Source organism: Cherax quadricarinatus, unplaced genomic scaffold (assembly GCF_038502225.1).
Source record: "Cherax quadricarinatus isolate ZL_2023a unplaced genomic scaffold, ASM3850222v1 Contig1140, whole genome shotgun sequence".
NCBI classification, from domain to species: domain Eukaryota; kingdom Metazoa; phylum Arthropoda; class Malacostraca; order Decapoda; family Parastacidae; genus Cherax; species Cherax quadricarinatus.
Genome location: NW_027196166.1, coordinates 1 through 104,812, shown reverse-complemented (window position 1 = coordinate 104,812; position 104,812 = coordinate 1). Strand labels below are relative to the sequence as shown.

General features: G+C 42.7%; 2 protein-coding genes across 2 annotated transcripts; one reads left to right on the top strand and one right to left on the bottom strand.

Moving 5' to 3' along the window:
• Nucleotides 1-16,510: 16,510 nt before the first annotated feature.
• Nucleotides 16,511-27,919, top strand: LOC128698931 (uncharacterized). Its single transcript, XM_053791353.2, has 7 exons — nucleotides 16,511-16,568; nucleotides 21,152-21,297; nucleotides 22,160-22,308; nucleotides 22,421-23,959; nucleotides 24,695-24,840; nucleotides 25,160-25,293; nucleotides 26,167-27,919. The coding sequence occupies exons 2-7, from the start codon at nucleotides 21,180-21,182 to the stop codon at nucleotides 26,325-26,327; spliced, it is 2,247 nt and encodes a 748-aa protein (XP_053647328.1). The 5' UTR covers nucleotides 16,511-16,568; nucleotides 21,152-21,179; the 3' UTR covers nucleotides 26,328-27,919.
• A 6,516-nt stretch (nucleotides 27,920-34,435) lies between these two features.
• Nucleotides 34,436-86,124, bottom strand: LOC128698930 (alkylglycerol monooxygenase). Its single transcript, XM_070080866.1, has 8 exons — nucleotides 85,805-86,124; nucleotides 62,483-62,610; nucleotides 57,826-57,977; nucleotides 53,823-54,092; nucleotides 45,382-45,533; nucleotides 41,674-41,808; nucleotides 40,439-40,552; nucleotides 34,436-35,447 (listed from the first exon to the last, which is right to left on the bottom strand). Exons 1-8 carry the CDS (start codon nucleotides 86,084-86,086, stop codon nucleotides 35,166-35,168), a joined length of 1,515 nt encoding a protein of 504 aa, XP_069936967.1. The 5' UTR covers nucleotides 86,087-86,124; the 3' UTR covers nucleotides 34,436-35,165.
• Nucleotides 86,125-104,812: the final 18,688 nt, after the last annotated feature.

Below are 104,812 nucleotides of genomic sequence, written 5' to 3'. Positions count from 1 at the left end.
AGGAGGACTATGAGGACGAGGACGAGGAGGAAGAGGAGGACGACGAGGAAGAGGAGGACGAGGACGAGGAAGAGGAGGAGGAAGAGGAGGAGGACGAGGAGGACGAGGAGGAGGAAGAGGAGGAGGAGGAAGAAGAGGAAGTCAACAGGAAGGTCGCGGCAGCTTCTGGGGATTTGCACCAGACTGTGTGAGTTATAACACAGCACTGCGAGTTATAACACAGTACTGTGAGTTATAACACAGTACTGTGAGTTATAACACAGTACTGTGAGTTATAACACAGTACTGTGAGTTATAACACAGTACTGTGAGTTATAACACAGTACTGTGAGTTATAACACAGTACTGTGAGTTATAACACAGTACTGTGAGTTATAACACAGTACTGTGAGTTATAACACAGTACTGTGAGTTATAACACAGCACTGTGAGTTATAACACAGCACTGCGAGTTATAACACAGTACTGTGAGTTATAACACAGTACTGTGAGTTATAACACAGTACTGTGAGTTATAACACAGTACTGTGAGTTATAACACAGTACTGTGAGTTATAACACAGCACTGCGAGTTATAACACAGTACTGTGAGTTATAACACAGTACTGTGAGTTATAACACAGTACTGTGAGTTATAACACAGTACTGTGAGTTATAACACAGTACTGTGAGTTATAACACAGTACTGTGAGTTATAACACAGTACTGTGAGTTATAACACAGTACTGTGAGTTATAACACAGCACTGTGAGTTATAACACAGCACTGTGAGTTATAACACAGCACTGCGAGTTATAACACAGTACTGTGAGTTATAACACAGTACTGTGAGTTATAACACAGTACTGTGAGTTATAACACAGTACTGTGAGTTATAACACAGTACTGTGAGTTATAACACAGCACTGTGAGTTATAACACAGCACTGCGAGTTATAACACAGTACTGTGAGTTATAACACAGTACTGTGAGTTATAACACAGTACTGTGAGTTATAACACAGTACTGTGAGTTATAACACAGTACTGTGAGTTATAACACAGTACTGTGAGTTATAACACAGTACTGTGAGTTATAACACAGTACTGTGAGTTATAACACAGTACTGTGAGTTATAACACAGCACTGTGAGTTATAACACAGCACTGTGAGTTATAACACAGCACTGCGAGTTATAACACAGTACTGTGAGTTATAACACAGTACTGTGAGTTATAACACAGTACTGTGAGTTATAACACAGTACTGTGAGTTATAACACAGTACTGTGAGTTATAACACAGTACTGTGAGTTATAACACAGTACTGTGAGTTATAACAAAGTGCTGTGAGTTATAACACAGTACTGTGAGTTATAACACAGTACTGTGAGTTATAACACAGTACTGTGAGTTATAACACAGTACTGTGAGTTATAACACAGTACTGTGAGTTATAACACAGTGCTGTGAGTTATAACACAGTACTGTGAGTTATAACACAGTACTGTGAGTTATAACACAGTGCTGTGAGTTATAACACAGTACTGTGAGTTATAACACAGTACTGTGAGTTATAACACAGCACTGTGAGTTATAACACAGTACTGTGAGTTATAACACAGTACTGTGAGTTATAACACAGTACTGTGAGTTATAACACAGTACTGTGAGTTATAACACAGTACTGTGAGTTATAACTCAGTACTGTGAGTTATAACTCAGTACTGTGAGTTATAACACAGTACTGTGAGTTATAACACAGTACTGTGAGTTATAACACAGTACTGTGAGTTATAATACAGTACTGTGAGTTATAACACAGTACTGTGAGTTATAACACAGTACTGTGAGTTATAACACAGTACTGTGAGTTAAAACACAGTACTGTGAGTTATAACTCAGTACTGTGAGTTATAACACAGTACTGTGAGTTATAACACAGTACTGTGAGTTATAACACAGTACTGTGAGTTATAACACAGTACTGTGAGTTATAACACAGTACTGTGAGTTATAACACAGTACTGTGAGTTATAACACAGCACTGTGAGTTATAACACAGTACTGTGAGTTATAACACAGTACTGTGAGTTATAACACAGTACTGTGAGTTATAACACAGTACTGTGAGTTATAACACAGTACTGTGAGTTATAACACAGTACTGTGAGTTATAACACAGTACTGTGAGTTATAACACAGTACTGTGAGTTATAACACAGTACTGTGAGTTATAACACAGTACTGTGAGTTATAACACAGCACTGTGAGTTATAACACAGTACTGTGAGTTATAACACAGTACTGTGAGTTATAACACAGTACTGTGAGTTATAACACAGTACTGTGAGTTATAACACAGTACTGTGAGTTATAACACAGCACTGTGAGTTATAACACAGTACTGTGAGTTATAACACAGTACTGTGAGTTATAACACAGTACTGTGAGTTATAACACAGTACTGTGAGTTATAACACAGTACTGTGAGTTATAACACAGTACTGTGAGTTATAACACAGTACTGTGAGTTATAACACAGTACTGTGAGTTATAACACAGCACTGTGAGTTATAACACAGTACTGTGAGTTATAACACAGTACTGTGAGTTATAACACAGTACTGTGAGTTATAACACAGTACTGTGAGTTATAACACAGTACTGTGAGTTATAACACAGTGCTGTGAGTTATAACAGTACTCTGGGGATTAATGGACGAAATTGGGGATTTATAGAAAATATTCCTGGGATTTATGAGACACTGAGGATTTATGAGCATTGAGGAATTTATAGCATGGTATAACAGTGTTGTATAGCATGGTATAACAGTGTTGTATAACATGGTATAACAGTGTTGTATAGCATGGTATAACAGTGTTGTATAACATGGTATAACAGTGTTGTATGGCATGGTATGACAGTGTTGTATAACATGGTATAACAGTGTTGTATAACATGGTATAATAGTGTTGTATAGCATGGTATAACAGTGTTGTATAACATGGTATAACAGTGTTGTATAGCATGGTATAACAGTGTTGTATAACATGGTATAACAGTGTTGTATAGCATGGTATAACAGTGTTGTATAACATGGTATAACAGTGTTGTATGGCATGGTATGACAGTGTTGTATAACATGGTATAACAGTGTTGTATAACATGGTATAATAGTGTTGTATAACATGGTATAACAGTGTTGTATAGTTATGGGAGAGAGTATGGAGCCTTTAATATTTCTTGGTTGTTTTGTGGACAGGACAGTGCTCGGTTGCTGCTCACCTGTGTATGGTTGCTGGAGTCGAGTCTCAGCTCCTGGTCCTGCCTCTGGCCGCTACTGAGCTCACACTAGATAATCCATCCACTCCCAGGATAGGTATTAACTCTACGGGTTTACCTCTTCGTCCTATGTCAAGTGCTTATAGGTGTTCCTTCTAGGATACGAGGTAGAGTAGCAAGAGGAAGAGGAAACTCATTCACCATCATTCAGTCAGTCACTGTCCTGCCAGAATTGTGCTGACATCACGTCTCAAATGACCCTCTGTACTGTAACATTCTCACCTATCCTTCAGAGTACAGACAGTCTACTTCCCACCTCCAGAACTGTAACATTCTCACCCATCCTTCAGAGTACAGACACTCTACTTCCCACCTCCAGAACTGTAACATTCTCACCCATCCTTCAGAGTACAGACACACTGCTTCCCACCTCCAGAACTGTAACATTCTCACCCATCCTTCAGAGTACAGACACTCTCCTTCCCACCTCCAGAACTGTAACATTCTCACCCATCCTTCAGAGTACAGACACTCTCCTTCCCACCTCCAGAACTGTAACATTCTCACCCATCCTTCAGAGTACAGACACACTGCTTCCCACCTCCAGAACTGTAACATTCTCACCTATCCTTCAGAGTACAGACACTCTGCTTCCCACCTCCAGAACTGTAACATTCTCACCCATCCTTCAGAGTACAGACAGTCTACTTTCCATCTCTAGAACTGTAACATTCTCACCCATCCTTCAGAGTACAGACAGTCTACTTCCCACCTCCAGAACTGTAACATTCTCACCCATCCTTCAGAGTACAGACACTCTACTTCCCACCTCCAGAACTGTAACATTCTCACCTATCCTTCAGAGTACAGGCACTCTACTTCCCACCTCCAGAACTGTAACATTCTCACCCATCCTTCAGAGTACAGACACTCTACTTCCCACCTCCAGAACTGTAACATTCTCACCCATCCTTCAGAGTACAGACACTCTGCTTCCCACCTCCAGAACTGTAACATTCTCACCCATCCTTCAGAGTACAGACACTCTACTTCCCACCTCCAGAACTGTAACATTCTCACCCATCCTTCAGAATACAGACACTCTGCTCCCACCTCCATAACTGTAACATTCTCACCCATCCTTCAGAGTACAGACACTCTACTTCCCACCTCCAGAACTGTAACATTCTCACCCATCCTTCAGAGTACAGACACACTGCTTCCCACCTCCAGAACTGTAACATTCTCACCCATCCTTCAGAATACAGACACTCTGCTCCCACCTCCATAACTGTAACATTCTCATCCATCCTTCAGGGTACAGACACTACTTCCCACCTCCAGAGCTGTAACATTCTCACCCATCCTTCAGAGTACAGACACTACTTCCCACCTCCAGAACTGTAACATTCTCACCTATCCTTCAGAGTACAGACACTCTACTTCCCACCTCCAGAACTAACATTCTCACCCATCCTTCAGAGTACAGACACACTGCTTCCCACCTCCAGAACTGTAACATTCTCACCCATCCTTCAGAGTACAGACACACTGCTTCCCACCTCCAGAACTGTAACATTCTCACCCATCCTTCAGAGTACAGACACTCTACTTCCCACCTCCAGAACTGTAACATTCTCACCCATCCTTCAGAGTACAGACACTCTACTTCCCACCTCCAGAACTGTAACATTCTCACCCATCCTTCAGAGTACAGACACTCTCCTTCCCACCTCCAGAACTGTAACATTCTCACCCATCCTTCAGAGTACAGACACACTGCTTCCCACCTCCAGAACTGTAACATTCTCACCCATCCTTCAAAGTACAGACACTCACCTCCAGAGTACAGTACACACTCTCCTTCCCTTACTGCACAAATCTATACATTAATATTTTATACATCATATACAAAAGAGACTGTAACATTCTCACCCATCCTTCAGAGTACAGGCACTCTACTTCCCACCTCCACCCCTCCAAGACTTATCTGCACAAATACTATACATTAATATTTTATACATCATATACAAAAGTTGTGGAGAGGCGCTGGAAGATGGACCATGAGTGTTAATATTTGATGACTCAAGACAGTGTTGTGAAGGCAGCAACACATTAATCATAGGAAGCTGAATGAATAACTGATAAGGTGACCGAAATGACTACGGTAAATGTCAGATTATTTACGCACATTGACCTCTCAAGGGAGGTGGTGGGCTCTTCATCTCGATAACTGGAGCTATCCTTGGATGTACTGTAATTGCATCTCATTTTCCAGCCTCTGGATAACATGATCTTAACGTTTCCCAATAATACTAATAAAGACACTAACATGTATCTGTCCCGTAGCTCGATTGCTTGAGCACTTAGCTCACACACTGACGTCCGGAGTTCGAATCCCCTCTGGTACGGCTGGAAAACATTAGGGACGTGTTTCCATAAGACACCTGTTGTCCATGTTCACCCATCAGTGTAAAATGGATACCTGGGTGTTAGTGGACTGGTGTGGGTCGCATCCTGGGACAAAACTGACCTAATTTGCCTGAAATGCTCAGCATAACAAGCGGATTTCTATATAGTAGTATGTTATGGATGTCAGCTATGGTCTGTATACATTGTACATGTGGAAAATTGCATTTATCTGAATGTAACTCATTATATTCATAACAGAAAATGATAACAAAGATAATTATTATTTATCACAGTTACATAGACAAGTAGGAATTTGGGACACCTAGGTCGCAAAAATGTCCCCCTTCGATACCTACCACTGTCATATCCACAAGTTGCTCTGGACCTATTAATTAAATGAAATATACATACACCAGGAATACTGGTAAATATATAAATTTGTGGACTGTATATTAAAAATAATAAATGGTTATATATATATACACACAATTACATAACAGAAGGAAAATATATCTTAATATCACTCACCAATTTGACTGGATATTAAGTTGTATCATACTCAGAAAAACCTCACTAACTAAATTTATGAAAACACTGGCCAGAATTATACACAAATCTAGAGAGCTTATCTGAGGTTCCTGGAGCTGTCTTGTCCAGTCGTCTGATATCTCAAGTTATGCAGGAATGCATGTCCAACAATTTCGCCTCCTATTTGAGAGGTGTCAGCCCAATTTTAACCTCTAGAGCACGAAAATTCCTTCCCATTACACTAACGTTGTATCCAATTCAAAACCAAGATGGCCAGTCTCTTCTTTTTTTCGATAACATAATTCTTTTAAAAATACAATATAGGGCATCTATTTACCTATAAATTACCGTATTTCCAGAAAATATATACAGTATTTTCCACACTGCGGCCGGCCGGAGTTCGTTGCTAAACGACTCAAATTGCTCATTTGATAATGGTGGAGGACCTGGGTACATATAGGATCTGGCATCCACACGGCGACATATTACACAAGATTTAATCACCCTTTTTACACTTTGCCATCCTTGTGGAATCCAGAAAGTTTCCCTAATACAATTTAAGGTATCTTGTACCCCACCATGCATTACATTTTTATGGGCATTTAGAACAATTAAATTTGTTAGATGATGAGTTTTGGGCAGTAAGATAGGGTGTTTAGCATAATCACCCAATTCAGCATTTTGTAACCTACCTCTGCACCTAATTACATTGTTCTCTAAATACAGCCCCAATTTCTCTATTATGGAACCTTTCACAATTTTTCTTTCCATCATCAATTTAATCTCATTTCCATAGATTTCCTCCTGTACCCTCTTTATCCAATATTCAAGAGGATGTGAAAACTTATATGATATATTCATCTTGTTTAGAAATTTAAACACCAACTTAGTTACATTGATTAGTTTGGGTAAAGAAGAATACCTATTTATATCAATGGCTAAGGAAGGACAAACTATTGGAGCGGTGGTCACAGTAATTTCAACAGGAGCAATATACGCCTTTTGTACAGGCCAATTAGCTTTATTTACCAACCAGCTCAGTCCTTTAAACCATGATACAGCATTTACAAATTTAGCATAAGGTAAACCTCTAGACATCAAATCAGCTGGATTCTCCTCACCAGGTATATGATTAAAGGTTAACATATGCTGACCCAAACTATTATACTTCTCTTGCATCTGATTAATTTCAGCGACTCTGTTTTGTACGTACACAATTTTACTGTTTCCATTACGAATCCATTGTAAGGATACCTCATTATCAGACCAAATTACAGTGTCGCTAATATTTATCTCCTGCAACTTATTTCTTATATAATTAGCTAATTTGACACCTACATAAATGGCTGTTAATTCCAACTGAGGTAAGGTACGTGATTTAATTGGAGACACATTAGCCTTAGACATAACAAGAGAAATAACACTATTACATTGAAGGTAAGTAACTGCTCCATATACCAATTTTAAAGCATCACAAAAAATGTGGAGTACATTTTCCTCATTTGGATTGGCCACCTGGTGTGGGAACTCCAACATTGGAATTTTTCATAATCACCAATTAATTCATCCCACCTGTTAATGAATTCCTCAGGTAGAATTTCATCCCAAGCACATTTAAGTTTCCATGCTTCCTGTATTAATAATTTCCCTCTTATAGTAAGGGGTGACACTAAACCTAGTGGATCAAAACATTTGGAAACTTCAGCAAGCAAAACTCTCTTAGTTAATTTGTTGGGCATACTGTAATTATTAGGTTTTAACATTAACAAATCTCTCTCAGTATCCCAGTTTAAACCCAATACATTACTACATTTTGGCACTTCATCTCCAGGGTAATCTTTACTTATTTTGTTCTTCAATTTGGAAGAATTACTATTCCATTCTCTCAGAGGCATATTTGCACTTTGCATTATTTTATTAGCCTCTCCATAAGTCATTAACAGTTCCTCTTCGGTTGACGTCACACCCAGGAAATTGTCCACATAAAATTGTTTGTTCATTACTTTACTCAATGGACTTTCCATACATTTAAGGTGTGCATTTATCGTCGCTTGAAGTAGGAACGGACTGGATGTAGCACCAAATAATACGCTCCTAAAGCGAAAGGTTTTCAGAGGGCTAAGTGGGTCACTAGGATTCTCAGGCCATAAGAAGCGGGTACAATCCCGGTCAGCCTCTTGTAAACCCACTCTTAGGAAAGCTTTACTTATGTCAGCCGTAAAGGCATAATGCTTCACTCTGAAATTTAATAAGATATCTCCTAAATTTTCCATCAGCGACGGACCTGTCATCAAACAGTCATTTAAACTAGGTACATTTTTGTTACTCCTGGCACTACAATTAAACACAATCCTCAAAGGAGTGGTCTTAGAATCCTTCTTCACTCCGTGATGTGGCAAATAGTGACCATAAATTTTGGCTTGCTCAGGAGGTACCTCTTCTATAAATTTATTAATTAACTGCTTAGCAATTATATCATTATAGGCAGTTAACAATTCTGGTGTCTTACTCAGTTCGCGGAGCTGAGCCTTTAACTGTCTGTATGCCATTCTGTAATTAGTGGGCAATTCCGGATGGTTCAGTCTCCACGGAAGTCGTACCCAGTATTGTCCAGATTCAAATTTTACATCTTTCTGGTACTGCTCCTGAGTAAAAGAATCGTCTGAACTTTCTTCGTTTACATTTATTCCAATGCTGTCTAATTCCCACAATTTATGTACTGGCTCAACACCATCCTCTATGAAAGAATTATACTGGGGCACGACTTCATGAGTAAGACACACAGTTATGGTATTTGTAGTTTCCTCTAGTCATGAATTATTATTACGAGGAATCCTACCATACATTACATGGCCTCCTGCAGTCTTCAAAAGGGTGACACCACATTTCTTTACCATACCCTTTACAAAGGAGGCATAATAGTCACTACCTATCAAAATATTTATTGGGCCTACAGAATCATCACTTATCCCAGAAGGTGCTAAATTTACATTATGTGAAAGTCTTTCTGTAGCTTTACTTAGCCCTACTGTAGATATTTTCTCTGGAAGTCTATCTACAATTACTGCATTAACACGTTTTTTCTCATTGCCCAACCTGACAGTTACATAAACAGTGTCATATAATTGAGCCCTTTTATCCGAGAGAAAACCAGATAATTTTAAAGTTGTGGGATCTCCCATCTGTACTTTCATACCATCAAGACATTTACGTTTTATGAAAGTACGCTGGGATCCCTGGTCTAATAATGCAGTTACATTTTTTAATTTATGCCTTTTATCATCAACTTTTACCTGTAACACAGGTAAGGCTACTTCAGCAAAACCATCATTATTAACATTAGCAGCAATTTTTACATTAGCTACTGTTGTGTCAGGATTGTCAACATTATCATTATTATCAACATTATCATATAGACCTTTACACATGACTATATGGTGTCTTCCTTTGTGACATTGATAACAGTTTAATTTGGCATAACAATCCTTTACATTGTGATTACCTAAACATCTGATACATCTGTCAAGTTCCTCCAATCTTTCAACTTTATAATTCCATGAATTGTATGCATTGCAATTCTTAGATAAATGAGTACCCTTGCAGAAAAGACAATCTCTCTTTTCTCTGACTGGTTTCTTATTAACTGGGCTACTCTTAGGAGGGTACTTATTCTTCTTACTTTGTGGAGAATCATTATTTCTGATTCCTGCTACTTGATATGCACCTATGCAACTCTTTTTAGGAAATGAAATTTGATTATTAACGTTGGGATAATTTTTCCCTTTGTGAAACTTGACAGATACCTCAGAGTTATTGTGTATTGCATCTTTAAAATGAGTTAGTTGGCTGGTCTGCAACTGCACAATTAATTCTTGTAGACCTAGTCTTATTTCCTCCAGTCCAAAATAACCCTTGTGATATTTATTCGTGAGCCATTCAAGTGTTTTACAGCTTAATTTATTCTGTACCATGGCACTCAATAACCAGTCTGATTCCTTCAGATTATATTTATTACTTAAAGTTTTGAGAGTGCTCTCCAGTTTAACTCTAAACTGCTGTAAACCTTTGTAAGTGTGATCTGGAGATTTTAAATTAACAATGATATTCACTAGATCCAACCTACTTTGTTCTATATTACCATAAGTGACTTTCAACAAGTCAACTGATTGAACATTAAAGTGGTATAAAATACCGACAGGTTGTTAGGTAAGACACATATGCAACAGTTAGGTATCTTTATTATGAAACGTTTCGCCTACACAGTAGGCTTCTTCAGTCAAGTACAGAAAAGTTGATAGAAGCAGAAGATACTTGAAGACGATGTAATCAGTCCATCACCCTTAAAGTTTTGAGGTGGTCAGTCCCTCAGTCTGGAGAAGAGCATTGTTCCATAGTATGAAACAATATGTTTCATACTATGGAACAATGGGAAATGGGAAAGGCTTGTATGAGTATGTGAGCATCTCCTCTTACCTGTCCTTTGAGGTAAAATAATTTAGTTACACAGGCTAGGTCACTCCTGTTATGCACAGCTGCTTTAAAAATTGACCAAAATTCCTCCCAATTTTCTCCAGGATTAAACACAGGCAAACACAATTCTGGGAGTTTTGGCAAAGACATATTATTTGTTGGAGCAGACTGATTAACTGCCTGGTTTACACATTTTAATTTATTCAAGGCCTGACTTTTACAAGAAATAATCTTTTCCTCTAATTCATAATACTGATTAATCATGAGATCTACTTCAGTCTCATCTACACAGTTTATTAATAAATCTCCTTCATATTTTTTGTAATATAATTTGTATGAATCATATCTATTACCTAAAGCATCTAAATACAATTTTAAATCATCAGTATTCACATTTTCTTGATTCATTAATTCCAAGCACTTATTATATGCCTTGGTTACATGAACTTTTCTAGCTTGTAGTGATGCTTTCTTTACTCTATATTCCATATGTTTGTCTTCTATATTAATTTCCTCATTTTCAGCCATGATGCAATGTATTAAATTCAACTTTATTAATAACACTGACTACAGCTTACAACACTGATACAACTTACCTTTGAATAAATCCCAGCTACTTGAGCTCAGCAATTACATGTAAAAAATTATAATATAAATTTTATATGTACATTAATACAAACTTGGCTCATCAAAATTAATATTATACAAATTAATAAATCCATGCCAGAATTTGGCCTAGCAAAATTAATATACACATTAATAATTAGCTACACATGGCTTATCAATTACACATACACTGATATAAATCTTGGCCAAAATTGGCTTATCAAATTAATATTATACAAATATAAATCTTGGCCAAAATTAGCTTATCAAATTAATATTATACAAATATAAATCCTTGCCAGAATTTGGCATAGCAAAATTAATATTATACACAATATAATCTTTATCCACACTTGTCTTATCAATTACACATACACTGATATAAATCTTGGAAAGACTTGAGCTTAGCTTATCAAAATTAATATTGTAATTATTATAATCCACTACACATTAAGTAAATTTGTGAACTTAACATCCACCTCCTTCTGTCATTTCACATATAATTATTAAGTAATTAACTAATTAATGACTTCACTAATTACCAGTTCAAGAAGGACCAACGGGCAAATTAAATGTGGAAAATTGCATTTATCTGAATGTAACTAATTATGTACATAACGGTAAATCAGTGGTTCCCAAACTGGGGGTAAATTACCCCCTGGGGGTAATTTAACCATTTTTGGGGGGTAATGGAGGGGTGGCAGAAAAAAAGTTATGAATTCTGAAAATCAAGAAAACAATGCGGTACCCAGTATGAGGATTATTGTTAACTTTGTCTTAGTATATAAAGTTGTAAAGTAAACCTATTATAAGTAAGTAATAAAGTTAAACCAAATAACAATAAACATCAAAAACTAATATACAGTATTAGAAAAGAAGAAATATATAGCTAAGTGTGCGGAAACCCAAAAGTATTTTGACAAGTATGCTTCAGGACAAAAGTCACTCAGTAGCCCAGATCGACCTGTCCAGTACGCGTCACTCACTTCCTGAGGCTGCCTCTATTTCACACTGTCAGTTTATCTGTGAGCATCAGCCGAGGTAGACATAAGCTGGTATGTATGTGTACTGCCCTGTGCAGTATATAGTTAGTATTTACCCACTGTTACTGTGAATTTGTAGCTATTATTAATTTTATATATAATGTATGTGTGGTTCTTACGTTTTCAATGGTTTTGCTATGATTAGCAGAGTATGCGAGGCTGTATACGTTCACTGTAGTCTCGCGCTACACGGTGCTCTTGTGCTGACAAGCATGATACTTGCAGCCTGACAATTTTGAATGTATGCGTGTGTGCTTGCATCAGTGAACTTGTGTTAGCTGCCATGCGAGAAATTATGTACCTTGCGTTTTGCAGTGTATGCATGGATATTCTTCTTTTTCTGCAGATTGAACAAGAAAATGTCCAAAAAGCGCACCTACACTGACGCCTTTCTTCGCCATGGCTTTGTGAATTTAACTTCTGGTGGAGAGGATCGGCCACAATGTGTGGCATGTCACAAAGTGTTGACAAATGAAAGCCTCAAGCCATCAAAACTCTCAGCTCACCTCCAGAAGTGCCATCCAAATCTTCAAAATAAGGATCAGGCTTATTTTCAGCGCCAGGCTGTAGCACTGAAGAATATCCAGTTCGGCTCATCTGGAATTCAAGCCCAAAAGCTTCAAGCTGCGGTCGAAGCATCCTACTGTGTTGCATATAAAATTGCCGAACAACAGAAATGCCACACCATTGCAGAGAATCTGATTATGCCTTGTGCATACGAGATGGTAAGCAAGGTATGTGGGGAGGATCAAGCGAAGAAACTGAGTGTCATATCTCTATCAAACAACACCATCCGCCGACGAGTCGATGACATGGCATCAGATATCCTGTCCCAAGTTACAACAGAGATCAAGGAAAGCTCATATGGCAAATTCTCCTTGCAATTTGATGAATCGTGTGACGTAGCCAGTTGTGCTGTTCTCCTTGGGTTCGTCCGTTACGTCCACCAGGACAAGATCAAAGAAGAGTTCCTATTATGCGAGGATCTGCTGACAACCACAAAGGGAGAAGATGTCTTCAATATCATCAACAGTTTCTTTACCAAGAATGGATTGGATTGGAACAGCGTTCAACAGGTAGGAAACGATGTTTATATAAAGTCTAAATTAGTATAAATACAATGAATTACACGGCATATAGTCATATACAGTTTTATTTATTGTACAAGTAACTGTAGTGTAGCTAATATTTTGTACATGATTCACACAAAAAATATCGTGCCTGTCGTACTGAAATACTCAAGTACCGAAATAATTAATTAAAACCATATAATTATAACCCAAAAGATAAGTAACAATGACTAACTGACGCAGTCTATAATAATTTTTCTTTTTATTCCAGGTCTCCGTCGATGGAGCACCGTCGATGATGGGTGGTCATCGTGGATTACGGGGCCTCATACAAGCTATCAATCCAGAAATTTCTGTAGATCACTGCATCATTCATCGGTACTCTCTTGGATCGAAAAGCCTGCCTGGTAATCTGAAGTTAGTGTTTGAAGATGTGTTGAAAATCGTCAACTTCATCAAGTCCAGAGATGTGAATTCGCGCATATTCAAGGAGCTGTGCAAGGAAATGGGAGAGCAGTATCAAGTTCTGCTCTACCACACCGATGTTCGCTGGTTGTCACGAGGCAAGGTTGTACGTCGAGTCATTGAGCTCCGAAAAGCTGTTCAGGAATTCCTGGAACAAAAAGGATCTCCTTTTGCTACCAAGTTCACCGATAAGGAGTGGCTTGCTCGACTTTGTTACTTGGCTGACATATTTGCGGAGCTGAACAGTGGTAATCTGCAACTCCAGGGCCGAAACACGACTGTCATTGATGCCCATCACACTGTGACTGCATTTCTGGGGAAACTGAGACTCTGGATTCGGCGCTTGGAGAAAGGAGTGATCGCCCAGTTTCCCACCCTAGACCAGTTTGTTGAGGAGAATAGTCATGATACTGGATCACTTCTACAGACCATCAACAAAGAAATGAGCGACCATTTGAAGGGGCTTGAAACAAGCATGCATCACTACTTTCCAGAGAGTGACCAAGAAACAGCCACTCTTCAGTGGATCATTCATCCCTTCTCTGTACCTGATGATGCCATTCATGATGATGATTTCCCTGCAAAGGAGGAGTGGATCACAATGCGAGCCAATGAAGCCTTGAAAATCGAATTCCAAAACCAAAATGCAGATTCCTTTTGGATTTCACGACTACCTGACTCGCCAACTCTGTCCAAGAGAGCCTTGAAGTTGTTGGTATCATTCTCAACAACGTATCTGTGCGAGAAGGGCTTCTCAACTGTGCTGGGTATGAAAACAAAAAAGAGGACTCGCTTGAATGTTGCAAACGATGCCAGGCTGGCACTTTCAACCACGAAGCCAAGAATTCCTAAACTAGCTTCAAGTATGCAACTCCATCCATCCCACTGATGTTCTTGACATCTTTGGTAATAGTCATTAGAGATGCACAATGTTCAAATACAATAAATAAAAGAAAATATCTCAAGTGTTTTAATTTAGCCATATATATCAATAATAACAACATTTTGTGAAAGGGGTAACATGCTTTATGTGGCATGTTAAATTGGGTAACAAGCTGAAAAAGTTTGGGAACCACTGCGGTAAATGATAACAAAGATAATTATTATTTATCAGAGTTACATAGACAAGTAGGAATTTGGGACACCTAGGTCGCAAAAATGTCCCCCTTCGATACCTACCACTGTCATAACCATAAGTTGCTCTGGACCTATTAATTAAATGAAATATATATACACCAGGAATACTGGTAAATATATAAATTTGTGGACTGTATATTAAAAATAATAAATGGTTATATATATACACAATTACATAACAGAAGGAAAATATATCTTAATATCACTCACCAATTTGACTGGATATTAAGTTGTATCATACTCAGAAAAACCTCACTAACTAAATTTATGAAAACACTGGCCAGAATTATACACAGATCTAGAGAGCTTATCTGAGGTTCCTGGAGCTGTCTTGTCCAGTCGTCTGATATCTCAAGTTATGCAGGAATGCATGTCCAACAATTTCGCCTCCTATTTGAGAGGTGTCAGCCCAATTTTAACCACTAGAGCACGAAAATTCCTTCCCATTACACTAACGTTGTATCCAATTCAAAACCAAGATGGCGAGTCTCTTCTTTTTTTCGATAACATACTTCTTTTAAAAATACAATATAGGACATCTATTTACCTATAAATTACCGTATTTCCGGAAAATATATACAGTATTTTCCACAGTACATGTACTTGTAGTAAATAAAGATTATTATTATATTATATTATTATTATTATCTGAAAGAGGTAAGCTGACCCGAAAACTGAGGAACCACCTTCACCATCATTCATTCAATCACTGTTCTGCCCAAAGTGCTGACATCACAGCTCAGGTGAACAGGAACAGCAGGTGTAAGGTGACTAACACCCAGGTACCTATTTTAGTGACAGGTAAACAGGGACAGCAGGTGAAAGGTGACTAACACCCAGGTACCTATTTTAGTGACAGGTAAACAGGGACAGCAGGTGAAAGGTGACTAACACCCAGGTACCTATTTTAGTGACAGGTAAACAGGGACAGCAGGTGAAAGGTGACTAACACCCAGGTACCTATTTTACTGCTAGGCGAACAGGGACAGCAGGTGTAAGGTGACTAACACTCAGATACCTGTTTTACTGCTAGGTAAACATGGACAGCAGGTGTAAGGTGACTAACACTCAGATACCTGTTTTACTGCTAGGTAAACATGGACAGCAGGTGTAAGGTGACTAACACTCAGATACCTGTTTTACTGCTAGGTAAACATGGACAGCAGGTGTAAGGTGACTAACACCCAGGTACCTATTTTACTGCTAGGCGAACAGGGACAGCACATGCGAAGTAACTAACAACCAGGTACCTACTCACTGCTAGGTGAACAAGTACAGCAATTGTCTTAGGGAAACATCCTAATATTTCCACCTGTACCGGGGATCGAACCACAACGTGTGAGCTGAGTGCCCTACCAACCCAACTACGGGACACATATTACTATACATAATAACAGCATTTATGTATACCTACACCTAAACAAACATACTTATCACCATCACCAACATTTAATTAAGTTAGTGTTTAATAATGTCCGTTTTCTGTGTTACGATAGTGTTACCATGACAACCGTCCTCTCACAGTTAACCAAAACATAAACAAACTGGAGGGGAAATATTGTAGTGGTTTTTTTGTGAGTTAACTACCTCGTTTGTTCGTTAATCAGGTTGAACTTACATTATATAGGCTCAAATAATGTATGCACATGTCGGGGGTGTCTAATATATCTTTTGTATACTAACTTATGCTCAAATTAGGTATGAAGTTAGTTTTTATTCAGGTCTAATACACAAATTTAAATTCACAGGTGTTGTATGTACTAATGTATGTACAAATAATCCAAGGGTAATTCATGAAAAACACAGAAATACTGCAGCAGGCCTACTGGTTCACCACACCAGGCCTACTGGTTCATCACAGCAGGCCTACTGGTTCATCACAGTAGGCCTACTGGTTCATCACAGCAGGCCTACTGGTTCATCACAGCAGGCCTACTGGTTCACAGCAGGCCTACTGGTTCATCACAGTAGGCCTACTGGTTCATCACAGCAGGCCTACTGGTTCATCACAGTAGGCCTACTGGTTCACCACAGCAGGCCTACTGGTTCATCACAGCAGGCCTACTGGTTCATCACAGTAGGCCTACTGGTTCACCACAGTAGGCCTACTGGTTCATCACAGCAGGCCTACTGGTTCACCACAGCAGGCCTACTGGTTCACCACAGCAGGCCTACTGGTTCATCACAGCAGGCCTACTGGTTCATCACAGTAGGCCTACTAGTTCATCACAGTAGGCCTACTGGTTCATCACAGGCCTACTGGTTCATCACAGCAGGCCTACTGGTTCATCACAGTAGGCCTACTGGTTCATCACAGCAGACCTACTGGTTCATCACAGCAGGCCTACTGGTTCATCACAGTAGGCCTACTGGTTCATCACAGCAGGCCTACTGGTTCATAGCAGGCCTACTGGTTCATCACAGTAGGCCTACTGGTTCATTACAGCAAGCCTACTGGTTCATCACAGCAAGCCTACTGGTTCATCACAGCAGGCCTACTGGTTCATCACAGCAGGCCTACTGGTTCATGACAGTAGGCCTACTGGTTCATCACAGCAGGCCTACTGGTTCATCACAGCAGGCCTACTGGTTCATCACAGTAGGCCTACTGATTCATCACAGTAGGCCTACTGGCCTGTTATAGGCCAGCAAACAACATGTCTACATTGGTTGCAATAAGCACAATTGTATGATCACAGAAGGGGTCAGGAGCTGTGACTCAACCCTTGCTTCCACAGATAGATGAGTACAAGTGGTATGTCTCTCAATGTACATACACTGAAATGGGTTACAGGTAACCCATTTCAGGTACCTATTTACTGCTAGGTAAACAGGGACAGCAGGTGCTGTCCCTGTTTATAAACCTAGCAGTAAATAGGTACCTGGGTCTTAGTCAACTATTGACTTTATTTAGGTGCAGATACACATAAATAGTTACACAAATTAGCATACATAGTAACTTATGCAAAATAACCACAAGAGTTGAATGGTAGCTCTAGGTCTTTTGTGTTGCAGTAAACAGATCATCAGGAGCTTGCAATGTTGTAGAAATGAGTAGGAGATCCAAGCAGATTCATTCAGGGGGAACGTTTTTTCTCAGATTCGATCATAAATGCTCCCCTGAATGAATCTACCAGGACTTCCTACTCATTTCTGCAACATTGCAAGCTCCTGATGATGTTTTGATTGCAACACGAAAGTACTGAGTTGTCATTCAAATCCCCCTGTGGTTATTTTGCATCTTGTATCACTTGTACGTGATTATTGCTTATAGTACATATGTGTCAATTACCTGGGGAAAGAGACCAGAAGGGATTCAATGTAGTGTCTTCCCTGTGGAGCAAATTTTTCTCCAACCCCCGGGGGCGTTGTCCCCGTTCTCAGGGGTCAGCAACCTCTCAAGGGAGCTAAGATTCCTCCTGTTACCTTCCCATACTGTGGAGGATAAAAGGGGGTTATGACCTGTACCCTTTGCATTAGCAGAGATCAAGAAGATCCACATTCCCTGTTATTCCTGAGCTGCTCTAGTTTTAATCCCGGTCTCTTATTCAGTAGTGTCAAAAGCCTTCTTGTAGTCCATAAATACAGCCTCTCTGCACTTAATGACAGAGTTGCGTTCCTAAGATCACATCGGTAAACAAATTCATTGCTAAGCAAGGAGCATACATGTACTATAATGGTAGTGGCTTTGTGTCATCCATCTTTGACATTGCTTAATGTAATTTTTGCACCATTTATAACATTTTTGGTATATTTTTAAATGTTTATACAGTAGTGTACTGTATATTGTAATAAACAGAATATAGGAAATCAGCTCTAATATACATTATTTAGGTAAGCATACTGGTCATAGCCCATCGCAAGTTCAAGTCGTCGGTAAATGAGTACAATCAAACCTCGGTTTTTGTATGCCCTAGTTTGTGTGTAAAACTATAGTTATTCTCTATAAAATGTATTTTTTATTATTCTTTCCGATAAGAATTAGTGTAAATTCAATTAATCTGTTTCAGACACCCAAAAAATATTAACTAAAAATACATTTTATAGAGAATAACTATAGTTTTACATGCAAACTAGGGCATACGAAAGCCAAGGTTTGACTGTACGTTGCTAAGAAGCTGTATACAATCCATTCATCCCTCTCTCTCTCCTTCCTCACTTTTGTTACCGTGTCACAGAACTCTAGTAGGTTTCCGACTTACCGTCTCTAGCTTGTGTTGATTGTTATGAACTTGTTCCTTTCCAGGTGCTCCACCACTCTTTTGATAATCTTCTCTGTAACCTTAAATACTATGCACATTATTGTTCCTAACTATATAATGATTTGCTTACCATTTGACAAAGACAAAGATTTGTTAAATTCATGGTACTGTACTCTATTAAAGAAAATAAGGCACAGTACTGTGACTGGAACAATACAGGAAGGCCCCACTTATACGGCGGGTTAGGTTCCAGGCTACCGCCGTAAAGCGGAAATCGCCGTAAAGTGGAACACCCTTTTTTTCCACTTATAAATGCATACAAACACTAGATAACAAGTTTACACTAACATATATTAAGTTAGCAATAGAACCAGGCATCAAAAAACAATAAAAAGGTACAATACACACATAGTGCACTCATTACTTACCTTAAAATATTTATAGTCTTAATCTAGGGTGAGACAAGTAGTATTTATTGTAAGAAATCAAGTGTGGTATGTATTGTAATAGCCAGGCTACCTTACAGGCCACCCCACCCACACATACTATTCTATGATATTTAAGCATCCCAGAGCGATAAAATGTATATACAGTTCACTCATTACTTACCTTAAAATATTTGTAGTCTTAATGTAGGGTCAGGAGTAAGTAAATGAGATAAAACGAATAAATGAGAGAGAGAAAGAATGAGTACATGAGGTAACAGAAGCAGAGTTATGTAAACAAACCAGGCTCCCACATCTTATATTTATGTTTATTTATTCTATTGTGGGGTGTATTTATCATCTTTTTATGTTATGTATCGTGTTTATTATATAATTTTGAAAAAAATATCATGGCTGGATTAATGAAAATGTGTATATTACCGTAATATACGACATTTAATGAGACTCCGTGACTATTGTTATTATCACCACTTGTGGAAGTCGTCTGCTACCACAGCTCACATTTATGTTTATTTATTCTACTGTGGGGTGTATTTATCTTATTTATATGTTATGCATCGTGTTTATTATATAATTTTGAAAAAAATATCATGGATGGATTAATGAAAATGTGTATATTACCGTAATATACGACATTTAATGAGACTCCGTGACTATTGTTATTATAGCGTCACTTGTGGAAGTCGTCTGCTCACATCTCACATTTATGTTTATTTATTCTACTGTGGGGTGTATTTATCTTATTTATATGTTATGCATCGTGTTTATTATATAATTTTGAAAAAAATATCATGGCTGGATTAATGAAAATGTGTATATTACCGTAATATACGACATTTAATGAGACTCCGACTATTGTTATTATCACCACTTGTGGAAGTCGTCTGCTACCACAGCTCACATTTATGTTTATTTATTCTACTGTGGGGTGTATTTATCTTATTTATATGTTATGCATCGTGTTTATTATATAATTTTGAAAAAAATATCATGGATGGATTAATGAAAATGTGTATATTAACGTAATATACGACATTTAAATGACTCGATGTATGTAAGTTTATTTAGGTACAGGTATACATAAGTATAATTATCAGAGTATATATAAAATATGAAATAACTTTTAAAAACATTTGAAATTTTGGAGTTTCCAGACAAAATGGAGAGACTTAGTGCTTACTGAGCTCATGGAGAATGTTAACAAACAGGGTGGGGCACGGTGACCGTATTAGAAAGTCAGGTGGGGGGAGCCGTATAGCGAGTTTTGGTCATAATTTGAAATGTCCGTATTAGCGGAACGCCGTAAAGTGAAACGCCGTAAAGCGGGGCCTTCCTGTACACGAATAACCCGCACATAGAAGAGAGGAGCGTATGACAATGTTTCAGTCCAAGTCCGACCAAAATGTTGTCATAAGCTTCTCCCGCCTATGTGCGGCATATTTCTGTACTGTACTCTATTGTACTGTGAAATCTCAGTTTTTTGTACTTTGAAATTTTCTTATTCTTTAGGTAATGTAGAACGTCATGATTAGGTACAATGAATTTACCCGTTATGCGCCGTGGGTTATCACCAGAGGGACGCAAGATACGTGAGCGTCACCAGGGAACTCTCACCATTGGCATTCAAGGCACAACAGTACAACCAACTGAACGAGGTAAGTTACTGTATTTTTATTTTACTGTATTTTTATCCAAGAATGAAAGTAACTGCAGATTATTTCTAATTCATTTGTGATATTTCAAAAACTTGATGACAAAACAGTTAAATTTTAGTACTGGGTTTAGCACACATCTTTATGAATATACAGTAGAAAACCCCCGTATCCGTGGATTCAATTTCCACAGTTTCAATTATCCGCAATTTATTGTCTCCTGAAAATAACCCTTAATTTTGCTTAATAATGGCCCCGAAGTGCAAAAGTAGTGATGCTGGCAGTTCTTCAGAACCTAAGAGAAGCTTTGAATTGCTTCTTGATTTATTGTACATAATTTATCAATTAAACTTTATCATAGGTATGTAAGTGAAAAATGGCATATACAGTGGACCCCCGCATAACGATTACCTCCGAATGCGACCAATTATGTAAGTGTATTTATGTAAGTGCGTTTGTACGTGTATGTTTGGGGGTCTGAAATGGACTAATCTACTTCACAATATTTCTTATGGGAACAAATTCGGTCAGTACTGGCACCTGAACATACTTCTGGAGTGAAAAAATATCGTTAACCGGGGGTCCACTGTATATAGGGTTTGCTGCTATCCGTGGTTTCGGTATCCATGGTAGGTCTTAGAATGTATCCCCTGCAGATACGGGGGGACTACTGTAACAGTACTCTTCATGGGGTAATGTGATGTTGGTGATAGGTTCTTCATCCAAGGAACTGGAACTACCTTAGATCAAAGCTGATTACCATTCATTCATCAGGTGCAGTACAACTTATGGGTGTACTGCTTCCTATGAATATTAATACATATTTTAATAATAATAATAATAATAATAATGTTGCATTTAACAGATAGAACTCATCATAACTTTTTACAAGACAATGTAAGGCGACTGCATGAAATACAAGCACGCTGTAAGGAACGAGACAACCACAAACGATCTCAACCATTAAAAGCAACAAGAGAAAGTTCAGCAAGCACCTCTTCATCTGTGAGACAGGTAACTTCTCTACCTATACAGCAGTAAAAAAAAATTATTTTCAGTCTTTCACAAAAGACCTGTGTGTCATGCCAGATTTGTTTTACCAAACTGATGGAATAATTTGTTTCAGGGGAGTGCCTTGGTACCTGTTCGAAACGGCTCTGCTAAACTTGTTAGATGCCAGAATTCAGAACGGGGAGGAAGTGCACATTCAGACTATTTCTCTCTTACGGAGGAACAAATTGAACCTCTAATCACTCAACCCTCTCAGCGTTACCTCTCGGAGCATAGTGGACTAGTTTCATCAGATAACAATGCAATTTCTGATAGTAAATGCAGTGGAGAGAATATTTTAAATTATCCAAAAAACTTAAATCAAGACAATCAGATACTTCTAAAAAACTCCCATATTTCAAATTCTCAACAAAGGTCTAGATCAGGAAGCCCAGTTATTCTCAAGCCTATTACTTCAAAACTCGTGCAAACCATGCCTACATCTGTGGTTCCTACATTAAAACAAACATCTGGGACTGATCAGATGTTTCTTATTGAAAGTGAGTTAACCCAGGGAATGAAGAAAATGAGACTGGATAATTTAATGTCAAAAATCAAAAGTCAAAAACCCTCTTGTGAATTAGATTATAACCTTCATTATAAGACCATTGAGCATCAACATAAGATGTTACTTGACAGTTCTGATAGGTTGAGTTCATACAGAAACTATGATGGGAGTGCAAGAAATGAAATAGACACCCAAAGGTCTGGGATCAAATTGAAAACCCCTGTAGTATCCAGTAGACCAACAAGTTCAAAGATGACACGTGCTCAAAGTTTTGACAGAGATCTATTAAATAAAAAGAATGGAAATATGATTCCAAAATCAAATAAGCCAAACAGTAATCTTAAAAATAATAAAAAGAACTCGCCACATCCCTCATCTCCACACCTTAGGAAGAGATTATCAAAGTCTAATAGTAATCTTGCCCATTCTAATTCTAGTTTGTTTTCTCAAAGTTCCAATCAAGACCAGTCTGGAGGTATAACGGTAGACAGAAGAAAAGTCATCTTATCTCAGAGAACAACTCCTTCACCCAGTTCACCAACAAAAAATGACACAGCCAAAGTTGAAGCTGTCCAGAGCAGCAGGAGCAGTCCGGTAAAGAGTTCTGGCGATGGAGATGATAGAAATATACAGGAATCATCATTGCCATCACATACTCAAATAGATTTCAGTGACTATTACTCTGATGATAAATTACAATATGGTGATGCTGGTGAAGTTTCATTTGATAGGACAGACTCTGTTGGAGATATAAATCTTTGCACAGCAGTATCATCTTGTGACAGGGATACTGATAATCAATTTCAGTCAGCATTACATGAACCAAAAAGTGAAAAGCTTCACCTGAATATACGCCCAGAGAGTACTGGGAGTTTGGTTAATCAAAATATAGATAACAGGATCCTGACAGATGATCTTCGCCTTAATACTTGTGATACACATTTTGATGACTTAGATTTTATACAAGACTTAAGTAAAGATAGTCCCAAAATAATTCAAAATGAAAACAAAGATAGCCATGAAGATGAAGATATTAAAACTTCAACACCTGTGCCAAATTCTCTTCATGACATTCCATTGTGTAGCTCTTCTCCAAAACTATTGAAGGTAAGATTAAACATAAGAGTTGGTTTGCTGTACTCTGTGTACATTACTACCAGTTTAATTTTTGCATTTATCTTTATATTGTATATGTCTGTTTACATCTCTGTGTCACATAATCCGAGATTTTTTATTGGAAAAAAAAAAAGACACTTCACAGAACAGGCTTTCATTGGGGCAATGTTTCGATCATTTAAGATCTTTATCATTAAAGATCGAAATTTCAGTAAAAGTCTCATCTGAAAAATATGTATCCTTCAATATTTTCAGTAGTATGCCATTTAATCTCAGCTTATTCATTATTTCTGCCTTATGTGAGTCAAAGCATATCTATTAAGACAATTATACAGTGGTTTATCCTTTCTAAAAACTCAGCTTCAAATCATCATTATTTTTGAAACGTTTAAAATTATCCCTTGTCAAGTTGGTTTGGCACTTGTACTGCCAGTTGTTGCCGTAACGTAACTATATGTACGTAATGGACTTGCTGTCTTAGAAAACCACAATACTTCCCTCAGGAAAGGTTTGCTGATACCAGTGAGGAGCTCATGATCCAAGGAATTGGACCTGTGCTTCCTTTCCTTTAATCAAACCTGAATACCTCACATTTCCTCATGTACTGTATGACCCCATAAGGGTTTAGTGTTTCCCCCATAATCATTATATAAGATGATTCTCATTGCATGGTATAAGGAATGTAAGTTGGATCAATTTACATTTTGATTACTATTATTACAATAGCAGAGGCAAGAGCATGAGGTTCATGGAACAAGAAAATCAACACTCAGAAGATCACAGTCCCTGAAAAATGTGCACCACCGTCCTGGTGACCTACACCACCATCCTGGTGACCCACCACCCACCTACAAAAAGGGCAAGGTACCAAAGTAAGTTGTATATAGCAAATGATTCTGCTCAAATTAGATTCATGGTGATAAATAAAAAACAATGGGGTTTTTGTTTTCAGTCAAGATGGCTTAAATTTTTTGATTACAACCCCTTCAAGGGAGTGGTAAGGGGCAGCCTTAATGATGGTCAGGGGCTCTTGATATGAGGAATTCATCTGTAATTCCCTTCACTTCCTTGGACCAAACTTGATTATCTGCCATTCTCCAGGTTATGGGTTTAGCACTTCCTCATGACTGTAATAAAAATAATAACCTTGCCTGTATAAGATTTATATTATCAATGATATGATTCCTTCAGATACCTCTTGGCTCGCAAGGAAGAAGAAAAGCGCTTAAAAGAGTTAGCCTTGGCTGTTGACCCAGACTGTCCTCCTGGACATACTCCATTACCTGATCATGAGCGACGTAACACATTACATCTTCTGAAGAAAAGTAAGTGTTTATGACATGTATTAATTTTTGTATTTTAAATGAAATGCTTAGCCACTAGTGGCTTCATCAGACCTAATACAGAGTAAGCTAAAACAGGGTATGATATATATATATATATAGTAAAAAATGCAGGGGACCAGTAGCAAGCAAGGGTGAGGTGAGGCAGGAGATGCATCAGGGTGCAGAAAAATTGGTTGGAGAAATATATGAAATAGGTTGGCTTTGACTAGGACCTCACTGGCATGGGCCAGTATGCCTGCTGCATAACTTCTTCCTGCTCAACATAAATGTAATGGCAGATCCTAGTGTGAGTAATAATCTTATAGGTAGGAGTCTGGGAAAATGAAAATCCCAGAAATTTTTGGATTATGTTGGGCGTTTCAATTAAAGCATTTTCAGCAACTTCCGACTCTGTCGATCATTTCTGCAGATGACAAAATCTGTTGGGTCACTTGATATGTTAACAGTAGACAGAGTCCATTAGTTACAGAATTTTCTGTTATTATGATCACGGCTAAACATTCTCATCTCTATGCACCACATTGCTGTTACTGACCACCTGTTCTTGCTTTGCTGAACCAGTATGAAATAAATACAGTAGTATCTTGCAATAAGAAGCCCCCAATTATTTTTTTAATTGTAAGTGTTCATCTTTATCAAAGTTTTTAAAGCAGCAACAGATGGTGTTAGAAACCCATAAGAGACATAATACTAAATGCATTTGGCTTTGATTTTCATACAAGTTAATTTGTTTGTGGTTTTTCATTAATAACACAAGAGTGTAGAAAATGATACAGGTTTGTAAGGTATAACATTCAAATAATTCTTTCCAACATTTCACGTGGGTCTTATTCCTACATTTCTCAATGACAGGTCAAACTGAAGTAATGAGGGAGCTGTCAACACTACCAGTGGCTCAAGATACACTCAGACTTAAAAAATTACGCCATGATCTGGAGGCCAAACTTACACAGATTGAAGATGGACTGAGGATCTTTTCTCAACCTCAAGTGTATGTCATGAATGATGAGTAAACTTAGTAGATAAAAAAAAATGCAAATTAGGACTGAAGCTATTGAATACAGGTCTTATGTTCAATTGTTCATCCTTCTACTGGTTCCTTGATGCTGGTGAGAGGATCCTGATCCAAGGAATTGAGTGTGTCCTCCTCCTTGGATTGAACCTGATTGCTTCTTGTTACCCAGGCACTGTACAACCTTTATGGGTTTAGCGCTTCCCCTAAATAAAATAATTATAACACTAATATTATACTGTATTGAATATAATTGCATTTTCTAAGTTCTAAGTAAATTTTCTATACAGATTTTTGGGATATATAATGGGAAAGTAGAAATCCCTATTAACTCTACAGACTAGCAGCAAGGTGTATAAGTCTCATCTGGTGTTAGGTTCTCTTTCCAATGCAGTCTTCAGTGAGACTGCAGACTGAGGACAGGGGACACATCTATTCCATCCATAAACACTTGCATGGAGTCCCGTGGCTTGCAATGTGCCAGTGACTAACCATATTCTAATAACAAACCTTTGGCTCAGACCTTAATGGTTTAGACAGGTTTTTTATAATTACAAGGGTGTTTGTATATGCCTCAAATAACATTTCGGTTGAAAATTTAAATGTGGTTTATCTTTTGGTGTTATTAAGTGATACTACTCTTAACCTCTAGAGAAACTTTCGTTTTTCTTTTTGGGCCACCCTACCTTGGTAGGATATGGCCGGTTTGTTGAGAGAAGAAGAAGAAGAAGGAAAAGAATGATTTTATTTGTATTGTGGGTTTAGTGTCTGAGAGTGCTGTATATGATAATCAGTTGCAATTTTTTATCATATGGAGCATTAAAGGCTTTCGGTTATAGCACTTGGTAAATTCCACAACTCTTCCTCACTTTCCTTGTACAGTATGACTGTTAACTGACAACACACTTGCTCACCCACATACACTAGAATTATAATATAGTACTACTATATAGTCACACCTGTTGAACTGAAAACTCAGATTCCTGAAACCATCCCTGTAGCAACATGTATTGTGTTAATTTACTGTATACAAACAAGCCTTGATTTAAGCACTCCCTTTATAAGATGTCACATTGAGGTCAAGACAGTGTATTATTCAGTGTTTTATAATTTTTGCAAAAAACTTTTAACATAATCACTTATTTCAAAAATTTTAAGAAACTCTATGACATATTTCAATAAAGGCTTGATATGAATCGTCCTAACCTATATTTGATGATAATTAAATGTATTATTCAGTGTAGTAATATCTTTTGTAAAAGGCAGAATGTTTAATATGCTTATGGTCTTTTATAGAATCAACCCATTTTTGAAAGAGGCTAACCTATACTGACAGAAATTTTCACATTCAATAAGCCATATGTAACAGCAGATGATGCTGTGGCTTAACACTTCCTGTGTTTATAGTGTCTGTCATGTTTTGCTGACATGCAAAGAGGGAGAGATGATTGGTAGTGTTAGTGTAAGAAAAGATTTTATTAGTGACCCAGATAGTTACCATTCACTTGCTGAAATGTCTTCCCTACTTAGTCCTATGTAACATCAGTATTTGCCACTTGGATGCAGTAAGCTTTTACTCCCACCAGAATCATCTGCCTTAATGCTCATCATTCACTTACATAAGAGAAGTTAACTTTTAGTAGTAAAAATTACAGAGCAAGAATGTGAAAGTGGCACATACTAAGCGCAGAGGCTTCAACGCTCATTAAGCATGTGTAAAATTGGAATGGCAGAGAGTGGTCTTTGGGATTTGATGAGCTGAAACAGTGTGAGCACACTAATACTGCATTTTATGAAGGGAATCAGGAAAACCAGTTAACCAGGATGGAGTTTAGGTGCAAAGTAGAATACATACCTGCATTTTAAAAGATGGTTTGGGATGTTGCAGTTTAGTGGGCCATCATTGGATCATTGATGTTGGTGCCTTCCTGAAAATGCTGTTTTTTTCTGTATTGCAACATTAGAGAATGTTTAAGCAGTTCATTAACTTTCTTGTGTAGAACATTCCCTTACCTTCATAGTGTTCATTTCTCTCTTTTTCTAAATGCTACTGTATTATACACACTCTTTGCATTATGTATTTTAATTTTCTTGACATCATTTCTAATAAACAAGAAATTACTGTTTATTCTTATGGAATACTTAGTAATTTCTTGTTTATTAATATTTGTTTATATGGTATGTATTTTTAAGTGTTCCAGTACATTTTCTTTTTCTTTATCAAGTTTGTTACATTCATGATGCAGCGACATTCTCATTTCCTTGTTTATTCTGTCGTATGCAATATATTTCATGTAATGTTAGTAGAATTACTGACAATATGTTAGGTAAATGGACACAAGTGCAACTAATGTGACATTTCACTGTGTCAGGCCATTACAAACAATACAAGGACACAGTGGGCAAATATAGGTATTAGAGTGAGCTTGACAAAGCTCCTGTAGAGTGAATCGTTGACACAATACAATGTCGCATTAGTTGCACATGTGTCCTTTTACCTAAAATACATTTTAAGTTGAAATTCACATTATTAAACTCCTGGTGATAGGCATTTCTTTATGGTGCAAAAAATTTATTAATGCTGGTTTGTACTTCAGTTTGGTGCTTTAAATATGTTTGTATGTGAGATTTAATGTACCATATTGTGGAAAGCTTAAAATGGGCATCTATTTTGTTAGGATAAGAGTCTTATTTTGCATAGAGATGTGACCATTCAAAGCATATAATATAGGCATTAGTAACTTGTCAACATAGAGGTATTATCTTCTGGTGTTTGTTTCATGGACTACTATTTTAAGAATTTGAGAAGGGTTATCTTAATATTTCCAGCTAATTTTGTTTCTGTTAGTTCTTCTCAACACTTCTGCATACATTAACATCTGTAAGAATGAATAATTCAAAGAGCAGTCTTGCTATATACTGTGTATTAGATTCAGAATTTTAGAAAAATTGAAAATACCCTACAGTTTATTAATGTTTTTCCTTCCTGTTTTGTCTTTGTACGATGTAGGACCCCATCAAAACCTGTCTGTTTTTCTGTTTTTGACAGAGATACAGTAATACTTTTTGCTCTGATACATACTCTGTCCTAACATATACTTGGTACTCTGCTCTGACACACAGTCTGCTGTAACATATTCTTTGATAACATGGACAGTACTCTTTACTCTAACACTCACACACTGCATTGAAACATTTTTTCCTTCCAATCCAGTTCTTCCTCTGCTGTTCTCTAAACTGTCTTTCTAAATCTTCATTATCCTACCAAAAGTTTTCCAATATCCTTTGCTAATTTTACCTTGTTTAGCCATGTCATGTACTGTCCATTGTAACTTGCTTTTATCAGCATACTAAATTGAGTATATATGATAAAAAGTTACGTGAACAAGTTGATGGATACTGATTAGTATCTGTTTAAAACTGTTCATTGAATACCTAATGACTGCCTTATATCTTGTAATATAAAATGAAGTGAAGCAATAGTTTTTTGTACATTTTTGACATTGGAAAATTATATTTTTTTATATGACTGCATATATGCACTGATATATGTATTTTGTGTATCTTTGTAGGAACCCAGACAAGTTTTTATGCTGTTGTTTGACCCTTTTAAACTTAGGTAGGTAATTATTCATATACAGTAAACTAGAGAGAAAGATAAATTTTGAAAAAAAAAAATGTTAGAAAAGAGAAAATAAGAACCAAACCTTTTATTCAAGATTGTAAAAGCAAGGTAAATGTAAACCGTCAAGAATGACGCTCACTGTATGAATTGTCACTTTAGAGGAAAAATGTAAGGTAGTAAATTTGAAGCCACAGGGGACGTGTACAAAAGAAAAGATCATCACTGAATAGGATTTAAAGCTCGCTCACTGAAGCTTTGACACGAGTCAGACATTCGCCTGCTGACAGAGGGAGGCTGCGACTTGACGATGTCGACCTCTTCTCTGATTTCAACTCTGTCGAGAGGATGACATCGTCAAGCTGCAGCCTCCCTCTGTCGGCAGGCAATTGTCTGACTCTTGTCATAGCTTCAGCTTCCCTACAGAAGCTATTATTGGACTTTAATCAAAATAAAAGCTGTAGAACCAGACGAGATATCACCCTAGATTTTGAAGTTCTTTGCAGAGTCATTAAAGTCTTCTCTAGTCAATAAAAAAAAGCAAACTATATACGTACGTACAAAATAATGTAGGAAGCCTTAGTTGATTATAATATCACTGAACTGGAAAGGGAAATGTGTGAAATGATAAGTTCTGGAGTATTTAAAGAAAAAGGCACTTTAGATGTTGCAGATTTGAACCCCAAAGACCCAGTTGAAATGGACAACAATGAAATATCCAAAGAGGACTTAAAGTAGCTAATGCTAAGTGTGCTGACGGACATGTATGCTTCTTTGTTAATACTGTTCCTGTAGTTTATAATGATGATGATAATAATAATAATATGCTGGTTGGATTTTACTAGAATGTGCAGAAAACTAAGCTATCAACTCTGGAAATATGGAATCAATACATACAGCCCTGTACACTCATCACAGCCCAGAAAGAAATACTGTGAAGGCTGGAGCATACAGCAAGCATGTATGACCATGTTAGATCAGGGTCAGTAGAGAAAAGTTGTTTAAAAGATTTGATGTGCTGTTGGAGTGTGAGGATGGTGACATTTTTAAAGGGATTCCGGGAAACTGGTTAGTCAGACTTGAATTTGAAGGTCAGAAGTACAGTGCTTGCACTCTGAAGGAGATGGGGATCTTACGGTCCATTGGGTTAACTGAATTGTGGTGTCAGCACATTTTCTGGCTAGATAGCTACCGAATGAGTGATGATGAATATTTCCTTATTTAAATCACCCTACCTTGATGGGATATAGCGAATGTGGTAATTTTTTAATGTAATGTACAGTATATAAGTAATATATTTACTGTATAACTAACATAAACATCATAGTGTCTATCACCGAGACTACAGTATCCATTTGTGACTTGATAAATGTGTACGTACAGAAATAAAGAAAATGAAATGAGAAGAGGTTGGAGAAACTTTTCTGGAAGGTAATACTGTATAGTCATGGGGAAGTGCTAAACCCAAGGGGGTCACTTAGTGCCTGGGGGAATTAACCCCTAAACAGTCCAAACGTATATATACGTCCACTCGCGTAGCGCCCCAGATTTTTTGAGAAAAAAAAATTGTTTTTTTTAATAGGAAAAAAGAGCATATGGTACCCAGGCATCCCCAATTATTTTAATGTGGCACACAGTGAGTGCGCACACCCATTCTCTCATGTCTAGGCGACTCAGGCTTATCGTGGCAATGATGAATGAATGACAAAGAAAACATATATACATGTATATGTTTGGGGTGCTACGCACGTGAACGTATACATACGTTTGGACCGTTTAGGGGTTAAAGGTAATAAAGTTTGATTTGAGGAAAGGGAGGGTAGCTCAAGTTTCTCACATTCTGAAAGAGAAGGAAGGCAGGCTTTGTGAAGAAGAAATGTATGTAATACTGTATTGAATGAAATATAAATTAAGGAAGATAAAGGCATATAAAAAGTGACTTACACTGTGTAGTAATTGTTATATCTACTAATAATATAGACTAGATAATGTAAGTATTTATAATAAGGTGTTTTTATACTTTGACACTGTAGTGGCATGAATTACAAGACTGTACAAATACAATATTTTAAGAATTTGTATCCAGTAGTATTGAGAATGAGTAATACGTAATTATATTTGAAACTGTCTCAGATATTTTTTAGTACACAAGAAGACAACAAAGATATTAATTAATGTTATAATAAATAGATATAGAACTGACTGTTCTCATAGCAGTTTTACTAAACAACAGAAATACAGCAATTTATATATTGTTAATATAGAACTGTTTGATAAGTCTTAACATTACTATAATACTTATATGCAAGCCATGAATAATGAGTGCCCGTACATTTATGTATCTTTTGAGGCACAAATTGTATTGCAAAGATTCAATATTTTATGATTTTTCTAAGGGGATATCTTGATGTTGATGAAGGGCTCTTGATCCCAGGCACTATGACTCCTATGAGGTTAGCACTTCCCCATAAATATAGTAATAATAATATTCTAAGGTAGTTATATGTAAATGTGTGTGAGGAACACCAGCTGTACATTTTGCACCTTCAGCTCAGACAGTAATGATTTAAATTGTACATGTAAGCACTGTACATATTGACACATTATTCCTTCATTTATGAAGAGTGTATTTTTCATGAAAGTAAAAATGAACAAGTTTGTTTCTGCTTGGTCAGTCTTCAACATCCAAAAGTAGGTCAAATTTATCAACAAAAGTTGAAAGATTTTGCAGAGGTTGTGAGCCAAACATTGTGGCGTCTATGTTGGAATGTCTGCAGTTAGCACCAACAACCTGGCTGATATTGCCATCAACTAAAAAGCCCAGTCTGGGATTGGGATGGCTGTGGGGGCAGTGAACCCTGGAACTGTCTTCACATAACCTTCAGGTCAGTTTGTTTTATCCTCTGAGAGTTATGAAATACTTTATACTGTACATATTTAAAAAGTTAATTGTTCATGAAACTATAGAAATAACCAACTGATATGAAATCCAACAAGTTTACCCCATGTGAGGATTAAGTCCATAATGTGGATCACAAATGAAGACCAGAGGAGGTACAACTATGGCGGTGATGGGTTTCAAACTCATGCTCAGTGAGAACAAGGGAGTACTGTACCATATTTAGAATGAATTAAGAAGAAAATTATATTGCACTACTATGCTAGTGAATAATTTGAATATGGAAAATGAACAATATAAATGCTTATAAAGTTTAATTTTTCATATTTATAAATTGTATACTTTATATACATGTACTTTACTATGTATACATAAATTTTTCATGTTTTAAATTGGTTGCTAAATATGTGTAAAAAGGAGTAACATATCAAAACTATCATTTATTGTAAAGTGGCAAGACTAACAGTATATGATACTATACATATGTTATATAATTTATCAAATAAAAATTTGGAGATTCCAAGTACGTACGTATATTATTTGTACCTGTGAATATTGAAATATCTTCATTCCCAAAGCTTGAGATTATCTACATAGATAACAGTTTTATTATTAGTGTGTTATTAATTAAACCATATAGATATTACAATGCTGGGTTAGCAGCTTACAGAATAAAAAATGCACAGCATTTTGGACAGACCTTAATTGTGACTAACCTATTAAAGCATTTGAGAAGTCCCTTGTGTTGTATTCATAATTTCAGACAAGACACTCCAAGTAACTTAAATTTATTAAGTAATATACATATTTATTTATTTATTTTTTATTTATTTCCAATTTGTGCACACATACAGAGGTACAAAAAAAATATAGATAAGAGCAGTATGCCAAAGCCACTTATACTATGCATAGCATTACGGGCTGGCTTAAAATTAACTTAAGATTAACTAAGCAATGATTATTATTATTATTATAATCAAAAAGAAGCGCTGCTACTAAGCAATGATGAAATCAGTGATAAAACATTAATGTAAACAGATAACTATAAAGCACAAGTGAGTATTACAAAGACAGGTCATATGGTTGCATTCAGTTAGGTAGTGATTCTGTTAGGTAGTGTATTTAAAAAATAATAAAGTTAGATTGGGTTTTAGGTTTAACATTTATGTGATATAATTGTGAGAAACATTTAAGATATACAATTTATAATGTTCAGTTATTCAGTATTTATTTGGTTTTGGGTGAGTAAGTAATCTTTGAGAAGAGACTTGAATTTATAAACAGGTTGTGTTTCTTTTATATTTACAGGTAATGAATTCCAGATTTTAGGGCCTTTTATGTGCATTGAGTTTTTGCATAGTGTGAGATGGACACGAGGAACATCAAAGAGTGATCTGTGCCTTGTGTTATGGTCATGTGTTCTGTTGAGGTTGGCAAGGAGATGTTTGAGGGGAGGGTTAATATCAGAGTTAAGTGTTCTATGTATGTAATAGGTGCAGTAATAAGTATGGATGTTTTGTATGGTGAGTAGGTTTAGTGTATTGAATATTGGTGGAGTGTGCTGCCTGTAGTGAGAATTTGTTATCATTCTAACTGCAGCCTTTTGTTGGGTAATTAGTGGTCTGAGATGGTTACTTGTTGTTGAGCCCCATGCACAACATATGATGATTACTTGATACTGTATTCCCAAAATGGTGATAATAAATATTACTTGCTGTTAGACGTACAATAATCAAACTGTTATTAATGATGTAAAATTAATACTTAAAAAGATAGTAAAAACTAAACTAGAATCTATTAAACAAAAGTACATGATAATTTGATGCATTCAGCATGGCATGAAAAAAAGTGGATCTAGTACCAGGAGGGATAACAAAAGTTTTGGTATAGATCACAAAAATCAATGTCCTTATGTTTAACTCAAGACTAAGAGTAACAATTAAATGTTTAATAGTCATTTAACTAATTAACTCAGAGAAATGACCCTCTTGGTGCCCCTGGTGAGTCTAGGTTAAAAATCATGGGTGAGGACCAGGATCCTTGGAATAATAGTAATGAAACGTAAGTCTGAGAATAGCAAGTAAAACTTTTACTGTTAGCTACCATTGAATGGGGAGGTGCCTTGATGCAGTGAAGGACTCTTGATCCAAGGAATTAGAAATGCCCTTTTCCGTAGATCAAACCTGATTACAGTACCAGCCATTACTCAGGCACTTTATTACCTCTATGATATATTTATGGTAGTGAGTACAATAAATGTTTTCATGATATACAGTATTTATAATCAGCAAACAGTAATACATATGTAGAAGATACAGCTATTTCATGCTAGATGTATCCAGCTTTGTGGAGGGATGTGGGAGCATGGATGTAGGGTTGAAGAGCCAGAGAGTGAGGGAGAGAACATAGAGACTGGTGAGGAGCTGAAGTATGATGGGAGTAACTAGGGGTGGCAGGAACAGGCAAATTAACAGACTGGCAGAGCACCTCATCACCTCTACGAGACGGGTGTATGGAGGATCGTCGTACACCACCCCAATGCAGCCCAAGGTTACCACCACCACCATACTGTACACAAACACCTCCACTGGTGTCCCACTCTGCACCGCCCAGGAGAAAGTGGATTAGCATTAGTCTCATTTTATATGAAATTCTACTAAACTCTGTACTGGCTGCTCATTAACATCAATCTTTTTTCCATGTTTGATATACTGTAGATGAGTTTCTCTTCCTTCTCCATTCAGTCAGTGGTTTTTGTATCTCAGCATCAAGTCAATCAATGACATATCTATATCTGCATTTGAGAGAAGGATCAAAGACACTATGAACTGTGAGAAAGAATCTACATTATACGAAGCTGCTGGAAATAAGGCATATTCCAGACAGTTGGAATAGAGTAAATGCCATTGAAATAATCAAGAAAGGAGCGACAAGCAGTATTAAACCACAGGCCAGTATCTTTGACATTTATATTATTTTGGAGAAAATAATGAATGTGGTAGAGCACTAGGAGAGGAATGGAACTATAAAAACTGCCAGTAAGGGTTTACAGTAGGTAAATTGTGTTTCTATGCTGGGGCAACAGAGACTAGGCAGGAAAGAGACGGATGAGTGAACTTCATTCAGTTGACACTGTTTCCTGCAAGAGACTAAGGTATAAACTGGGAGAGCAGACAGAAATAACAGAAAATGTACTTCCTGAATTAAGAAATAAAAAGTGAAAAGAGGCAAAATTCTGAAAAGGTAAGAGGTATACTAGAACAGGTACAAAAGGATCTGGACAACCTGCAGGAAGGGTAGCCTTGTTTGCAAGATTTAGTACATTGTTGTTCACGATCAGTTTGGAGTCAATTTTCACCCCAAGGATGTCAACCTTATCCCTGGATTCCAACAGATTCCAATACTTATGCACGCACATGCACACACACAGCTATCACTTGACCCCTGCAACCACAATTATGTGAGTACACACACACACACACACACACACACACATCCCTTGAAACTGGGCAACTACCTGAGGTATGGAAGACGGCAAATGTAGTTCCCATTTTTAAAAAAGGAGACAGAAAAGAGGTGCTAAACTACAGACCAGTGTCACTGATGTGTATAGTATGCAAAGTCATGGAGAAGATTATCAGGAGAGTGGTGGAGCACTTAGAACGGAACAAAAGTATAAATGACAACCAGCATGGTTTCATGGAAGGCAAATCCTGTGTCACAAACCTAATGGAGTTTTATGGTAAAGTAACAGAAGTAAGAGATGAGAGAGAGGGGTGGGTTGATTGCATCTTCTTGGACTGCAAGAAGGCCTTCGACATAGTTCCTCACAAAAGATTAGTGCAGAAACTAGAGGATCAGGCACGTATAATGGGAAGGGCACTTCAATGGATCAGAGAATACCTGACAGGGAGGCAACAGCGAGTCATGGTACGTGATGAGGTATCACAATGGGCACCTGTGATGAGCGGGGTCCCACAGGGGTCGGCCCTAGGACCAGTGCTATTATTGGTATATGTGAACGACATGATGGAAGGGTTAGACTCAGAGGTGTCCCTGTTCACAGATGATGTGAAGTTAATGAGGAAAATTAAATCAGATGAGAATCAGGCAGGCCTTCAAAGAGACCTGGACAGGCTGGACACGTGGCCCAGCAACTGGCTTCTCGAATTCAACCCTGCCAAATGCAAAGTCATGAAGATCGGAGAAGAAAAAAGAAGACCACAAACAGAGTATAGGCTAGGTCGCCAACAACTGCAAACCTCGCTCAAGGAGAAAGATCTTGGCGTGAGTGTAACATCGAACACGTCTCCGGAAACACACATCAACCAGATAACTGCTGCAGCATATGGGCGCCTGGCAAACCTGAGATTAGCATTCCGATACCTAAGTAAGGAATCTTTCAAGACACTGTACACCGTGTACGTCAGGCCCATACTGGAGTATGCAGCACCAGCTTGGAGCCCGCACCGGGTCAAGCACGTTAAGAAATTAGAGAAAGTGCACAGGTTTGCGACAAGGTTAGTTCCAGAGCTAAGGGCAATGTCCTATGAAGAAAGGTTGAGGGAAATCAGCCTGACGACACTGGAGGACAGGAGGGATAGGGGAGACATGATAACGACATACAAAATACTGTGTGGAATAGATAAAGTGGACAGAGACAAGATGTTCCAGAGAGGGGACACAGAAACAAGGGGTCACTCTTGGAAGTTGAAGATTCAGATGAGTCACAGGGATGTTAGGAAGCAGTTCTTCAGTCATAGAGTGGTCAGGAAGTGGAACAGTCTGGCGAGCTATGTAGTGGAGGCAGGAACCATACACAGTTTTAAGACGAGGTATAATAAAGCTCATGGAGCAGGGAGAGAGAGGACCTAGTAGTGTTCAGTGAAGAGGCGGGGCCAGGAGCTGAGTCTCGATCCCTGCAACTACAATTAGGTGAGTACAATTAGGTGAGTACACACACACACACACAGGTACCTTACTCAAGGAGAAAGATCTAGGGGTGAGTATAATACCGAGCACGTCTCCGGAAGCACACATCAACCAGATAACTGCTACAGCATATGGGCGCCTGGCAAACATGAGAACAGCATTCCGATACCTCAGTAAGAAATCGTTCAAGATTCTGTACAATGTGTACGTGAGCCCCATACTGGAGTATGCAGCACCAGTTTGGAACCCACACCTAGTCAAGCACATCAAGAAATTAGAGAAAGTGCATAGGTTTGCAACAAGGTTAGTTCCAGAGCTAAGGGGAACATCCTACGAAGAAAGGTTAAGGGAAATCGGTCTGACGACACTGGAGGACAGGAGGGTCAGGGGAGACATGGTAACGATATACAAAATACTGCGTGGAATAGATAAGGTGGTTAGAGACAGGATGTTCCAGAGATGGGACACAGAAACAAGGGGTCACAATTGGAAGTTGAAGACTCAGATGAATCAAAGGGATGTTAGGAAGTATTTCTTCACCCACAGAGTTGTTAGGAAGTAGAATAGTCTGGCAAGTGATGTAGTGGAGGCAGGAACCATACGCAGTTTTAAGACGAGGTATGATAGAGCTCATGGAGCAGGGAGAGGGAGGACCCAGTAGTGGTCAGTGAAGAGGCGGGGCCAGGAGCTGTGTATCGACCCCTGCAACCACAATTAGGTGAGTACAGGTGTCTATGAATCGACCCCTGCAAGCACAATTAGGTGAGTACACACACACACACACACTCTTGCACTGTTTATCGACCCCTGCAACCATAACTAAGTGACTACACTCACTCTGTATTGACTTCTCAATAAAAATTATATACTAACAACAGAGAGTTAGATTTTACAATGAAAATCTCAAGAAATAATTAATATAATTAAAATTATTAATAAGTGATAACAGTGGGTAGGGGATGTGTCGATCAAGTGTTTACATTGAAGCATATATGTGAACAGTATTTAGATCAAGGTAGGGAAGTTTTTATTGCATTTATGGATTTAGAAAAGGCATATGATAGAGTGGATAAAGGAGCAATGTGGCAGATGTTGCAAGTATATGGAATAGGTAGTAAGTTATTAAATGCTGTAAAGAGCTTTTATGAGGATAGTGAGGCTCAGGTTAGGGTGTGTAGAAGAGAGGGAGAATACTTCCCGGTAAAAGTAGGTCTTAGACAGGGATGTGTAATGTCACCATGGTTGTTTAATATATTTATAGATGGGGTTGTAAAGGAAGTAAATGCTAGGGTGTTCGGGAGAGGGGTGGGATTAAATTATGGGGAATCAAATTCAAAATGGGAATTGACACAGTTACTTTTTGCTGATGATACTGTGCTTATGGGAGATTCTAAAGAAAAATTGCAAAGGTTAGTGGATGAGTTTGGGAATGTGTGTAAAGGTAGAAAGTTGAAAGTGAACATAGAAAAGAGTAAGGTGGTGAGGGTGTCAAATGATTTAGATATAGAAAAAATGGATATTACATTGGAGAGATGGAGTATGGAAGAAGTGAATGTTTTCAGATATTTGGGAGTTGACTTATCAGCGGATAGGTTAATGAAGGATGAGGTTAACCATAGAAATGATGAAGGAGAAAAGGTGAGTGGTGCATTGAGGTGTCTGTGGAGACAGAAAACGTTACACATGGAGGTAAAGAAGGGAATTTATGAAAGTATAGTAGTACCAACACTCTTATATGGGTGTGAAGCTTGGGTTGTGAATGCTGCAGCGAGGAGGCGGTTGGAGGCAGTGGAGATGTCTTGTTTAAGGGCAATGTGTGGTGTAAATATTATGTAGAGAATTCGGAGTGTGGAAATTAAGAGATGTGGAGTTACTAAAAGTATTAGTCAGAGGGCTGAAGAGGGGTTGTTGAGGTGGTTTGGTCAGTTAGAGAGAATGGATCAAAGTAGAATGACATGGAGAGCGTATATATCTGTAGGGGAAGGAAGGCGGGGTAGAGGTCGTCCTAGAAAAGGTTGGAGGGAGGGGGTAAAGGGGATTTTGTGGGCGAGGGGCTTAGACTTCCAGCAAGCTTGCGTGAGCGTGTTCGATAGGAGTGAATGGGGACGATTGGTTTTTGGAGCCTAATGAGCTGTTGGAGTGTGAGCAGGGTAATATTTAGTGAAGGAATTCAGGGAAACCGGTTATTTTAATATAGCCGGACTTGAGTACTGGAAATAGTAAGTACAATGCCTGCACTTTAAAGGGGTTTGGGATATTGGCATTTTGGAGGGGAGTGTTATATATCTTTATATATGTTTCTGAACTGTTGTATCTGGGCGCCTCTCCAAATACAGTAATTATGTGTGAGTGAGGTGAAATTGTTGAATGACGATGAAAGTATTTTCTTTTTGGGGATTTTCTTTCTTTTTGGGTCACCCTGCCTTGGTAGGAGACGGCCGACTTGTTGAAAAAAAAAAGAAATGTGACTTTCATCACTCTCAATACTTTTCCACAACAGATAATGGTCAGGGAGACAGAGAGACAGGTAAGGAAGGGTGTGTTAGGTTAGGTAGAGAGACAGGTAAGGGTGTGTTAGGTGAGGTAGAGAGACAGGTAAGGGTGTTAAGTAAGGGTGTGTTAGGCCGAGGTGAAGAGGTAGGTAAGGGTATATACGTACCAAAGGAGCTATCAGTAGATTGGTGAGGGTGAGGATAGCCAAGAAGTGCATGAGGACATAGCAGTGAGTGAATGAGCTAGCCTTCACCTTACGATACACACGACACCCGCGGATCTGAAACATACAAGTGGAAATGGAATAGTCTGGAAAGTGATGCAGTGGAGGCAGGATCCATACATATCTTTAAGAAGAGGTATGATAAAGCTCATGGAGGAGGGAGAGAATGAACCTAGTGGCGACCAGTGAAAAGGCAGGGCTAGAAGCTGTGGGTAATTATAGCAGGTGATTATAGAGGCAGGGCCAGATGCTGTGGGTGATTATAGCAATCCGCTTTGATTACCTTTGTAAAAAAAGGTTAGACAAATTGATGAATGGGAATGGTTGGGTGTGAGTAGGACCTGCCTACCATAGGTTAGCCAGGAACCAGGACAAGTGTTTCCTGACATGGGTCTTAGTCATATGACGGCCCCATAAAGGACCCCAATGGGAATAAGTCAATCTGACTTTTTTGGGTTATCCTATGTTCTCTGCACATATGCTGCTATGTATGATAATTCTATGTAACTGTATTTGTGTATACCTGAATAAACTTACTTACTTATGATCCTATGACTGAGGCCTATCATTAGTTTACCAGTTCTTTCCTAAACAAAAAAAAAAGATAAACACACCATGTGTTTCTCTACGAGTGCCAAAGACCTGTAAAATACTTCGAAATTTCTTTAAAAGCCATTTTATTTATGTATCCTTCGCATGGGAGGTTTGTAAGATAAGATAAGATAAGATTTCGTTCAGATTTTTAACCCCGGAGGGTTAGCCACCCAGGATAACCCAAGAAAGTCAGTGCGTCATCGAGGACTGTCTAACTTATTTCCATTGTGGTCCTTAATCTTGTCCCCCAGGATGCGACCCACACCAGTCGACTAACACCCAGGTACCTATTTGCTGCTAGGTGAACAGGACAACAGGTGTAAGGAAACGTGTCGAAATTTCCACCCGCCGGGAATCGAACCCGGGCCCTCCGTGTGTGAAGCGGGAGCTTTAGCCACCAGACCACCGGGCCACCTAAATGAGGATTAACACTGACTAGTGGTATTAGTACATTTACTAAGGAGACTCATCCCCCACCGGGAAGGTGATTAACCCAGTGATTGATAAAGCCCCTGGTGGACGAAACATCCCATTATTAAGGTTTTCCCTGGATATAAGTGTCTGAAAAACTGGTGTCCACTCACGTCAGGTTTGTCTTTGTCCCAGCCAGTCCAGGGTGAACCGGGCATCCAGCTGGGTCCTTTGACCAGAGTACTCAGCCGCTCCCTCCATGTGCTCATCCCTCGAGCCTTCTCCAGGGCCATCTTGAGGTAGAATACCTGTGAGTGCACAACACACACTGCTCTCATACCGCTTCTTGAATACAATTATGATTATTATTACTGCCGGAACTCGTTATTTCTAGGGTCATAACAGTGCTAAAATACCACACTTGGTCATATGTGATCCATAATATAAGTAGAGTGAACATTTTATTTAAAAACGACGTTTTGCTTGGAGATTAAACATTTTTCAGTCCACGGATAAAAAAAAGCTTAGTTATCTTAAATCAAATTTCCATGCAGCTTATTGTATCTTCATTCCAGTGATTCAATTTAAATTTGTACATTGGTACTGAAGAAACACAAAATGTTCTAGGAATGTATTAAAATGAAGTAATCGTGTATTTTCTTAGATAACTATAGGCCTACTGACCTACACTAGGCAGCTCCCTCTCAATCCCAACCCTTCTGCTGTATACTGTGTTTCTTCAACCTAGCTTAAAGCTACCCAGGGTGTTACCTTCACTGATTCTACTTACCACACTCATCGCTGTGTGACCCTTCCAGGTTAAGCGCTTAATAATAATAATAATAATAATAATAATAATAATAATAATAATAATAATAATAATAATAATAATAATGAGCCGTACATCTACGATCACTTGTGTAATTATTAATGGCTTGCTGCATAAGACACAGGTGCAACACTTAGGTGACAGAAATATTTTGCCTGCACAGCAGTCTGCTTCAAATACACAGATGATTTTATTACTAGAGACCCTTCAAGGAAGGTTCCTTGATGCTGGTGAGGCGCTCTTGATCTAGGGAATTGGATCTGTGCTCCGGTTCCCTGACTTGAGTCTGAATACCTTACATCCCCCCCCTCACAGGCGCTGTATAATCCTTACGGGTTTAGAGCTCTCCTGTGATTATAATAACAATAATAGTGACAGTGGAAGAAACGGAGAAAGAATCCTGAAGTGTTCAGTCCCTCAACCTTGACACGTGTTTAGTGCCAGAAAGGAAAAAAAAAACTGGCAGGAAAGTGCAGAAATCGTACACCAAATCCAGTCATTCCTGGAGTGGAACCACAGTCGATGGCCTCCACTCCAAACCAACAGATACAGATACTAATGCCGGAAAAAAAATTCCCCCCCCAGTACCAACAATACCACCAGTCCGATGACATTCTTCTTTGCAAATATACAGGGTCTAAAGCCAGCAACAAACAACAAAATACCTTTCATTCGTGGACTGCTTGCAGAGGCAAAGGCAATGTTCGCGGCTTTCACTGAGACCCACATAAAGGATCACTTGGACAACGAAATATGGATCCCAGGTTACAACCTATACAGATGTGACAGAGTGACAGGCAAAAGGGGGGGGGGGTTGGCCTGTACATTGCAGTCACTTGTTTGCACAGAACTGCTAAATGCCTCAAATGATGTAGTGGAAGTTTTAGCAGTAAAGGTCGAGAACCAAAACCTAGTCATTGTGGTAGTCTACAAGCCTCCGGATGCAACATCCCAGCAATTCCAGGAACAGCTGTTAAAAATTGACCACTGTCTGGAAAATCTTCCAGCTCCTGCACCCAACATCTTGCTCCTGGGGGATTTCAACTTAAGGCACCTAAAATGGAGGAATATAGCAAATAATATTGTTGCAGTAATAACACCAGGAGGCAGCTCTGATGAAAACTCACACTCACACGAGCTTTTAAATCTCTGCACAAAATTCAATTTAAACCAGCAAATAATAGAGCCTACTAGACTGGAGAATACACTAGACCTCATCTTCACTAACAATGATGATCTGATAAGAAATGTCACCATATCAAAAACAATATATTCAGATCACAACATAATTGAGGTTCAGACATGTATGCGTGGAGCCCCAGACCGACATAATGAGATTAGTCACGAGGGAGCATTCACCAAATTCAACTTCAATAACAAAAACATAAAGTGGGACCAAGTAAACCAAGTCCTAACCGATATAAGCTGGGAAGATACACTAAGCAACACAGACCCCAACTTATGCCTAGAACAGATTAACTCGGTGGCACTCGATGTATGCACAAGGCTTATTCCTCTAAGAAAAAGGAGGAGTAGATGTAAAATAGAAAGAGACAGGCGCTCCCTTTACAGGCGACGGAAAAGAATAACAGAGCGGCTAAAAGAGGTCAATATATCTGAAATGCGTAGGGAGACACTGGTCAGAGAAATAGCAAGCATCGAACTTAAGCTAAAAGAATCCTTTAGGAGTCAGGAATCGCGGGAAGAACTAAAAGCCATAAATGAAATCGAAAGAAACCCAAAGTATTTCTTCTCCTATGCCAAATCAAAATCTAGAACAACGTCCAGTATTGGGCCCCTACTTAAACAAGATGGGTCCTACACAGATGACAGCAAGGAAATGAGTGAGCTACTCAAGTCCCAATATGACTCAGTCTTAGCAAGAATCCTCCTGAAAACAGTAAACCCTGCCATCACATAGTCTCTCCTGTTATACTACACAAAGCACAGAGAGTGAACACTGAAACAAGCTGCCTCATTCCAGTCTATATTTGTCCAACCTATTTTTATGTTACCCAAGTAATAGCTTTTATATCCTTTTACTCATGTACGAATTAATTGCTCTACCATATTGTATTACTATTACTACTACAACTTTTGTCACTACTACTACTACTACTACCACTAGTATTGCACCTCTGAGCCTTTATATACCCTCTGTGTCCATGTATTGTTTGTAATGGCTTGACAAAGCTCCTGGAGAGCGAAACGTTGCCACAATAAAATGTCACATTAGTTGCACTTGTCTCCTTTTACTTTATATTAACAGAAGGTGTTCAACCTCTTAGCCTTGAGAGAAGGTCTGACTTTTTTTGGGTTATCCCAGATAATCTACACATCCTGCAATGTATGATAATTTATGTAACTGTATTTATGATACCTGTACCTAAATAAACTTACTAAGGTGACCACCTTCATTGATCTAAACACCTCAAAATTACTTATTCACTGCTTCCAGTACTAAAATTACCTCTGTATTCGCATAAAGAAGTCTGCTGTGAAGGCGAAACGTTTCGGGAATAAACATATTAAAGTACCGCACATATCTTAGCCATCAACTTGTCAGTAGTGTATTACATAATATTACTGATAGCTTGGTGATACAGACAGGGCGAGCACTGACCTGGTGGTAGAGGGAGACAGGGCCAGCACTGACCTGGTGGTAGAGGGAGACAGGGCCAGCACTGACCTGGTGGTAGAGGGAGATAGGTCAAGCACTGACCTGGTGGTAGAGGGAGACAGGGCGAGCACTGACCTGGTGGTAGAGGGACACAGGGTAAGCACTGACCTGGTGGTAGAGGGAGACAGGGTAAGCACTGACCTGGTGGTAGAGGGAGACAGGGCGAGCACTGACCTAGTGGTAGAGGGAGACAGGGTAAGCACTGACCAGGTGGTAGAGGGAGACAGGGCGAGCACTGACCTAGTGGTAGAGGAAGACAGGGCAACCACTGACCTGGTGGTAGAGGAAGACAGGGCAACCACTGACCTGGTGGTAGAGGAAGACAGGGCAACCACTGACCTGGTGGTAGAGGAAGACAGGGCAACCACTGACCTGGTGGTAGAGGGGGTTGTAGCTGTCAGGTTGGGTAAGGATACCGTAAATGATCTCCTCGTCAGGTAACTCCTGCTGGAAGGTGCCGAAGAGTCGGTCCCACAGGATAAACACGCCGCCATAGTTCTTGTCCAGACAGTACAAGTTGCTTCCTGAAGTGAACGCTCAAGTTAATCTCTTATTTCTGCCACACCTCAAAAACCACAGATTATGATGACTGTATTGTATTATAGTAACTATATAATTAACAACGTTTTGATTGCTCTACAAGCCATTGCTTTTATTGAAAAAATTCCACACAGCTAAGTTTTTTTTTTAATTAGGCTGTGTATCGTTCACCATGAGTTTTTTTTTTTTTTTTTGCGTCATTGATTAGACTGAAAATGTTTCTGGTGAACAAAATGTATAGAAATAAAACTTCCATATTGGTATTATCTATCTTCTGCGTTACACGTTTTATACAACCTGTTTGATACAAGTATCATACAACTTATATGATACAACGTGTGGTTTACAACGTTTTCAAGCCATTTATAATGTTTTCCTTACTGTATTAAAATATTTATTACTTACATTTGTCTCTTACTCCCCCCCAACACTTCATTATTGTCAAATTTGTGAATGATATAGTTAAGTTGCCAGAAAAAATCCTGCACAGAAATCCTTCCGTTGTAATTAACTAGTTTGTGTGTGTGTGTGTGTGTGTGTGTGTGTGTGTGTGTGTGTGTGTGTGTGTGTGTGTGTGTGTGTGTACTGTCTTATATGTGGTTGTTGGGGTTGAGTCCTAGCTCCTAGCCCCGCCCCTCAGTCTTACGCTAGCCTTCCTAGCCTAGTGTATGTACTCACTTACATTTGATTGCAGGGGTCGAGTTTGGACACTTAACAGAATCAGTCTCCTAGCCTTGTGGGCTCTATCGTACCTATTCTTAAAACTATGTGTAGAGTCTGCCTCAACCACTTCAACGACATGACTCCACTTCCCGACCACCCTGAGACTGAAGAAATACTTCTTGACATCCCGGGTCGAATCCTGAACGAGGAAAAGACGTACGGAACTGTCTAATAACACCTGCAGCTCCTGCAGGTGTTAGTCCAGTCTTGTGGCTCCATAATGGGGAGAATCAGAAGAATCGCTTGTTCTCTCTAGGCTGGAATACTGTTGTAGTACACTAACGGCCCTCTTCAAGGCAGGCGAAATTACTGACCTGGAGAATGTACAAAGAACTTTCAGGGCACACATAAGTACGATAAAGCACCTAAATTACTGGGAACAGTTGAAGGTCCTTAATTTGTATTTCTTGGAACGCAGGCGAGAGAGATACATGATAATATACTTAGAAAATCCTAGAGGGATTAGTACCAAACTTGCGCACGATAATCACTCCCTATGAAAGCAAAAGACTCGGCAGGAGATGCAACATTCCCCCAGTGAAAAGCAGGGGCGCCACGAGTACACTGAGAGACAACACATTAAATGTCCGGGGCTCAAGACTGTTCAACTGCCTCCCAGCATACGTAAGGGGGATTACCAATAGACCCCTGACTGTCTTCAAAAAGGCGCCGGATAGGCACCTAAAGTCAGTATCTGACCAGATGGGCTGTGGTTCGTACGTCAGTTTGTGTGCGGCCAGCAGTAACAGCCTGTTTGATCAGACCCTGATCCACCACGAGGCCTGGTCTCAGACCTAGCCGCGGGGGCGTTGACCCCCGAAACCCTCTCCATGTAAACTCCAGGTATACACTCCTTAACTTCTTTGGCATATCCTGAGTAATTAAATAAATAAGTAATTAATTAAAAAGTTTTTATTTAGGTCTTTGGTATATAACATGAAGGAGGAACACTACAGCAGGCATACTGGCCCATACTAACTATAATATTTTTATTATGCACCCCATACCCATTCTATGGGCGGTAGTTTATAGATGACAAAGACAGCGACTTCTCAGACCCAAACCCACTAACATGACATACAAATATTTTTTACAGTGATCTTCCGAGGTTACACATTGGCCTATAAAAAATTCTATTATGCAGATTTAATTAACATCGTATAAACCAATAAATTAAGTCAAATTATGTTACTGCTCGCAACAGTACCTTCTTGAGCGCCACAGCCAACACAGCCTCGGAACTCCTTCCTAAGTATCACTGAAACGGGTTGATTTTTTTTTAGGGGGAGAATTTGCGGTTTTGTGGTAGTATGTCTGAGTCTCAAACTCGTCATATATATGATACTGGTTGCTCAGTAGACATTCAGAGAGTCGGGGGGGAGGGGGGTGATGGGGAAGGGTTGCGGCTTCTGTAATTTGAGCCTAGACTACGGACCTTGTTGCAAGACTTAATAACAACTGGCGTTCTGTCGCTGTCCTGACCCTGTGTCCTGGCAGTGTTAACATCATGATAATTGTTCACTATGTTAACATCATGTCGGAATTTAACTATTTGTAAATTTATAATAGCGGTAAAGAGTACAGGTAAAGTGTATGTACTGTGTTTCAGAGTACAGGTACTGTCAGTGCAGGTACTGTGTTTCAAAGTACAGGTACTGTCAGAGTGTAGGTACTGTGTTTCAGAGTACAGGTACTGTTAGAGAGTAAGTACCGTGTTTCAGAGTACAGGTACTGTCTGAGTGTAGGTACTGTGTTTCAGAGTACAGGTACTGTTAGAGAGTAAGTACCGTGTTTCAGAGTATAGGTACTGTCAGAGTGTAGGTACTGTGTTTCAGAGTACAGGTGCTGTCAGAGTGTAGGTACTGTGTTTCAGAGTACAGGTACTGTCAGAGAGTAGGTACCGTGTTTCAGAGTACAGGTACTGTCAGAGTGTAGGTACTGTGTTTCAGAGTACAGGTACTGTCAGAGTGTAGGTACCGTGTTTCAGAGTACAGGTACTGTTAGAGTGTAGATACTGTGTTTCAGAGTACAGGTACTGTCAGAGAGTAGGTACCGTGTTTCAGAGTACAGGTACTGTCAGAGTGTAGGTACTGTGTTTCAGAGTACAGGTACTGTCAGAGTGTAGGTACTGTGTTTCAGAGTACAGGTACTGTCTGAGTGTAGATACTGTGTTTCAGAGTACAGGTACTGTCAGAGAGTAGGTACCGTGTTTCAGAGTACAGGTACTGTCAGAGTGTAGGTACTGTGTTTCAGAGTACAGGTACTGTCTGAGTGTAGATACTGTGTTTCAGAGTACAGGTACTGTCAGAGTGTAGGTACTGTGTTTCAGAGTACAGGTACTGTCAGAGAGTAGGTACCGTGTTTCAGAGTACAGGTACTGTCAGAGTGTAGGTACTGTGTTTCAGAGTACAGGTACTGTCAGAGTGTAGGTACTGTGTTTCAGAGTACAGGTACTGTCAGAGTGTAGATACTGTGTTTCAGAGTACAGGTACTGTCAGAGTGTAGGTACTGTGTTTCAGAGTACAGGTACTGTCAGAGTGTAGGTACTGTGTTTCAGAGTACAAGTACTGTCAGTGTAGATACTGTGCTTCAGAGTACAGGTACTGTCAGAGTGCAGGTACTGTGTTTCAGAGTACAAGTACTGTCAGAGTGTAGATACTGCGTTTCAGAGTACAGGTACTGTCAGAGTGCAGGTAAGGTGTTTCAGAGTACAGGTACTGTCAGGGTGTAGGTACTGTGTTTCAGAGTACAGGTACTGTCAGAGTGCAGGTACTGTGTTTCAGAGTACAGGTACTGTCAGAGTGCAGGTACTGTGTTTCAGAGTACAGGTACTGTGTTTCAAAGTGCAGGCACTGTGCGAGAGTGCAGGTACTGTGTCAGAGTGCAGGTACTGTGTTTCAGAGTTCAGGTACTGTGTTTCAAAGTGCAGGCACTGTGTGAGAGTGCAGGTACTGTGTTTCAGAGTACAAACACTGTGCATCAGAGTTGAGGTACTATGTCAGAGTGCAGGTACTGTGTTTCAGAGTGAAGGTACTGTGTTTCAGAGTGCAAAAACTGTGTTTCAGAGTGCAGGTACTGTTTCAGAGTGCACGCACTGTGTTTCAGAGTGCAGGTACTGTGTTTCAGAGTGCACGTACTGTTTCAGAGTGCAAGCACTGTGTTCCAGAGTGCATGCACTGTGTTTCAGAGTGCACGCACTGTGCTTCAGAGTGCACCTACTGTGTTTCAGAGTGCACGCACTGTGTTTCAGAGTGCACGCACAGTGTTTCAGAGTGCAGGTACTGTGTTTCAGAGTGCACACACTATGCTTCAGAGTGCACGCACTGTGTTTCAGAGTGCACGCACTGTGTTTCAGAGTGCAGGTACTGTGTTTCAGAGGGCACCCACTGTGTTTCAGAGTGCACGCACTGTTTCAGAGTGCAGGTACTGTGTTTTAGAGTGCACCCACTGTGTTTCAGAGTGCACGCACTGTGTTTCAGAGTGCAGGTACTTTGTTTCAGAGTGCAGGCACTGTTTCAGAGTGCACCCACTGTTTCAGAGTGCACGCATTGTGTTTCAGAGTGCATGCACTGTGTTTCAAAGTGCAAGCACTGTGTTTCAGAGGCAGGCACTGTTTCAGAGTGCAGACACTGTTTCAGAGTGCAGACACTGTGCTTCAGAGTGCAGTTACTGTGTTTCAGAGTGCAAACACTGTGTTTCAGGGTGCAAGCACTGTGTTTCAGAGTGCACGTACGGTGTTTCAGAGTGCAGGCACTGTGTTTCCGAGTGCAGGCAATGTGTTTCAGAGTTTGGGCACTGTGTTTCAGGGTGCAAGTACTGTGTTTCAGGGTGCAAGCACTGTGTTTCAGAGTGCACGTACGGTGTTTCAGAGTGCAGGCACTGTGTTCCAGAGTGCAGGCACTGTTTTTCAGAGTGCGGGCACTGTGTTTCAAAGTGCAGGCACTGTGTTTCAGAGTGCAGGCACTGTGTTTCAGAGTGCAGGCACTGTGTTTCAGAGTGCAGGCACTGTGTTTCAGAGTACAAACACTGTGTTTCACAGTGCAGGCACTATGTTTCAGAGTGCAGGCACTGTGTTTCAGAGTGCAGGCACTGCGTTTCAAAGTGCAGGCACTGTGTTTCAGAGTGCAAACACTGTGTTTCAAAGTGCAGGCACTGTGTTTCAGAGTGCAGGCACTGTGTTTCAGAGTGCAGGTACTGTGCTTCAGAGCGCAGGCACTGTACTCCAGAGTGCAGGCACTGTGTTTCAGAGTGCAGGCAGTGTGTTTCAGAGTGCAGGCACTTTGTTTCAGAGTGCAGGCACTGTATTCCAGAGTGCAGGCACTGTGTTTCAGAGTGCAGGCAGTGTGTTTCAGAGTGCAGGCACTGTTGCAGGGTGCAGACACTGTGTTCCAGAGTGCAGGCATTGTGTTTCAGAGTGCAGGCACTGTTGCAGAGTGCAAACACTGTGTTCCAGAGTGCAAACACTGTGTTCCAGAGTGCAAACACTGTGTTCCAGAGTGCAAACACTGTGTTCCAGAGTGCAAACACTGTGTTCCAGAGTGCAAACACTGTGTTTCAATACAAAGGTAATAAACTGCAGGTAGATGTGGTCACAATCATGCCAGGCTACAAAGGTAGTTACATATTACAGAGGTACATAATGGGTGCAGGGACTGGGCCTCAAAGTTCTGACAGCTGAACAAGGTACAAAGGTGAAGAAAGTCACAAGTTACAAAGGTACATCCACTTGTACAGCAGGACAAATGTACCATTAAAAAAAGGGCACTCTCCTGCACTCCCATCTATCATAGACATCTTACCTGGATCGTCAAGCCGATGATTCCTTCACACTTGCATCTCTTTTCTCTTTTTTTCTCTCTCTTTTTCTCTTTTCTCCGGTCATTTTCAACCTTCTGTAGCCACTTTCAAATCTGCAACTTTTTTTCTGTCTAATCTCCTGAAAATAAGGATCTCAGGGCTGCATGACCCGTGTGGGTTTAGCGCTTAGTTTCGTAATAACACTCATAATATTAAACCTGAAAAGTCAGCTGTGACAGTTTACACTTCCGATCAAATGTTTTTATTTTCTTAAACCACAACTGTCTCCCAGCATGCATAAGGGGGATTACCAATAGACCCCTGGCTGTCTTCAAGACCCCTGGCTGTCTTCAAGACCCCTGGCTGTCTTCAAGACCCCTGGCTGTCTTCAAGACCCCTGGCTGTCTTTAAGACCCCTGGCTGTCTTCGAGACCCCTGGCTGTCTTCAAGACCCCTGGCTGTCTTCAAGACCCCTGGCTGTCTTCGAGACCCCTGGCTGTCTTCAAGACCCCTGGCTGTCTTCAAGACCCCTGGCTGTCTTTAAGACCCCTGGCTGTCTTCGAGACCCCTGGCTGTCTTCAAGACCCCTGGCTGTCTTTAAGACCCCTGGCTGTCTTCGAGACCCCTGGCTGTCTTCAAGACCCCTGGCTGTCTTCAAGACCCCTGGCTGTCTTCGAGACCCCTGGCTATCTTCAAGACCCCTGGCTGTCTTTAAGACCCCTGGCTATCTTCAAGACCCCCAGCTTTCTTCAAGACCCCTGGCTGTCTTCAAGAACACTGCCTGTCTTCAAGACCCCTGGCTGTCTTCAAGACCCCTGGCTGTCTTCGGGAACCCTGGCTGTCTTTAAGACCCCTGGTTTGTCTTTAAGAACCCCGGCTGTCTTCAAGACCACTGGCTGTCTTCGAGACCCCTGGCTGTCTTCAAGACCCCTGGCTGTCTTTAAGACCCCTGGCTGTCTTCAAGACCCCTGGCTGTCTTTAAGACCCCTGGCTGTCTTCAAGACCCCTGGCTGTCTTCAAGACCCCTGGCTGTCTTCAAGACCCCTGGCTGTCTTCAAGACCCCTGCCTGTCTTCGAGACCCCTGGCTGTCTTCAAGACCCCTGGCTGTCTTCAAGACCCCTGGCTGTCTTCGAGACCCCTGGCTGTCTTCAAGACCCCAGGCTGTCTTCAAGACCCCTGGCTGTCTTCGAGACCCCAGGCTGTCTTCAAGACCCCTGGCTGCCTTCAAGACCCCTGGCTGTCTTCGAGACCCCTGACTGTCTTCAAGACCCCAGGCTGTCTTCAAGACCCCTGGCTGTCTTCAAGACCCCTGGCTGTCTTCGAGACCCCTGGCTGTCTTCAAGACCCCAGGCTGTTATCAAGACCCCTGGCTGTCTTCGAGACCCCTGGCTGTCTTCAAGACCCCAGGCTGTCTTCAAGACCCCTGGCTGCCTTCAAGACCCCTGGCTGTCTTCGAGACCCCTGGCTGTCTTCGAGACCCCTGGCGTCTTCAAGACCCCTGGCTGTCTTCAAGACCCCTGGCTGCCTTCAAGACCCCTGGCTGTCTTCAAGACCCCTGACTGTCTTCAAGACCCCTGGCTGCCTTCAAGACCCCTGGCTGTCTTCAAGACCCCTGGCTGTCTCCGAGACCCCTGGCTGTCTTCAAGACCCCTGGCTGCCTTCAAGACCCCTGGCTGTCTTCAAGACCCCTGGCTGTCTTTAAGACCCCTGGCTGTCTTCAAGACCCCAGGCAGTCTTCAAGACCCCTAGCTGCCTTCAAGACCCCTGGCTGTCTTCAAGACCCCAGGCTGCCCTCAAGACCCCTGGCTGTCTTCAAGACCCCAGGCTGCCCTCAAGACCCCTGGCTGTCTTCAAGACCCCTGGCTGTCTTCAAGACCCCAGGCTGTCTTCAAGACCCCTGGCTGTCAAGACCCCTGTCTGTCTTCAAGACCCCTAGCTGTCTTCAAGACCCCTGTCTGTCTTCAAGACCCCTGGCTGTCTTCAAGACCCCTGGCTGTCTTCAAGACCCCAGGCTGTCTTCATGACCCCTGGCTGTCTTCAAGACCCCTGGGTGTTTTCAAGACCCCTGGCTGTCTTCAGGACCCCTGGGTGTCTTCAAGACCCCTGGGTGTCTTCAAGACCCCAGGCTGTCTTCAGAACCCCTGGCTGTCTTCAGGACCCCTGGCTGTCTTTAAGACCCCTGGCTGTCTTCAAGACCCCAGGCTGTCTTCATGACCCCTGGCTGTCTTCAAGACCCCTGGCTGTCTTCAAGACCCCAGGCTATCTTCAGGACCCCTGGCTGTCTTCAAGTAGGCACTGGACAGGCATCTAAAGTCAGTACCTGACCAGACGGTCTGTGGTTCGCATGTTAAGTTTACGTGCGGCCAGCAGTAACAGCTAGGTTCATCAGGCCCTGATCCATCACGAGACCTGGTCATGGACCGGGCCGAGGGGGCGTTGACCCCCGAAACCTTCTCCAGGTATACTATATAAATGCACCTGTTATGATTATTTCCCATTCTCTTATGATGCCCTACCGACAAAAATACTTAAGGGGACAGGTTAGGTTAGGTAAGATTTGTCAGGAAACTGGATAAGTGTTTCCTGACGCAGGTCTTAGTCATATGATGATCCACAGCTGGAAGCTTTGGTCATCTTGACCGAAGACTTCCGCTGGCTTACTCCTCCACCACTTTAAAAATTATAGTTATATATATTCTTAAGAAGACATTTGCCCATGTTCACCTTAGTGGCAATGATGGTGCAGACTTACCATGGTGGACGCGGTGGTGGGCTGGGCAGTTGAAAATATAATCCAGTGGACCAATGGATCGGATGGCGTGTGTGTGGGTCCAGCACTGGTAGAGAGTGTTAAACTGGGAATGAGCCAGCATTTGGTTAGGAGGCACACCCAGCACCGCCAGGGGAAGATAGAAGACCCAGGCGAAGAGTCGTTGCAGGGGTGAGTGTCGGAGACCCACAGCCACAGTCAGGTCCTGGCTGGTGTGATGCACTTGGTGGATCGCCCATAGCAACATGATCTCTGTTAGATGGTCACCCGTTAAACAGCGATTTTCTTTAAATGCAAAATAAGATAAAGAAAAAATGTGCGTATTTTATTAAATAAGTAAATTAGTACGGATATGAAGAATTAGACATGTGTAACATAAGAACATAAAAATATAAGAAAGGAGAAACACTGCAGTAAGCCTGTTGGCCCATACCAGGCAGGTCCTTCACAACTCCAGCCCAACGTGGGTTGGAGTTGAAGTTTCGCCGTCATCCTGAGGTGAGGCTTCATGCTGGTGCTGCATACCCAAGTTGGGCCTAACATATATTGTATATAGGACCGTAAATGACTATTAAGATTTCAGAAAGCTGCTGTAAGATTTGCCAAAGGAACATACTCTGCAGAAGTTATTGATTTAATATGCTACTGGTGATATGCTGGGCATTATGCTCACCCTTAGGTCTTTCTCCTTGAGTGAAGTTCACAGCCTCTATTCCTCGAGTCTCTGCTCGGTTTCCTGTCTTGTTAGCCTTTTCCCAATATTCATCACCTTGCAGTTACTGGGAACTGAACTCAAGTAGCTACTTGTCTGCCCAGTCTCCCAGTTGGTCCAGGTCCATCTGCCCAGTCTCCTAGTTGGTCCAGGTCCATCTGCCCAGTCTCCCAGTTGGTCCAGGTCCATCTGCCCAGTCTCCCAGTTGGTCCAGGTCCATCTGCCCAGTCTCCTAGTTGGTCCAGGTCCATCTGCCCAGTCTCTCAGTTGGTCCAGGTCCATCTGCCCAGTCTCCTAGTTGGTCCAGGTCCATCTGCCCAGTCTCCTAGCTGGTCCAGGTCCATCTGCCCAGTCTCCCAGTTGGTCCAGGTCCATCTGCCCAGTCTCCCAGTTGGTCCAGGTCCATCTGCCCAGTCTCCCAGTTGGTCCAGGTCCATCTGCCCAGTCTCCTAGTTGGTCCAGGTCCATCTGCCCAGTCTCCCAGTTGGTCCAGGTCCATCTGCCCAGTCTCCTAGTTGGTCCAGGTCCATCTGCCCAGTCTCCCAGTTGGTCCAGGTCCATCTGCCCAGTCTCCCAGTTGGTCCAGGTCCATCTGCCCAGTCTCCTAGTTGGTCCAGGTCCATCTGCCCAGTCTCCCAGTTGGTCCAGGTCCATCTGCCCAGTCTCCCAGTTGGTCCAGGTCCATCTGCCCAGTCTCCTAGTTGGTCCAGGTCCATCTGCCCAGTCTCCTAGTTGGTCCAGGTCCATCTGCCCAGTCTCCTAGTTGGTCCAGGTCCATCTGCCCAGTCTCCCAGTTGGTCCAGGTCCATCTGCCCAGTCTCCTAGTTGGTCCAGGTCCATCTGCCCAGTCTCCTAGTTGGTCCAGGTCCATCTGCCCAGTCTCCTAGTTGGTCCAGGTCCATCTGCCCAGTCTCCTAGTTGGTCCAGGTTCATCTGCCCAGTCTCCTAGTTGGTCCAGGTCCATCTGCCCAGTCTCCTAGTTGGTCCAGGTCCATCTGCCCAGTCTCCCAGTTGGTCCAGGTCCATCTGCCCAGTCTCCCAGTTGGTCCAGGTCCATCTGCCCAGTCTCCCAGTTGGTCCAGGTCCATCTGCCCAGTCTCCCAGTTGGTCCAGGTCCATCTGCCCAGTCTCCCAGTTGGTCCAGGTCCATCTGCCCAGTCTCCCAGTTGGTCCAGGTCCATCTGCCCAGTCTCCTATTTGGTCCAGGTCCATCTGCCCAGTCTCCTATTTGGTCCAGGTCCATCTGCCCAGTCTCCCAGTTGGTCCAGGTCCATCTGCCCAGTCTCCCAGTTGGTCCAGGTCCATCTGCCCAGTCTCCTAGTTGGTCCAGGTCCATCTGCCCAGTCTCCCAGTTGGTCCAGGTCCATCTGCCCAGTCTCCCAGTTGGTCCAGGTCCATCTGCCCAGTCTCCTAGTTGGTCCAGGTCCATCTGCCCAGTCTCCTAGTTGGTCCAGGTCCATCTGCCCAGTCTCCTAGTTGGTCCAGGTCCATCTGCCCAGTCTCCCAGTTGGTCCAGGTCCATCTGCCCAGTCTCCTAGTTGGTCCAGGTCCATCTGCCCAGTCTCCTAGTTGGTCCAGGTCCATCTGCCCAGTCTCCCAGTTGGTCCAGGTCCATCTGCCCAGTCTCCTAGTTGGTCCAGGTCCATCTGCCCAGTCTCCTAGTTGGTCCAGGTCCATCTGCCCAGTCTCCCAGTTGGTCCAGGTCCATCTGCCCAGTCTCCTAGTTGGTCCAGGTCCATCTGCCCAGTCTCCCAGTTGGTCCAGGTCCATCTGCCCAGTCTCCCAGTTGGTCCAGGTCCATCTGCCCAGTCTCCTAGTTGGTCCAGGTCCATCTGTTACACTTCCTTGTCCCCTCAAGGAAGGTTCCTTGATGTTGGTGAGGGGCTCTTGATTTAGGGAATTGGATCTGTGCTCCAGTTCCCCGAATTAAGCCTGAATGCCTTCCACATCCCCCCCCAGGCGCTGTATAATCCTCCGGGTTTAGCGCTTCCCCTTGATAATAATAATAATAATACACTTCCTTGTCCTCAGAGGTTTTTAGTCTCATTAATATTACATCATTTGAAAACAGGGATACATCAGACTATTTCTTCTGGTATGTTTTTTAACATATAACAGAAACAGTACCGAACCCACTGTGGATAATTTTGACGTTTCTTCTGGGACAATCGTTCTCTGTCACCATGACCTAAGGTGTTCGCTGATTCCCTACAGCCGACTGACTGATTTTCCAGCCTGCTTTTCAAAACATAATCTCAGCGGTATCTTCTAAGGTAAAGTATCAGAGTCCTTCTGGCAGTGTCAGAATATGTGACTCACTGTCCCTCTCCGTCCTGCCTCAAGTTGCCTTGTCATAGAACTCTAGCAGGTTTGTGAGACAAAATTTGTCTTAACATTACCCCAGGAGATGTAACATTCCCCCAATGAAAAGCAGGGGCGCCACGAGTACACTGAGAGACAACACAATAAGTGTCAGGGGCCCAAGACTGCTCAACTGCCTCCCAGCATACATAAGGGGGATTACCAATAGACCCCTGACTGTCTTCAATAAGGTGCTGGACAGGCACCTAAAGTCTGTACCTGACCAGCCGGGCTGTGGTTCGTACGTCAGTTTGCGTGCGGCCAGCAGTGTAACAGCCTAATTGATCAGACCTTGATCCACCACGAGGCCTGGTCTCAGACCAGGCCGCGGGGGCGTTGGCCCCCGAAACCCTCTTCAGGTAAACACCAGGTATATTAGCGATTATTTATAGAAATTCTTTTCTCCAGGTGCTCTCCCAGTCTCCACATTATCTTCTCCATCACATTACATATTACATTAACATTTTTCGGCTACTTATTGCTTGTATATTTATTAATAAAAATTCAGAAAATAATGCTATGCCTATTTATATTTTATGTTTACCTGGAGTTTACCTGGAGAGAGTTCCGGGGGTCAACGCCCCCGCGGCCCGGTCTGAGACCAGGCCTCCTGGTGGATCAGAGCCTGATCAGCCAGGCTGTTGCTGCTGGCTGCACGCAAACCAACATACGAGCCACAGCCCGGCTGATCCGGAACTGAATATATTCTACGTCTTTTAATTTAAGTTTGAAAATAAAATGGCAAAAGTTATATTGGAGGAGTGTGCATTGTTGATGAGTGTGTGATCCACCGCGGGGGCGCTGACCCCCAGAAGTCCCCTCCAGGTAAGTTGACAGCATCAAACACACGGAAGCAACAACACCATAAACAAAATACCATTGATAAAAAAATAGACAGTCAAGTTAACTGACCATGATTGGCTCGGTGTAGCCAATAGTAGACCAGGTCTATCAGCACCACCAGTATTGCCAAGCCCAGCAGTGATGAGTCCAGGGCTGGAAGAATGGAATAGTGTTGCCACACCCACGTGTATACCCCGTACTCCACACCACGCACGAACAACCTGTGTGTACATACACTCATATATACAACAATATCACACACAAATGACATGGGTAACAACTTTATTCCTCATTTATTAATTCAAAGGTCTCAAGCTCTTGTCCCCTCCTCGTCCTTCATCTGTTATAGATACATAACACACACACACTGTTGGAAGTTGAAGACTTAGATGAATCACAGGGATGTTAGGAAGTATTTCTTCAGTCACAGAGTTGTCAGGAAGTGGAATAGTCTGGGAAGTGATGTAGTGGAAGCAGGATCTATACATAGCTTTAATGAGAGGCATGATAAAACTCACGGAGATGGAAGAGTGACCAAGCAGCGGCCTGTGAAGAGGCGGGGCCAGGAGCTGTGAATCAACCCCTGTAACCACAACTAGGTGAGTACATAACAGGGTAATAGAAGTAAGACAGGAGAGAGACGGGTAAACTGCATCTTCTTAAGCTGTAAGAAGACTTGTGACACAGTTCCACACAAGAGACTGGTTGATAACTAGAGGAGCAGACAGGAACAGGAGGGAAAGCACTGCAGTGAATCAGGGAATTAATGATAGGAAGGAAACAACGTGTGTCGGTCCGAGAAGAGATGTCAAAGTGGGTGCATGTGTCGAGTGGGGTTCCACAAGGGTCAATCCTAGGTCCGGTGCTGTTTCTTGTAAATGTGAATGAGATGACCGGAAGGATAGAGTCAGAGGTGTCCCTGTTTGCAGACGATGTGAAACTAATGAGAAGAATACAACCGGAAGAGTATCAGGTAAGCCTGCATATATATGTATATATATATATATATATATATATATATATATATATATATATATATATATATATATATATATATATATATATATATATATATATATATATATATAAACTGATCTCTGGCTGAAGGAGACTCGAACCTACGAACCTTAGAACAAGGTACGCAGTGCTATACCAATCTACCCACACTGGACAATACCTTGGCGTGTAGCTTGCGCTACACTGAAAGCTGGCTGCCTTGGATCAACGTGTAGCACAAGCTACACACCAAGGTATTGTCCAGTGTGGGTAGATTGGTATAGCACTGTGTACCTTGTTCTAAGGTTCGTAGGTTCGAGTCTCCTTCAGCCAGAGATCAGTGCTTGTGTATATTTCGCCTGTTCTTGCGAATTCCTTGCATATATATATGTCGTGCCGAATAGGCAGAACTTGCGATCTTGGCTTAAATAGCAACGCTCATCTTGCCATATAGGACAAGTGAAAATTTGTGTATGCAATAATTTCGCCAAAATCATCCTGAACCTAACGAAAAAAAATATATTTCACTGTGTTTGTTTAGTATTAAATTACTGTAAACAAATCTAAAATATATTTAGGTGGGTTAGGCTAAAATAAATTGCGTTTGTTATAAGGTTAGGTAAGTTTTCTAAGTTCCTTTTGGTGCAAAATTATAAATTTTTATATCAACATTAATGAAAAAAATATATCTTTAAACGTATAAGAGAAAATTTTAGAAAGGACTTAATTTTAAATGAGTTCTTGCTAATTGACCAGTTTTACATATTCGGCACGACATATATATATATATATATATATATATATATATATATATATATATATATATATATATATATATATATATATATATATATATATATATATATATTGGGGATGAAGGTAAATAAGGTTTGTCAGGAAACAGGACAAGTCATAGTTATATGATGAACAGCAGCTGGAGCTTTTGGTCATCTGACCGAGGCCTTCCACTGGCTCTCTCCTCCACCATTTTACAAAATAAATATTAATATAAATTATCCTGGAGATAAATTCCTCTGGGTGTATATAAGCCCAGAGAACCGGTAAGCCAGGGACTGGTAAGCCAGGCACTGATAAGCCAGGGACTGGTAAGCCAGGGACTGGTAAGCCAGGGACTGGTAAGCCAGGCACTGATAAGCCAGGGACTGGTAAGCCAGGGACTGGTAAGCCAGGGACTGGTAAGCCAGGCACTGATAAGCCAGGGACTGGTAAGCCAGGGACTGGTAAGCCAGGGACTGATAAGCCAGGGACTGGTAAGCCAGGGACTGGTAAGCCAGGGACTGGTAAGCCAGGGACTGGTAAGCCAGGGACTGATAAGCCAGGCACTGATAAGCCAGGGACTGGTAAGCCAGGCACTGGTAAGCCAGGGACTGGTAAGCCAGGGACTGGTAAGCCAGGGACTGGTAAGCCAGGCACTGATAAGCCAGGGACTGGTAAGCCAGGGACTGGTAAGCCAGGGACTGGTAAGCCAGGCACTGATAAGCCAGGGACTGGTAAGCCAGGGACTGGTAAGCCAGGCACTGATAAGCCAGGGACTGGTAAGCCAGGGACTGGTAAGCCAGGGACTGGTAAGCCAGGGACTGGTAAGCCAGGGACTGGTAAGCCAGGCACTGATAAGCCAGGGACTGGTAAGCCAGGGACTGGTAAGCCAGGCACTGATAATCCAGGGACTGGTAAGCCAGGGACTGGTAAGCCAGGGACTGGTAAGCCAGGGACTGGTAAGCCAGGGACTGGTAAGCCAGGCACTGATAAGCCAGGGACTGGTAAGCCAGGGACTGGTAAGCCAGGGACTGGTAAGCCAGGGACTGATAAGCCAGGCACTGATAAGCCAGGGACTGGTAAGCCAGGGACTGGTAAGTCAGGGACTGGTAAGCCAGGGACTGGTAAGCCAGGCACTGGTAAGCCAGGGACTGGTAAGCCAGGGACTGGTAAGCCAGGGACTGGTAAGCCAAAGACTGGTAAGCCAGAGGCTGGTGAGCCAGAGACTGGTAAGCCAGGCACTGGTAAGCAAGGGACTGGTAAGCCACGGGCTGGTAAGCCAGGGACTGGCAAGCCAGGGGCTGGTAAGCCATGGACTGGTAAGCCAGCGACTGGTAAGCCAGGCACTGGTAAGCCATGCACTGGTAAGCCAGGGACTGGTAAGCCAGGGACTGGTAAGCCAGGGACTGGTAAACCAGGGGATGGTAAGCCAGCGACTGGTAAGCCAGGGACTGGTAAGCCAGGGGCTGGTAAGCCAGGCACTGGTAAGCCAGGCACTGGTAAGCCAGGCACTGGTAAGCCAGGCACTGGTAAGCCAGGGATTGGTAAGCCAGGGGCTGGTAAGCCAGGCACTGGTAAGCCAGGGGCTGGTAAGCCAGGCACTGGTAAGCCAGGGACTGGTAAGCCAGGGACTGGTGAGCCAGGGGCTGGTAAGCCAGGGGCTGGTAAGCCAGGGACTGGTAAGCCAGGGGCTGGTAAGCCAGGGACTGGTAAGCCAGGGACTGGTGAGCCAGGGGCTGGTAAGCCAGGGGCTGGTAAGCCAGGCACTGGTAAGCCAGGCACTGGTAAGTCAGGCGCTGGTAAGCCAGGGACTGGTAAGCCAGGGGCTGGTAAGCCAGGGGCTGGTAAGCCAGGTACTGGTAAGCCAGGCACTGGTAAGCCAGGCACTGGTAAGACAGGGACTGGTAAGCCAGGGACTGGTGAGCCAGGGACTGGTGAGCCAGGGGCTGATAAGCCAGGCACTGGTAAGCCAGGGACTGGTAAGCCAGGGACTGGTAAGCCAGGCACTGGTAAGCCAGGCACTGGTAAGCCAGGGGCTGGTAAGCCAGGGACTGGTAAGCCAGACACTGGTAAGCCAGGCACTGGTAAGCCAGGCACTGGTAAGCCAGGGACTGGTAAGCCAGGGACTGGTAAGCCAGGGACTGGTAAGCCAGGGGCTGGTAAGCCAGGGACTGGTAAGCCAGGCACTGGTAAGCCAGGGACTGGTAAGCCAGGGACTGGTAAGCCAGGCACTGGTAAGCCAGGGGCTGGTAAGCCAGGCACTGGTAAGCCAGGGACTGGTAAGCCAGGGACTGGTAAGCCAGGGACTGGTAAGCCAGGGACTGGTAAGCCAGGGACTGGTAAGCCAGGGACTGGTAAGCCAGGCACTGGTAAGCCAGGCACTGGTAAGCCAGGCACTGGTAAGCCAGGCACTGGTAAGCCAGGCACTGGTAAGCCAGGCACTGGTAAGCCAGGGACTGGTAAGCCTAACTCAGCCTAACCCAGTCTTGACTAACCCAACCCAACCCAGTCTGAATAAAAATATTTTGAGGTCTGACTGCTCCATCGCTTCTCTTTATATTTAATTTGACTTTTAATCTCACAAAGTTAAAAAAATAATGATAAAAATAAAATAATAATAATAATAATAATAATAATAATAATAATTAATAATAATAAGAATAATAATTAATAATAATAATAATAATAATAATAATAATAATAATAATAATAATAATAATAATAATAATAATAATAATAATAATAATAATAATAATGATACTACTACTACTACTACTACACTACTACTACTACCACCACTACTACTACTACTATTGTATTAGGAGATATATTTGAAGCTAACCCTCCGGCCACACAGGATGTTATCCTTCCTGTCTTACTTAAGGCAATGAATGAGATCTACATCAGAGTAGCAGAAATTTCTGAGGTTAAGCAGAGACGGAAGTCCACTTACTTGGTGACCTCGTAGAGTGTAGCATGGACTAGACTAATAATGTTGTCGTGGAGTACTGGTAGACGGGCTCCCTGCCACCACAGTGCCACATACTCCACACATACCAGCCACATCACCCACCACACTCCCTGTACACATGTTTTAATAAGTTAGCTACACATTATATCTTCCACCAAACGGAATCAGAACCACTGCCGATAGCATGTGGATTTCCCTAAGGTAGTATTCTGGGTCCCTTATTATTCTTATGTTATGTCAACGACATGGCTATCAGTGTCAAGTGCAAACTCCTACTGTATGCGAGTGACAGTGCTCTGTTAGTGTCAGATATAGCTAATGTATTAACACAAGATATAGCTAATGTATTAACACAAGATATAGCTAATGTATTAACAATGGAGCTAGAGTTCTGCAGCAAATAGTTAGTAGACAACAAACTATCATTACACCTCGGGAAAACTGAAGCCATTCTCTTTGGCACGAAACATAAACTGAGAAGGGGAAATAATTTTAATGTCCAGTGTAATGGGAACTGTATAACCCTATAGGTTTAGCGCTCCCCCATGATTATAACGATGTAATGGGGAGCCCATCACTTCAGTTTCCTTAGTAAAATATCTGGGAATCCCCTGTGACCCATGCATGTCAGGAGAACTGATAGGGAACAATGAAGAATAGAAAGCGAATGTCAGACTGAAGTTCCTCTGCACACAAGCACAGTGTCTACCTACTGAGGCACAGTGTCTACCTACTGAGGCACAGTGTCTACCTACTGAGGCACAGTGTCTACCTACTGAGGCACAGTGTCTACCTACTGAGGCACAGTGTCTACCTACTGAGGCACAGTGTCTACCTACTAAGGCACAGTGTCTACCTACTGAGGCACGGTGTCTACCTACTGAGGCACAGTGTCTACCTACTGAGGCACAGTGTCTACCTACTGAGGCACAGTGTCTACCTACTGAGGCACAGTGTCTACCTACTGAGGCACAGTGTCTACCTACTTAGGCACAGTGTCTATCTACTGAGGCACGGTGTCTACCTACTGAGGCACAGTGTCTACCTACTGAGGCACAGTGTCTACCTACTGAGGCACAGTGTCTACCTACTGAGGCACAGTGTCTACCTACTGAGGCACAGTGTCTACCTACTTAGGCACAGTGTCTACCTACTGAGGCACGGTGTCTACCTACTGAGGCAGTGTCTACCTACTGAGGCACAGTGTCTACCTACTGAGGCACAGTGTCTACCTACTGAGGCACGGTGTCTACCTACTGAGGCACGGTGTCTACCTACTGAGGCACAGTGTCTACCTACTGAGGCACGGTGTCTACCTACTGAGGCACGGTGTCTACCTACTGAGGCACAGTGTCTACCTACTGAGGCACAGTGTCTACCTACTGAGGCACAGTGTCTACCTACTGAGGCACAGTGTCTACCTACTGAGGCACAGTGTCTACCTACTGAGGCACAGTGTCTACCTACTTAGGCACAGTGTCTACCTACTGAGGCACGGTGTCTACCTACTGACAGGATGGATAATGAGAACCTTCAAAACTAGGGAGGCCAAGCCCATGATGACACTCTTCAGGTCACTTGTTCTATCTAGGCTGGAATATTGCTGCACTCTAACAGCACCTTTCAAGGCAGGTGAAATTGCCGACCTAGAAAATGTACAGAGAACTTTCACGGCGCGCATAACGGAGATAAAACACCTCAATTACTGGGAGCGCTTGAGGTTTCTAAACCTGTATTCCCTGGAACGCAGGAGGGAGAGATACATGATTATATACACCTGGAAAATCCTAGAGGGACTAGTACCGAACTTGCACACGAAAATCACTCACTACGAAAGCAAAAGACTTGGCAGACGATGCACCATCCCCCCAATGAAAAGCAGGGGTGTCACTAGCACGTTAAGAGACCATACAATAAGTGTCAGGGGCCCAAGACTGTTCAACTGCCTCCCAGCACACATAAGGGGGATTACCAACAGACCCCTGGCAGTCTTCAAGCTGGCACTGGACAAGCACCTAAAGTCAGTTCCTGATCAGCCGGGCTGTGGCTCGTACGTTGGTTTGCGTGCAGCCAGCAGCAACAGCCTGGTTGATCAGGCGCTTATCCACCAGGAGGCCTGGTCACAGACCGGGCCGCGGGGGCGTTGACCCCCGAAACTCTCTCCAGGTAAACTGAGGCAGTGTCTACCTACTGAGGCACAGTGTCTACCTACTGAGGCACAGTGTCTACCTACTGAGGCACGGTGTCTACCTACTGAGGCACGGTGTCTACCTACTGAGGCACAGTGTCTACCTACTGAGGCACGGTGTCTGCCTACTGAGGCACGGTGTCTACCTACTGAGGTACAGTGTCTACCTACTGAGGCACAGTGTCTACCTACTGAGGCACAGTGTCTACCTACTGAGGCACAGTGTCTACCTACTGAGGCACAGTGTCTACCTACTTAGGCACAGTGTCTACCTACTGAGGCACAGTGTCTACCTACTGAGGCACAGTGTCTACCTACTGAGGCACAGTGTGTACCTACTGAGGCACAGTGTCTACCTACTGAGGCACGGTGTCTACCTACTGAGGCACAGTCTCTACCTACTGAGGCACAGTGCCTACCTACTGAGGCACAGTGTCTACCTACTGAGGCACAGTGTCTACCTACTGAGGCACAGTGTCTACCTACTGAGGCACGGTGTCTACCTACTGAGGCACGGTGTCTACCTACTGAGGCACAGTGTCTACCTACTGAGGCAGAGCCTCTACCTACTGAGGCACAGCCTCTACCTACTGAGGCACAGTGTCTACCTACTGAGGCACAGTGTCTACCTACTGAGGCACAGTGTCTACCTACTGAGGCACAGTGTCTACCTACTGAGGCACAGTGTCTACCTACTGAGGCACAGTGTCTACCTACTGAAGCACAGTGTCTACCTACTGAGGCACAGTGTCTACCTACTGAGGCACAGTATCTACCTACTGAGGCACAGTGTCTACCTACTGAGGCACGGTGTCTACCTACTGAGGCACAGTGTCTACCTACTAAGGCACAGTGTCTACCTACTGAGGCACAGCCTCTACTTACTGAGGCACAGTGTCTACCTACTGAGGCACAGTGTCTACCTACTGAGGCACAGTGTCTACCTACTGAGGCACAGTCTCTACCTACTGAGGCACAGTGTCTACCTACTGAGACACAGTGTCTACCTACTGAGGCACAGTGTCTACCTACTGAGGCACAGTCTCTACCTACTGAGGCACAGTGTCTACCTACTGAAGCACAGTGTCTACCTACTGAGGCACAGTGTCTACCTACTGAGGCACAGTGTCTACCTACTGAGGCACAGTGTCTACCTACTGAGGCACAGTGTCTACCTACCGAGGCACAGTGTCTACCTACTGAGGCACAGTGTCTACCTACTGAGGCTGGCAGGACACTATGTCTAGCCCTTATACAATGTCTTTCATTTTTTTTTGTCATTTATGGGTTTTAGTTCTTCCCGCGATTCCTGACTCCTATAAGATTCCTTTAGCTTTAGTTCGATGTTTGCTATTTCTCTGACCAGTGACTCCCTACGCATTTCAGATATATTGGCCTCTTTTAGCCGCTCTGTTATTCCTTTTCGTCGCCTGTAAAGGGAGCGCCTGTCTCTTTCTATTTTACATCTACTCCTCCTTTTTCTTAAAGGAATAAGCCTTGAGCATACATCGAGTGCCACCGAGTTAATCTGTTCTAGGCATAAGTTGGGGTCTGTGTTGCTTAGTCTATCTTCCCAGTTTATATCGTTTAGGACTTGGTTTACTTGGTCCCACTTTATGTTCTTGTTATTGAAGTTGAATTTGGTGAAGGCTCCCTCGTGACTAGTCTCATTATGTCGGTCTGGGGCTCCACGCATACATGTCTGAACCTCGATTACCTGGAGTTTACCTGGAGAGAGTTCCGGGGGTCAACGCCCCCGCGGTCCGGTCTGTGACCAGGCCTCCTGGTGGATCAGAGCCTGATCAACCAGGCTGTTGCTGCTGGCTGCACGCAAACCAACGTACGAGCCACAGCCCGGCTGATCAGGAACTGACTTTAGGTGCTTGTCCAGTGCCAGCTTGAAGACTGCCAGGGGTCTGTTGGTAATCCCCCTTATGTGTGCGGGGAGGCAGTTGAACAGTCTCGGGCCCCTGACACTTATTGTATGGTCTCTTAACGTGCTAGTGACACCCCTGCTTTTCATTGGGGGGATGGTGCATCGTCTGCCAAGTCTTTTGCTTTCGTAGTGAGTGATTTTCATGTGCAAGTTCGGTACTAGTCCCTCTAGGATTTTCCAGGTGTATATAATCATGTATCTCTCCCTCCTGCGTTCCAGGGAATACAGGTTTAGGAACCTCAAGCGCTCCCAGTAATTGAGGTGTTTTATCTCCGTTATGCGCGCCGTGAAAGTTCTCTGTACATTTTCTAGGTCGGCAATTTCACCTGCCTTGAAAGGTGCTGTTAATGTGCAGCAATATTCCAGCCTAGATAGAACAAGTGACCTGAAGAGTGTCATCATGGGCTTGGCCTCCCTAGTTTTGAAGGTTCTCATTATCCATCCTGTCATTTTTCTAGCAGATGCGATTGATACAATGTTATGGTCCTTGAAGGTGAGATCCTCCGACATGATCACTCCCAGGTCTTTGACGTTGGTGTTTCGCTCTATTTTGTTGTGATCTGAGTATATTGTTTTTGATATGGTGACATTTCGTATCAGATCATCATTGTTAGTGAAGATGAGGTCTAGTGTATTCTCCAGTCTAGTAAGCTCTATTATTTGCTGGTTTAAGTTGAATTTTGTGCAGAGATTTAAAAGCTCGTGTGTGTGTGAGTTTTCGTCAGAATTGCTTCCTGGTGTTATCACTGCAACAGTATTATTTGCTATATTCCTCCATTTTAGGTGCCTTAAGTTGAAATCCCCCAGGAGCAAGATGTTGGGTGCAGGAGCTGGAAGATTTTCTAGACAGTGGTCAATTTTTAACAGCTGTTCCTGGAAGTGCTGGGATGTTGCATCCGGAGGCTTGTAGACTACCACAATGACTAGGTTTTCGTTCTCGACCTTTACTGCTAAAACTTCCACTACATCATTTGAGGCATTTAGCAGTTCTGTGCAAACAAGTAACTCTGCGATATACAGGCCAACTCCCCCCCTCCCTTTTGCCTGTTCACTCCGTCGCATCTGTTTAGGTTGTAACCTGAGATCCATATTTCGTTGTCCAAGTGATCCTTTATGTAGGTCTCTGTGTAAGCAGTCCACGGATGAAAGATATTTTGTTGTTCGTTGCTGGCTTTAGACCCTGTATATTTGCAAAGAAGAATGTCATCGGACTGGTGGTATTGTTGGTACTGGGGGGGGGGATTTTTTTCCGGCATTAGTATCTGTATCTGTTGGTTTGGAGTGGAGGCCATCGACTGTGGTTCCACTCCAGGAATGACTGGATTTGGTGTACGATTTCTGCCATTTCCTGCCAGTTTTTTTACCTTCCTGGCACTAAAAAACCATCTCCCTCTTGAGTGGCTGTGGCTACCCAGGTTTTCCCATGGTCTGGATGTTTTGTATCTTTTGTGTTTTGTATCTTTGTGTATACCTGAATAAACTTACTTACCAAACGTCACTACCCACCTTACATTACGTAGTGTTGTTGTAGGTGGTGGTGAGTGTGTAGTGTGTCAGCATGACAGACACATCCTTGTCTGAGTGTGTGGTGTCAGCATGACGGACACATCCTTGTCTGAGTGTGTGGTGTCAACATGACAAACACATCCTTGTCTGAGTGTGTGGTGTCAACATGACAAACACATCCTTGTCTGAGTGTGTGGTGTCAACAACACAAACACATCCTTGTCTGAGTGTGTGGTGTCAACATGACAAACACATCATTGTCTGAGTGTGTGGTGTCAACATGACAAACACATCCTTGTCTGAGTGTGTGGTGTCAACATGACAAACACATCCTTGTCTGAGTGTGTGGTGTCAACATGACAAACACATCATTGTCTGAGTGTGTGGTGTCAACATGACAAACACATCCTTGTCTGAGTGTGTGGTGTCAACATGACAAACACATCCTTGTCTGAGTGTGTGGTGTCAACAAGACAAACACATCATTGTCTGAGTGTGTGGTGTCAACAAGACAAACACATCCTTGTCTGAGTGTGTGGTGTCAACAAGACAAACACATCCTTGTCTGAGTGTGTGGTGTCAACAAGACAAACACATCCTTGTCTGAGTGTGTGGTGTCAACAAGACAAACACATCCTTGTCTGAGTGTGTGGTGTCAACAAGACAAACACATCCTTGTCTGAGTGTGTGGTGTCAACATGACAAACACATCCTTGTCTGAGTGTGTGGTGTCAACAAGACAAACACATCCTTGTCTGAGTGTGTGGTGTCAACATGACAAACACATCCTTGTCTGAGTGTGTGGTGTCAACAAGACAAACACATCCTTGTCTGAGTGTGTGGTGTCAACAAGACAAACACATCCTTGTCTGAGTGTGTGGTGTCAACATGACAAACACATCCTAGTCTGAGTGTGTGGTGTCAACATGACAAACACATCCTTGTCTGCTACTCTGTTACATGATACTCGCTTCATAAAAGCATATCTCTCCGGCTTCTTCATTCCAATATAACTGTCTCGTCTCAGAACTATATTCAGTTCCTGGTCTCGTGTGTCAACGCTTGACGTCCTCTACCCGATGTGTATACGTGTCTACAGATATGCTTGTATATTCGATGTGTATTATTCGTATGCATAATATACGCTAGTCGTGTATAAAATGTCGTGTTGATCATGAAAGTTCTGGCACTTTTCTGATGTTTTTATTACGGTCAAATCTATTTTTTTTCTTTTGGACAGCCTCATCACTCATGCTACACATGTCCTCAGAATGTGGCCCAACTACACCTTGTTTTTCTTATTGGGGGTTATCTCTCTCTCTCTCTCTCTCTCTCTCTCTCTCTCACACACACACACACACACACACACACACACACACACACACACACGTCCAGGAGAGGCCAGGAGCTAGGACTCGACCCTGCAACCTCAACTAGGTGAGTACACATACACGTGACGAGTGAGGTTCCACAAGGATCAGTCCTAGGATCGATGCTGTTTCTTGCATACTTAAATGACATGGCAGAAGGGATATAGTCAGGGGTATCCCTGTTCGCAGACAACGTGAAGCTAATGAGAATACAAGCGGACGAGGACCAGGAAAGGCTACAGGCTACAGGCAGGGTCTGACAAATGGCTCCTGGAGTTTAACCCTCCAACTGTAAAGTTATGAAGCTTCAGGAAGGAGAAAGAAGACCGACTCAGTCACTGGCTGCAAAACTCACTCAAGGAGAAGGATCCTGGGGTGAGTATCATACCGAGCACATCAACTAAATACTGCTGCAGTATATGGGCGCCTGACAAATCTAAGAATAGTTTTTCGACATCTAAGGAGCAATTCACGATACTGTACACCGTGTACGTCAGACCCATACTGGAGTACGCAGCACCAGTATGAAGCCCACACCTGGTCAAGCACAAGCACATCAAGAAATTGGAAAAAGTGCTGAGGTTTGCAGCAAGCCTAGTCCCGGAGCTTATGGGTATGTCCTATGAGGAGAGAAAGGGGGAAACTCGACCTGATGACAGTGGAGGACAGGAAGACTAGGAATAATATGATAACGACGTACAAAGTACTGAGAGGAAATGACAAGGTGAACTGGGACAGAATGTTTGAGATGGGAAATAAAAACAAGAAGGAACACCTGGAATTGGAAAATTCAGAAGAGTCATAGGGATGTTAGGAAGTATTTCGTCAGTCTTAGAGTTGCCAGGAAGTAGAACAATCTAGAGAGTGAAGTGGTAGAGGCGGGAGCCATACATAGCTTTCAGAAGAGGTATGGCAAGGCTCTTGAAGCAGGACAGAGTGGATTTAGTAGCGACCAACGAATAGTCGGAGGCCAGGAGCTATGACTTGACCCCTGCAACCACATATTAGTAAGTACACACAAAAAAGTACAGTACATAAGAAAACAGAAAAGTGAGGAACGTAACCGGAAACAAATGTACAAAACGAAAACAGAAACCAGAGAACATTGTGGGAATTTCATAGCAGAAGAGTTAGTTGTGTACCACACTGTTCCACAGAGACAACTCACTCAGAAATGTTCAAGAAATGTCAAAGTATTTCATCCACAGGGGTATTTGTCCCACCAAATTTGAAACTACCTAAGGTGGGAGAATTGGACCTGCCTGGCAAGGGCCAGTAGGCCTGCCTGGAGAGGGTTTCCGGGGCCGTTAGTGTACAGCGGTATTCCAGCCTAGAGAGCACAAGTGATTTGAAGAGAATCATCATGGGATTGGCATCCCTAGTTTTGAAGGTTCTCATTATCCATTCTATCATTTTCCTAGCAGATGAGGTAGATACATTGTTGTGGTCTTTGAAGGTGGGATCCTCTGACATTATCACTCCCAGGTCCTTCACATTACTTTTCCGCTCTATTGTATGGTTAGAATTTGTCGTATACCCTGGCACATTTTTAATTTCTTCAAGTTTTCCATATCTGAGAAGTTGAAATTTCTTCTCGTTGAACTTCATATTGTTTTGAGTGGCCCATTCGAAGATTTGGTTGATGTTCGCTTGGAGTCTCGCAGTATCTTCGATGGAGGTCACTGTCATGGTGATCCGGGTGTCATCCACAAAGGAAGACACGGAGCTATGGCTTACATCTTTGTCTATGTCAGAAATAAGGATGAGGAATAGAATGGGAGGGAGTGCTGTTCCTTGTGGAACAAAGCTTTTTACCGTAGCTGCCTGGGAGTTTATTCTGTTTACTATTACTCTTTGTGTTCTATTTGTCAGGAAGTTGTAGATCCATCTACCAACTTTTCCCGTTATTCCTTTATCCCGCATTGTGTGTGCTATTACACCATGGTCACACTTATCGAAAGCTTTTGCAAAGTCTGTGTATACTACATCTGTATTTTGTTTATCCTCTACAGCATCCAGGACCTTGTCATAGTGGTCCAGTAGCTGGGACAGGCAGGAGCGACCTGCTCTAAACCCGTGTTGTCCTGGGTTGTGTAACTGATGGGTATCTAGGTGGTTGGCTATCTTGCTTCTTAGAACCCTCTCAAAGATTTTTATGATATGGGATGTTAGTGCTATCGGTCTGTAGTTCTTTGTAATTGCTTCACTGCCACATTTGTGGAGTGGGGCTATGTTTGTTGTTTTTAGTGTGTGTGGGATGACCCCTGTGTCCATGCTCCCTCTCCATAAAATGCTGAAGGCACGCGATAGGGACTTCTTGCAGTTCTTGATGAACACGGAGTTCCACGAGTCTTGGCCTGGGGCAGAGTGCATGGGTATGTCATTAATCGCCTCTTCAAAATCTTGTGGAGTTATAATAATATCCGAGTTTTGGGATGACCAAATTTTGGGTTTCGTTCATAAAGAATTCATTTGGATTGTCGACCCTTAGAGTGGGCAGTGGATCGCTGAACACTGAGTCATATTGCGACTTTAGTATCTCACTCATTTCCTGGCTATCATCTGTGTATGTCCCATCCTGCCTAAGCAGGGGCCCGATACTGGATGCTATTTTTCCCTTAGATTTGGCATAAGAGAAGAAGTATTTTGTTTTTTTTCTCAGTTTCCTTTATGGCTTTTAGTTCTTCCTGTGATTCTTGTCTCCTATAAGATTCCTTCAGCTTAAGTTCGACATTTGCAATTTCATTGACTAGTGCTTCCCTTCGTTTTTCAGATATATTGACCCCACTCAGCAGCTCTGTGACTCTTTGCCTTCGTCTGTATAGGGAACGTCTCTCTCTTTCTAGTTTACATCTTCTCTTTCTTTTTCTTAATGGAATGTGTCTTGAGCAGATCTCAAGAACCACAGAATTAATTTTTTTCAAGGCAGATGTTCGGGTCCATGTTGTTTAGGATATCTTCCCAGCTTGTTTCATTTAGGACATGGTTTACTTGATCCCATTGTATGTTTTTGTTATTGAAATTGAATTTCGTGAAGAGACCTTCATGACTACTTACATTTTGCTGGTCTGGAGCCCTGTGCCTACATGTCTGTACCTCTGTTATGTTGTGATCTGAGTGAATTGTCTTTGATACAGTTATATTACGTATCAGATCATCATTGTTAGTGAAGATGAGGTCCAGAGTATTTTCTAGTCTTGTAGGCTCAACTATTTGCTGGTTTAAGGTGAATTTGTTGCAGAGATTTAGTAGTTCGTGTGTGTGAGAATTTTCATCTGAGCTGCCTCCCAGGGTGATCTCTGCTAAAACATTGTTTGCTATACTCCACCATTTTAGGTGTCTCTGGTTGAACTCTCCCAGTAGTAAGATGTTTGGGGCAGGAGTTGGGAGATTTTCCAGACAGTGGTCAATTTTCTCAAGCTGCTCCTGGAATTGCTGTTCGAGAAAATATTAACTGTTGCATAAAAACAGGTATAAAAATAGATGGAACAGTAACAGAATCTGTTCGGGTAGAGTTTGTAGAAGATCACGAAAAACTAATTCTAGGTGTAATATACCGACCTCCAGGCTTGGATCACGATAGTTAGTTTAATTTAGTTAGTTTAATTATGCACCCCATACCCATCCTGTGGGCGGTAGTCAAAAGATTACAGAGGTACATAATGGGTCCAGGGGCTGGACCCCAAAGTTATGATAGCTGAACTAGTTACAAAGGTAATGAACTCCAGGTAGATCTGGTCACAATCATGACAAGTTACAAAGGTAATGAATCATCTACACTCCTATACATGGTTACAGTCATGAACAAATTACAAAGTAATGAGCCACTGATACGCCAGAGGGAGACTTCTTTGGGACGAAATTGTTAGGGCTTCTAGACATAATAACATAGTGAGAGTAGGGGATTTTAACTTTAGTCAAATTGACTGGAATTCTTTGACAGGTAATCTAGAGTCCAGTGACTTTATGGAAACAGTTCAGAACTGTTTTCTGAAGCAGTGTGTAACAGAGCCTACCAGGGGTAATAATTTGCTAGACCTAGTCTTGTCAAATAAGGAAACACTCGTAAATAATCTGGAGATCACTGAAGAGCTTGGCGCAAGTGATCACAAATCCATCACTTTTAGCATTAAATGGGAATACAAGAATAATGATAATACGGTAAAAATAAATCCCTGATTGTCGTTCTGCCGATTATAATGGACTTAGGGAACACCTGTCAAATCTTGATTAGGGTTATCTAGCTAATGATTTTATTGACAATAATCATACTTATGATTATGAAGGGATCTGCTTTTATGATTGTTTTCTTAATAACGTACACCGTGCCCAGAGTATATACATTCCCCAGAGAGATATTAGGTCTAATAACAACGATCCCAAATGGATTAACAGGAGGCTAAAGCATCTATTAGGGGAGAAAAGGGGAATTTATAGGCGCATCAGAAGAGGAGAGGTTAACCTTACTGACCAATATGTTCAGCTTAAAAGAGAAGTAAAAAAGGGGATTAGAAAGGCTAAACGTGACTATGAAATTGGAGTTGCTAATGAATCAAAGACTAATCCAAAGGGGTTCTTTCAAGTGTATAGGACGAAGGTGAAGGAAAAAGTAGGACCTCTGAAATCTGGGAATGGACAGCTGACGGATAATGAACTGGAAATGTGTTCCTTATTTAATGACTATTTTTTGTCAGTTTTTACACAGGAAGATGTAAATGAGATTCCAGTAATTAACAATTATTTAGTTCCTGATGAATTTAAATTAACTAATATTACTGTCACGAGGGACATGGTTATTAAACAGATAGACAAACTGAAGCAAAATAAGACCCCGGGGCCCGACGAGTTTTTTTCAGGGTACTTAAGGAATGTAAGATGGAGCTTAGTCAACCATTAACGAGTGTGTTTAACGCGTCCATCCTTACTGGTGTTGTGCCAGAGTTGTGGAAGATGGCTAATGTGGTTCCTATATTCAAATCAGGGGATAAGTCCGTTCCTTCAAATTACCGTCCAATAAGCCTGACATCTATAGTGGGTAAGTTATTAGAATCAATTATAGCTGACATTATTAGAAGTCACCTTGAAGAGCATAATTTGATTAATGAATCTCAACATGGGTTCACGAGAGGTCGTTCCTGCCTGACAAATTTACTGACGTTCTTCAATAGAACATTTGAGGCAGTGGACAGTGATAAAGAATATGATATTGTTTATTTGGGTTTTAGTAAAGCCTTCGATAGAGTACCTCACAAGAGACTTTTAAGAAAAGTGGCAGCTCATGGTATAGGAGGTAAAGTTCTAGCATGGATTGAGGCATGGCTTACCAATAGAAAGCAGAGAGTTACCATTAATGGGGTGAAATCTGAATGGGGATTAGTCACTAGTGGCGTTCCACAAGGATCAGTTTTAGGCCCTCTCTTGTTCATAATTTACATTAATGACCTTGATGAAGGGATTACGAGTGACATGAGTAAATTTGCTGATGATACAAAGATAGGCCGTATAATTCATTCTGAGGAGGATAGCAATGAACTCCTGGAGGATTTGGACAAATTAATGTCTTGGTCTGAAAAATGGCAGATGAAGTGTAAGGTACTAGTCCTTGGTAATGAAAATAACCCTCGAAGCTATAATCTTGGTGAAGTAGAGCTTGATCATACAGAATGTGAAAAAGACTTGGGAGTCATGGTAAGTAGAAATCTAAAGCCAAGACAGCAGTGCCTTAGTGTGCCCAACAAGGCTAACAGATTACTAGGATTTATCTCTAGAAGTATAAGTAACAGAAGTCCAAAAGTTATTTTACAGCTCTATACCTCACTAGTGAGGCCCCATTAGTAAGGCCTCACCTAGATTATGCAGCTCAGTTCTGGTCTCCGTATTACAGAATGGACATTAGTTGGTTAGAAAACATTCAGCGTAGAATGACTAAATTAATACACAGCATTAGAAATCTTCCTTATGAAGAAAGATTGAAGACCCTTAAATTACATTCACTTGTTAGACGAAGAATGAGGGGAGACATGATCGAAGTGTATAAGTGGAAGATGGGTATTAATAAAGAGGATATTAATAAGGTCTTGAGGATATCTCTCCAAGAGAGAACCCGCAGCAATGGATTTAAATCAGTGCCGTCCTGGCGAACCTATACATGGAACATCTGGAAGCCGAGCGTTTTTCCACCAATATTCCTTCGTCTGTTACCTGGCTCCGTTATGTTGACGACATTCTCCTCATAACTCCTAAACGCTTCAACGTTCAAGCTCTCCAAGACAAGCTCAACCAGGTCGAGCCCTCAGTCCAGTTCACACTTGAAGAAGAAGTCGACAACACTCTTCCTTTCCTTGATGTTCTTCTCTGTAAAACTGACCACGAACTTCGTTTTAAAGTCTATTGAAAATCCACCAACCAAAACGATCTTCTCCACTTCTACTCTCACCACGACACCAAAACTAAACGTGGTGTAATTATAGGCTTTTTCCTGCGCGCACTCAGAATCTGCAGCAATGAGTTCCTTGAGGAAGAATGCACTATAATTGAACAAGTATTTTCCAAACTTCACTATCCTCGTCACTTCGTCAGAGACTGCAGACGACGGGCAACACACCCAGGGAAGACAACGCCAACGATGACCATCGAGAACGTCTTGTCGAATTCCACAACTGAAGGTGTAATGCTACCTGATGAATGTGAGTCGACTACTGGGAACATCACGACGGACGACGCCAAGGAAGGTAAAAACATTGTTGTTGTTGGGGATAGCCAGATTATGTACATGGATAGGGCATTCTGCTTGAAGGATAGGAGTAGGAGGCAGAGAGTGTGTTTTCCTGGGGCTGGGATGAAGGATATTGTTGGTGGCCCGGTGGCCTTGTGGCTAAAGCTCCCGCTTCACACTCGGAGGGCCCGGGTTCGATTCCCGGCGGGTGGAAACATTTTGACACGTTTCCTTACACCTGTTGTCCTGTTCACCTAGCAGCAAATAGGTACCTGGGTGTTCGTCGACTGGTGTGGGTCGCATCCTGGGGGACAAGATTGAGGACCCCAATGGAAATAAGTTAGACAGTCCTTGATGACGCACTGACTTTCTTGGGTTATCCTGGGTGGCTAAACCTCCGGGGTTAAAAATCCGAACGAAATCTTATCTGTCTGGATGACATCATGAGAGGTAATGGGAGCAATCCTATTATCTGTCTCAGTGCTAGAGGCAACGATGTTGGCAGACGTAGGAGTGAGGACCTGATTAGCAAGTACAGGACAGCAATAGAGATAATTAGGAGGAAGGGTGGAAACCCTGTCATATGTGGTATTTTGCCAAGGAGAGGAGTTGGAAATGAATGGTTGTCCAGGGCAATTGGTGTCAATTGCTGGCTGGACAAATACTGTAAGGAAAATGCGGTAACATTCATTGACAACTGGGACCTCTTCTATGGCAGAAATGACATGTATGCCAGGGATGGGGTTCACTTATCTAGGTGTGGGGTGGGGGCACTGGCAACTGTAGTGGAGGGAGCTGATAGGGCTTTAAACTAGGAATATATAGTGGTATGGGTTTTGACGAAAATACAGTGAAGTCCCAGTATAGTAAAACTATGAGTTCTAGGGGAACTAGTAATAAGCAGAACGAGGTAGATACTGAAAAGCCAGTGACGCTAGGTGACAAGGACAGTAATAGGTTTAGTAGAAAAACAGAAATGAGCAGGAAGGGTAAAGAGAAAGGAGGGTCTTTCAATGTATATTATGCTAATAGCTGTAGTGCTAGGAATAAGATGGACGAGTTGAGATTAGTTGCTAGTGCAGGTAACATTGATGTATTTGCCTTAACTGAGACGTGGTTTAATTAAAAAAGTCGGGACATGCCTGCGGAATATCACATTCAGGGTTTTAAATTGTTCCAAGTAGATAGAAGTATCGGGAAGGGGGGTGGGGTGGCACTGTATGTCCGAGATCGCTTGAACTGTTGCATAAAAACGGGTATAAAATCTGAAATAACACATACAGAGTCTGTTTGGATAGAATTTTCAGAGCGACATGAAAAATTGATTTTAGGTGTGATATACCGTCCCCCAAACTTAGATAGGGACCAAGAGAGACTACTATGGGAGGAAATTGTTAAGGCCACAAGGCACGATAATGTAGTAATTCTAGGAGACTTTAACTTTGGTCAGATTGATTGAAATTTCATGACTGGGAATTTAGAATCTAGCGATTTCTTAGAAGTAGTTCAGGATTGCTTTTTGAAACAGTTTGTGACAGAGCCTAGAAGGGGAAATAACCTGCTTGACTTGGTTCTGGCAAACAAGGAAACCCTTGTTAAAAATTTAGAAATTACAGAGGAACTCGGAACAAGCGATCACAAATCAATTACCTTTAGCATTGAATGGAAGTATGATAGTAGAGATAATTCAGTAATGGTCCCAGATTTTTGCTTAGCAGATTACAATGGGCTTAGAGAACACTTATCTGTGGACTGGAGTAACGAAGAGAGCTATCAGTATGACATCTTTCTTAACACAATACATGCTGCCCAAAGGACATTTATCCCATATAAGGAAATTAGATCGAGTAGAAATGACCCCAAATGGATGAATAATAGGCTCAAATATCTTTTAGGGCAGAAGAAAGGAATTTATAGGCGTATCAAAAGAGGTGAGGGTCATCTTATGAATCAGTATATTGACATTAAGAGGGACGTTAAAAAGGGGATAAGAAAAGCTAAAAGGGACTATGAAATTAAAGTTGCTAGGGATTCTAAAACTAACCCAAAAAGTTTTTTCCAGGTATATAGAACAATAGTCAGAGATAAGATAGGTCCTCTTAAAAATAACTCTGGGCATCTTACTGACAAAGAGAATGAAATGTGCTCTATTCTTAATAATTATTTTCTCTCGGTTTTCACTCAGGAAGACACTAACAATATCCCAGCAATTAATTTTTATAGTGGGCCTGATGATAATAAATTATGCAATATCACAGTCACCAGCGAAATGGTTATCAAACAAATAGACCAGTTAAAGCAAAATAAATCCCCGGGCACTGATGAACTTTTTTCAAGGGTTCTTAAAGAGTGTAAAATGGAACTTTGTGAACCTTTAACTAATATTTTTAATTTATCTCTTCAAACAGGTGTAGTGTCTGATGTGTGGAAGATGGCTAATGTAATTCCTATTTTTAAAGCAGGGGACACGTTTCCAACATCTTTTCCAATACCTCATTCCAAGTATCTACCTCCACAACCACGACCATCAAGGACATTACCAGTAATGAACAGGACAAGCTTCCATCCTCTGCAGGGGTATACATAATCCCTTGTAATGACTGCAGCAAATTATACGTGGGAGAAACATCAAGAGACCTCCAAACACGTATTTCAGAACACCAATACGCAAGCAGGTCTGACTATCCAAGGAATGCCTGTGTACAACACCGTAATTCATACACCCATTTAATCAACTACAGAAACTCAAGACTTATCGCCACAGAAGACAACACTCAATACCGAAGAATCCTGGAATCATCGCTTATCTCTATATCCAACAACTTCAACCAAAACAATGGCTTCTATAACATAGCTGAACCACTTGTCAAGAAACGTCTTCATCGCTATCCCAAATAAGAACATAGGAATGGAGGAACACTGCAGAAGATCTACTCATATACTTATCCAATCTCTCTTCCAAGCTACCCAAGATTTTAGACTCTATAACCCCACTCGGTACATCATCAGATACAGCATTCTCCACCTGACTCAGCATTCTCAACCTGACTATAAATAATCTCGTACCTTCCACCCAGGTAGATCTGTTTGTTACTTGAAAAAGCCCACTGTGTGGGTGAAACGTTGTCAACAAAGGATCACATTATACTGCATATGTGTTTATATTTCCACCAACGACCTCAAGGAAGAGTTGGACGAACTATTGACATAGTCCAAAAAGTGGCAGCTGTATTTCGGTGTGGAAAGGTGGACAGGATTGAAAATAACCTTCACACTTGTGAACTAGGTGATGATAAGAAATCTGAAGCCAAGACGTACCTAAGCCTTTGTAATACCGTTACCAGACTGTCTGGATTTTTATAAAGGAGTCTACAGATTACTATAATAATATTATTTATTTCTACCAGTACATGTACAAGGTATACAGACCATAGCTGACATCAATGACATGCTACTATATAGAAAGCCCCCTTGTTACGCTGAGAATTTCGGGCAAATTAGGTCAATTTTGTCCCAGGATGCGACCCACACCTGTCGACTAACCCCCAGGTACATATTTTACTGATGGGTGAACAGGGACCACCGGTGTGAAGAAACTCGCTCAATGTGTCCACCCTCGCCGGGAATCGAACCAGGATATCAGCGAGCGAAGCGAGAGCTTTGCCTACCAGGTCACGGGCCATCGTACTATAACCCTAAACATCATTAATAAGTCCTCAATGAGATTATGCGGCTTAGTTCTGACCTCCATACTACAGCCTAGATATTAATACTACATTGGTGTGGAACAATGTGCCAAGCAGAGTCACTGGTGTGGAACAATGTGCTAAGCAGAGTCACTGGTGTGGAACAATGTGCTAAGCAGAGTCACTGGTGTGGAACAACGTGCCAAGCAGAGTCACTGGTGTGGAACAATGTGCCAAGCAGAGTCATTGGTGTGGAACAATGTGCTAAGCAGAGTCACTGGTGTGGAACAATGTGCCAAGCAGAGTCACTGGTGTGGAACAACGTGCCAAGCAGAGTCACTGGTGTGGAACAATGTGCCAAGCAGAGTCACTGGTGTGGAACAATGTGCCAAGCAGAGTCACTGGTGTGGAACAATGTGCCAAGCAGAGTCACTGGTGTGGAACAATGTGCCAAGCAGAATCACTGGTGTGGAACAATGTGCCAAGCAGAGTCACTGGTGTGGAACAATGTGCCAAGCAGAGTCACTGGTGTGGAACAATGTGCCAAGCAGAATCACTGGTGTGGAACAATGTGCCAAGCAGAGTCACTGGTGTGGAACAATGTGCCAAGCAGAGTCACTGGTGTGGAACAACGGGCCAAGCAGAGTCACTGGTGTGGAACAATGTGCCAAGCAGAGTCACTGGTGTGGAACAATGTGCCAAGCAGAGTCACTGGTGTGGAACAATGTGCCAAGCAGAGTCACTGGTGTGGAACAATGTGCCAAGCAGAGTCACTGGTGTGGAACAATGTGCCAAGCAGAGTCACTGGTGTGGAACAATGTGCCAAGCAGAGTCACTGGTGTGGAACAACGTGCCAAGCAGAATCACTGGTGTGGAACAACGTGCCAAGCAGAGTCACTGGTGTGGAACAATGTGCCAAGCAGAGTCACTGGTGTGGAACAATGTGCCAAGCAGAGTCACTGGTGTGGAACAATGTGCCAAGCAGAGTCACTGGTGTGGAACAATGTGCCAAGCAGAGTCACTGGTGTGGAACAACGTGCCAAGCAGAGTCACTGGTGTGGAACAATGTGCCAAGCAGAGTCACTGGTGTGGAACAATGTGCCAAGCAGAGTCACTGGTGTGGAACAATGTGCCAAGCAGAGTCACTGGTGTGGAACAATGTGCCAAGCAGAGTCACTGGTGTGGAACAATGTGCCAAGCAGAATCACTGGTGTGGAACATGTGCCAAGCAGAGTCACTGGTGTGGAACAATGTGCCAAGCAGAGTCACTGGTGTGGAACAATGTGCCAAGCAGAGTCACTGGTGTGGAACAATGTGCCAAGCAGAGTCACTGGTGTGGAACAATGTGCCAAGCAGAGTCACTGGTGTGGAACAATGTGCCAAGCAGAGTCACTGGTGTGGAACAATGTGCCAAGCAGAGTCACTGGTGTGGAACAATGTGCCAAGCAGAGTCACTGGTGTGGAACAATGTGCCAAGCAGAGTCACTGGTGTGGAACAATGTGCCAAGCAGAGTCACTGGTGTGGAACAATGTGCACCTAATAAATGGATGAGTGCAGAGGGTAAGGTCTAAGAAGAGCTTACCCAGCATATAAGCAGGAAGGTGGAGGGGACCCCGGTTCAAGCCTCCCGTCCACCTCTCTGCTTACTCATAAATAAGCTATATTCATTATAAGGATTAAATCACCCTGTCTGTAAGACAACATTACCCTTCCAGGATTCCAGGTAGCGTCTGTCAGTAGGTCATTCGGACAATAGTTGATCCTCTTTTGTTCGTGAACCAGCATTCGTGATCCAACATTCTTTTCTGTATTGTATTGTGTCAAAAGATAAACATCTCCGGCTGAATTAGTGACAATTGTGGCATACAGACTTTTATCTCTGTCACATTGTCTGAGAAAATAACCGCCGGAAAGATGGTATGGAAATTGGGCTAAGTGTATGCGATAAAGTGCGTGAGTGTGTGGGCAAGTGAGTGTGTGAGAGAACAAGTGAGTGTGTGAGAGAGCAAGTGTGTGTGTGAGAGAGCAAGTGAGTGTGTGAGAGAGCAAGTGGGTGTGTGAGAGAGCAAGTGAGTGTGTGAGAGAGCAAGTGTGTGAGAGAGCAAGTGATTGTGTGAGAGAGCAAGTGGGTGTGTGAGAGAGCAAGTGAGTGTGTGAGAGAGCAAGTGGGTGTGTGAGAGAGCAAGTGAGTGTGTGAGAGAACAAGTGAGTGTGTGAGAGAGCAAGTGAATGTGTGAGGAGAGAAAGTGAGTGTGTGAGAGAGCGAATTTGTGTGAGAGCAAGTGAGTGTGTGAGAAAGCAAGTGAGTGTGTGAGAGAGCAAGTGAGTGTGTGAGAGAGCAAGTGAGTGTGTGTGAAAGAAAGTGAGTGTGTGAGAGAGCAAGTGAGTGTGTGAGAGAGCAAGTGAGTGTGTGAGAGAGCAAGTGAGTGTGTGAGAGAGCAAGTGTGTGAGAGAGCGAGTGTGTGAGAGAGCAAGTGAGTGTATGAGAGAGCAAGTGAGTGTGTGAGAGAGCAAGTGAGTGTGTGAGAGAGCAAGTGAGTGTGTGAGAGAGCAAGTAAGTGTGTGAGAGAGCGAGTGAGTGTGTGAGAGAGCAAGTGTGTGAGAGAGCGAGTGAGTGTGTGTGAGAGCAAGTGAGTGTGTGAGAGAGCCAGTATGTGAGAGAGCGAGTGAGTGTGTGAGAGAGCAAGTGAGTGTGTGAGAGAGTGTGTGAGAGAGCAAGTGTTTGAGAGAGCAAGTGTGTGAGAGAGCAAGTGAGTGTGTGAGAGAGCAAGTGTGTGTGTGAGAGATCAAGTGAGTGTGTGAGAGAGCAAGTGAGTGTGTGAGAGAGTGTGTGAGAGAGCAAGTGTTTGAGAGAGCAAGTGTGTGAGAGAGCAAGTGAGTGAGTGTGTGAGAGAGCAAGTGAGTGTGTGAGAGAGCAAGTGAGTGTGTGAGAGAGCGAGTGAGTGTGTGAGAGAGCAAGTGAGTATGCGTAAGAGCAAGTGAGTGTGTGAGAGAGCAAGTGAGTGTGTGAGAGAGCAAGTGAGTGTGTGAGAGAGCAAGTGAGTGTGTGAGAGAGTGTGTGAGAGAGCAAGTGTGTGAGAGAGCAAGTGAGTGTGTGAGAGAGCAAGTGAGTGTGTGAGAGTGTGTGAGAGAGCAAGTGTGTGAGAGAGCAAGTGTGTGAGAGAGCAAGTGAGTGTGTGTGTGAGAGAGAAAGTGAGTGTGTGAGAAAGCAAGTGAATGAGTGAGAGAGCAAGTGAGTGTGTGAGAGAGCAAGTGAGTGTGCGTGAAAGAAAGTGAGTGTGTGAGAGAGCAAGTGAGTGTGTGAGAGAGCAAGTGTGTTAGAGAGCGAGTGTGTGAGAGAGCAAGTGAGTGTGTGAGAGAGCAAGTGAGTGTGTGAGAGAGCAAGTGTGTGTGTGAGCGAGTGTGTGAGAGATCAAGTGTGTGTGTGATAGAGCAAGTGAGTGTGTGAGAGAGCAAGTGTGTGTGTGAGAGAGCAAGTGAATGTGTGTAAGAGCAAGTGAGTGTGTAAGAGAGCAAATGTGTGAGAGAGCAAGTGAGTGTGTGAGAGAGCAAGTGTGTGTGTGATAGAGCAAGTGAGTGTGTGTGAGAGCAGGTGAGTGTGTGTGAGAGCAAGTGTGTGAGAGGGGAAATGTGTGAGAGAGCAAGTGAGTGTGTGAGAGAGAGCAAGTGTGTGTGTGAGGGAGCAAGTGAGTGTGTGAGAGAGCAAGTGTGTGAGAGAGCAAGTGTGTGTGTGAGAGAGCAAGTGTGTGAGAGAGCAAGTGTGTGAGAGAGAGCAAGTGTGTGAGAGAGCAAGTGTGTGAGAGAGAGCAAGTGTGTGAGAGAGCAAGTGTGTGAGAGAGAGCAAGTGTGTGAGAGAGCAAGTGTGTGAGAGAGAGCAAGTGTGTTAGAGAGCGAGTGTGTGAGAGAGCAAGTGTGTGAGAGAGAGCAAGTGTGTGAGAGAGCAAGTGTGTGAGAGAGAGCAAGTGTGTGAGAGAGCAAGTGTGTGAGAGAGCAAGTGTGTGAGAGAGCAAGTGTGTGAGACATAAAGAGACTGTGCATGTGCTGGAGAGAAAATGTTCAGAGCGGGAGAGAATACCTGTGGTAGGATACTTATGCTTCTCATTGCAATTAACTTATTAACGTAAAGCAATAAAACCGTATGGGGAAGGGTGTTTCTCACCTGGAGTGTCAGGTAGACAGGTGTTCCTCACCTGAAGAGTCAGGTAGACTGTTGTCCCTTACCTGGAGAGTCAGGTAGACTGTTATTCCTCACCTGGAGTGTCAGGTAGACTGTTGTCCCTCACCTGGAGTGTCAGGTAGACTGTTATTCCTCACCTGGAGTGTCAGGTCTCACCTGGAGTATCAGGTAGACTGTTATTCCTCACCTGGAGTGTCAGGTAGACTGTTGTTCCTCACCTGGAGTGTCAGGTAGACTGTTGTCCCTCACCTGGAGTGTCAGGTAGACTGTTGTCCCTCACCTGGAGTGTCAGGTAGACTGTTATTCCTCACCTGGAGTGTCAGGTAGACTGTTGTCCCTCACCTGGAGCGTCAGGTAGACTGTTATTCCTCACCTGGAGTGTCAGGTAGACTGTTGCCCCTCACCTGGAGTGTCAGGTAGACTGTTGTCCCTCACCTGGAGTGTCAGGTAGACTGTTATTCCTCACCTGGAGTGTCAGGTAGACTGTTGTCCCTCACCTGGAGTGTCAGGTAGACTGTTATTCCTCACCTGGAGTGTCAGGTCTCACCTGGAGTGTCAGGTAGACTGTTGTTCCTCACCTGGAGTGTCAGGTAGACTGTTGTTCCTCACCTGGAGTGTCAGGTAGACTGTTGTCCCTCACCTGGAGTGTCAGGTAGACTGTTGTTCCTCACCTGGAGTGTCAGGTAGACTGTTGTCCCTCACCTGGAGTGTCAGGTAGACTGTTGTCCCTCACCTGGAGTGTCAGGTAGACTGTTGTCCCTCACCTGGAGTGTCAGGTAGATTGCTATTCCTCACCTGGAGTGTCAGGTCTCACCTGGAGTGTCAGGTAGACTGTTGTTCCTCACCTGGAGTGCCAGGTAGAATGTTGTTCCTCACCTGGAGTGTCAGGTCTCACCTGGAGTGTCCGGTAGGCTGGTGTTCCTCACCTGGAGTGTCAGGTAGGCTGGGGCTCCTCACATGGAGTCAGGTAGACTGCTGTTCCTCACCTGGAGCGTCAGGTAGACTGTTATTCCTCACCTGGAGTGTCAGGTAGACTGTTGTTCCTCACCTGGAGTGTCAGGTAGACAGGTGTTCCTCACCTGGAGAGCCAGGTAGACTGTTATTCCTCACCTGGAGTGTCAGGTAGACAGGTGTTCCTCACATGGAGAGTCAGGTAGACTGTTGTTCCTCACCTGGAGTGTCAGGTAGACTGTTGTTCCTCACCTGGAGTGTCAGGTAGACTGTCGTTCTTCGCCTGGGGTGTCAGGTAGACTGTTGTTCCTCACCTGGAGTGTCAGGTAGACTGTTGTTCCTCACCTGGAGTGTCAGGTAGACTGTTGTTCCTCACCTGGAGTGTCAGGCAGACCGGTGTTCCTTACCTGGAGAGTCAGGTAGACTGTTGTTCCTCACTTGGAGTGTCAGGTAGACTGTTGTTCCTCACCTGGAGAGTCAAATTGACTTGCGTTCCTCACTTGAAAAGTCAGATTGACTGGTGTTCCTCACCTGGAGAGTCAGACTGACTGTGTTCCTCACCTGAAGAGTCAGTTGACTGGTGTTCCTCACCTGGAGAGTCAGATTGACTGTGTTCCTCACCTGAAGAGTCAGAGTGACTGGTGTTCCTCACCTGGAGAGTCAGAGTGACTGGTGTTCCTCACCTGGAGAGTCAGTGACTGGTGTTCCTCACCTGAAGAGTCAGAGTGACTGGTGTTCCTCACCTGAAGAGTCAGAGTGACTGGTGTTCCTCACCTGGAGAGTATAGTTGGGTAGGTTGCCGGGGTCGCTGAAGGTGGTCATCTCGCAGGAGCCGGTGTGGTTGTGTGCCACGTCTTGTTGCACGCTCTGGAGATTTATACTGGCTCTCACATTGGACACAATGTTGCTGAACGCCGCCTCCAGACCTGTTTGTGCCAGCATTGTGTGAGTGCTAGTGGTGGTGGCGAGGAGGCGAGTGTGCGAGCAGCGAGACTGAGGGGTTGCTGCAGTAATGTCAGTCTGCGTGCTTGTGTGTGTTAGGTACTTAGTTACCATTTTGTCCTAGGCACAGTGTGTGTGTGTGTGTGTGTGTGTGTGTGTGTGTGTGTGTGTGTGTGTGTGTGTGTGTGTGTGTGTGTGTGTGTGTGTGTGTGTGTGTGTGTGTGTGTGTGTGTGTGTGTGTGTGTGTGTGTGTGTGTGCGTGTGTGTGTATTCATCTAATTGTACTCACCTAATTGCGGTTGCAGAGGTCGAGACTCAGCTCCTGGCCCAGCCTCTTCTCTGACGTCTACTGGGTCCTCCCTGTCCCTACTCCATGAGCTTTATCATGCCTCGTCTTAAAACTGTGTATGGTTCCTGCCTCCACTACATCACTTGCCAGACTATTCCACTTCCTAACAACTCTGTGGCTGAAGAAATACTTCCTATCTCTTTGACTTATCTGAGTCTTCAACTTCCAATTGTGACCCTTGTTTCTGTGTCCCATCTCGGGAATATCTTGTCTCTGTCCACTTTATCTATTCCTCGTAGTATTTTTTATGTCGTTATCATGTCTCCTCTAGCCTTCCTGTCCTCCAGTGTCGTCAGACTGATTTCCCTTAACCTTTCTTCATAGGACATTCCCCTTAGCTCTGAAACTAACCTTGTTGCAAACCTTTGCACTTTCTCTAATTTCTTGACGTGCTTGACCAGGTGTGCATTCCAAACTAGTGCTGCATACTCCAGTATGGGCTTAACGTACACGGTATACAAAGTCTTGAACGATTCCTTACCGAGGTATCGGAACGCTATTTTCAGGTTTGCCAGGCGCCCATGTGCTGCAGCAGTTATCTGATTGATGTGTGCTTATTTATTTATTTATTTTATGTCTTTGCAAACAGTACATTGAGATTTTGTATTTACAATAATGGGCTGCAATGCAAAGAGAGCCTCTATTATGCCTAGGCATTATAGGCCAACTTAACATTATTGGCTTACAGACTACTTAACACTAAGGATTATATCATAGTTCTACAGTAGGATAGTAATTATTTCATAGTTGTACAGTAGATTATTAATTATAAATGAATCAAAATTTGTATAAGACAAAAGATATATTCATATATTCGAAAATGCTTTTTGTGAAAACAATGATTCAATTATATTCCTGTCAACAATGGATAAAAGGTTCAAAAGTAATTGTTGAAGTTATGATGTGGGAGTGCATAAGTGAGTATGTGTGTACTGAGTATTTAGCATTTAGTGTAGGGTGATTAAGTGGCTTTTGAGAAGTCTTAAATTGATTTTCAGACTGGGTTACTTTAATATCTTCTGGTAATAAATTCCATATTTTGGGGCCGTTTATGTGCATAGAGTTTTTACACAGTGTGATATGGACGTGAGGTATATCAAAAAGAGATCTGTGTCTTGTGTTGTGGTGTTGTGTCCTGTTAAGGTTGGTGAGGAGAAGTTTGAGTGGAGGGTTTATATTTGCGTGTATTGTTCTGTGTATGTAGTAGGCACATGAATAAGTATGGATGTTCTTAATGGTGAGCAGATTCAGACTCTGAAAATTGGTGGAGTATACTGACGGTTAGTTAGTTTAATATGTTTATTATGCACCCCATACCCATCATGTGGGTGGTAGTCACCCCATACCCATCCTATGGGCGGTAGTCAAAAGATTACAGAGGTACATAATGGGTCCAGGGACTGGGCCTCAAAGTTTTGATAGCTGAGCAAGTTACAGAGATAATGAATTCACAATTTATAAAGGTAATGAACTCATAATTTACAAAGGTAATGAACTCACAATTTACAAAGGTAATGAACTCCAGGTAGGTCTAGTCACAATCATGACAAGTTACAAAGGTATTTACAGATTACAGAGGTACGTAATGGGTCCAGGGACCGGGCTCCCAAAGTTGTGATGGCTGAACTAGGTACAAGGTAATGAGCTCACAAGTTACAAAGGTAATGAATACTGTAAGAATGGTTACTTACGTTTATACATGGCTACAATCATGAACAAATTATAGAGTAGTACTGAGCAATTCACACTTCCACACCCGGTCACAACTGTAGTGAGTTATTGGTGCAAATATTGACCCCTGCAACCACAATTAGGGGAGTACACACACACACACACACACACACACACACACACACACACACACACACACACACACACACACACACACACACACACACACACACACACACACACACACACACACACACACACACACACACACACACACACACACACACACACACACACACACACACACACACACACACACACACACACACACAACCACACACACACACACATACACACACACACACACACACACACACACACACACACACACACACACACACACACACACACACCCACACACACATGTCTAGGGGGCCAGAGACTACAAACCTCACTCAAGGAAAAAGATCTTGGGGTGAGTATAACACCAGGCAAATCTCCTGAAGCGCACATCAACCAAATAACTGCTGCAGCATATGGGCGCCTAGCAAACCTCAGAACAGCATTCCGACATCTTAATAAGGAGTCGTTCAGGACCCTGTACACCGTGTACGTTAGGCCCATATTGGAGTATGCGGCACCAGTTTGGAACCCACACCTAGCCAAGCACGTAAAGAAACTAGAGAAAGTGCAAAGGTTTGCAACAAGACTAGTCCCAGAGCTAAGAGGTATGTCCTACGAAGAGAGGTTAAGGGAAATCAACCTGACGACACTGGAGGACAGGAGAGATAGGGGGGACATGATAACGACATACAAAATACTGAGAGGAATTGACAAGGTGGACAAAGACAGGATGTTCCAGAGATTGGACACAGTAACAAGGGGACACAGTTGGAAGCTGAAGACACAGATGAATCACAGGGATGTTAGGAAGTATTTCTTCAGCCACAGAGTAGTCAGTAAGTGGAATAGTTTGGGAAGCGATGTAGTGGAGGCAGGATCCATACATAGCTTTAAGCAGAGGTATGATAAAGCTCACGGCTCAGGGAGAGTGACCTAGTAGCGATCAGTGAAGAGGCGGGGCCAGGAGCTCGGACTCGACCCCCGCAACCTCAACTAGGTGAGTACTAGGTGAGTACACACACACACAACCACACACACACGTACACACACACATACACACACAACCACACACACACACACATGTTAGGAAGTATTTCTTCAGCCACAGAGTAGTCAGGAAGTGGAACAGTTTAGGAAGCGATGTAGTGGAGGCAGGATACATACATAGCTTTAAGCAGAGGTATGATAAAGCTCATGGTTCAGGGAGAGTGACCTAGTAGCGACCAGTGAAGAGGCGGGGCCAGGAGCTTGGAATCGACCCCTGCAACCTCAACTAGGTGAGCACACACACACACACACACACACATACACACCCAGAGCTCAAGGGAATGTCGTACGAGGAAAGGTTAAGGGAAATCGGACTGACGACACTGGAGGACAGAAGGGTCAGGGGAGACATGATAACGACATACAAGATACTGCGGGGAATAGACAAGGTGGACAGAGATAGGATGTTCCAGAGAGGGGACACAGGGACAAGGGGTCACAACTGGAAGCTGAAGACTCAGACGAGTCACAGGGACGTTAGGAAGTATTTCTTCAGTCATAGAGTTGTCAGCAAGTGGAATATCTGGACTGGACAGAGTTCCGGGGGTCAACGCCCCCGCGGCCCGGTCTGTGACCAGGCCTCCTTAGGTCAGTGTCCCAGGATGCGACCCACACCAGTCGACTAACACCCAGGTACCCATTTTACTGATGGGGAACATAGACAACAGGTGGAAAGAAACACGTCCAATGTTTCTACTCTGGCTGGGAATCGAACCCAGGCCCTCACCGTGTGAAGCGAGAGCGTTAACCACCAGGCCACCAGAGCCACCATAGCCTAGCAAGTGAAGTAGTGGAGGCAGGAACCATACATAGTTTTAAGAAGAGGTATGACATAGCTCAGGAAGCAGAGAGAGAGAGAGGATCCAGTAGCGATCAGTGAAGAGGCAGGGCCAGGAGCTGAGTCTCGACCCCTGCAACCACAATTAGGTGAATTAGGTGAGTACACACACACAGGCTGGGAGGGTCAGGCCTAGTGTCTAATCGACATGTGCCTAGGACAGAATGGTAACTAACACACACACACACACACACACACACACACACACACACACACACACACACACACACACACACACACACACACACACACACACACACACACAAGGAAATAAAATGCCTCAGAGGACACAGATGGAGACTCAGTGGGAGGAGGAAAGGGCGAGGTCAGTTTTTGTGTACGGGCTCCAAGAAGCCAAGGGGGCCAACTTTGAAGAAATAAAACAGGAGGAGAAAAAAATGATTGAAGGCATTATGAAAACAATAGGGGAGGGCAATATGACCCAGGTGACAAATTTTCAGAGAATTGGGTGGTTTGCGAGTGGAAGGATACGGCCTGTCAGAGTAACTTTCAAGGAAGAATCAGTTCGAACCAGGATTCTGCAAGAGAAAGCAAGACTGAGGGACAAAGAGGGGTACCAGAGAGTATACCTCGACCGCGACAGAACACAAGAAGAAAGGACTACACTGAAAGAGAGGGTACAGAGACGCAAGGAGGAACGGGAAGCAATGAAAATGAGCAGGACCCAGACATAGGAGGAAGGGCAAACACACCCCACAGAATCTCCCACCAAAAGACTCCACCCGCGACATTCCCAACGCAACTGAGCAACCTATACTACAACCCACTCACTGTTCCCTCTACCACCAACCCCCATATCACAAACCTCACCCCAACAGCTGTCCCTTATGGGCATTCTGACCCCACCCCCATCAACACAAACCCCACCTACACCACAGCCCCATATAGGCCCCCACCAAGGCTCTCCCTCCCCCAACCCCAATATACTTGCATGACCACAATGATAGAAAAGAAACTAAAGGTTTGGTACACAAACACGGATGGAATAACGAATAAACATGAGGAGTGGAATGAAAGAATCAGTGAAAAATCCCCAGACATCATAGCAGTCACAGAAACAAAACTCGCTGAGACAATAACAGACACAATCTTCCCAACAGGATATCAGATCCTGAGGAAAGATAGAAGGAGTAGAGGGGGAGGAGGGGTTGCACTGCTCATAAAACACCGATGGGGATTTGAGGAAATGGAAGGCATGGACATGATTGGAGAAAGAGACTACATTGTAGGTACAATTCAGTCCGGAGAACATAAAGTAGTCATTGGAGTGATGTATAACCCACCACAGAACTGCAGGAGACCAAGAGAGGAGTACGAAGAAAACAACAGGGTGATGGTGGACACACTGGCTGAGGTGGCAAGAAGAGCTCACTCGAGCAGAGCAAAGTTACTGGTAATGGGCGATTTCAACCACAGGGAGATCGACTGGGAAAACCTGGAGCCACATGGGGGTCCCGAAACATGGAGAGCCAAGATGATGGATGTGGTACTTGAAAACCTCATGCATCAACATGTCAGGGACACAACCAGAGAGAGAGGGGAGGATGAGCCAGCAAGACTGGATCTTGTGTTCACCCTGAGCAGTTCGGACATTGAGGACATCACTTACGAGAGGCCCCTTGGAGCTAGCGATCATGTGGTGCTGAGTTTTGACTATATAGTAGAGTTACAAGTGGAGAAGGTAACAGGAACTGAAGGGGACAGGCCAAAATATAAAAGGGGGGACTACACAGGTATGAGAAACTTCCTGCAGGAGGTTCAGTGGGACAGAGAAATGGTAGGAAAATCAGTAAACGAGATGATGGAATATGTGGCAACAAAGTGCAAGGAGGCAGAGGAAAGTTTTGTTCCCAAGGGAAACAGAAATAATAGGAAGACCAAAACGAGTCCTTGGTTTACCCGAAGGTGTAGGGAGGCAAAAACTAAGTGCAACAGAGAATGGAAAAGGTACAGGAGGCATAGGACCCAGGAAAACAAGGAGATTAGTAGAAGAGCCAGAAACGAGTATGCACAGATAAGGAGGGAGGCCCAGCGACAGTATGAAAACGACATAGCATCGAAAGTCAAATCTGACCCGAAACTGTTGTATAGCCACATTAGGAGGAAGACAACAGTCAAGGACCAGGTGATAAGGCTGAGGAAAGAAGGTGGAGAACTCACAAGAAACGATCAAGAGGTATGTGAGGAGCTCAACACGAGATTTAAGGAAGTATTTACAGTAGAGACAGGAAGGACTCTGGGGGGACAGACCAGATGGGGACACCAGCAAGGAATACACCAACAAGTGTTGGACGACATACATACAGATGAGGAGGAGGTGAAGAAACTGCTAAGGGACATCGATACCTCAAAGGCAATGGGACCGGACAACATCTCCCCGTGGGTCCTTAGAGAGGGAGCAGATATGTTGTGCGTGCCACTTGCCACAATCTTCAACACATCCCTGGAAACTGGGCAACTACCTGAGGTATGGAAGACGGCAAATGTAGTTCCCATTTTTAAAAAAGGAGACAGAAAAGAGGCACTAAACTATAGACCTGTGTCATTGACGTGTATAGTATGCAAAATTATGGAGAAGATTGTCAGGAGGAGAGTGGTGGAGCACCTGGAACGGAACAGGAGTATAAATGCCAACCAGCACGGATTCACGGAAGGCAAATCCTGTGTCACAAACCTTCTGGAGTTTTACGATAAAATAACAGAAGTAAGACAAGAGAGAGAGGGGTGGGTTGATTGCATCTTCTTGGACTGCAAGAAGGCCTTTGACACAGTTCCTCACAAGAGATTAGTGCAGAAGCTAGAGCATCAGGCGCATATAACAGGAAGGGCACTGCAATGGATCAGAGAATACCTGACAGGGAGGCAACAACGAGTCATGGTACGTAATGATGTATCACAGTGGGCACCTGTGACGAGCGGGGTCCCACAGGGGTCGGTCCTAGGACCAGTGCTATTTTTGGTATATGTGAACGACATGACGGAAGGGTTGGATTCAGAAGTGTCCCTGTTTGCAGATGATGTGAAGTTAATGAGAATTAAATCTGATGAAGACCAGGCAGGACTTCAAAGAGACCTGGACAGACTGGACACCTGGTCCAGCAAATGGCTTCTCGAATTTAATCCTGCCAAATGCAAAGTCATGAAGATAGGGGAAGGGCACAGAAGACCCCAGACAGAGTATAGGCTAGGTGGCCAAAGACTGCAAACCTCACTCAAGGAGAAAGATCTTGGGGTGAGTATAACACCGAGCATGTCTCCGGAAGCACACATCAATCAGATAACTGCTGCAGCATATGGGCGCCTGGCAAACCTGAGAACAGCATTCCGATACCTTAGTAAGGAATCATTCAAGACACTGTACACCGTGTATGTCAGGCCCATACTGGAGTATGCAGCACCTGTTTGGAACCCGCACTTGATAAAGCACGTCAAGAAACTAGAGAAAGTACAAAGGTTTGCGACAAGGTTAGTTCCAGAGCTAAGGGGAATGTCCTATGAAGAAAGATTAAGGGAAATCGGCCTGACGACACTGGAGGACAGGAGGGTCAGGGGAGACATGATAACGACATATAAAATACTGCGTGGAATAGACAAGGTGGACAAAGACAGGATGTTCCAGGGAGGGGACACAGAAACAAGAGGCCACAATTGGAAGTTGAAGACACAAATGAGTCAGAGAGATAGTAGGAAGTATTTCTTCAGTCATAGAGTTGTAAGGCAGTGGAATAGCCTAGAAAATGACGTAGTGGAGGCAGGAACCATACACAGTTTTAAGACGAGGTTTGATAAAGCTCATGGAGCGGGGAGAGAGAGGGCCCAGTAGCAACCGGTGAAGAGGCGGGGCCAGGAGCTAGGACTCGACCCCTGCAACCACAAATAGGTGAGTACAAATAGGTGAGTACACACACACACACACACACGCACACACACACACACACGCACACACACACACACACACACACACACACACACACACACACACACACACACACACATATTCTCAGAACCATCACAAGCAGAACTATCTCACATACAACCTATCACACCATCCCAACACACACTACAGTCCATACCCACAGCCTCCACCCAACACCGAGCTATAGAATCCCACAGTATGCCACCAGGTCTCCCACCCTCACAGGCCCCCCAAACCACAGTGTTGGAAAGGAAACTGAAGGTATGGTACACAAACGCTGATGGAATAACAAATAAGTGGGAGGAGTGGCATGAAAGAGTCAAAGAAGCATCACCGGACATCATAGCTCTCACAGAAACCAAGCTTACAGGTATGATAACAGATGCCATCTTTCCAACGGGATACCAAATCCTGAGGAAAGACAGAGGGAACAGGGGGGGTGGAGGAGTGGCATTGCTGATCAAAAATCGCTGGAATTTTGATGAGCTGGAGAGAGGAGACAGCGGAGAAGAAAGTGATTACATAGCGGGAACGCTTCACTCTGGAGGTCCCAAGGTGGTAATAGCAGTGATGTATAACCCACCGCAGAACAGCAGGAGGCCAAGGCAAGAGTACGACGAGAGCAATAGAGCGATGGTTGACACACTGGCTAGAGTGGCTAGAAGAGCTCATGCATGCAGGGCAAAGCTCCTGATCATGGGTGACTTTAACCACAAGGAGATCGATTGGGAGAACTTGGACCCACATGGGGGCCAAGATACATGGAGGGCTAAGATGATGGAGGTGGTACTGGAAAACTTCATGTACCAACACGTAAGGGACACTACAAGAGAGAGAGGAGAGGATGAACCAGCAAGGCTGGACTTAGTATTCACCTTGAGTAGTGCAGATATCGAGGACATCACATATGAAAGACCCCTTGGGGCCAGTGACCATGTGGTTTTAAGCTTCGAATACACAGTAGAGCTACAAGTGGAGGGAGAAGCAGGAAGGCCAGGACGAATGAAGCCAAACTACAAGAAAGGGGACTACATAGGAATGAGGAACTTCCTGAACGGGGTTCAGTGGGACAGAGAACTGGCAGGGAAGCCAGTTAATGAGATGATGGAATATGTAGCAACAAAATGCAAGGAGGCTGAGGAGAGGTTTGTACCCAAGGGTAACAGGAATAATGAAAAAGCTAGGATGAGCCCATGGTTTACCCAAAGGTGCAGGGAGGCAAAAACCAAGTGTGCTAGGGAATGGAAGAAATATAGAAGGCAAAGGACTCAGGAGAATAAGGAGAGCAGTCGTAGAGCCAGAAACGAATATGCACAGATAAGAAGGGAGGCCCAAAGACAATATGAAAATGACATAGCAGCGAAAGCCAAATCTGACCCGAAACTGTTGTCCAGCCACATCAGGAGGAAAACAACAGTCAAGGACCAGGTAATCAGGCTAAGGAAGGAAGGAGAAGAGACAACAAGAAATGACCGTGAAGTATGTGAGGAACTCAACAAGAGATTCAAAGAAGTGTTCACAGAGGAGACAGAAGGGGCTCCAGAAAGACGGAGAGGTGGGGCACACCACCATGTGCTGGACACAGTGCACACAACCGAGGAAGAAGTGAAGAGGCTTCTGAGTGAGCTAGATACCTCAAAGGCAATGGGGCCAGATAACATCTCCCCATGGGTATTGAGAGAGGGAGCAGAGGCACTATGTGTACCCCTAACAACAATATTCAATACATCTATCGAAACAGGGAGATTGCCTGAGGCATGGAAGACAGCAAATGTAGTCCCAATCTTTAAAAAAGGAGACAGACATGAAGCATTAAACTACAGACCAGTGTCACTGACATGTATAGTATGCAAAATCATGGAGAAGATTATCAGGAGAAGAGTGGTGGAACACCTAGAAAGGAACGATCTCATCAACAGCAGCCAACATGGTTTCAGGGACGGGAAATCCTGTGTCACAAACCTACTGGAGTTCTATGACATGGTGACAGCAGTAAGACAAGAGAGAGAGGGGTGGGTGGATTGCATTTTCTTGGACTGCAAGAAGGCGTTTGACACAGTTCCACACAAGAGATTGGTGCAAAAACTGGAGGACCAAGCAGGGATAACAGGGAAGGCACTACAATGGATCAGGGAATACTTGACAGGAAGACAGCAGCGAGTCATGGTACGTGGCGAGGTGTCAGAGTGGGCACCTGTGACCAGCGGGGTCCCACAGGGGTCAGTCCTAGGACCAGTGCTGTTTCTGGTATTTGTGAACGACATGACGGAAGGAATAGACTCTGAGGTGTCCCTGTTTGCAGATGACGTGAAGTTGATGAGAAGAATTCACTCGATCGAAGACCAGGCAGAACTACAAAGGGATCTGGACAGGCTGCAGACCTGGTCCAGCAATTGGCTCCTGGAGTTCAATCCCACCAAGTGCAAAGTCATGAAGATTGGGGAAGGGCAAAGAAGACCGCAGACGGAGTACAGTCTAGGGGCCAGAGACTACAAACCTCACTCAAGGAAAAAGATCTTGGGGTGAGTATAACACCAGGCACATCTCCTGAAGCGCACATCAACCAAATAACTGCTGCAGCATATGGGCGCCAGCAAACCTCAGAACAGCATTCCGACATCTTAATAAGGAATCATTCAGGACCCTGTACACCGTGTACGTTAGGCCCATACTGGAGTATGCGGCACCAGTTTGGAACCCACACCTAGCCAAGCACGTAAAGAAACTAGAGAAAGTGCAAAGGTTTGCAACAAGACTAGTCCCAGAGCTAAGAGGTATGTCATACGAGGAGAGGTTACGGGGAATCAACCTGACGACACTGGAGGACAGGAGAGATAGGGGGGACATGATAACGACATACAAAATACTGAGAGGAATTGACAAGGTGGACAAAGACAGGATGTTCCAGAGATTGGACACAGTAACAAGGGGACACAGTTGGAAGCTGAAGACACAGATGAATCACAGGGATGTTAGGAAGTATTTCTTCAGCCACAGAGTAGTCAGTAAGTGGAATAGTTTGGGAAGTGATGTAGTGGAGGCAGGATCCATACATAGCTTTAAGCAGAGGTATGATAAAGCTCAGGCTCAGGGAGAGTGACCTAGTAGCGATCAGTGAAGAGGTGGGGGCCAGGAGCTCGGACTCGACCCCCGCAACCTCAACTAGGTGAGTACAACTAGGTGAGGTGAGTACACACACACACACACACACACACAACCACACACACACTCACACACACACACACACACACACACACACACACACACACACACACACACACACACACACACACACACACACACACACACACACACACACACACACACACACACACACACACACACACACACACACACACACACACACACACACGCACATATACACACACACACACACGCACACACACACACACACACACACACACACACGCACACACACACACACACACACACACACACACACACACACACACACACACACACACACACACACACACACACACGCGCGCGCGCGCGCGCGCACACACACACATGTGGTAATGCTTTATTTACAGCTAGCAAAGTCAGGGTATTTCTCCAGAATGGTCTGTAATATACCACTGTGGATAAAATACTTTGCCATTTCTTGAACATTTCTGAGTGAGTTGTTTCTAAATTCATTAATTTGATCACACTCCAGTACATAATGACGCAAGGTGTGACAATAGTCCATCTGGCAAAGTTTACATTTCGTTTGGTCTACATCTGGTGGTGGTGATTTAACCTGCCAAAGATACTTGTAACCCAGCCGGAGCCGGGCGACGGGAGTGGGAATTTGTTATCATTCTTACTGCTGCCTTTTGCTGGGTTATTAGGGGTTTTAGGTGATTCGATGTTGTTGATCCACATGCACAAATTCCATATGTAAGATAAGGGTATATGAGTGTATGGTACAGTACCAGGAGAGCTGATTGTGGAACGTAGTACCTTATCTTTCATAGTATGCCTACAGTCAGTGATGACACAGAATCAGTAATGATGATAGAGTCAAGCTTAGTGTCATAGGTTAGCTTTAGCGCCATTAGGATTGCAAACAGTTCAGTTTGCAATTCTAATGGCGCTAAAGCTAACTAATGGCACTGAGCTTGACTCTTGGTACTAGTGAACGGCTTTTAAGCCAAAAATTTGCAGCCACATTTCCTATACCTGGAGAGAGTTTCAGGTGTCAACGCCCCCGCGACCCGGCCTGTGACCAGGCCTCATGGTGGATCAGGGTCTGATCAACCAGGTTGTTACTGCTGGCCGCACGAAATCCAACGTACGAACCACAGTCCTGCTGGTCAGGTACTGACTTTAGGTGCTTGTCCAGTGCCTGCTTGAAGACAGCCAGGGGTCTATTGGTAATCCCCCTAATGTATGCTGGGAGGCAATTGAACAGTCTTGGGCTCCTGACACTTATGTTGTCTCTTATTGTGCTAGTGGCACCCCTGCTTTTCATCGAGGGGATGTCGCATCGTCTGCCAAGTCTTTTGCTTTCATAGGGAGTGATTATCGTGTACAAGTTTGGTACTAGCCCCTCTAGGATTTTCCAGGTGTATATAATCATGTATGTCTCCCGCCTGCCTTCCAGGGAATACAAGTTGAAGAACTTCAAGCGTTCCCAGTAATTGAGGTGTTTAATCGCAGTTTTATGTACCATGAAGGTTCTCTGTACATTTTCTAGGTCAGTAATTTCACCTGTCTTGAAAGGTGCTTTTAGTGTGCAGCAATATTCCAGCCTAGATAGAACAAGCAACCTGAAGAGTGTCATCATGGGCTTGGCATCCCTAGTTTTGAAGGTTCTCATTATCCATCCTGTCATTTTTTCTAGCAGATGCGATTGATACAATGTTGTGGTCTTTAAAAGTGAGATCCTCTGACATTATCACTCCCAGGTCTTTTACATTAGTTTGTCGTTCTATTGTGTGGTTAGAATTTGTTTTATACTCCGGTACAGTTTTAATTTCCTCACGTTTTCCATATTAGAGTAATTGAAATTTCTCATCACTGAACTTCATATTGTTTTCTGTGGCCCACTGAAAGATTTGGTTGATGTCCGCCTGGAGTTTTGCAGTGTCTTTAATAGAGGTCACTGTCATACAAATTCGGGTGTCATCTGCAAAGGAAGACACGGCGCTGTGGTTTACATCCCTATCTATGTCAGACATGAAGATGAGGAATAGGATGGGAGCGAGTACTGTGCCTTGTGGAACAAAGCTTTTCACCGTAGCCGCCTCAGACTTTTACTCTGTTTATTACGCCTCTTTCTGTTCTGTTTGTCAGGAAATTATAGATTCATCTACCAACTTTTCCTGTTATTCATTTATCGCGCATTTTATGCGCTATTACACCATGGTCACACTTGTCAAAGCCTTTTGCAAAGTCTGTGTATACTGCATCTGCGTTTTTCTTTTTGTCTTCTAGAGCATCCAGGATCTTGTCATAGTTGTCCAGTAGAGCAGGAGCAACCTGCTCTAAACCCATGTTGCCCTGGGTTGTGTAACTGATGGGTATTTAGATGAGTGGCGATCTTGCTTCTTAGAACCCTTCCAAAGATTTTTATGATATGGGAAGTTAGCGCTATCGGTCTGTAGTTCTTTGCTATTGCTTTACTGCCCCCTTTGTGGAGTGGGTTATGTCTTGTTTTTAGCAGCTGTGGGACGACCCCTGTGTCCATGCTCCCTCTCCATAGGATGTTAAAAGCACATGATAAAAGTTTCTTGCAGTTATTGATAAACACGGAGTTCATTACCTTTGTAACTTGGTCATGACTGTGACCAGATCGACCTGGAGTTCATTACCTTTGTAACTTGGTCATGACTGTGACCAGATCGACCTGGAGTTCATTACCTTTGTAACTTGTCAATGGTCCAAGTCGGACCGAAACGTCGTCGTAAGCTTCTCTCTTTTATGTGCGGGTTATTTGTGTACTCAAGTGTCGGTTGTGCGGATATCCCAGGATGGTTGGTGGAGTTGTCAGTAGTGAACGTTTAGTCTGGCAACGTTGACACCATCCTCCTACGCGGCAACAAGTGTGTGTTTTATTAAAACTGGTTTAATAAACTCAGACAAAGTGACTTATTTGGCTCTTTGTATTACCTATTAGATTAAGTTATATATTACATGAACATTACTTATATGAGTATTAAAATATAAATATCAGTTACTGAACTATAACTTACCTACTAATATATATATATATATATATATATATATATATATATATATATATATATATATATATATATATCACTCTGACTTTATATGATAATTGTTGTGGAAAAATTTAAATTTCCCTAAATTTAGCATATTTAAATTTAAAAAATATAATAATGGTGTATTAAAATGCAATGCTATTTAGACCCTTTGAAAAAATTAGAGTGAGGGGGGATGTGGAAGAGCAAGGGAGTGACGCCATATTGAATTTAATGTGTGAATACTGGACTGAGTTGTGCAATGTGATCGGGCGTTCTCGAAGGCCAATTGAGGATTTTCAGCCTGACTTTGTAATTAGGAACCCGTGTTAATGACCCCTGCTCAAGAATTGGGACAGGAAATTTGTGGGACCTCAAGAATTACATGTGGATGGTGGAAGATAAGGGATACAAACATCACTTAAGGGAAGTGCACCATTAGACCTTCCATATAGATCTCTAGCTGGCCAGTGTAGGGTTTAGGTGTTAGCCAGGTGTTGTGGTGTGATCCATCTACAGTAATTAAATGGTAAGCGTTAATACCAGCAAGATCGTCAACCATCTAGATACCCATCAGTTACACAACCCAGGGGAATTTGGGTTTAGAGCAGGTTGCTCCTGCCTGTTCCAGCTATTGAATCACTATGACAAGGTCCTGGATGCTGTAGAGGTTAAACAAACTAGAGATGTAATAAAAACAGACAAGTGTGACCATGGTGTAATAGCGCACAAAATGCATGATAAAGGAATAATAGGGAAAACTGATAGATGGATCTATAATTTCTTGATAAACAGAATACAAAGAGTAATAGTAAACAGAGTAAAGTCTGAGGCAGCTACGGTAAAAAGCTCTGTTCCACAAGGCACAGTACTCATTCCCGTTCTATTCCTCATCCTCATATCTGACATAGACAAAGATGTAAGCCATAGCTCCGTGTCTTCCTTTGTGGATGACACCCGGATTACCATGACAGTGACCTCCATCGAAGATACTGCGAGACTCCAAGCGAACATCAACCAAATCTTTGAATGGGTCACTCAAAACAATATGAAGGATTAAGGGATTAAGGGGTTTATTTCCTTGCATAGTTTACAGTGTATAATTACAATATTGATTTACTAAGAGCAAAGAAAGACACTATTATGCCGAGGCACTTCGGGCAATGAAGAAAAATTTCAACTACTCAGATATGAAAAACTTGAGGAAATTTAAACTGTATCAGGGTATACGACAAATTCTAACCATACAATAAAGCGAAAAAGTAATGTGAAGGACCTGGGAGTAATAATGTCAGAGGATCTCACCTTCAAAGACCACAACAATGTATCTACCTCATCTGCTAGGAAAATGATAAAATGGATAATAAGAGCCTTCAAAACTAGGGACGCCAAGCACATGATGATTCTATTCAAATCACTTGTGCTCTCTAGGCTGGAATACTACTGTACACTAACTGCCCCCTTCAAGGCTGGCGACATTACAGACCTGGAAAGTGTACAAAGAACTTTCACGGCACACATAAGTACGAGAAGGCACCTAAACTACTGGGAACAGTTGAAGGCCCTTGATTTGTATTCCCTGGAGTGCAGGCGAGAGAGATACATGATAATATACACTTGGAAAATCCTAGAGAGATTAGTACCAAACTTGCACACGAAAATCACTCCATATGAAAGCAAAAGACTCGGCAGGAGATGTAACATTCCCCCGATGAAAAGCAGGGGCGCCACGAGTACACTGAGAGACAGCACAATAAGTGTCCGGGGCCCAAGACTGTTCAACTGCCTCCCAGCATACATAAGGGGGATTACCAATAGACCCCTGGCTGTCTTCAAGAAGGCACTGGATAGGCACCTAAAGTCAGTACCTGACCAACCGGGCTGTGGTTCGTATGTTGGATTGTGTGCGTCCAGCAGTAACAACCTTTTTGATCAGACCCTGATCCACCACGAGGCCTGGTCTCAGACCGAGCCGCGGGGATGTTGACCCCCGAAACCTTCTCCAGGTAAACTCCAAGTACAGTCCACAACCTTAATTTACCAAAGTACCTGGTTTTAATATTTTAATTATTAATTTAATGTCAGGTCTAGCTTTTTGTGTGAGTGGTGAAGAGGCGGGCATCGAGGGAGTTACAGTCCTACGACCTACTGTGACTTAAGTCCCACTTATCTCACCCAAATTACTTGCCTGTAATAATTCAGGTAATACCACGTAAATCTCATGCAAGTAATATACTCTAATAATAATAATAATAATAATAATAATAATAATAATAATAATAATAATAATAATAATAATAATAATAATAATAATAATAATAATAATAATAATAATAATAATAATAATAATAATAATAATAATAATAATAATAATAAAAATAATAATAATAATAGTAATAATAATAATAAATGTTAGTCACTATGTCTAACTATTCCAGGTTATCCCAGGTAATCTACACATATACTGCTATGTAGGAACATTTATGTAACTGTATTTATGAGTACGTGTACCTGAATAAACTTACTAAGTAATTGATGTTTTTGTAATAGTCATGGTGAGTGAGATAAACCACCAAGTAACGTCACTGAGACGAACACTTAAGAACGTAGCAACAAGACACAATTTCACATATTTTGAGTAGATTTAATAATAGATAGGACAAGGTACACGCATTGGGGTGGTTGGATATGAGTATAATCAGCCTAGAATGGGACAGTAGGTTTATTGCAATACTCCTCTGTTCTTATGCTCTGTGTCCTCTCAGAACCACTGGATAAATTAATGCTAGTTTCTTTTTTTTGTTATATTTGTAGATTTCCCGAACAAATCTTATCTTAACAGTTAAACAGGAGAAAGGACTGAATACTGCACAAGTTTTGTTGGCCCTTTAGTCCACCAAAACTTGTGCAGTGTTCAGTCCTCTCCTGCTTAATTGCTAAAACAAGATTTGTTCAGCTTATCTACAAATATCCTAGGTAGTAGGTTGGTAGACAGCAACCACCCAGGGAGGTACTACCGTCCTGCCAAGTGAGTGTAAAACGAAAACCTGTAATTGTTTTACATGATGGTAGGATTGCTGATGTCTTTTTTCTGTTTCATAAACATTCAAGATTTCAGGTACATTTTGCTACTTCTACTTACACTTAGGTCACACTACACATACATGTACAAGCATATGTATACACACCCCTCTGGTTTTTCTTCGATTTTTCTTTCTAGTTCTTGTTCTTGTTTATTTCCTCTTATCTCCATGGGGAAGTGGAACAGAATTCTTCCTCCGTAAGCCATGCGTGTTGTAAGAGGCGACTAAAATGCCGGAAGCAAGGGGCTAGTAACCCCTTCTCCTGTATAAATTACTAAATTTAAAAAGAGAAACTTTCGTTTTTCTTTTTGGGCCACCCTGCCTCGGTGGGATACGGCCGGTGTGTTGAAAGAAGATCTACAAATATAATAAAAAAAAATACTAGCATTAACTTATCCAGTGGCTCTGAGAGGACATAGAGCATAAGAACAGAGAAGTATTGCAATAAACCTACTGCCCCATTCTAGGCAGGTTATGACTCACGAAATCGTAATGACACGATTGCAAACAAACCATACCCCGGCCGGGACTGAACCCGCGACGGGCTGGAGTTTTGAGACTCTCTGACCGCGGGTTCAATCCCGGCCGGGGTATGGCTCGGCAGGTTATATTCATCCAACCACCCCATCATTTTAATAAGTCTTAGAGAAGCTATTAAAATAATGGCATATAATACCGACAACATAAGGAATTAGACACATGTGGAACATCTTGGATAACTATGAGACGACTTTAAATAAGACGAAACGTTTATAAATTAAGCACAAAGTCTTTAAATAAGGATACCCAAATGTTGCGCATGTTCATAACTTCTTATGTAAGGTGAAAGCCTGTTGTTGTTGACTCTGGTATGGGTTATACAAATACAAATATTTATTTCCTTGTAAAGTTTACAATGTGTGGTTTATATGTGGTTTACATGTGGTTTACATGTGGTTTACATGTGGTTTACATGTGGTGTACATATGCTGCTGTGTACGATAATTTTATGTAACTGTATTTGCGCATATAACAGGGAGGACACTGCAATGGATAAGGGAATACCTGACAGGGAGGCAATAATGTCGTACGAGGAAAGGTTGAGGGAAATCGGACTGACGACACTGGAGGACAGAAGGGTCAGGGGAGACATGATAACGACATACAAGATACTGGACAGAGATAGGATGTTCCAGAGAGGGGACACAGAAACAAGGGGTCACAACTGGAAGCTGAAGACTCAGACGAGTCACAGGGACGTTAGGAAGTATTTCTTCAGTTATAGAGTCGTCAGGAAGTGGAATAGCTAGCAAGTGAAGTAGTTTACCTGGAGTTTACCTGGAGAGAGTTTCGGGGGAGTTTGGAGGCAGGAACCATACATAGTTTTAAGAAGAGGTATGACAAAGCTCAGGAAGCAGAGAGGGAGAGGACCTAGTAGCGATCATTGAAGAGGCGGGGCCAGGAGCTGAGTCTCGACCCCTGCAACCACAATTAGGTGAGTACACACATATACATATACACACACACGTACACACACACACACACACACAAGCGGGGCCAGGAGCTATGATTCGACCCCTGCAACCACAAATAGGTGAGTA

Coding starts and splice junctions, on each gene's coding strand:
- LOC128698931 (XM_053791353.2), top strand. CDS start 21,180: ATGAATTTACCCGTTATGCGCCGTGGGTTATCACCAGAGGGACGCAAG. Junction 23,960..24,694: donor CTTCTCCAAAACTATTGAAG/GTAAGATTAAAC, acceptor TTATTACAATAG/CAGAGGCAAGAGCATGAGGT. Junction 25,294..26,166: donor ATTACATCTTCTGAAGAAAA/GTAAGTGTTTAT, acceptor TCTCAATGACAG/GTCAAACTGAAGTAATGAGG.
- LOC128698930 (XM_070080866.1), bottom strand. CDS start 86,086: ATGGTAACTAAGTACCTAACACACACAAGCACGCAGACTGACATTACT. Junction 41,809..45,381: donor ACAACCCCCTCTACCACCAG/GTCAGTGGTTGC, acceptor GTGCACTCACAG/GTATTCTACCTCAAGATGGC. Junction 35,448..40,438: donor ATCTACTGATAGCTCCTTTG/GTACGTATATAC, acceptor TGGGCGGTGCAG/AGTGGGACACCAGTGGAGGT.